Source organism: Oryctolagus cuniculus, chromosome 12, assembly GCF_051225735.1.
Source record: "Oryctolagus cuniculus isolate XC-2025 breed Fujian yellow rabbit chromosome 12, ASM5122573v1, whole genome shotgun sequence".
Taxonomy (NCBI): domain Eukaryota; kingdom Metazoa; phylum Chordata; class Mammalia; order Lagomorpha; family Leporidae; genus Oryctolagus; species Oryctolagus cuniculus.
In genome coordinates, this window is record NC_142878.1 from 84594274 (window position 1) to 84738452 (window position 144179).

Genomic DNA, 144179 nt, shown 5'->3' on the forward strand with positions numbered 1-144179 from the left:
GCTTTTGTCGCTGTACCTAGTGGTTCAGTTGACCTGCTAATGGAAAGACCGGAAGACTGCACACCTGTGCAGCCAGCAGGGTGAAAACAATACCCCTCATGGAGACCAAAATCAGATTAGGGACTCCATGAGACGGGATGCATGTATCTTGCTTGCTACTGTTGACCTGGTATCCATTCCAGGGCCTAGCACAAAGAAGGTCTCCAGGCAGGAGACAGGTTGAGAGAGATGAAGTTATTTTTCAAGGTTACTCAACAAGTACATTTATCTATTGCTGCATACAAATCCCCATATGTTTATTGCAAATAACCACTAATACCTTAGAACAACACAGTTTCCATGGATCAAAAGTGTAGGAGCGGTTTACCTGGGTCCTGTATTTCAAGGTCTCTCAGCCAGTGCTGCATCTCCTCTGAAGACTCAACTGTGGGAGTTGAGTTCAACCTCTCTCACTTGCTTGTCAGCAGGATTCAGTTCTTTGCTTGCTATGGGCCAGGAGCCACCCTCAGGCCCTTGCCACACAGCCATTTCCAAAATGTGGTCCCTTGGTTCATCAAAGAGAGAGTCTACTAGCAGGAAGGTAGTCCCTCCCTATTCATGAAGTCATCCATCACCAGACTTTTCCATCGTCTACTGATGAGAAGCAAGTCACAGGTCCTACCTACACTGAAGGGGAGAGACTTCTACATGGAACAAATTTCATAAGAAGCAGATAATCAGGGGCCTCATTAGAGTCCAGCCACCACAATGAGATTGGGCTAAAATACCTACACTAAATATCACCTCTTCTTTCATTCTCCCACCTCCTTAGCCACCAGTGCACAAGCACTGTAGTGTTAGTTATTACAAGCAAAGCAATATGGGACTAAGTCATGACTGTTTTGAGAGGGACTCATGATCTATTAGAGCAGATGAATAACAAGACACACAGAGTATGTATCACAAGAGACAATTAATACACAATAGTAGTGGGGGGGTTTCAAATGGAGAAATATAAAGACCCAAGTGAAATAAACACCACGTTGGGCTGGTATTGTCCAGAAATTTCATAGAGAAAATGTACTTTGAACTGCTTCTTGAAGAGTAAGTAATAGCCAGCATTTACTGACTTCTACATGTGTTACTAAGTACTTTTTTATTTTTGACAGGCAGAGTTAGACAGTGAGAGAGAGAGAGACAGAGAGAAAGGTCTTCCTTTTCTGTTGGTTCACCCCCCAAATGGCTGCTACGGCTGGCGCACTGCACCGATCTAAAGCCAGGAGCCAGGTGTTTCTCCTGGTCTCCCGTGCAGGTGCAGGGCCCAAGCATTTGGCCCATCCTCCACTGCCTTCCCGGGCCACAGCAGAGAGCTGGCCTGGAAGAGGAGCAACCAGGACAGAATCCGGTGCCCTGACCAGGACTAGAACCCGGGGTGCCGGTGCCGTAGGTGGAGGATTAGCCTAGTGAGCTGCGGCGCCGGCCACTAAGTACTTTATATGGAATATTTCACCCAATTTTCAGAGCAACCTTTTGTGGTTGGTTTTATGTTCATATCCACTTTCAAGTTGAGGAAACCTAGGCTGACAGAGGTGAAATGAATTACCTAAGCCTGCCCAGCATGTAAGTGGTGAAAAGAAAACCAAACTCATCCAAAGCCCACACTTGCACCTATATTCAGGGTTGCTTCAGGCAGGGCTGGCCAGTCTATGCAAGTGAAGCAAAAGCATTCCAGCAGAAATGAGATTAACAAAGAAGCAAGGGCAACCAAGCATAAGCTAGGCACTCAAACAAGGCATTGCAATTCCCTCAGTCTAGAAAGTTCTTTCATTATCTCTTCATTGGCTGGCTCATCAGTGCCTTCAGATCTCAGCTCAGGCATCATTTCCAGACAGAGCAGTTCAAAACTCTCCCCTCCCCCATGCTCACCATTCACACACCAGCTACTCATCATCATCACGTATTGACTGGCTCTCACCCTGTGTCCTTGTGTACGCACGCTGCCCAGAAACAAGCTGGCACCTGACAATGGGTGGAGTCATTACAGCAGTAGGTCAGTGAGGAGTTTGGATGTTACTCTATCAAGGATGACAGAGCTGTTGGAGGATTTTTTTTTTTTTTTGAGGAGCAGGAGAGTGGCATCATGACAGCAGGGTTTGGGGGCACAACTTTGTGGGTGGCTTGATTCTGGACAGTGAGAGCAACGATACTGATGTCTGAGTTCTGTGCCCTCCACCTTTCTACCATCCAAAGGCTGTCCTCTGTGGTCCTTTCCCCAGCCAAGAGGAAAACTCATTTGGAATGAGGCACTGTGGACTTGTTTCTGATCCTGCTGGGAATTCTATTCTTTAAAAGGAGAGCCAGGTCCTGACACTAGCTCCTGGATCTCAGACATGATTTGGCTGAGGTGTGCTATGTGGCTTTGTTTAAAGTTTATTCATTTAAGCTTTTTCCTCTGTCCAATGAAGGGATTGATATAGATAGATGCTGATTGGATTGCCTCACTGTGCTTCTTTCTAAATTGTACCTGGGGTGTTTTGATATACAACTGGGGATAAGAGGCTTTCATGGAATTCCACCATATCTAGTTACTATTCACTATTTTCAAAATTTCTTGACCAGTGGTCTGGAAAACTTGTTGACTTCTATTGCCCTGGCTCACAGGTGAGTTTGTTTACTTGTCTCAATACCTTTCTGTTTCCTCCTCCACAAAAGCTCCAGAAATTTGCAGTCATCCTCTTGTTAAATAAAGTCTCAGGAGGCAGAGAGTTGGTTATTCTTTCAGTGTTCATAACACTGTTAAGAACTAGAAAAATGATCATGGGTCAAAGTCATTTAGGGACTGGCAAACACAGGGTCAGCCCGTGAATGAAATGTTGCAGGACCTCTAGGTGATGGGAAGGAAAGTAGAAAAAGATGCATGAACAACAGAATCTCAGGACTCCTACTGCTGCTGCCCAGCTCCATGTCTCCTCACTTGCCCACTCTTCCTCCTCACACCTGTCCCATCCATCCTCAGGGACCCTATCTGCCAGGTGCCTTTGCAGCCTTCAACAATGTATATTTAGTAACTCCCAGAAAGATTTCCAGCGAGGACTTAGCCACAGAATACAAATGAGACACTCGAGCAGGGTATTCTGGTTAGGTTGGACGATGAATTGCCACATCTGTTAAATTCCTGTTGTACCAAATGCAACCATTCTTCTGATCCCCCCTCCCCCTACACAGGAACACGTGATGGTGATTTTCCCTCTACGACTTCAGAGCGAGAGACTGCCCAGCAGCTTGCAAAACTTTCCTTGTGTTCTATTAAATTGAAATATTGCTTTTAGAACACAGAACAGAGTGCTGGTGCATGGTGGTGGGCTTCTTGGAGCGTATCAGGATAATCCATCTTTTTAAAGACTGGCAGGCGTGAAGTGTGACAGTGCCCAAGTGTGTGGACCTGATGCATCTGACTGGCTGGAGTCTCTGTTCAAGGGGATAGCTTGTCACATTTTAACCATGGAACCAGCAGGATTAATTGCATAATCCTACGTGTGTGTATGTATGCACTTGATTGTGCATATGTCCCTGTGTATGATTGTCATTTGGCGGGCTGTCCTTTGCTTTTGTTTCTGAACGAATCTGTCCTTATGCCTTATCCCACATCTACCCATCCTCCCTCTCTCCCCACAAATCCATAGGTACAGAGTTTCAATCTGTGTATTAAAAACACAAAGGCTATAGATAAATTTCTTCTTTGAATGTCACTTCAGAACATGGTGGAATTCATTAAACAGAAATGAATGAAGCCATTCAATGAAGACTAGGGGATCCATTGCATGACTGCTGATGAGGAAGGTGATACTCTGCCCAGGGACTGGGGAAGAGAGGGATTCAGGGCACCTATCACCTTCGTGTTGTAATCTGTGAAGTACAGAGGTGGTGTTGGAATGCAAACTGGGTTGGCCACTTTGTTGTATGAAAAGTTGATGTGAAAATTTGCTTAATCCCTCAAAGCCCCAGACAGCTCACATGTGTAACAGGTATCAGTGATCAGCTGTAGCAGGAAGCAACATAAAACACTTCACTTGAAGGGCTTAGCTCAGTGATGGGTTCATTCTCCCATCCAACTACCAACCAGGCCCAACCCTGCTTAGTTTCCAAGATCAGGTGAGACTAGACACGTTCAGGGTGGTATGGTCGTTGACAGTGATGGGTTCGCTTTAAGAGCACAGTGAACATGGCTACTTATGGTGAGGAATAAATATTGAAAAGCAGTATCTCCAAGGTGCACCAATGACATCAACAGGGAATGAGAGAAGAAGGCATGATTTCTTTGGAGATGCGTATTGTATGGACAAAGGAAAGAAAACAGCTTCATGGAGTGGGGATTGACTCAGTCTGTGTGTCAGACTGTCCAGGGGAGCTGGGAGGCAAGCAAGTCATCTTGAGTAAAGTGTTGGCACTGGGGCTCTAGCACGGGTTTCCACGCCAGTGTGTAGAGATGAGATGTGAGCTGGCGCCGTGGCTCAATAGGCTAATCCTCTGCCTTGCGGCGCCAGCACACCGGGTTCTAGTCCTGGTCGGGGCGCCGGATTCTGTCCCGGTTGCCCCTCTTCCAGGCCAGCTCTCTGCTGTGGCCAGGGAGTGCAGTGGAGGATGGCCCAAGTGCTTGGGCCCTGCACCCCATGGGAGACCAGGAGACGCACCTGGCTCCTGGCTTCGGATCAGCACAATGTGCTGGCCACAGCGCACTGGCCGCGGCAGCCATCGGAGGGTGAACCAACGGCAAAGGAAGACCTTTATCTCTGTCTCTCTCTCTCACTGTCCACTCTGCCTGTCAAAAAAAAAAAAAAAAGAGAGAGAGAGAGAGATGAGATGTGCAATTTGATAGATTTGCCAGTGTTATCCAGCTTTAGCAACCTAGACCTCATGGACAAATGTCTAAAATGATTCCTGTTCTACTTTTTCAAAACTATTAAAAATACTGTCAAAAATTGTCAGGGACCTGAGATGTTACCCTACACACCAGCAAACAAGCTGGCCTGACATATTTCATGGCCGCTGGCAGAAGACACAAGACCCCTGGGTCAGGAACAAAGGACTTGATTACAATATAGCAAGTAGCAGGAGTTTTCTGTTTGTCCTGGCTCCCTTTGATCCCTACCTCCACAGAGCCAGTGTGGACAGCTGTGGTAGATGGTGTACTGCAGTGTGTTTGTGTCACAGCTGAAAAGTCCTGAGCAAAGCAAACTAAATCTTTTATAATGGGACTCCCAGAAAACCTGCCCAACCTTTGCCTCAGAGGAAGACATTATCTTCATAATATTGGACAGCAAATAAACCCGCTCTTGGCTCCATGGGGAATTCTATGTCTCAAAGCCCTTTGCTAGACAAACATCCTTGAAAACACAGACCAGAATGAGAGTTGTCAGAGCCTCTGCTTACCAGACATGCAGAAAAATAAAAGAGCCGTGAAGAACTGTCTCACATAGACATCGTGTACTGATGAAGTACAAATGAAAATAAGACAATGTCTGGGCTTCTCTCGCTCTAAGAATGAGGAAGCTCTTTTATGAGATATAAACAATGAAAATCTAATCATATCTAACAAGAAATCAGCTAGAACAATTGGACATGATAAAACACCAACTGTAATATAAATTTATATTTACTATATAAACATTGATGTAATAATGTACTCTGTGCTTGAAATATTACCAAATGACAATTGAACATCTATAATTTATGAATATACATATCACTAAAGGAATAAAATTGGGGATCTGTGCTTAATTTGTTTATCACTGGTGGTAAGCATTCAAAAACATATTGATCCCTGCACTGGAGATAGCATGATATGATTTTCTGAGATTTGGAAGGATTCCAGAATGTGAAAGACATTGGTACAATGTTCTCACCACTTCCAGGTCTTCTCCCAAGTTATAGCCAAAAGAAAGTATTCCTGAGAGCTCATATGTCATGATTCTTTGTTTTGCTTGTTTGGTTTTTGTTATAGAATGCCTTCTGGCTCTAATAAGAGTGTAGATGTTCCACAGCACCTTGGCTATCTCTTGAGTTAGGAGATTCAACTGTCCAACAGAACTTCAATGTGCCCCAGATCTCTGAAACAGTTTCTCCAGTGAACTGAACTTTCCACTGAGTTGGAAGAGATTCTACTCGCTGAGAGAAGCAAAGCCATCCCACCGAGGAATTGGGCCTGGGAAAATTGAGATCATGTACCTCTCACCAAAATCCCTCAAACTCCCACCTGCTGAATCACATTTGATTGAGCATCAGGGCAAACATGAGAGGAATGTGACACCCAAAAGGGGAGGAGTGAAGTTGGGGGAGTTTAGAGGATGTTCTGGTTATTAATGAGGATGCAATTTGCCTTCAGATAAAGTTTTACTGTTTGCTTCTTTGTCTTGGATATAGAGATATACAGAGATAGATATTGAGGTAGTCCCTCCTCTCCCCTCTTGCTCTCCCGGACTCTGCCATTAGTCCTAAATAGCACAGCAGCCTGGAGCAATTGCTCCTGCTCAGTCTCTGAGAGCCTAACCTGACAGCCATCTGGTGCACCAACACTTAGGAGGTCACAAAGGGGCATCATTCTTGGCTTATCTGCACAACCAGGGACTAAGTGGCCCTAGCGCTTGCCTTGCAGCAATGGTCAAGGCCATTGTTCCCCATGCTGCAGTAAAAGGCTAGGGTAGGAGTCTTCATTTAACTCCCAACAAGTGCATTTTAAGGTGCTTTAAACCCCTGGTTTAAAAGAGATGCTGCCTCATCTCTTGCTTGCAGAGTGATCTCGGATTAATGACAATGCCTTCCCATGCTTTGAATTTCTCATTTTTCCCCATGTTGATTATTTTATGAAAATTATGAGACAAATACCTACATGGCATGGGGTAGGTGCTACAAAAGTTTTGGTTGTTCCTCTCATTTTTCCTATCTTACCGAGTAGTCAGGAAGATTAATAAGAGACAGGGATATTCTTTTGAATTCTTGAAGCTATTATAATTATTACTTTATTATTATTTAGTGTGTACTGTTTCTTAGTCCAACTTTTCCCCAAGCCTATCCTAGTCTAAATGCTACCTCCTCATGGGACGGACCATTCCTAACTCATCTGAGACAGGGAGTTGTAGTGGTGGAAAGACTTCCTCAGTAAACAGCCACCTAAGACAGAAGACATGTCCATCTCCCTGAGTTTGGGGAAAGCAGAAACCAAGAAGGTATTAAATGTTCAGAGATTGTGTTAGGGGAACAGCCTGTGAAGGGAAAATGGGGCAAAGCTGGGAGAGCATGGAGAGCTCTGAGAGTGCCCTGCAGGTTAATCTCCAGGGAAGGAGAGGAGGAAGGACAAGGTTGGGGGGAAGCACCCAAGGCTTCCAGGCAGTGTGAAGAAGTTTATACAAGGCTGCTGGGAAGCACTCAGGCCAAAGCCAGCTATCAGAAGTGCCACATCTCCCATGAACGGGCTTGTCTTAGTAGTTCTGTCACACTCAGTGTGTGGCTGAAAGGACTCCGTGTGAGGCTTGAACTCAATGCAAATACAGTGATGGTTTTCAAGGCACAGCCATGGGGCCCTTGCTCAACTGAATCCTTGCATTAGAGGCTTGTTAGGTAAATTCTTGTCTTCTGCACACTCTCCAACCCTTCCTGAGACATCTCCAGAGTTAGACATTGTGAGGCAGTCTCTTTTCCTGAGTGATTTGTAGGTGAATGGGGAAGTCCTGCTGTGCTCAAAAATATATCCTGTGTCCTGTCAGAGTCTCTAAAATTCTACCACTGTGAATTTATCCCCAAAGGATTGCAAAATCTCCCAGGGGAAGGATTCATTTAATAGCTCCCAAGACAAAGGTGTTGAACCAATTGAACACCAGATAAACAAATGGAATGAGGCTTGTATTGAGAGAGTGATATGGTCATGTTGAGAAAGAGCTCTCTCAAACCATGGATAAGCCCCCAAAGCAATTACAAATTTCAATGCTTTTCCAAAAAAAACACCAGGGTGAACATTTGACCCAACTGAACCTTTGACTGATCCTCATCAACAAGACGTGCCTCTGTTAGATGAAATAGCATGTTCATAAGACCTATTATTGGGCCCCAGAACACTTTCCAAAAGACTTTCAGAGACAGCTTCATGTTGGCAAGGAAGTACAAATCTTCTCAGGCTGCATAAGGGTACCCATGAGTTTGTATATGACCTAGGTCTCACTGGGACCACTGGCTGGTGATTACAGGCCCATAGCTTTGCGCTCTGGTGCCACTTTAGTGGTTAAAGAATGGTGTTTGTCCTCCAAGGCAAGTCGAGCCAACCCAGATGTTACACTTTCTGTGTCTGGGGTGCCTATCAATTGTTGGCTGAATGTGTGTTGGAGGGCAAAACTGGAAACAGACTGGAAACTTGCCCAGAGATACATTTCTTCTGAAGCCAAGAAGAAAACACAAGTGATTCATTTTGAACTTATTAATAACGGTCACATTTCTGTCGGGGAGACTGGAGAGTCAGTTTGAGACATTGGGTTCTTTAGAGTAGGTCAACACATCAAGATGGTCTCGAGGCACCATTTTTTATTTTTTACAGGCAGAGTGGACAGTGAGAGAGAGACAGAGAGACAGAGAGAAAGTTCTTCATTTTGCCATTGGTTCACCCTCCAATGGCTGCTGCGGGCGGCGCACTGTGGCCAGCGCATTGCACTGATCCGAAGCCAGGAGCCAGGTGCTTCTCCTGGTCTCTTATGCGGGTGCAGGGCCCAAGGACTTGGACCGTCCTCCACTGCACTCCTGGGCCATAGCAGAGAGCTGGCCTGGAAGAGGGGCAACCGGGACAGAATCTGGCGCCCCGACCGGACTAGAACCTAGGGTGCCAGCGCCACAGGTGGAGGATTAGCCTATTGAGCCGTGGTGCCGGCTACGAGGCACCATTTTCAAACAGGCTGCAGCACATCAACATCCCAGGAGGAGGTTGAGTTAAGTACAATTCCCGAGGCCTACTGAGAAATAGGGCCTGGGAAACTCTGTTTTAAAAGCCTCCTGGAGTCATCTCCCTAACCATTTTCATGATCAGCCCAGTGTGCATGAGCCCACAGCCAAGGCCCCAAGTGGCACCAACAGCCCCTACATTTGCTTATTCTGACTTTATCTTGACTTGAATTAAATATTTTTTGTAACAAGCTAATGGTATAACCTATGAAATGAAAGAAAAGAGAGGCGGCTTATCCGTGGTGAAGTAGTGTGGTCCCTCGGAGGCTAAGCCTGAGACAGAGATTAGCTCACAGGGGTTTTTGTTTGCTTGAGTAGGGAAAACTCCTGGGACTAACACCTGTGAGAGGGAGAGGGAGTCTAGATTGTACACAGGGAGTGGCTGAGCTGAGCTGAAATCCTGGGGATGGTCCCAGGGGTCTCAGGGATGGCCCTCAAAGCCATCCTAAGTTGGGGTAGTGGCTGAGCCTCTAAACCCTGGTGTAGGTCAGTCACTGAGGGGCTGCCTTTGGAAAGAGGTATTAGCTTTGGAGAGGCAGTTCACCCCAGCCACTTTCTGAGTTCACTCCCAGTCTCCGGGTGGGAGGAGGAGTTGCCCCTTTTCCCAGAGAAGGGTCTGGTTGGAAGGGCACAGCATGTCCCTCCCAGGTTTAAACTTCCAACGTGACACACCTGCACCTGGCATTTTGTCAACACTGTGCTAGGCTAGGATGAAATGCAGCATCCTCAGGCCTCCATAAACTCACCACCAGGAAGAATCAGGAGCTGCTCACCTTCACAGTGCAGAGACAATGGGTAAGCAAGCTACGTGGGGGAGTAAAATCAGACAGTGGATTGCGCCTTTGCTTCCTGTATTTGATAGGTAAGACCATTCAGCTGGTTGGCATGCTTTGCTAATGTAACCAAATGAGTAGACAGGCTCCTCAAACAGTTATGAAAAAACCATGCATGTATTTAAAATGTTTTTGCACCTAAATAAACTTAGCATTTTAATTTCATTTTTCCACAAACTTTCTGAAACATCCTTATGTGTATAACACCCAGTGTAGGCCAAAAAGATTCATTTCTTCAGCTCATTATAAACCAGGGGTGAGCATGCAATGGTGGAAAACCGATTGCTATCATTTACCTGAACTGTGCCTTATAACAAAATAAGGCCCTTTGACCTCCCTACCCACTGTGCAGTAAAACAAGTCCATCCTCAACCTCTCACTATCTCCATAGAAAACTGGGCTCCCAACAGCTTAAAATTTCTGATTAACAACAAAAGATGTTTGTTATGTCAGAAAGTAATGTGACCAAGGCCAGATCTCAGATATTTGCACTGATTTTACATGCCTCTGCCAAGTTTCACAGTGGTTAGATTCCCCTAATCCCTCAGTAATTATTAGAGATGTCGAGGAAAAAAAAAAAACCCACCACATTCTTTTGATTAGAATGATTGTTTGGTATTCCTATTTATTTATTCATTTGTAATGAGCAGGAGACACTTGGTGAGCTTGTTCTGTTCTTCTATCAGATTCTTTTACGCATAAATTATTTGAGGGTAAGATATATGCTCAAAGAATAATGAGGTAAACAGGAGCAAAGGGAATAATTTAAAAGCAATTCATAATAAGGGAGTGATCGCATCCATACCGAAAGCATGGAGACTCTCAGACTGCTGCTCAGTTCTGTTTGAAGTTAGGTCAAAGGAGAATTAATCCCAGGCACCAGTTCTCCAGTGAAGTCCCAAAATGCTTTCTCTTGTGCTAACTATGTCACAACGTGAGCTCTTACTGTTGAGAAACAATTTACACTTTCATTAAGATTGTTTGGGGGATTTTGTCCCCTGCAAGTATCTTCCTGGAGCAAGAATGTTCATCATCTATAGAAACGGTGTTTGGTTTGCCAAATGTCTTCAAACTATTTATAATTTGATAATGGGGAGCTCTGTTTGGAATGCGATTCATATGCAATGACTTCTGATCAAGCCAGAAGGTCTTACTTAAACTAGGAACAAATAACTTTGTGACTAGAATTGTAAATGGCAACGTAATTTGCTAATGGTTTGTCCCTGAAGTCAGACCTTCCTCCTTTTACCTGTTTATTCATCGGGGACATCAGGGAAATGAGACAGAAATAATGTATCTACCTGAGTTTCATTTAGAAATTTGACAAGATGCTTTTTGCTATCTGAATGGATATAATACAGAAATATGACAACCTGGAGGAAGGTCTTTAGAGCCAACTTGCAGGCACGTACTGCTTTCTTCTTTTCAATGACTGTCTTGTAACTAAAACAGATTGATAGAATCTGTGAATAATAATCTATGTGAAGAGGAACGGCTCTATAGCTTTTAACTATGACCTAGAAACCTCTGGGCTCCAAATTTATATCCCCAGCTTGCTATCTGGGCTCCAGATTCACCTACAAGACACCTCTACCGGATGCTCCTGGAGGCACAAAAATCTCAACTCAGCTAAGGCTGAATTTATCACCTCCATTCCACCCTCCAACTGCCTCACCTCCTATAATTCCTAATAAGTAGAAGCCTCATGTAGCTCCCCAAGCAGGAGCCCTTGAAGGTATCCTTGACCCTCTGTGTTAATCACACCGAAATATCTGGGTGATCACCAAAGTCTGTGGACGCTGTCTCCTTCAGGTCTGCCTTATGGTAGTTATCAGAATTGGATTTTTAAAATACTGAAGAAAAGGTGAAACAATAGAACAGTGTTCTTGAGTCAAGGACAAGTTAAGCTGAAAGTCCAACTTCCAAAGTCAGGAGGAGAGAGATTGAGAGGCTGTCATCAACAGCGAGTTTATCATGCATCCATAACTTAATTGGCCTGAAGAAGAAATAATGGGACTTGAGGCTGCATTAACTAAATCACAGTGTTTAGAGGTGAGAAGGGAAAATAATTTCACTGTGCTGTATACTGTCAGATCACAATTATGTTCAGTTCTTGGTTAATGTAAAAATAGACACAAGTATATTCACAAGAAGGGATGGGGTGTTGAAGCGACTAAAACCCAAGTGTGCACCAAGTAGGGAACTTTCTTTTGGAGTGAGGGGACTCTTGGGATAGATGTGATAACTGCCTACAGCTCACTAGAAGGTGCCCTATAAAGCACCAGCCCCACACTCTACACCATAGACCAGAGGTCGACTGGGCCAATAAGAGTTTCCTCAGGGGCCCGTGTTGTGGCACAACAGGGTAAGCCGCTCCCTGCAACACTTGCATCCCATATGAACACCAGTTGGGTCCTGGCTGCTCCACTTGCAATCAGCTCCCTGCTAAAGTGCCTTGGAAAGTAGCAGTCAGATAGATGGAAGACATCTCTCTCTCTCTCTCTCTCTCTCTGTGTGTGTTGTGTTTCCCTCTTTCTGTAACTCTGCCTTTCAAATAAATAAATAAATCTTGAAAAATAAACAGTATTCTTAATTAATTTTACACAAGAGATTCTTATTCCCATGTCCTAAAGGGAGACTCCTTCCTGAAATATGTATACTTCATAAGTCCCCTGAGGTGTTGTGACACACAACAAGGGCTGGAAATCCCTGTCAAATGAGAAATCAAGTTTTCTCAGCAGTGCTCTGGCACAGTAGGTTAAGCATCCACCTGTGGTGCCAGCACCCCATATGGATGCAAGTTCAAGTCTCAGCTGCTCTACTTCCAATCCAGCTCCCTGCTGATGGCTTGGGAAAGTAGTGGAGGATGGCCCAAGTGCTTGGACCCCTGCACTCCCATGGGAGACCCAAAGGAAGATCCTGGCTTCTGGCCCCTGGCTCCAGATTGGGGCAGCTCAGCTTTTGCGGCCATTCAGGGAGTGAACCAGTGGATGGAAGACCTCTCTCCCTCTCTCTGTCTGAAACTTTGCTTCTCAAGTAAACAAATAAATCTTAAAACAAACAAACAAACAAAAAACCCAGAAACCAGGTATTCTCTGCATACAGCCAAGAGTCAAGGGAGAGGAGACTCCATTGTGGATGGAAAGGAAAAGGGGATGCATTTTAACACAGAGAAATGACTAGATATTCCACAGGCTGCCTTAGGAAGAAGGGAGGGGATGCTGAGTCCCTGGGAACTTGAATGGGGTGACATGAACATTTTATAGTCATGAAATCAAAGGGGTTTGAACAAGATGGGTAGTTAGACTCTGATTTTAGAGATGTATAGTATTTATTGAAGGAAGTAAAGTCCCATAGATATCAAGTTGCTTTAAAAGTATTTCACTTAATTATATTATACCCAGAAGGCAAAATATCCCCCTACAGCAGAAGTGGTCGGTACCTTGTCCATATTCCCTTCAGCCTTACTTTAGGGCTTGTCACTGTGATTTCCATGTGTCCCTCTTCCCCTGAAAGCTTTCTCTGGCTTCCAGAGTTCACTCTGCTTACACACAGAGCTGGCCAGGTGTCTGGGAACTACTCTTATCATCTCTTCGTGAGCCTTAATGACTAGGGGGAGTCGGCCTAAGGCCCCAGTTCCCTTGCCTCTTTGGTGGCATGGCTCTGGGGTACATGGGTTACGTTGCCTGGAGCTCTCAGTGAAAATGAAGCTAGAGCTGCCTATGACAATAATGGCTTCAGCTGCTGTTCCTTCCCTTTCTCTTGTTTCTACTCCCCTCTCACGTTCCTTGGCTTCACTCCACAAATAAACAACCTGGACTCAACTCCTTGTTTCAGGACCTGCCTTGGAGAGATCCCAAAATAAGACACATTGTGGTGTGGCAGGTTAGGCCACCATTTGTGATGCTGGCATCCCAGATCAGAGCACCAGTTCAAGTCCTGGTTGCTTGCCTTCTGATCCAGCTCCCTGCTGTGCCTGGGAAAGCAGCAGAGGATGTTCCAAATACCTGAGCCACTTCTACCCATCTGGGAGACCAGGATAGATTTCCTGGTTCCTGGTTTTGGCCTGGGTTGGACCCAGCTATTGTGGCCATTTGGGAAGCGAATCAGTGGATGGAAGACCTCTGTTGCTCTTTCAAAAAAATGAAAAAGTCAGTCAATCTTTTTAAAAGGATACCAAACCATTATGGCCAACAAGGAAACAATTACTTACTTAATCAAAGTCTGAGGAGACTGGTATTAGAAAGGCGTGGGATTTTAAAACCTGCTTCACAATCTGACAGTAGCTGCAGCCTAGGACGCTGTTACCAGGCCCTGCTATGGTAGAGGTTCTGGCTGCCCTCCACTTTCATCACCCCTGGCTACCGAAGGTTGCTCCCCATTGGTCTCATATGCACCTGCTTCTCTAGGCTAACTTGCTGCCACTTATCCTTGACTCTGGTGCACACCTCTATGCTCCTGCCTTTCCTGTTTGTCACCTGAGGAATTTTCATTCATCCTTTAAAACCCGTTGAAGTCCTGCCCTTGTCCGTAATCCGAGTCCTTCATTGCCTCTAACCAGTAGAATCATTCAACGTGCTGATTATTTCTGTATTCTCATGTATCATGACGCAATTAGTTATCAACCATCTATTCCTATTGCAAGAGAAGTGGCTTAAATTGGAGACAAAGGTAAACGTGAACCCTGGCTCTCTGTTCTCACTGCCAAGGAGCATCCCAGAGCAGGGTCGTTTTGAATGACAATTCATTTCTATGAGTGTGCGAGCTTTTATTTCTGACAGATGATTAAGTTAGAATGCAATCATCGAGCAAGTGTGCAGAATTTGAATCCAAGTTCCCTAAAAGTAGGAGACTTTCAAACCACCATTGAGAATGAAAGCAAAATGCTTATGTTCTCACCTTGATTGAGAAGAGCAGGATGCAAGGTTTTGTGTGCCGTATAAATTGAAAAACAGTGAGTTGGAAAAAGGTGGTAGAAAAACACATTCATAGTAACTACTGCAGATCTGGGGTGAGGTATTGTTATTAATTTTCAGCTTTCCTCTACTTTCTGTAGGTTTTCACAACTGAGAAAGTCGCAAAACGTAACAATGATACGTTTTTCACCTGTAAGAAATTATTTCCTGCAGATCAGTCGCCATGGAAGAGACTTTAAAGGATATTAAAGAATTATCCACAGAATACGTCGGACTTCATAAGGTGATAGTGGTGACAGTACATTATTTTACCACTGTGTAGTTTGTTCCAGAGTGTAGGAAAAGCTGAAAAGATATACACTTTTGTTTTAATGAAGGAAAAATGACCTTGAAACCCAAACTTGGTAAAAATACACACTTACATAATAGCCTCACCTATAGATCCTATAGATCAAAGCCATCAATTAACATAAACAGAAAAATATTAGATACAAATTCAAGTGCATCTAAAAGAATTATCCTCTGCAATTAGGCAAATTATGCTAGGGGTAAAAGCTCTGGCTTCTGACTCCTGCTTCCTGATAATGCAGATCCTGGAGACAGCAGTGATGGCCCCAGCAGTTGGGTTCCTGGCACCCATTGGGGAGACCTGAATTGAGGTACCAGCTCCCAGCTTTGGTCCCAGACAAGGGCTTTATGACCATGTGGGGAGTGAACCAGCAGATGGGAGTTCTCTGCCTGCCTCTGTCTCTGTCTCTGTCTCTGTCTCTCTGCCTCTGAAATACATTTTGAAAAACTAAAAAAAAAAAAAAAAAAAAAGTTGAATAAATGGAGAGATGTCTAACAGTCCTAGAGGAATGGATTGAATATGGTAATTTGGAAAATATTCATTATAGGCTTAATGTAACCCCAATAAAACACTGTAGATTTGTTTTGATGAAACAACTTGAATGGTAACTGAAGATTAGATGTGAGATAATGAAGAGTGGGGAACCTGATACCAAGCAGGTGCCTAATAATTGCCAGCTCATCGCCTGCTGCAGCTGAGCAACATCCTAATGGCTCCCACAACGGTGACCCCCTCTTAGCCAGTTCCTATAATTCCCAGGCATTTGGCAACTACTGGATACATTTTGAAAGTTATAGGAGCACTTGATATTGAAGTTGTAATTTACATTGTAGGACCTTTATTCTCTCTGAAAGAGATTGTAAAACTCCTTGAGTCAAATATTTAAGGTAGATTAGTCATTGACAGGAAAGGGGGTGATTCAGAGTTGCAAGGCCACAAGACTGCCGTTACGTCTTCACTAGAGTTGAAATAAAATACGCTTAGCTGCAGCTGGAGAAGCCAAACGTGAGCAGCACCAGCACAATGTGAAGTCTCAAAGGCAAGAGCCATCCCAGGTTAGCATGGGCCTCCTCTTAGTTGGAGGGAGCGATTACTGCTCAATATCATGTTGGCAAAGACATCAGCTCACTCCTAAAATACTCCGGAACTGAGGCAGAGCTGAGGGCAATTCAATTATCTCATGAGGAGTCTTGCAAAACAGGGGTGAGTAATTAGAAGACCATGTCCATTTAATAGGAGTCCGTGGCCTATGGCTCCAAAAGAATGAGTGAACTCTCCAATCACTAAAGTTTCAAAGCAAAATATTTCAGGATCATGTTTTAAGTAGGCCTGGCAGATTCTCAAAGTACAGTGGCTACAAATTACTCACTTGATATGTTAGGCACATTCTGTGTGCTTCAAATTGTGAAACTGGGCGAAAGTTCAGGTGAAGGGAGAGTTGGTCAGGAAGAATATGGGGAGCTCAGTATTAAATCAGAAAGTGCACGGTTTCCAATAACTTTCAGTAAGCAGACCCCTTCTTGACTTTAACTGGATGTCAGTGTTGCCTAAGTACATGCAGGGAGTATTAATGCTATACCTATGTTTACTGTAACAACCACCAGGCCTGTGGGAAAATCACCTTCACAGCCAAATCAAGTGACGAAAACGACAACTCCAAGGACATTCAAGCAACTTTGCAAGTTTTGCTTGCATTTCTGTGCCATTTCCAGAAAATATGTCTTACGTATTTCTATTTTGGCTGCCTACCCGCCTCTCAGGACCTGCTTCACACTCTGGGGAGGAGGGTCTTACTAATCTGCCAACATTCAAGTCAGAAAAATACCTCCAGCCTTCTAAACACGTCTAGTGTAGAAGCAGGTGGATTGCTCCCGTAAATCAGAGCTCCCAATTTCTGAACAGAAACATAAGGTTTCCAAGCACCCATTCACACATTCCCCAGGTGGAAAGGAGGCTCAAGGGAGCCACAACCATACCAGCTCAGCCTCCATGAGACTAACTGGTATCCTGGAAGTAAATGACCAGCTGCTGATGGTAACAAGGTAGGTAAATAGATTCTGTGTCACCCTTGTTCTATCATGCAATTGAGGGGGCTGTGACAAGTATGGTGCTATTTAAGACAATTACTTTAATGTAATTGAAAAATGAGGCAAGATGTTTGGTACGGTGGTTAAGATGCTGCCTGGGATACCTGCATTCATATCAGAGTGCCTGGGTTCAAGTCCCAAATCCACTCCTGATTCCAGTCTCCTGGTAATGTGCACCTGGGAGGCAGCAAACGCTGGCTCAAGTATTTAGATCCCTGTCATCCATGTGGGAGACCCAGACTAAGTTTGAAAATACCAGTCCTACACACACACAGTCTATCTTCAAACAAATAAAAATAATTTTTAATAAAAATATATTTGAGAAAGAAATTCACAAAGCATAGATCTGGTATCATGGCACAGTATATTAGGCCACCATCTGTGGCACTGGCATCCCACATGGTATAGGCTCTAGTCCTGGTTGCTCCATTTCTGATCTAACTCTCTGCTTATGTACCTGGGAAAGCAATGGAAAATGATCCAAGTACTTGGGCACCTGGTAGCCACCTGAGAGACCCAGGCTCCTGGCTTCAGCCTGGCCCAGTGTTGGCTGTTGCAGCCACGTGGGAAGTAAACCAGCAGATGGAAAATTTCTCCCCCCCCCACTCTACCTTTCAAATAAATGAATAACTCTTTTAAAAAAGAAAACAAAAGAGAAACTGCCCAAAGTATTCCCAACAAGGAAATTTCCAGACACAGAATGTAGCTTAAAGGGAACCCAGAGAAGAGAAGAGCTGCCCTGTGGGGAGGCCATTCGGTGAGGTTTTAGAGGGAGTAGGGCCTTGAACTGGGAAGCTACTTAGCTTCAAAATTAAAGAAATCGGTGCTGGAGGCATAATTCTGGTCCAACACAAAAGAGCTGTGAGTCCCAGAGCCGTCATTCGATCCACCGATGTTTTAGTTTTCCTCATCTGTAATATGGGGATAATAAAAAATAGAGATTTCATAATGTTAAGTTGGAATGAATATGCAGCACCGTCCAGTACTTAGAGAGGGCTCAAATAAAGGTTAGCACCAAAAACAACATAACCTGACCCTGCGAAGGACAGTGTTTGAACGTGGACGAGAGAAGCACAGAGAGCGCAGAGCAGATGATGTTCAGTGGGAAACAGGAGAAGCCAGGGGTTATTGCTTCACACCACCCCCTGAAGATAGGTTAGAACACACCTCCACGCTGTAGAGGGATTTTGGAGAACCCGTTTGGCCTTCACCTTGGACTAGAAAAAGAAATCACATCTTTGTTTCCTGATTTTTCACTGAACGCATTTTAGACCCTGCAGAATAAGATCTGGATCCTCAGAAATCCCAAGCCGAAAGATCAAAACAGCTGCTCAACTCCGGAGCAAGGAAGGCACCGCTGGATTTTCATGGAGCCAGCTTAAATGTCGCTCTGACACTCAGAGTCATGGCCCAGAGTCATCATTGAGAAAGAGTTTTTCAATTAAGTGAAAGCCGGAGCCAACCCACATGCTTCGAGTAGTGTAGACAGCCCACCCCGTCCCATCCCTTCCTTGTACTCACACCCCTCCCCTATTGCTTTCCTAGGATTTCATTTTCACATTATTCAGCAAATAATGAACTGAAACGTTGGCCCCATTCTTTGAAAGTCTTGGCGTTCTATAGTCAGAGCCAATAAGTGAAAAACAACTCACTTAAGAAACATTCTAGCCAAGAAAGGGCTATAAATGGACCATTTCAGTATCCGTCATAACGACTCCCCAATTCCACATTTCTACATATGATCTGGCAATTACGGCTACAGATTGAGGAACTCAAAGCAATTTCTGCCATTCCAGGTGCAAGCACAATTGTTTAATGGCTGTTTGTAGCTTTGGAGGAGGGAGTTTATTGGACTCTCTCTCTGTGGCCTTCCCAAATCCAGCTGCAAAATCCAGAGGCCCCTGCAAACCAATTTCACACCTAAGGAATAGAACCAGGGAGAGACTTAGAGGAGCAAACTACCGCAGAGCACCTTTCAGAGGCCTGAGCAAAGGCCCAGCCACCACGTCCTTTGGCAGCTCGTTTCTGGAGGACATCTTTGGCCGTAGCACCAGATTGCCAGGTCGGCAGAAGTTGCCAGCAAGTGCTGTGCCTTTGCCTTCGGGGTGAGACCTGTCACACTTTTTCTCCTTGCACACCATGGGGTGGGAGGCATGTCAGATAATCTACAATCAACAGAAAAGTCAATTTTTATAATCACTTCTGTGCCGAATGGCCCACTTTCCCCCTTGCGCTTGGGGACTTCATCATATTAAGGAGAGGCAGCAAAAGAGGCGCGTTCTATTCATCAACTGGATACATCTCCAGGCAATCTCTGTGCGAGAAGAGGGGCTCTCCAACCGGCTCGCAGCTCCCCGGCAAGCACCAGCACCAGCTCCTGCAGGTCACCTTCAAGTACAATGCTAGCAATAGACGTCTTTTTTTTTTTTAATCATGGGGTACTATTTTTAATGCACTGAAAGCACCATGATACAGCAACACTACAAGTCTAACTGATGACTTCTGCAAAGCAACACCACGACTACCTCTGATTGCATAGACCACAGCCAGCTGTTCCAGTCCTGCCTCGTATCTCACTGGGACAACAGGAACCCTTTGCTCTGTCTCTTTATTGACCAGCCCCTTGTTGCACTCACTCCTCACACCAGCCTCAGAGTTATCTAAACTACAAAGTGAACATTCCAGCATCTTTCAGAGAATCAGCGGGGCCCCATGGGTATGGGATAAAAGCCCAACCTGGATCAATGAACTATCCCACCTCCCACTGATGCCTGAGGATCCTACGCCCTTACCTTGCCCTCATTCATAACCTCACACCCACCATTTTGAGACACTATTTGTAGAGGATTCTGTTTCTGGAAGATTCTGGTTCACACTTGCAGGTTTTCGTAGATTCCATAGCTCCTCTTCCTGCCTGGAGAAATGGTACTCCTTTTCCAGAGATCATCTCCCCTTGAGGCCCTCTCTCAGGACTTCTGCACCTCTGAGGTTAGCTGCTCCTTCCCTTAATGCTTCTGAGTCCTGTTACCCATTGCTACCACAGCAGTCATCATGCAGGATTCAAAGCACTGGCAAATTCCATTAAGGGCAAGGAATGGTTTTGCTGCTTTTCCTTCGCATGGGAACATGTGAGTTCTGGGGCACCCAGGGAAGAATGAAAGAGAGAAGAGAGATGGGCCAGGTATGGATGTTCATTTTCATTTTGGCAGCTTCTACATGCATGGACTGTGTTCTGTCTCTGCCATGCTCTCACAGACACATTCCAGAGCCATCCACCTAATCCCTCACCAGACTCAAAATACCTGTCCTCAATAAATTCCCGGGCATGAGCACCAACCCCCTCTCCCCTCACTGAGCTACCTGGAATCTAACTCCCCAAGGACAAGGAATTGGGTCTAGATCAGTGTCTGCTTTACAGAAAATGCTCAATCAATGGGAAAACAGAGGCCAAGTAGATGGAGATCCTGTCTGTGTTGAAGCAATCCTACTTGGGCTCAGATTCAACTCCCAGCAAAGGCACATGTCAGAGCAGAATATGAACCCACCTCTCACAGGGTGGTGGCTCTGCTTCCCAGGCTCTGAAAGTGATGTCTTTCTTCTAGAAATATTTACCTGGTGCAGACAGCGTGCTTGCTGGGGCCCTTCACAAGCTTTATCAACTCTGTAAAAATCTCCCCATGTCAATTGGCTTCTCCTTTTCTGGGCCTTCCCAGTATACATTTTGCCAGTTAATTATAATCAGTTCTCTATGTGTTTTAAACTTGTTTTCTCACCTGAGTAGGTGCCAATTTAGAGACATCGTTTTTCAGATCTCATGGGGAGCAGCCCTGTGCCAAGCACACTGGGTGCTCGACCAATTCTTGTTAAATTGAAATGTTGGGGAACTTACAAGCCTGGAGGGGTTAGAAGTATGTGTGTGTGTGTGTGTGCGTGTGTGCATACGTGCATGTGTGTCTGCTAACATAACAGCTAGCACCAGAATCACTCTTTTGAAAGGAACCAGCTACACTGAAGAAAATACATTACTGGGCCATTTGAGACTAAAAATATAAAGCCTGTAAGAGATCTGGAAGGAAATGCAGAACGAGGAGTCAAGGGTAGAACAAGAAATGAATTGCTTTGCTTACTGGGTGGAAGGCTCTGCTTTGATTCCTGAGAACAAAGAAGCAGTGGGGAGGGAGGGTGAGGCCTGTCTTGTAGGGCCAGAGCCTGGAGCCCAGGTGAGCCAGGATAGCCTTCAAGTACCAGGGTGTCTGATAGCAGACTTAAGGGTTTCTGCCTCCTTCTCTCCCCAAATGTTTTAAGTTTGTCTCCCAGCCCAGGGCCTTGTGCCAGGAATTCATCCTGCGGTTCGTTGGTAGAAATCAATGAAATGGGGTGCAGTGCTGTGTGGCTATTATCACAGGTCAGAGTTGGGATGGAAAACTGAGGGAACTGGCCAGAAATGGAAGCTCAGGAGCAGGCGTGAACCTCTTTATCCTGCTCTCCTTGATCCCCAAAACCGGGAAGAGCAATGACTTCTAAACAACCTGCAATCGGATGTGTCAGGTTCGGGTGAGATAATGAAGCTAATATGTCCAGAACACCTGGGCTATGGTGTCCAACACCACGGCCCTGATCAATCCGGATGAGGACACTGAGGCTCAGGGAGGGCCCGGCCTCTGCCCAGACTGCTCGGCCATGGTGGAGGAGCCCAGACCAGAGCTCAGGCTTTGCCTGCACATTCGCCCATCTCCTACGCGGCACAGTGCCTCCGTCCTTAAACTGACCCCGGGGTCCCAGAAACGGGGTCTGTCCAAAATGGTGGCATTTGCTGGATGTATAATTGGACAAATTTAGGTTATTGTACATGCCAGCAAGGGCCATGTTTATCACATCTGTGTCGATTGGCCATCCGGGAGAGCCATCTGTCATTCGGGAGGGAATCCTAAGGGGATCTGGCACGGCTTGATGTGGTTCTGGGGACGGCTAGAGCCGGGGATGCTGCTCATAGCCTCTGGGGCTCCACTTCCAAGAGCCTCTTCACCTTGGGCTGCCTTTACTTGTCTGTTAGGGGGAGCCCAGGATGAGCTCCTCACAGCTGCTGCCATTTCACACTTGCCGCTATTGAACACAGATTTATGCTCCCCAGTCTCAGGCCCAGACCTGCAAGAGACATCCCGACACAAGGTTCCACTCGGGAGGACGCCTCCTTGGAGCAGGCTCTTTATTGCAAGGTGGCCAGGTGAGGTGTGTGGCGTTCATTTGGTTAGCTTGGTCCATCAGGTGTCTCTCCTGTCACTGACATTGCCCTCTAGGTACACGTAGGCAGAATGAAGCTGGAACAAGGCGACACTACAGGTCAAGGCAGCAAGTAGCTTCTCCGGGAGCTCCAGCCACCAAGTTTGAGCAATCGCTGTCCCCCAGGAGGGAGAGAAGCAGAGAGGTCGCAGGCAGCTTGTCTCCTCCGGGGTCGGGGGTGGGGGGTGTGCGTGGAGGAGAGAACTGCCTGTCCTGAGTTGATTACAAGAGCAACCAAAACAGAGAGGAAGGGGAAGGAAAATCCTATGCAAATACAGCAGCCTGCCTTTGTCTCTTCTCAGCACAAGCTCTAAACATTTGATAACAACATCAAAACCACCAATTTCTTTATCCCTGCTATTGTGTGAAACGATGGCTTCAAGAAAGGGAGGTTAAGGAGATTTAGTTGAGGTCAGCCAGCAAGTCAGTAAATCCTGGAAAGGATTCAGCCTCTCTGCTCCGTTCCAACTGCTCCCCTTGCCTGCTTTTCTCTCGCTGTTTAAATAACAAGCTGTGTGAGCAAACAGAAAACAGAGTAGGCCTCTCCAGCCAGAATGCAAACAAACGCTGAAACACATTTCCAGTTTTGACTGGCTGGGAAGAACTTTCAGGCATTTTTCTATCTTTTCTGTTTTCCTGAATGACTGCTACGGTAAAGCTTTGAAAGTGGGAGAAAGGGAGTGTTTCTGAACCAGAAAAGCCGCCCTGGGATTAATGGGTTTTCCGCAGGGAGTAACACATCTCTGATTGAGCTGTTTATCTCTCAGCTGGTTAATGACCTCGCGCCATGCAGGTGTAGGATTGGATGCAAATAGAAAGGGTGTCTTTGCTGACTTTTGGAAGACAGAGTTTAAGTGATCTCTAGAAGCTGACGAGGCTCTGACCATTTGGAATATCTGATTCCACCAAGGTCTTCATTAAATCTTCTCTGGATGTATCTTTCCTCCCCATCCCATGTCCTCTTCCTAGCCGTTTCCTTTTCTCTCTCCTTAGCATTTATCACTAGCTGTATTTCATTTATCACTATACAGATTGTTTCTTTTGTCTATTTACCTTGTTTCTGGAATTCTCCACTAGTACAATCTAAGTTTTATGACGGCAGATTTTTCTTGTTTCATTCACTCTCATCTGCAGGATCTAGAGCCGTGCCTGGCACAGGAAGTAACCCAGGTAAGATTTATTGAGTACATAAGTGAAAGAGAACCAAAACGATAAACAAAATGCTTACAAAGGACCCACTGTGGACAAAGCGCTAACATAAACGTAATGATGCCCTTGTCGCAGTTGGCCGGAGGAGCGGGTGGCGGAGTGGGTGGTGCAGCAGCGGGTGGCGGAGGCAGCAGAAACTTCTTTCCTCGAAGCCTGGAAAGCCAAGAGCCAGGTGCCAGCAGGTCTGGCTTCTTCCGAAGCCTTGTGCTTGGCTCGCAAATGGTCAAGTACCTTCTCACCATGTCCTCACTTGGTCACTTCTTGGTCTTGTGTGAGCACCGTGTGTCTTTGTAGGTGCACATTTTGCCTTCAAAGGATAGCACTCAGGTCGGACGAGGTCCCACCGTCAGGGTCTCATTTTAACTACAGCACTGCTTTCAAAGGCATAACCTCTGAATACAGTCACATTGCGAGCTACGGGGCTATCAGGTTTTAATTAAGAATTGGGGATGGGGAGACATAACTTAACCCTTAACACCCATTAAAAAGGATAGATGGGGCCGACGCCGTGGCTCAATAGGCTAATCCTCCGCCTGCGGCGCTGGCACACTGGGTTCTAGTCCTGGTTGGGCGCCGGATTCTGTCCCAGTTGCTCCTCTTCCTGTCCAGTTCTCTGCTGTGGCCAGGGAGTGCAGTGGAGGATGGCCCAAGTGCTTGGGCCCTGCACCCCATGGAAGACCAGGAGAAGCACCTGGCTCCGGGCTTCGGATCAGCGCAGTGCGCCAGCCACAGTGGCCGTTGGGGGGGTGAACCAACGGCAAAAGGAAGACCTTCCTCTCTGTCTCTCTCTCTCTCACTGTCCACTCTGCCTGTCAAAAAATAAAAAATAAAGGATAGATGGGTCAGAAGAGTGAGATACAAATCCCTGGGTGAAGAAAAGGAGAAGAGCCAGGAGGTTGCTAACATAAGGGAGAGAACATGGAAGGGCTAAGTGGTTTAATCAGTTGGCACCGCGTATATGCACACTGAAATTACACTTGAGACTAAAGAAATGTACAGGCTTTACGTGTTCATACAAAACTAAAGGATTAACGTAGGGGAGGGTATTTCAGATAGTGCTGAAGGAGTCACTTGGGACTCCCTGGCTTTCTTCCTGCTTCCTGCTAACGTGCACCCTGGGAGGCAGCAGGTGATGGTTGAGGGCTTGGGTCCCTGCCACCCATGTGGGAGACCCAGATGGAGCTCCTGGCTCCTGATGTGGGCCTGACCCAGCCCTGGCTGTTGTGGGCATTTGGGGAGTGAATTGTGTCTATCACTGTCTCTTTGCCTCTCAAACAAATAAATGTATTTTGAATTAAAATAACTTTTTTAAATAAAGAAATATTTTTGGGCTGGAGCTGTGCTGTAGCCGGCTAAGCATCTGCCTTTGGTGCCAGCATCCCATATGGGTGCCAGTTCGTGTCCCCACTGCCCCTCTTCTGATCCAAGATTTCTTCTTGGGAAGCAGCCCAAGATGGCCCAAGTGCTTGGACGCCTGCACCCACGTAGGAGACCTGTAAGAAACTGCTGGCTTCAGATTGGCCCAGCTCCAGCTGTTACAGCAACTTGAGGAGTGAACCAGCAGATGGAAGATCTCTGTCTCTCTGCCTTTCCCTCTCTCTGTTACTCTACCTATCAAATAAATAAAATCTTTAAAAAATATTTTCAAGGACAAAGAACACACTAAGGAAATCTAGGAGATGGGTACAAGACAGGTGATGAAGCAGTGCAGTGCAGGTTTGTAATAGCTCTGATCTTTACTAGGTCTCAACATTCTATACACTTCTGAGCCCTACTGTGGATCTGGAAAATCAGAATCAGGGGATTGATGAGAAGATCAGGTAGGATAATGCATGTCACGTCCCCCAGAGCGTGGCATGGGGTCAGTGTTGAGTGAAGGCGACAAACCTCCAATTCTCTCTTTAAAAATGCTCTATCCTGTTTTGGTGTCACATTTGCACTAGAACACTGGTAGAACTGTGAAGACTGTCATTTCTTTTTTTTAAGATTTGTTTATTTATTTGAAATTCAGAGATAGAGATAGAGATAGAGATAGAGATAGAGATAGAGATAGATAGATAGGTCTTCCATCCACTGGTTCACTCCCCAATTGGCTGCAACAGCCAGAGCTATGCTGATCTGAAGACAGGAGCTTCTTCCAGGTCTCCCATGTGGGTGCAGGGGCCCGAAGACTTGGGCCATCTTCTGGTTTCCCAGGCCATAGCAGAGAGCTGGATCGGAAGGAGAGCAGCCAGGACTTGAACCAGTGCCCATATGGTATGCCAGCACTGCAGGCGGTGGCTTTACCCACTATGCCACAGCGCCATCCCCAAAGACCATCATTTCTAGAATATTCTTTTTTTCCTCCAAAGTGATATTTTTTTTTCCTGATTATGAAGTCGCATGCACTCACATTTAAAATGTGAACCAGTAGAGAAGTGAGTGGAAAGTGGAAGTACTCCCATAGCAAACACCCTCCTTGGCGGGCAATAACCACTGTTTGCAGCTTACAGTAAGCCATCAGCCTTTATGTGTATTTTCATAAGAACACATTTTTAATATAAAAGTTCTGTGATTTATAATGGGAATCTCTCTGTCAAAATGTATAGATCTAACCTATGCATTTTTACATTGGCAAGGAGAGGGGGGAATAAAAGAAAACTTCTGTCCAAGAGTTTGAGGCATGCTCAGTTACACAAAGTTAAACTGATTCTATTTCTCTGGAACTGCTCAGCGCCTTTAATGTTCACATAGGCTCTCCGGGAGGTCTCTCAGCTCTAAACCCCACCCTCTTGCCTCTCCGCTTACAGTGCTGGGATCCTAACCACAAACCTTTCTGCTTTGCGACCCGGCTCCCTGACAGACTCTGCCACTAGGGGGCAGGAGACAAGGAGGCTGAAGGAGGGACTTCCTGTTTATTGCCTGCTCCTTTGCGCTTTTGAGCATCATCCTGACAGTGTAACTGCACATTGCCGATAGCAAGTGCTTCTTGTAGCAGCAGCAGGGTCCATTTGTCCTTTCTCCATTGCGTAAGAGTCTCCAGCTTTAGCTGGCTGGCACCCCTCTGTGAGGTGTTAGTCCCTGAGCCTTGGGACCTCTCCTCTTGCGCACTCAGGGGTAGCACCTGACAAGAACCGCCACCCCCTCAAAGACCTAGGTTTCAGCCCCTGAGTGCTCCTGCTGCAAGGTTCTAGGCTTCAGTGCAAGCAGCCCAATGGCTACTAGTTGATGTAATTGGGAATATTAGACCTAAGGGTGCTCATTGCTTTCTGCATTGGCTCTCGCTGTGTTAACTTAGTGTTCTTCTACCATGCTAGTGATGTAGCCAATAACTTCATATCTTTATATTAAATTATTTCCATTCAAATACCTAGTAGATTTCTGTCTCCTTACTGGCCTCTGATATAAGACGTTTTCCAAACCTATCTGACTAGGATTCTTTCCGCAAGAAACACTGCAGGGGTCCAGATTTCTGTCAGAAAGTCTTTGAGAAAGGCAGTTTTGTCATATCTTATTATTAAGTAAAAAAAAATCTCATTAAGCAAAGGCTCAAATAGACTCTGAAGCTCCTTTTAGAAATAAGGGGAGGCAGAGCAGAAGCGGTATATGCTGCCGATTTACTATGCAACCATCATTTTTCAGCAACTAGGTCTGCCATTAGTGAAAAAAGACGTTGAAGAATCACCAAGATGCATATGGAAACTTAACCCTAAGGGGTTGTGTTGGAGCCAAGACTTGCACAACTTGGACACTTAATCTTCATTTGAGTTCATTTTATCATTTCTTAAAGTCTTTTAGTCATTTTGGCTTAATCATTTATCATGTTCCTTTTCCTTAGATTTGTGGATTGGGACACCTTTGCTTTAAAATATAGTGCTCAACCCAACAAGCCATGAATATTCCCTCTCCACTTTAGAAAGCTAATTAAATTCTCTTTCCTACAATAGTATTGGTTCATCTTGCCAACTTTTCCTCTAAAATATCCTTCATGCTCATCTTTTCCTACTCATTTCAGCTGCCATAACTTTCATTTGTGCTCTCTCTCTCTCCTGCTGGGCCTGCTACAAGAACTTTTCCACTTGTGTTCTGACCACCACCGTCTCCTCTTCCGGTTCACCATCAGTGTCATGACCAGATTGATCTGCTGCATTCAAGGATTCCTCCAGGCACAACTCTTCCAAGGTTCCGAACTGCCTACAGAACCAACTTCCCTAGCACGATGTCCAGGATGCCCTCAGGCTAACCCTCGCAGTTTTAGCTCTGGCTACTCAGTTTCCTAAGCCTGTCACTTCCGGTATACTGCCCGTCCTTGTATTTAATGCATTGCCCTCATCAAGAATGGCCCATGTGTTCTTACATCTCACTCAAACGTTATTAGGTCTTCAGGGCCCACCACCAAGTCCTTCTCCAAGCATTCTTTCCTTACCTTCCAGCAATCTCATCTCCTCCTTTCCTGAACTCCTGTTTCCTTAGTGTTTGTCACCCCTTATTGATACTATTGATCATTATTGAGCACCTATTCCACGGCAGCTATGTTTGATTTTTCACTGATTCTCTCCTCAATCTTTTTATCCTGTTTTGGATGAAGAACTGGAGACTCATGGAGGACACACACTTCCTAAGACTGAGTAGATTTGAAGAGGTGAAGTCGAGAGTACAGGCTTCCTTCTTCAACTCTGCCGGGCTGTAGCCTTTTGACCTTCAAGTCAGATGACCCAGCTTCTCCCCAGATTCTGCCTCTAATTAGCTGCAAGATGTGGAACAAATGGCTCCACAGATTTTTCTCATCTTCAGACCCATTTCACCACTAACATTCTAGGGCCAGTTCACAAAGGAAGCCCAATATTCTCTCGTAGATGTGAGAAGCCATCTTTGACCACACAGAATGGTGTTTTTACTGGGCCTTTCACTGCTGAGAGAGAGGAGACGTGGTGGGCTCAACACTGAAGTGACTGCTCTCTGCAGAATGCTTGGAGGCACCGTGTCATGTTGAATTAAGCCTTCATTTTTATTTAGGAACTCTGTAAATTTTACAGGAAGGGTTTGTCATAACAGAGTTTAAATTGTTAACCTGCCATAGAATCACAGACAAACAAAAGCTGTGCAGAGTTCTTTTCTCCCTTGGCTACACAGGACCTTGCCTTATCATTTTGTGGACACTATGGGAGAGCAGACACTTGTCCCTTTTTTTTTTTTTTTTCAAACAGGAGATTCTGTTCAAAAACAGCCAAAACAACTTGGGTCCAACCCCAAGGAGAATTCTTGGTAGCTGGAGATGTGCATGAACGTATACCCTGACCCTTGAGCTATGCTGGGTGAAATTCACAGCACTGGCAGAGAGCAGAGATGTCTCAGTCTCAAAGTCATGGTTAAGTTGAATTCCTCAATGTACCTAACTGGACCCTGGACCCTACTTCTGAAAAGATAGACTTGGAGTCAGGCAAATTGAATGTGCCATGTGGCCCTCACTATCCACCTTGTTGGGTTTTAGTTTCTTCATTTATACATGAGGACCACACCAGTTATCATATGCATCATTTTTGAAACTCAAGGAAATGATGAACAGAAAGCACAAGTTCCAAGGCAGATACTCTACAAAATAACTACAAAGGCTGTTCCACCAAGGCTGCCTTCCCTCCCTGTCTGCATCTGAGATAGTTTAACAAGTGCCAGCAACTAAACGGTATTTCTGAACCCATGTTGAGACGGGGTGGGGGGATAGGGGTGGGTTTAGATAGCACCTCTAAGAACGAGGCCACATGAACACCGTCTATCCCACTTCATCCGTTTCTCTCTTCATTTGAATATCCCATTTGTCAATCTTGCGGGAAAGAAAAAAGAAATCACTCGTTGTTTAGGAGATTTCATGCTCTCCCCTCCATCCTGCTTCTGGAGGTAAATCCTAAAAGAGTCAGCACAGCATTTCTCAGCACTGCTGCTGCCAATCCTGGGAAGCAGGGCTCCGAGTGCGCTTTTAAGTGCTCGCATGACTAATAAAGTGTGACATGGTGGAGATTTGCTAGCCTTCTCTTCGGGGCGTACATTCTAGCTGACAAAATATGGCTAAATTTAGCTGCCTTTAGACAACAAGCATCTTCCAAACAAAAGGGGCCGCCAAGGCGAAAATGAGCCATGACATGTCTGTGTCTGAACATGGGTCTACCCGGTCTGTCCTCCGTCTCCCAGCCCTCACTTAAAGTTGCAGGTGCTTGTGTCAGCATCTGAGCTGTGTGCCCATGGTGGACACCAAGTAAGATGTCTCTCTCTTGGTCACTGCTCCAAGAGCCATTACCAAGGTGTGAGGATGAATGGACACAAATAGACATGTGGGGACAATAGCCACGACATCAGAGACTTCCATAGCTGTGACTTGTGTGCCATTCTGTGCTCTAACCACCAAGCCCTCCCGCTTCCCATCATCACATATTTCGGAAAAGAGCCTAGAGACCAGTTTTGTGCTTGAAACAATCCCGGTCCACAAAGGGGAAGCAACCTGCCCAAGGTCCCACAGCCAGTGGGTGGCCAATTTAAGGCAAGAACACCATGCTCCTGCCTCTCAGTCAAATTAAACTACTTCACAGGAAAGATAAGTGTCGGAAATCTGCCGGGACATACGGGAGGCACTTTGTGGAGGAGAATCATATGTTGCTGAAGCATTTTGAGAGCTAAAACTGTCTCGCTTCCAGCCCAAAGTTTGTGTAGTTGGATCCAAAACATTGTAAATGCATTTGGCATGGGTTAGGAAGAGAAGCTGACCTGACTGTGGCAGACAGGGGCACTCAGCGTGACAGTGAACATTCTCTGAGCTCAGCCACAGACTCAAAAGCTGCCAGGCTCAAGCTTATTTCCACAGAAACTCGAAGACAGACACAGACCTCTGGGGTAGGTGTCACCTATGAAGGGGAACAGAACGGAATCTTTCAGGACACCGCTGGAATTTCAGATCCTATTCCATCTTCCGTGTGCTGGGGACTGCTTTCTGGGACTTGCACTCGCTCCCACACCCTTCCATGCCTTCTCAGGGTTTCAGGTGAAGCAAGATGGGGAACTGGTTTCTCAGACTTCTATTCCAGCGAGGTTCCAGATATGGTGGCAGTCTTGCCTGTGAGAGGCATCCAGATGAATGCTGGAAGACAAGTAGGAGCTATGCTTCCTCTGGCAGTGATGATGAACATATGGCTTTGGCCACATGTTATCAGTTGCCTCCATGTTCCCTTAACTGGCAAACACTGCTGGGCCCCCTGTGACCACTTAACACCAGTGTGGTTTTCTGAAGTTTTTTGATCCCTGGGAGGCAACAGTAATTTCCTCATGGCCATAATCCCAGCTACAGTGATGAAGCTGAAAGCCAGTGCCTGTCTTCTAGCTTTGCCTCCCTAGAAAGCTGTCAGAAGCAGAGAATTCCCTACATTAAGTCATTTCTATTCCAGATGTCTAGAGTGAGTTCTGTCTTCCTTGAGGTCAATACATTCACTCACTTATAATAAAAACTAATTTACTGAACACTTCCCATGTATCAGGGTTATGCTAAGCATCATCTCATTAGGTGACAATAATAACCTAATTATACCCATTTTACAGATGAAAATAGAGGGTTTGGTAGGCAAGGTGACTTTTCTGGATCTATCTAGTTATCAAATAGTAATCTGGCATTGAAACCAGCTGGCTGGCTCCAGAATATCTACTCTTAACCACTTTACCAACTGTCCTTCTTCCCTTTAAGCCTGCATCAGAAGTCACAAGCTGAATACTGCCACCTAGGACAAACCACACCTGAAAAGAAAGAGCAACAATAAGGATTTCAAAGAGACATAGGTGGGGGCTGTGGGAGTTTGCTTCTGCCTCTCCTCCCTTTTACCCTGACTTTATTCTGTAGCTGATGCAATCCCATCCTCTACCTCACCCTGCACCTGTGTCCTTTCTCCATAGCTCCCCACCATAAACTGTGACAAGGGTTTGCCCTCATTGTACAGTTGGGGGCAGCACAGATCTCCTCTGTGAAGCCCCCCTTCTTCACTTGACCATCCATGGCTGCCCCAGTCAGAAGGGATAGTTCCCACATTGCCAATTACCGCTAGCTCACGTGGTAGGTATCCCAACCCCTTTTGAGATGAGCTGCATGTATGCTTACCACTCCCATTGGCTCTGAAGGGCCAGCTGTCCAGTGGTCCCTTTAATTCAGATCCCAGAAGGACCTCAAGGACATTACTGCTCTCTAACGAAATCTCCAGAACTCTGACCGTCAGAATTTGGTTACAACATCCTCTCAGCTTCTCCGCTGTCTTTTCCTGACGCCTCATCTGCTTCTATAAATTTCCATCCTTGGCTCCTGACCACAATTCTGATTCAGGTGCATGCTTATTTAGCTCTGGCTGTTCTCTGACCTGACACCCAGTAATTGCCTGGTAAATACAAATTGGAATTGTGCTTGTATGGACAGAAAATTCACAACTCTCGAGGGTCTGACTTGCCCTTTTCCAGAATTATTTCTGGCACTCACATGATGTGTCACTGCCCAAGCCCATCCCCGACTGCCAGACAGCCCTGGGGTTTCGTAGTGCCAGCACAGTGACCTACTGACAGCCGAGACACTGGAAATGCTTGTTGGAACTGGAGTGAATGTGCGCCATGTGGAGAAGCCCCAAAAGTCAGAGCTTCACTGAGATTCACAGTTACCATGGGAGGAAGAGGGGGCCATCTGCCATATGAGGGGCCCTAGGTAGGTCAGGGGGAAGGAGGGTGCCCTGGAAGGTATTGGAGAAGGTGTTTGCCAGTCTGATTAGAGAATTCAGACAAAGCAGATTAGATCTGATCCAAAAGAAAGAAGAAAGTTGCATGAAAGAGACTGGAAGGAGAGACCACATGGGGCTTTATGAACCTGAAAGCCAGACCCAGGGAAGCAATTGTCAGGGGATAAGTGTCAAGAAAAGGCTTTGTAGGGAAAGGAGAGGCACAGGAGGGAATGGGAAAGGAGAGAACAAGCTCTCAAAAGGTGGAATAGAAAATAGGGAAACAGGTCAAAAGTTTAGGAAATAGATTAAAAGGGAACAGAAGAGAATAAAAGAAGAAAGATGATAGGAAAGAGTGGGAGAAAGACAACCACAAATTCCACCAAGAATTAAAATCGGCCAAGAACAGCAGAGAAAAATCCTCCATGGGGACAAAATAAGCTGTCTGCTGGCTGGGGCCTTCCTGGCACTGCTCTGGCACTTCCGGCTTTTCAGCAAGATATCCAGCATCCACATGACACTGTGTTGAGTCTGTGCTACAGCGAGCATCATTAACAGACAATCCCTGTATATCATTGACTTAGAGCCACAGAGATCTCTTTCTTGCTCACTTTATAAGTCCTCTGTGGGTCAGCAGGTGTTCTGATTGACACCGTCCACACTCAAAATCCCAGAGCAGGGAGGGCTCTATGTCCTTTTGTCCCCAAATGCTGAGAAAGCAAAAGAGAAGGCAGAGAACCTGGCTCTAGCTTTTGAAGCTTCTGCCTGGGGGCCAAGCATGTCATATCCATTAATAATTTAGGGGTCACCAGTCAGTCATATAGCTATGGCTGACATCAAAAGAACAGAGTGTAATCTACTATGTTCCCATGCTTGGAGGAAAAACAAACTGGTGTGGGAGAAGAACCAGTCACCAAAGGTGGAGCATACCAGAGAATGAAGAGAGAGGCAAAAAATTCAAAATTACACAGGGTGTAATTTACTAAAGACTTCTGGACAGAAGCATGTCTTGGGTGGCAGCAAGAGAGGGGATCCTCCATACCATGACTCTGGAAAGAAAGATTTTTATATGGTAAGCTATACAATGGTAACCCACAGTCCACCACAACGTACCTGGACTTTGTTAAGACATGTTAACATTTACAACAGACATCCCAGACATCAGATAAGAGACGTTCCACCGGAGAGAAGAGCCCAGGGGAGTATCTTAATGATTGTACTTATCCTAAAGGCTTTAAGATGACCACACAGGTGGTCACCTGGAAGAAAGGCCAGGTGCTGGTTACCAACATGATGGCTACAGCGACACTGATTGGCATTCCTACAATACCTAACACAGCTAGAAATATTTGGCCAATAGAATGAGTGCTGACTATGTCACATATTTTCAGATTCTATACAAGGTACTTTAAAAAGTTCATATGACCGTGTCTAAACAAGATAAGAGTCGGAGAACTCAAGGGGCTTCCATAGCCTTGGAAACTCATAACTGGTGCATAGGGAGATTACTGATGCCATAAACAGGAGTGTCAATTGGTAAAGTCAACAACAGGAGTCACTGTGCACTTACTCCTCATGTAGGATCTCTGTCCTTAACGTGCTGTACACTGAGGCTTAATGCTATAACGAGTACTCAAACAGTATATTTCACTTTGTGTTTCTATGGGGGTGCAAACGACTGAAATCTTTACTTAATGTACACTAAACTGATCTTCTGTAAAAAAAAAAAAAAAAAGAAAGAAAGAAATGATCAATTCCCAACTTGACTCTCACTGGGATTAAACATGACAATAGGTCTGATCTGATTTCATCATCATTTAAAAAAAATCATCTATTATTTTTCACTTTATGTTTCTGTGTGGGAGCAAACTGTTGAAATACTTACTTAAGGTATACTAAGCTGATCTTCTGTATATTAAGATAATCGAAAATGAATCTTGATGTGAATGGAAGGGGAGAGGGAGTGGGAAAGGGGAGGGTTGTGGGTGGGAGGGACGGTATGGGGGGGAAGCCATTGTAACACATGAGTCGTACTTTGGAAATTTATATTCATTAAATAAAAGATAAAAAAAAAAGTTCATGGAAAGAAGAATGAAAAGATAAATTTATTTTAGTGCAAAATAATGATAAAACCTATGAAATGCATAGGAAGAGGCTTCAAAAAGTTGATGGAGAATTCATGGTATGAAAAATTATGCCTGGATTTCAGCATGTTTTTGCACCAAAATACATTTACTTTTTAATCCTATTTTTCCATGATTTTTTTTCTTTTTGGATGTATCCTTGGATTTTCAGCCTGGCATTTTCTTAACCAGAGTACATAGAGCCAGAGAATATCCAAGCAGGAAAATATCCAAAATCCTAACCAGGATTTCTGAAATTACTAGAAAGGAAGCTAAAGCTCAAACAGATGACGTGACTTATCAAGGAGCACACTTCTGGTGAAGCAGCCGGCTCCCGATTTCAGCTTTCTGTGCTGCTTGTACCATGCCAGCATACTTCTATTAGTTTAACAAATGTCTACTTATTTGAACTACCAGATTCAGAACAGACTTTTAATTACCACTGTAAGAAAAAGGGAGAGTTTCTTGCCAAATACCATGGTGCTGCCAAGTTCCTTGTACCTCCAATAGTGAATCCCAACCATATAAATAAATAGAAGGCAATTAGGAGTTTGAAATAAGAATTCGGGTAGGATTAGAGAGAAATGTTTAATGATACACATTATCACTTTTGCACAACATAGAATTATTCTTGGCCATTAGAGGAGATACGCATAACTACATATGCATATATATGTGAGTATGTATAAAGATAATACACACCCACCCCCATATATATATATATATCTGTATATATGTATTTACAACTATGCAAAGTATTTCCAGAAGAATGTTCAAGAAAGTAGTAACAGTGGGAGGGGATCTGCAATCTAAAGAGAGATAGTCATTTTCTCATATGCCCTTTTACACTGCTTGGAGTTTTCTACCAGGTGTATTACTTTTTCAATAAAAACAGTCAACAAAACCATAAAAGAATTAAGATTTTAAAAAGTAACAGATGTCAAAAAATGCTTAATGGGACTCTGCAGTATCTTTTAGAGTAACATGAAGTAGAACAAGACCAGGAGAAAGACGAAAATGGAAGCAACTCACAGCACCCACCAGCAGGCAATACATTTTTTAGCAAGTTACAATATATTTTTATGTCAGACAAGCATATTTTAAATATCATTATGCTGGGACAGTCAAGATCTGGGGTGCAGGTACCCCAAATGTGCTGCCATCTTTCGCTGTTGCTCTGGGAGGAAATCACATGAAGTTTGCTGTAATTTCAGATTTCCTATCTGTAAGGAACCCAAGGCTCAAGTTTCTTCCAATGAGATCTACATATGCAGTGACTACTTGGCTTTTCCCTAAGAGCCAGCGCATGCAGTGGGAAGACCAAGGGCCTTGGAAGCAGACTGGAATGTACTCTGAAGCCCAGCACCAATTTACTAACCAGGAGACCTTGGGTGAATTCCTTAATCTCGCTCCATTCTCAGATTGGATATCTGCCTTCAGAATTGCTGTAAGATGAACTAAATTACAATACAGAGAATTTCTGGTCCATGATGACACTCGAACATGTTAAATTCTCTTGTGAAACCATCGCAGAAGAAAACCCAACAGCTGAGTAGGACAGAATTACCCGTTTCTGGCATCTATTTCTCGCCTTTAAATGAGTCCATGTTGATGTAAACAAGAATGGAACAGGCCCAGATGGGAGTGACAGCCTTCTGGTAATCACAATCTTTTATCCAGAGCACATAGAATGCTTGGTTCTAGCCAGGATGTCTCCATAATGTTATTTCATCAAGGAACAAGCATTGTACCAGAACATCCCAATCATAACAATAACAACAGTTTTACAGTTTACTAAATATGTTCACACATACTAGTCCGTTTCCAGGACTAGAACCTGGTGCCCATACGGGATACTGGTGCCATAGGCGGAGGATTAACCAAGTGAGCCACAGCGCCAGCCCAGGAAGAGACTTTCAAGAAGAGTGAGTTATGAGTCTTGAGACAGTCAGTGGAACAATAGGTGGTTGTCAAGCAGGTTACGTGTTAGAATCAGCTGATCACAATAAACAAAACCTACAACTGGGTTCCATCTAGGACCAACTAACTGAGAATCTCTGAGTGAAAGGCAAGTGCTGACGCTTTTTCAGGGCTCCCAAGTGACTGTTATGTGGCCAAGGGAAGAATCAGTGCCGTGGAGAAAGTACACCTGGATCTAGTCATCGGCTGTTGGTTATGTGAACTTGGCAAAGGCCCCTCTTGTTTGGGAACCTTGGTGTCAGAGGAGCTGTTCTGACCTCCAACATCTCTGCCTGCTTTGACTCTGTGGGACTCCAGGTCCAGTTCAGGAAGTGTGGAGTTCTATCCCTGCTGGGCTTCCCTTGTTTGCTCCCCTTTATGCCTCCTTGAATTCCAGTTCATGACCTCGTGGAAAGGGCACTGGGCCTGGAGTCAGTTTTGGGGTTGAAGCATGCAGCATCTTAGTCGACACACGTAGAAAAAGCCATGGAAACCATCTGGAACTCAGAGCGTCTCATCTGTTCGATAGTGTGAATGCTAACCTTTCACAGTTCTGAAAGAAGGGAGATGGACAAGAACCACATCCCTTACCCTTCCATCTGTAGTCATTTGTGAGAGTCCCAGGCTCTGTGAGGAACCTTTCAAGGAATATAAATAAGAGAAAGCCGTGTCTTTTGGGATGAAAGTTCTACGGGGCCCAGTGCATTATGTCCCTCTCATGCAGCCCTCCTTACCTACTCGGTGCTATGCTGACCTGCAGTGTGGTGTCCATTAGCGACACAACCCACAAACTTGAAACAAGCTGGAAAGAACTAGGGCTTCAGAATCCATTTGAATCTGCCCACTAGAGGGCTGATATCATGGCTTCACAGAAGGAGACCAGACAGCATTGTTACTGCTCTTGGAACACAAGGTCACTATCAGCAACATGTGGACACGAGGAGACCCACACCGATGTGATGCCCAGTGGGTTCCATGTGATAGGCATGTTAGGACTTGCATTCTATGGACTCCCAGGTTCCCTTCCCCCTCCTCAGATCTACATTCAACTACCTCTTATGCATGCCTTTAAAACCTGGAATTACCACCGTAGTCAATTTCCTGAGGCATGGCCTTCAAAGTTCACCAAGACATAACACCCTGCTCCACCTTCAGTTCTGAGGCCTGTGAAATCTCCTGCTTAAGTCCCTTTGGTATTGCTCTCCTGTGTCTAACCTCTCCTAGCCAACTGCTTTTCTTGCAAATTACTTCTGCTCAATCTATCCCAGCTGAATGACTTAGGACACAGTTTAAATGTCACTTCTATCCTCTAAAAGAACCCTTCCCTGACTCATAGCTAAAGAAATTGTCCCAGCATTTCTTCCTTAAAATTGTACTTCATTCTTTCATAACACTCACTATAGTCTCCTATCACCATTTTCTTCAGAGTTTACAGAGATAGAAGAGAGAAGAGAGGGGAGAGAATCTTCCATCTACTGGTTCACTCCCCAAGTAGCTGCAATGACCAGAGCTGGGCCAGGCAGAAGCCAAGAGCCAGGAACTTCATCCAGGTCTCCCACATGGGTGGCAGGGGCCCAAGTAATTGAGCCATCTTCCACTGCTTTCGCAGCACATTAACAGGGAGCTGGATCAGAAGTGGAGCAGCTGAGACTTGAATGGTGCCCATACATCCTGTTGACATTAACCTGCTGCACCACAATTCCAGCCCCTCCTATTACCTTCATTGTGCAGCTTCCTGCTGTCTATCCCTCCTCTAGAATATGGGTTCCACAACGTCGTGGTCCTTGGGCGTTTTGCTCACATGGAGCCCCAACATGAACACAGTGCCTAGCATATGATAATCTCTCAAAATTTTGTTGAGTGAATGAATGAATGAAAACCTTTTGGATAAAGTCCAAATGTCTTAGCCTTGCTCACCAGGCTGCCCATTAAGTAGCTTCATCTCCTCCTTTTGCTATATCCGTAGCTGCTGCTCCTCATGCTCTACAATGACAATGCACTGTTCTCCAAACTGCCTTGACCTTGAATGTTCCTGGGAATATTCACACGCTGGACCTGATGACTACTATGACCTTCTCTCTCTTACAGCAAACTCCTGTTCATCTTTGAGGAATCAGTCACAGGTCAGCTCTCTTAAAATCTGCCTATGTGTCTGCCAACTTCTTTTCTCAGGACTCTCTACTATATCTTTTCTCTGATCTCCATTACACTCATTTGTTTGAGTAGCTGCCTCCAACTTTGGACCAAGAACAATGTAGGACCAAAGATTCCATGTGTTCATCTTCATTTTCTGTCCACCCCTGGCGTGATATACAGCCTACAATTCACAAATTTCTATGAATCATATCTCCAAGTCCAGAACATGTCCCATGTGAATGTCAGACCCATTAGAAATAATGGAAGTTGGAGTCAGCACTGTGGCATTAGTGGGTAAAGCCAACACATGTGACATTGGCATCCCAAATGGTCACCAGTTTGTGTGCCAGCCTCTCCACTTCCAATCCATCTCTCTGCTAATGCACCTGTGAAAGCATCAGAAGACAACTCAAGTTCTTGGGCCCCCGCACCCATATGGGATCAAACTCCTGGCTCCTGCTTTAGCCAGGCCGAGCCCTGACCATTGCAGCCATATGGGGAGTGAATTAGTGGAAGGAAGATCTCTGTCATTGTCTCTTCCTCTCTACAGCTCTGACTTTCAAATAAATAAATAAAACTTTTAAAAAGGAAACAAATGTAATAGAAGTTCATAAATAGAAGAGTAGGTGTACCTGGCTACCCTAGCCATTCTTGGAAGACACCCCAGGTACTCCATTTGTTTATGGACTCTGAACTATGACAATGAGAAACAGAAAAACAAGTCCATTTTTTGGTGATGAGGTCTGGTAAGATTAAAACAAGGAGCTATTCCACTTTATTCTTCTGCCAGAAATGGGCTTCTGACAGCAGACGGTCAAGAACCTACTGTATATCAGGCATTACTGCCTACTGCCAGACACCAGAACCTCTCAAGGTTGTGTAGAATATGGTCATAACCTGAAGGAGCTCACCATCTTGCTGGGGCAGGAAAAAGGCATCTTTTCTTAATCACCAGGCTAAATCCAACCTAAAACTTGTTTAGCATAAGTAAATGAAGAGCTCATCTAAGGCGGCTTACCTGGAGGGCAATTCAAGTATAGCCCTCCAGGAGAAGAGATGACTCCTGCATACCACTCACAAGCACAACACACCCGGCAGAACAGTCCACGCCACTATGATCTGCAGCACTGGAGCCACACTGACAGAGTTACTAGGGAAAGTGCCCACTGTGGAAGAGTTTCCAAATCTTCTGGTCCCTGGCAGCCACAGGACCTGTGCAGCAGGTACAGGATGTCACAACATGTGTCTGTTTCAGAGTCCTGCTCAAGTTGGCCCTAAGTCATCAGAAAAATACAGGAGAGTTTTAATGATTCCGAGACTATTTTAAAATTCACTTTATATGAGTGAAGCTGAACATCTTTTTTCTATATTATTGCATATAGCCCATGCCAACTTTCCTACTGGACTATGTATGGTCTTTTCACTTTTTATTCGTTGAACTTTTTATTTAGTGGAGATGATAAGCCGTTGACTGTAGTGTAAATTAAAAGTATGATTACCTCAAAAATGAGAATGTATAAAAAAGAAAAATACAAAATAGCCCTTAGAAAATGATCCCTCAGATTTCATGAATGGCTTGGCCCATTGCCCCCAGACACTGGCATTTGTCTTGATTGTGGAGGATCCTAAGCTTTTCCTTCTTTTAGAAGAAGTGCCTCCGAGTGTGCAGAGCAGAGAGGACAGGTGTGCTCACTCTCCAGCCTGCTCCTCTCTTGTCTGTCAACTGGAAGACAGAGTGGCACCTAGTAGAGCATCCCCTACATGTCCCAGTGGTAGCATTCCTGCTCATTTACACTGAGAAAGTCGGTATCTGCTCCCACAGTTACGCTTCTCTTCCTGATCTCTTGCTAACACAGGGATACATATCCACAAGACGACCTAACCTCACTCAGGGATGAACAGGGATCTCTCTCAGATCTAGAGCCTTTGATGAGCTTTTGGCTTTGTCTCCAATTTTGATTTCAAAACCCAAATTGTATCAACCACCTTCCTCTGCTGGCCAGAAGGGAATAATAAATTTTATAAATTACCCAATTAATCAGAACAGCAAACAATTAAGCTGGTGGGAACAGGAACATTCTACCTGTTCTTTGCAGAGATGTACATAATGTTGCTGTTGATACTGCTGCAACTTCTTACCAACCCCTGGAGAACAGCATTAATAGAGCTAATTCATAGTGGAAATAAGGATGACTTAAAATGTGCCTCTCTGAAATCTATACTAGTAAGATTTCCCAAGTCTGTTTTACTCTCCTTGTGACATGTTTTTTTCAGAATGAAGGAAAAAATATTGGTCGGGTTCTCCTGGGACATAAGGGTAAGTACCTACTCCTCATGGAGCTGACCCACAGGCACAGCCACACACTTCACAGCTGTTGTCTCGCAACCCTTCCAACCTTGAGACTCAGAATCCAAGGCCCTCCAGTCGTGCCACCACAGGACCCAGGTCAACCTCACCCTCTGTTTGGCTTGATTGTGGGAACCAGAACTTGGATCTGTGTTCACATTTTCTGGTAATCCAAGGCCCATCCACCCTCAGTTCCTTTTCACTGCCTTGGAAAAGTGCACCCTGAATGCTGGTTATAGAAATAGCTGTTTCTGAAAGGCTTCCAGGAGCCAGAAGTTCTTACTCCTATTTTCAGTCATCATCACAAGTCCTATCAAGTAATATGAGGGTACTTCAAAAGGTCTGAGGGGGAAAAATGGAATTAAAAGGTAAGTTTAAGGGCAGGCATTTGGCACAGAGTTTAAGACGCTGCTTTGTTTGCTCCCATTCCTTATCAGAGCACCTGGGTTCAAGTCCCAGCTCCACTCCCAGTTTCAGCTTCCTGCAAGGCACACCCTCACAAGCAGGTGATGAATCAAATAGTTGGGTTCCTGCCACCCACTGGGGAAACCTGGATAGAGTTCCTAGCTTCCAGCTTTGGATTCTGGCTTGGGGCTGCGTTAGGGACCAAGGGAATATTCCTGGATGGGAGCTCTCTGCCCATCTGCCTGTCTCTTTCTCCGCATCTGAAATATATATTTTTAAATGGCTGGCATTATGGTAAAGCTGGGTAAGCTGCCATTTGTTTCACCAGTGCCTCATATGGAAATGCTGGTTTGAGTCCTGGCTACACTGCTTTGATCCAGTTTCCTGCTAACGTGCCTGGGAGAATAGCAGATGATGGCTCAAGTGCTTGGGTCCCCAGATGGAGCTTCTGGTCCATGGCTTCAGAGAGTGAGTATGCAAATGAAAAATATTAGTGTGAATCAAGGGATGGAAGATATCTATCTATGTACTACCATACTCCCCCTAACCCCTTCCCATTGCTTTGCTTTTCAAATAAATAAAACCTTAAAAAAGGAAAACAGTATGCTTCTATTGGAGCAAACAAACCTTTTAAAATCCATACATAGTTCTTTTCATACTATACATTTCAGTTAGTTTTCTGATGAACTCTTATATGCATAGGTTTCAAACTTATTGCATCAATATAAACTTGTATTTTAATTCTGTGTCCATGAATTTTTGGAAGCACAACTACGTATCATAATACCCACTTTAATGTTGCAAAGCTGAGGCTCAGAAAGTGATTCAACTTGCCAGGGCTGCAGAGCAAATTTGACTTCAAGTCTGTCCATTCCAAAACCTATATATGGCGTGGGTAAGAAAATGGGGTACAGCAAATTTGGGAAGAATTACTATGTGAAACAAGCCAGAGCAAGTGATTCAGGGTTGGTGACCAAAAGCCCCAGACACCAGACTTTGGCAAAATGTATCAAGTCATAGGGACTTTCACTGTCTTTGAAGAGATACATATAGCCATTGGCTGTAACTTCAATCAGAAGAAAATCACAGTATGTTAATCACAGTATCACCACGATGAAGTCGACTGTGATAAGGGCAGTGGGCTGCTATCCTGCAATGTTAAAAAATGTAGACCTCGAAGTGCTCTGACAGACTGCTGAGGCCAACCTCTTTTATTATTTTATTTTAGTTTTAATGCAACAACAGTTAAAATAGAGAAAGACAGAAATATAGAGTTAATCATATATGTATAAAGTCAATTGCAAATAGATCTCAGTAAACTATAAGAGTGGGAATAAGGGTAGAGGAAATTTGTAACTGTAAAGCTATATAGCTCTGCATACATCCCTACAGAATTACTTCTCAGGGTACAGTTTAAAAACTTGTCATGGAACTCCAAATCCCATTAAGCCTGGTGGTAAAAATGCCATCTTAATTGTTAAAGTGATCATATTAAAATTTAAAGTGAACATATAGATAGGATTAAGTGTTAAAGAGATCATATAAATAGGATCAAGTGCCTAGTAGTAATAATAGATAGAAATAAAAAATAGAGAATGTTCCAACATGGGAAACAATCCACACAGCAGACTGATACAATGACAATTGCTTTAAGTAACACTCCGACCTCAGAATCAGCCTTTATGGCTTCGTGGTCTGGCTGAAAAGCCCATGAGAGCATTTCAGGCATGGAAAGCCAAGATACTTTGGCAAAAAATGTTCTACATGAAGATCTCTGTGAGACCCCAGTAGAAAGAAGTGGCCATCAAATAAGGATGTATTTTTTCTCTATAGGGAGGAGAGAACTTCTACTTTGTTTGTGGCCTTGTCCAAACACTGATGGAGTGTGTGGACTCAAAAGGTCTAGGCAGCTCATGTTAAGAGCCTTGGATGATCACTAACATCATACATAATAGTGTCAATTGTTAAGTTAACAACGGGACTCACTGTGCACTAACTTCCCATGCAGGACCTCTGTCCTCAATGAAGTGTATTATGAGAGTTAACCGTAAAACTAATTCTCAAACAGTTGTGTGTGTGTGTGTGTGTGTGTGTGTGCAAATTGTTGAAATCTTTATTAGTATAGAGTTGGTCTTCTGTGTACAAAGTTAACGGAAAATGAATCTTATAGAAAATGGTACTGGTAAGTGGAGAGGGAGGAGGAAGAGGTATGGGAGAGTGGGTGGGAGAGCAGGTATGGTGGGAAGAATAACTATATTCCTAAAGTTGTACTTATGAATTTTGTATTTCTTAAAAAATAAACTTAAAAAAATAGTAGCAGTGGTCATCAAAAAAAATGGAAAAAAAAAAAAGAGAGACAAAGAGATATCTTCTACCTGCTGGCCTATTTCCAAAATTCCCACAGCAACCAGGGCTGCATCAGGAAAACGGAATGCAATCTGGGACTCAAGTACTTGAGCCATCACCTCCCACCTCCCAGGGTATGCATCAGTGTGAAGCTTGAAATGAAAGCAGAGCAGGCCTCAAACCCAGGCATTTTGGTATGGGATGTGGGCACCCAAAAGATATCTTAACTGCTGAGCCAAATACCCACTCCCAGTCCCTCATGTAGAGGTGAGAAAGTAGACGATCAGAAAGGGCAGATAACCTCCCCAGATTATCAGTGGTAGCACCAAGATTGATGTGTCCTAATCCTCTCCTGTGTTACAGTGTTGGGTGCTTAGGAAACACAGCAAACAGAGCCTCTGTGTTTTACAAGAGATCATGATTGACATGGAGACAAAGGAAGGAACACACAACACCAAATTACTTGTGGGCCCTGGCAGAGAGCCTGCTTGGCAATTGAGGGGGTCAAAATTCCAGAGGCACAGTGGGAAGTTTTCTAGGTTGTACAGCTAGTGAGTTGCAGAGCTAGGACTGAAATTCAGCCTTCTTAAATCTTAGCCTGTTCTCTCCCCATCCCTTTTTTATTCTTTTTCCTGAGCCCTTTCCTATGCCATTATACACACCGGTGACCTTGGGCTCAACAAGATACTGTGAAAAAATATGCCTTACCAAATATCAGCTAAAGGAATCTTAATAATCAAAAATAAATAATGGAATAATGAAGTAATTAAATTGAGGACAACACATTTCTTTATTGACATATTTTGTTTACCTCAAATATGCACCAAGTTTATGTTGGGCACACAAACAACAAAAATAACTGTGTGTATAATTATAATAACTACCAATTATTGGCCACTATTTTACATGTTCTTTTATTTTATCCCTAAGACAACTTAGTAAATAAATAGCTTCATCCTTGAGGCACAAAGCACCTACTTGTCTATTTCAATATCCATTCTTCCCTTTCTTTTACAAATAGAAACATGAATTCAGCTGGGTGTATTTTTGCCTGCTCAGTTAAACGTATGTCCCAATTCTCTTACATGTTAAGGTGGCTATACAACTAAGTTCTTCCCAATGAAATGTAAGAATAATCACATGGTTTCTAGGAAGTTTCCTCAAAGGAAGATATTGCCTCCTTCCTCTGTCCTCCATCTTACAACATGTTCACTTGCTGCTAGATTGAGGCCATGTAACGGGATTTTGACCAATATAAGCCTAGTATGAGAGCAAGTGATATGAACCACTCCTAGGCCAAGAAATGAAACCCCTGCCAGCCCCTTCTGATAGTAAAGACTGGGCATCACAGGTTCACAGGACCTTGAATTTCTGAGTAACTGTGGAAACAGCAACCCTTGCCATGGATGTGAAGGCTGGAGTCCTACTTGCCATTTTGAACCATGAGGATAGAGATACAGCCTTGGCATGGTGGAGCAGAGAGCTGCCTGGATTCAGAGACCCTGAAAAAACTTTTGGACCTACCATATCAGCAATGGGCCACTTACTATGACTATCCTTTTATGTGTGAAAAACATCAATTTGTTTAAACATGTAACTTTAGACTTTTTATTACATACAACCAAAACTTCATCCCAACTGATATGTAACTTCATTTTTCATTTCTTAAATATTTATTTGAAAGGGTGAAAGAGAAAGAGAGAGAGAGATCTTCCAACCACCAATTCACTCCCCAGATGGCTGTAATGGCTAGGGCTGGGTTAGGCTGATTCCAGGAGCCAGAAGCTTCATACAGGTCTCCCATGTAGGTGGCAGGGGCCCAAGTACTTGGGCCACCTCCTTCTGCCTTCCCAGGCACATTATTAAACAGCTGGATCTGAAGTGGAGCATCTGGGACTCAAACCTGCACTCATATGGGATGATGGCATCACAGGTGATAGCATTACTTGCTATGTCACAACTCCAGCCCCTATAATTCCATTTTTCAATGAGGATAAAGGGACACAAAGAGGTTGAGGAATTCCTATACTTCCATGGCAGAGATATGATGCTATGTATGCAACACAAACCTACTTCATTGTTCTTAGAACACAGGAAGAATGCATTTCTCAAGTTCATTTGCTAGTAGATTGAGGCCATGTAATGGGATTTTGACCAATATAAGTCTAGTATGAGAGCAAGTGATATGAACCTAGGCCACTATGGCCACTAGGCCACCTATGGCACTCCTAGGCCAAGCAATGAAACCCTTGCCAGCCCCCTCTGGTAGTAAAGACTGGGCATCACAGGTTCACAGGACCTTGAATTTCTGAGTAACTGTGGAGACAGCAACCCTTGCTATGCAAGGATCCACATTTGACTGTGACATAATAGAGAAATAGACCTGAGGATATTGAGACTGTAGGGTTGTCACTGCAGATGGTGTTGCTTATTCTGATTAAACTTCACTCAACAGGTGAATAGAGGAGCTGGAGTTTTGGACCCTAGGACCTATGCTTTGGTTCCTTCCTTGGAGGAGGAGTTCATGGTGTGTCACAGGACGGCAGATGGGTACCGCATTAGGTTCAGTGGAGTGGGGGGGAGGCACATAAAAGCAATCTGCATGGTACACAGTTGGCACTAAGGAGGTGAGGGTTGTTTTTCGAGGTTAGAGGAAGTCTTGGTCAGGAGTCAGGAAAGGCGGCATTTTACCAGGTATATAGGATGCTTCAGGTAAAGGCTCTGCCCTCCATGACACTATGACTGGCTGTGGAAGGGAGGCATCTGCAAAGGAAACACAAGTAATAGTGAGAGGCAGTGCAATGAATGATCAAAAGACAGAGTAAGTGCCTTAGACACTTAGTTTCTCAAAAGCCAAGAAGCCAGTCAAGTGAGATCCAGAGTGGGCTCGGAAGGCTTAGTGGAGAAGACTGGCTCCAAACTAGATCTGGAGGGGCAGACGGTGCTATGGTTTGTGTAGCAGTTTTGGTGTTCCCTACAGATCCACGTGTTAAAGGCTTGAACCTCACCCAGTCTTAGGTTAATGGATTAAGGATGAAAAGTAACCCAAAGATGGTTTCAGAAGGGAGGGCCTTGGAAAGTGATGAAATTAGATTAGACTATCAGAGTGGAACCTCCATAACACAGTCATGGTGCTTTGTTAGAAGAGACACATTGACATAGGATGATCATACAGTCTCTCTCTCAGCCTTACCACGTGACCCTTCCACTGTATGTCTCCCATCATCCACCACTCTCATCAGGCACCAGATCAATGGGGCAGGCCAATCTTGCACTGCAAACCTCCAAAACCATGAGCCACAACAAACACTCTTCTTTTGTAATTAACTTATCTCAGGTATTTATGCTGTGGGAAGGAAAAGCTGACTAACACAGATTGGATTTGAGTTGGTGGAAGGAAGATCCAGGAACTATTTCATGGGTGAGAAATAGTGGGAGAAAAGACAAAAGAGAAGTTTTCTGCTTTACAAAGATGGATGAAGCCCTATTATGTGAGAAGGAGTTGTGCTAAAACTTAAAACACACAGATAAATCGGACAAAGTTGTTGTTCTCTGGAGTTTGTGGCCTAGAGGGAATGAGAATGTCTGGATAAGCCATCACCATGAAGTGAAAAGTGCTCTTAGAGGAGTGTGCAGAGTTCAGGGAGTGGGGTGGATGAGCTCAGAGGACCAAGGAGAGCAGGAAGGATGTGGTGAGGATTTGGCCAAAGGGGCAGGGAAGACTTCCTGGGGTCTGGAAGAGAGGGTAGTAACTCCCCAGGCTGATGAGGGGACAGACAGGGAATATCATCCCATGTGCAGGAAGTGGAGGGGCAAGAAAGAGGCTGGTGTGCCCATGGCAGCAGGGGAAGCCACATGGCTGGAGTGGAGACTCATGCTTGGATAGAGCCGTGGGAAAGAAGGCTGGACAGATAAGCAGAGGTAATTGGGAAGATTTTTACAGTCTTGGCAGGAGAGTTTATATGGAAGACAGAGATCAAGAAATGCCCACAGCATAAGATTATGGGGAATATCTTTACAAGTATGTGTGATGTCACTCACCTCAGGTGGGGGCACGTTAGAGGCTTAAGAACACTCAAGAGAGGGATAGGCATTCAGCCTAGCTTTTAAGATGCCTGTGTCCCATATTGAGCTGCCTGGGTTTGAAACTCAGCTCCAAACCAAATCATGGCTTCCTCAAAATGTAGACACTGGGAGGCAGCAGGTCATGGCTCAACCCCAGCTCCCAGCTTTAGCCTGGTCCAGCCCCAGCTGTTGCAGGCATTGGGAGAGTCAAACAGCAGATAACAGCACTTTCTCTTTCTCTCTTTGTCCCTTCCATGCCCATGTTCTAACCCTCTCTCGCTCCCTCCCATCCCTCTCTCTTCCCTCCTTCCCTCCTTCCTTCCCTCTCTGTCCATCTCTATCTCTCAAATAAAAATATTTTTTTTTTTAGTAGAAGAGGAAGTGTTGGTCAGCTTATAGCATAGAGGGCTCCTTCCATCTCAGATCACAGCCAATCCTGGCAAGGTGCAAAGCTGGGAGTAACAGAAGTAGAGATGCACAGAGGGGAAATGAGAAAAGGATATGGATAGCAGGGACAATGGTGAAGAGACTTTAAAATGGAGATGACTGAAGGTAGAAATCCATGTAAGGTCTCCAGGTGCCAGTTTTTTCTCATCCCCTTCATTCAAAACTATTGAATACCTTTTGCTATTAACATTTGCCAAGACACATGTGCTATAAATGAAAGAATGACAAATTGGACTTTATCAAACTATTTCAAAAGCTTGTTTAGGCAAATGAGAAAACAAGCCACATTGTGGGAGAAAATGTTATTTATCTACATCTATCTATCTATCTATCTATCATAACACTTTATTCACCATATATAAAGAAAACTCAAAACTCGATAAGAAACAAAATTACCCAATTAAAACATAGACAAAATATTTGAAAAGACACCCCACTATCTAAGAATTACAGCAGATAAGCAAATGAATAGATGTTAAGCGTCATTCGTCATTGGAGATATACAAGTTAAAATCAAAACAAGTAGCACTACATGCTACTGGAATGACCTGAATTCACAAAGACAATAAATGCTGGTGAGGTTACAGGACAAATTAGACTAAGACTTTGCTGTGGAAACATAAAACAGTACAGTCATTTTGAGACAGAGTTGGTTGGAAATATATAAAGGCAAACATACACTTATTTTATGTATAGTAATTCTGCTCCTAGCTATCCACCCAAGAAAAAGGAATGCTTATGTTGACATAAAAATCTATATGCAAATGTTTGTGGCAACTGAACTGCATTCATAATCACGAAAAATTGGAAGCAATTCAGATGTCCATCAACTGGTGAAAGGATTAACCAATTATGGAACATCCATACAATAAAATACTCTTCACCAATAATAATAATAATAATAACTCTTGATATATGCAACAATATAAATAAATTTCAGCATGTTGCAAAGTAAAAGCAGCCAGACTTTCAATACTGTGTGATTCCATTCCAAATAGGGCATTCTGGAAGTGGGCAATACTACTGGAATAAGGAATAGGTCAGAGATTGCCAAGGCTGGAGACTGGAATACGAAGAGGTAAGAGAGAATTTGGGGGAGTGCTAGAAATACTCTAGATCATGATGTAGTCAGAGCTACATGGCCATTTACACTGTCAAATTTCATGGAGCTATTTATCTAATAAGGTGAATTTCTTTTTCTTTTTCTTTTTTTCTTTTTTTTTTTTTTTTTTGACAGGCAGAGTGGACAGTGAGAGAGAGAGACAAAGGCCTTCCTTTGCTGTTGGTTCACACACACACACACACACACACACACCGCTGTGGCCGCCACAGCTGGCGCGCTGCGGCTGACATATTGCGCTGATCTGAAGCCAGGAGCCAGGTGCTTCTCCTGGTCTCCCATGCGGGTGCAGGGCCCAAGCACCTGGGCCATCCTCCACTGCCTTCCCGGGCCACAGCAGAGAGCTGGCCTGGAAGAGGAGCAACCAGGAAAGAATCTGGCGACCTGACCGGGACTAGAACCCGGGGTGCCGGTGCCACAGGCGGAGGATTAGCCTATTGAGCTGCGGCGCCAGCCTAAGGTGAATTTCTTTCCACATAAATCATACTTCAATGAAATACAACTTAGGGAACAAAACAAAACCCCAGTCCAGAGAGGCACCTTCTTTGAAAGGTAGCACTGGAGTTTGTAGCCATGCCTCAGGACACGCAGTCCACGCCTGTTCCCAAGTGGCCTGGCTCTCCCTAACTGTGGTCTTGAACGGAGTGCAGAGATCATGAAGCAGGCTTTTCAAGCCACTGGAAACACCACAGGAGCCTTCATGGCTTCCATATAGATGGGATTAGGCATGACAAACGGAAGACGGGTCTACAAAATGTATGTTGAAGTTGCATTTCACAACAAGCCACCTATTCTAATTCAGGTGGCATAAAGCAATAAAAATGGCAAAACTTACTGAGAAGCTTCATTGATACTCTACAGAAGCATGTGATAAGATTTGACACCCTTTCATGATAAAAGGCCTCCACAAATTGGGTATAGAATGAACATACACTAAAATTATAAGCCAGTATCATACTGAACAGAGAAAAGCTGAAAGCATTTCCCTTCAGATCTGGAACAGGACGAGGAAGTCCACTTTCACCACTTCCGTTTAACACTGGCAGTACTGGCCAGAGCAACTAGAGAGGAGAAAGAAATGAGGGCATCAGAATTGGACAGGAGGAAGTCAAAATAGCCATGTTTGCAGATGACATGATGTTTACATGGAAAATCCTCGACACTCCACCACAAAGCTACCAGAACTGATAAACCAACTCAGTAAAGTTGCATTTTACAAAATAAACATACAAAAAACAATAGCTTTCTATATGCTAATGATGAGCTTACCAAAAGAGAAATCAAGAAAGAAATACCATTTATAACATGGCTGTTCTCCAAAGAACAAAGTAACAAATGCTGGTGAGAATGTGGAAATAAGGGGACGCTAATATACTGTTAGTGAGAGTCTAAGTTAATGCTGCCACTGTGGAAAAACAGTGTGAAGATTTCTTTAAAAAATAGAAATATACTTGCCACATGATCCAGCAATCCCACCACTGGTATATAGAATACCCAGGAGACATGAACACATTGTATCAGATACCTGCAGTGTCATCTTTTTAGAAGCACTATTTGAAATAGACTCCAATACAGAATCAACTGAGGTGTCCATCATGAGAAGGCTGGATAAATAAAATGTGGTATATAGATCAATGGAATATTATTCAACTATAAAAATGAAATTCGATCATTTACATCAAAATGGACACAGCTGGAAGACATGCTGAGTGCAATAAGCTGACACAGAAAGTCAAATGATGCATGTTCTCCCTTACATGTGGGAGCTAAAATTTTCTTTAAAAAAGAAAATAAAGATGGAAATGCCTATGCATAACAGTATTGCTGCAAATATAGTTCTGTTGAACTTTTTTAAAACAAATGGTTAAAAATTATATACGACTGGGGCTGGTATTGTGGCACAGTGAGTTAAGTTGCCACCAGCATGCCATATGGGTGCTGGTTCACGTCCTGGCTGCTCCACTTCTGATCCAGCTCTTTGCTGAAGTCTGTGAAAGCAGTGGAGGATGGCCCAATTGCTTGGACTCCTAACACCCACATGGGAAACTTGGATGAAGTTCCTGGTTCCTGGTTCCTGGCTTTGACCTGGCCTATCCTTGGCCATTGTGGGCAGCTAGAGAGTGAACCAGCATATAGAAGATCTGTCTGTCTCTTCCTCTAACTCTAAATTTCAAATAAATAAATAAATAAATAAATATATACATTTTTAAAAAGAATGATATATTACTATAGTTTTAGTCATCTGTTATTATTTTAAAATTTCCTGTAAGGGGCCAGCATTGTGGTGTAGTGGGTAAAGCTACCACCTGCAGTGCAGGCATTCCACCTGGGCACCTGTTCAAGTCTTGGCTGTTCTATTTCCAATCCAGTTTTCTGCTATGGCCTGGGAAAGCAGTAGAAGATGGTCCAAGTCCTTAGGTCGCTGTGCCCGTGGTGGAGATCTGGAAAAAGCTCCTGGCTCCATATCAGCCCAGCTCCGGCTGTTGTGGCCATTTGGAGTGTGAACCAGTGGATGGAAGATCTCTCTCTCTCTCTCTTTCCCTTTCTCTCTCTCTCTCTTTCTGCCTTTGCTTCTCTGTAACTCTGTCTTATAAATAAATAAATCTTTTTTAAAAAATTACTGTATATAAATAAAATTAACAGCTTTTAATTTGATTACTATTTAGTCCTTGCTATATTCCTGCTGAACCGTGGTCTTTTTATGTGTTGAATTCTTTTTTTTTTTTTTTTTGACAGGCAGAGTGGACAGTGAGAGAGAGAGACAGAGAGAAAGGTCTTCCTTTTGCCGTTGGTTCACCCTCCAATGGCCGCCGCGGCCGGCGCGCTGCGGCCGGCGCACCGCGCTGATCCGATGGCAGGAGCCAGGAGCCAGGTGCTTTTCCTGGTCTCCCATGGGGTGCAGGGCCCAAGCACCTGGGCCATCCTCCACTGCACTCCCGGGCCACAGCAGAGAGCTGGCCTGGAAGAGGGGCAACCGGGACAGAATCCGGCGCCCCGACCGGGACTAGAACCCGGTGTGCCGGCGCCGCTAGGCGGAGGATTAGCCTAGTGAGCCGCGGCGCCGGCCCGTGTTGAATTCTTTATTCAGTGGAGGATTAAGCCTTTGACTATCATGTAAACTAAAAATATGTTATCTCAAAAAAATTGGGGGGTAACCCAGGCAGGGTTGATCACCTGATGGCTCGCTCACTGAAGTCAGCTTTTTTTGCGTGCACTTAAAAAATAAATGAGCCACCTTTATGGGAAAGGGTAAATCTTCACCTCTGGCTTCCGTCTTCACGCAAACTCCTGAAGTAAGAGAATTTCTTGGGTACAGGATGCCCAAAGAGGAACATGTACACCGTCAGGAACCACGACTCAGATGCCTGAGTGTGGACCTCACCCTTGACTCTGAGGGGGCCACCTCTAGCACAAAGCATGTCGTGCTGCACTAGAGTGTCTGAAAATATTCCCTTTCCTCTTAAGACATCTGAGGGAAACGTTTTACAAAGTGAAGGATGTTTTCCCAAAGGGAACCATTTTTTCATTTCATTTGATTATCCATGAGGTTTTAAGCACCATAGTTTAAAGGGGTTTCCCTAGAACACATTTTTAATCAAATGGCAATGAAATCCCAATGGGCCCCCAACTGCTTTTCTTTGGTAGCATTCCTGGAGCAAGTGGAATTAAAATGGGAGCACAGAAGATAATCTATGCCAAGATAAAGCCAGCTGAAAGGTAAAAATAAAGGAACAAATCAACCACACAGTAGAGCAGTCACAGCTCCAGGAAAATATCAATTAAAAGTATTAGCTGCAAAAATGTCCTGAGGAACTCACACGGCAAACTCCCCCTGTGTCTCTTCTACTCTTCACGTAGGTGTTTTAATTTGCACCTAATGAAACATGTTTTTCTTCAGTTTTAGTTTCTCATTTGCTTTATTCCTTAGGCAGAAGATTAACTGGATATTTAAAAATCTATGATTGTTTTGACAAGTTAGAATAAAATTAAGTGAGTTACTTCTTGATCACCAAGGGGTGCTATAATTTGGTGATTTGGCACTCAGCTACCTTCAATGATATTTCAGCACAGCTGAGCATCGGCTGTGTCTCAGACATGGTGCCAGGCACTGTGGTTAGAAAGGTAAAGACACGTTTTTTTGTTGTTTGTTTGTTTGTTTTTGACAGGCAGAGTAGACAGTGAGAGAGAGAGACAGAGAGAAAGGTCTTCCTTTTTTCTGTTGGTTCACCCTCCAATGGCCGCCAGGAAAGGCGTGCTGTGGCCGGTGCACCGCGCTGATCCAATGGCAGGAGCCAGGTACTTATCCTGGTCTCCCATGGGGTGCAGGGCCCAAGCACTTGGGCCATCATCCTCTGCACTCCCTGGCCACAGCAGAGAGCTGGCCTGGAAGAGGGGCAACCAGGACAGAATCCGGCACCCCGACAGGGACTAGAACCCGGTGTGCTGGCACCGCAAGGCGGAGGATTAGCCTATTGAGCCGCGGCACCGGCATAAAGACACATTCTTGCCTGAAGGAGAGCTCATGGTGTAGAGGAGAGTATAACTGAAGTGCCACACGACACTGCGATGAATGACGGAGCAAAACCACAGCAAGTGTGTAGGAAATGCAGTCTCAGGACTGTGAGTGGTCACCCAAATCTTCTGCTAAGCTGATGGGTTGTAGGGTGACCGGGAAGTCCCCAAGGGAGCAAGGGTGGAAGAGCAATCCAGGCAAAGGAAAAAGCACGTGAGGAGGGCGAGAAGTGTTGACAGCAGGATGCATTTTGGGGACCACCAGAACTTACATAATGCATTACAGTCAGGTGCAAGGTCAAAGAGGAGTCTGAGAGAAGCAAGCAGAGGCCAGGTCACAGAGAACTTGATCTACCATACCAAGGAGTTTGGGTCTCACCAGCAGGTAACAGGGGCACCAGGGCAAGCATTCTAAGCACAGAACAGGTATCATCCTATTTCTATTTTAGAAAGTTGACTTTGTCAGGGAAGGGAATGTAGAGCCTGAACTAATGATGCCTGTGGCACAGGAAGTGGAGGATTCATTGAAGCTACATTAAAGAAAAGAGCCAGACTGTAGCTGTAGCGTGGAGTGAAGAGAGGCAGAAGGTGGGCCAAGTTTCTCAGTGAGGAGGCTTTCTGGACAATGGCACCTCCCCCACGAGATGAAGATAGAGAAGTTAAAGAGTGGATGCTGAGGCTATGCTCTGAATGTTGATGTTCCCCAAAACCCGGTCCCTACAGCAATGGTATTCAAGGAAGGTGACAAACGGGATTTCTGGCCTTACAAACTGGCCCAAGGGAGCTTGTTTGCACCTGCCACCTTGTGAAAACTTAGCAACAAAGGGCCATCTATGAGCAATAGGCTCTCCCCAAACACAGCTGCCAGTGGTTTGATCTTGGATTTCCCAGCCCCTAGAACTGTGAGACATACAGTTCTATGGTTTATACTTTGCCTCATGTAAGCTATTTCATTACTACAATTCTAGCAGAATAAGACTGTGGGGAGATGATCAGTTTTTGACAAGTTGAGTTTCCTAGCTAGGTGGAGATATCTGGGAAGTATCTTCTTGAAATCCTAGAGCGAAAAATCACCCAAGAAGAAATTGAGATCAGAGACCAAAACAGACCCTGCAGAGTATCACGTGTTTTGTGGGCAGCAAAAGTTCCCCCAAGAGGATGCTAAGAACAGCAGTTGGGCCCAGTGAGCAATGAGTGCAAACCAGTGATGATCAGATTCTCTGTAACAGCTCAAAGAGCCTTTTCCTCAAATGAAATCTTAGCAGAAGCTCAGAATGTGACTTAGAAGTTGAATAACTCTCCCTGAAGGAATCCCACCAACCCCAGGCCCTCCCTACATGTATAACCTGCACAGCTCTGGGCTGAATGATGCCACTAGAATCAGGGAGCACAGACACCCCCAGCAGAGAGTGTGAGGCACAAATGCCTCCCGGCAAGCACATAAAGAAAATGAAAACTACTCGCTATAGTTCTGGCACTACAAAATAAGAAAATAAAATTTAAAAATCTGGATTTCCTTTTGTTGCATATTTGATGGGCATCAACATAAAGCACAGACTGTCAGCACCCAAGAAGTTCTTCCATTAAAGAAAAGGAGGACCAGAATAAGTTAACCAGGTAAAGTCAGTCTATGTCCTAGCCCACAACTTATTTTATTATTCTGTTACAAGTTCCCCATAACTCAACCTGGAGCTGAAATCAAAGCCCAAGGCAGAATTTAAGAATTCCAACATAAGCTCTTTTGGGGTGGGAGCTACAGGTTTTGGTTTCTATAGCACTATGCTGTGTAACCTGGATGAGTTAACCAAATTTGCCAGATTTCTCACATGAATGGCAATGTATTTGTGAAAGGGGCCTAGGTTTTTTCAGAACCTGGGTTACTTGCCTTAGAACAGGGAACCTTCTGACCAGGAGAGTATCTTTACTTACTCAACAATATTTGCTTGTACTTACACCTGTCAGATGGCAAAGCCATTTAGGGTAAGATTATAGGCAATCATCACAATGTCACTACAGAGCGCCACCTTTGGCATGCTCAGTGGCTTCAAGGAAATCTCATGAGACCATCCGTGTCACGGTGGCATGCCCAGCTATGCGACCAGAATGGCAGCTATTCCCTATACAAGTAGGGGTGAGGGGAAGGTGGCTGGCAATGGCCCAGACAATGGCATCCTGTCCTTTCCATGCCATGTGGCTTCTCGTCACTAACATACCCTGGCAGGGTATGTTACAGTCACAACAGAAAAGCCCGCAAGATGTATTTTCCACCAACCTCAAGGGCTAGTCTGAGACAGGTGCTGGAAGAGGTAGGAGGAGCAGGCAACCAGTGTGGCCTTTATTTATCTTGCTATTCTGAGAATTTGGCTTGCTACAGCACAATTCACCTCTAAGTTTGCTGCTGGAGAAATGGATTACTTACTGATTGTTGTGGTTTTACCATGTGTGAATTTTTCCCTCTTGCATCTATGTCTGTTTCCCTTCTATACCCATGAAGTGAAGATGAGGGGTTTGATCCTTAGTCTGTTACAGAATCTCCCACTTGAATCAAGTACTTGGTCAATCAAACAGGGTGGTAACTTGGATTTCCATCCAAAGAAGTCCAAGCCTCTTCCTTATCCAGAGGTAATTTAAGTCAGCTGGGTAAATTTACTGACATGCAATCTGGCTTGAGAGAAGAAAGTTCCACTCCCATTGTTACCAAGTATCATATGTGGATTTTGAGGATAAAACAGAAACCCAAGACTAGATATTGCTCAACTTCCACAAGTCCTCAACTTCCCAGCAGAAAACCCAAGTGAGCTGATGTCCTCCTAATACTGTCCTGGAATCCTGCTAATGGAACAGAATGTCCTCGTAAGATTCCAGGAAGTTCTACATCTGCAACACAAGTACCACTACTTTTCTCAGTATTCAGCATTCTTCGTTCAGTAGGAGTTGGTTTGGAAGGGGGTAGGTCTATGAGTGCTGCTTGCTGCTGTATTTTCAAGGTCAAAGGCACAGCCAAAGGAGAAACTTACACCGTCTGTTTGGAGTCTCAGGTCTGGGTGATCATCTACCAAGTACAGAGAAAAGCCAGGGTACAACTTTTGGCACTGTTACAGTTTAGAGTGATAGCGTAGAGAGGCAACTATCAGTAACCAGATTTGGATGTGGGTTAATCTTGGGGTGTTGAGAAACATCAGGAACCTGGAGAAGGAAGGAGAGACATGGAATTTTTTTCTGTCTGACAGAGGCATCCTCATCCAACTGTCAGACCCTGGGAGCAAGTGATGGCTGGATGCCTAAAACCTAGACAAGTGCCTCAACCAGGTCCACCCTGGGCAGTGCTTGGGGACTTGGTCTCAATAAGAAGTCTAAAAGAAATTAACATGACCACAGTACCAGCACCTGACCTCCTTAACTCTCCACCTCATCCTGGAGGCACTCAGAAATTCCTACTCCACCTCACACAAAAGTCAGCATTATTTGAGCACCATGAAGACATTTTATATATAGTCTCCAGTTCTTCAATGTAGCCTTCTATGAATCCTTATGACAGGGGTATTATTGTTGATTCCATTTTACAGATGAGAAAACTGATGCTCAGAAGGATTGAATCATTTCCCTAGAGCCTACACAACTTAGATCATCACCCTGCTTGCCTTCCTAATCCCCCCAATCCCCCACTTATCCACCAAAAGGCCATTATGACAGGCTCTTGGTGGGTGGTATTAAGGAAGAACCACAGACAATCCACACATTCCTTTCTATTGTCCATATCTCTGAATATTGAGTCCTAACTCTGTTAATGTGAGTACAAAAGAATGCAGGGCAGTTTATCCTAAGGAAAAGAAAGGAGGTGTACATCAATAAAACTGGGACAGAAAGAGCAGCAAATGGAGCTAAAGGACCAAACACAGAAAACCAAAGGTGTGGCAGGGCAAAGTAAGGAATATCTTCGAAAAACTATGTTGTTAGTGATGATTCAATTCAATAGACTATTTTTCATCAATCTTTATAAGAGAGGAACTCTGCTTATCCCACATACTCATTTCTCTATTCTATCTAGTAGCGTCATCAAACATCATATCAGGAAGCTGTATGAGTCTCCCTGAGGGCAGGGCTGGCTTTTCAAGTCCCTGCTTCCCTGTGCTGAGGGCTCTGCCTGGGTTTCAAGCAAAGTCAGTTTCCCATACACATACATTTCATAGAGGAGTAAGTGGACAGAAGAGGAGTAATTGATTGGACTTTATTTGTGGCACGAGTAGCCACATTTATAGTTTCTTTTTAAATATAAATTTTAAATTATCTTTCTTCCCCTTAAATGGAAGCAGCTGCCTGTGAAATCCTGCTGTCAGCTATTTTTAGCTTTTCTGGCTTGGGATAAGGTCATAGCCCAGGCTGCTGAGTTGCTGTAACATTCCTGCCTCCGTTGGATCACCACTCTCCATCCTCTGCTATCCTGTTCTCCCTTCCAGCAGCCCAGGGAGCATACCCAACCTCCACAACTGTCTCCTCCCACCTTTTGGCCCTCATTCATCACCAACAATGACTCATTTTCTTGGACACAGGATATATACACCACTCTGCTGGAAATGATCCCTGTGAAATGGTAAAACATGAAGTGAGTAAGCCCTGGGGCACAAAGGTACCCACAAACAATTTTCCATTTTAGGGATGTGTGAAGTATTTCAGAGAAGGATGGAGGGAGAGAGGGAGAGAGGGAGAAAGGGAGGGAGGGAGAGAGGGAGGGAAAGAGAGAGGGAGAGAGGGAGAGAGGGAGAGAGAGAGAGAGAGAGAGAGAGAGAGAAATTCCCATCCACTGATTCACTCAGTTCACTCCTCTAAAGACCACAATGGCTGTGGCTGGGCTAAGGTTGAAGCTGGGAACCAGGTACTCAATCCAGGTCTCCCACATGGGTGGCAGGAGCTGCCTAATTGTTTGAGCCATCATCACTGCCTCCTAGGGTCTACGTCAGCAGGAAGCTGGAGTTAGGAGTCAGAGATGGAAACTGAACATAGGTATGCCAATGTGGAATGCAGATGTCCTAACTGGCATCTTAACCACGAGGTCCAACCCTGTTCCCATATTCAATTTTCAAAAATTTCCCTAGAAGCAACAGTGGTAACCACCCACAGCCCCTAACACTCACATCTGATGCTGTCCTCTCTTGTCTCATGGCATAGACACCATCCAGGAGGGTACTGGCTCACAATCCTGCATGCTGGTTTCTTCTGGAGGAGAAACCAGGCTTGGAAGCCAGAAGAGAAGGGAACAGAGAGAGTTTGGGTAGATTCCCCAGGAGCACAAATCTACTATCACTGATAAGGGTCCCTGTCTCCTCTCCCCTACAATCACTGATGTCCTGGTCATAAGAAAGATGCTGCCAACATGCTTGTATTTCCTTGGTATACTCTATGAGCGTATCTTAAAATGTTTGCGAAAAAATGAAATTAAAAGTTAGGTTTCAGTTGATTTTTAACAAGCTTCCAAGTGCTACAAGTTTAGGCACAACATTTAGAGGATAGCTGCATTCAGTATGCAACATTCATTTTCTTAAAATGCTACTCATTATTTTATTTGTGTGAAGAATATAATTACATATTGAGTTACAGCATATTTGTATGAGAGGATATTGAAAGAAAGTTGTCTGAAAAATCACAATCAGTACAAAATACTCCCTTTTTTGTGAGGCTATAAGAAACAAGAATTATTGATAGAAGACACTATGATCAAATGTTTGGAAAGTCATAAATATAATTTCCTTGAGAATATAAATATATATAATTTTAAGAATAAATTGGTAATATACAATTAAATTATGTTTCTCTTTTGATAAATTCCAATATTGAATCAAGAATAAAATTTTTTTAATTCAAGTCTCACTAAATTATATTATTCAATCAAGTAAATTCACATTGGATAGTAAAAGATAGTAAACATATACAACATCTATATTTAAGTGGTTTTCCACTAATTAGAGGAAATCTTCCCAGAGTTTGGATGATAATTCATTTCCTAAAATTGTATATTTATTAGATATCAATATTTTAATAATAACAATTTTCTTGTCATATCAATGTTGAATGAGGTCATCTTCATACAGCCTTAGTCTCTTTGTTGTGAAATATAAGCATTCATTTATGTTTAAGTATGTTAACATTTTGACATTCATTACAAGTGAAATATGTTTTCCCTTTTATTTTAATAGTGTTATTTTTGTTTGATGAAATTTATGTATTGAAAATACAACCGGGGCTGGCGCCATGGCCAAGTGGGTTAACGCCCTGGCCTGAAGCACCAGCATCCCATATGGGTGCCAGTTCTAGTCCCGGCTGCTCCTCTTTCAATCCAGCTCTCTGTTATGGCTGGATAGCAGTAGAAGATGGCCCAAGTCCTTAGGCCCCTGCACCCACGTGGGAGACCCAGGAGAAGCTCCTGGCTCCTGGCACAGCTCCAGCCATTGCAGCTATCTGGGGAGTGAACCAACGGATGGAAGACCTCTCTGTCCCTACCTGTGGGGAGCAACTGAGACTAGACTAAATTACTGGAACTAGGACTAATTCTATGCATCTGCTCTCCCACAATATGGCGCTGAGAGGGAGCAAACAACCCCTACGCAGCTGCCTCATCAGTTTGACTGATAAGCTGCAGGAGCTGATCCTGCTCCTGATTGGAGGAGAGCAGCGTGCTCGGCGTGTGGGCAGCAGAGCATGGATTGGTGGAAGAGGACTATAAAGGAGGAGAGAGACAACATGCACCAGAAACATCTGAGGAACATCTGAGCAGCCCCCGGGAGAGCCGGCCGGCAGTGTGCCACTCCTCCGTGGAAGCGGGGAAAGCGGTGGGAGGGTGCCACCCCTCCGCAGAGACGGGGGGCCGGCAGCTAACCCGGGACGGCGTCGTTCCTGCATGAGTGAGGGAACGGCAGCAAACCCGGGAAGGACTGGCAGCAAACCCAGGAAGGGCCGGGCAAGAGAACAGCACAGGGTCTAGTGTCATTCCTCCGTGAGTTGGGGAGTGACACCTACCTCTCTCTGTAACTCTGTATTTTAAATAAATAAAATAAGTCTTTAAAAAAGGAATATACAACCATGCTTCTGTTGTGGTAAAAAAAGAAATTAGGTTTTGGTGTTGAAAATTTTGAAAACCTTGCATAACTATTTCATCACATGTACTTTCCATGAACTTTCTGAAGATCGATGTATTAACACACAGTCCCTTACTCATTTTCTCTTTGATTTCAATGGAAGCCTAGCATGGCTGTTGAGAACATGGGCCAGACAATCCGAGTTCAGGTCTTGACTCAATCACATACAAGGTGTAATTGTAGCTTAGCTTCCCTGGCCTCAGTTTCTTTATCTGAAAATGGGGCTCCTGATGCTAACGATAATATCTGCGTAACTGGGATATTATGGAGGTGAGCAGATCAGCCACCTGTCAAGATCTTAGAACTGTGAGTTTGGGGCAGGTATTTGGGAAAAAATGGTTAAGACATCCATATTCTGCATCAAAGTTCAAGTCCTAGCTCTGTTCCTGGTTTCAGCTTCCTACTAATGTGTACCTAGGGAGGTAGCAGGTGGTAGCTGTAGTGCTTGGGTCCCTGCCACCTACGTGGGAGATCTGCATTAGGTTCTGGGCTCCTAGCTTTAGCCTGACACAGCCTTAGCTGTATTGGGCATGTGGGGAGTAAACCAACAGATGGGAGATCTCTGTTTCTTTGTTTTATTGTACTTGAAAGGCTGAGAGACAAATAATTTTTAAAAAACAAAAACATGAGTTTGCATGTTAAAACTACTTTCTGGAACTGAGGGCTCCATAAAGATTCAGAAAACCCACCTCCATGAAATGTAAATTGTTCAAAGACAAAGGAGACGTGCACACTCACTTAAGATATCAGGTCCCAGTGCAGTAAGAGATATATGATGGGGGTTCTGAGCAAGCTTCCCAAGCATCAGAGCGCAGACTAGGAAAACTGGAGAAGACAGCACTGGAACTGGGTCTTACAAAGCAACAGTTACAGAAATCTGGGCATTGCACTGGAAAGAAGTGTATGATCACAACGAGGTGGGACAACCTGAGGTTTGTGTGGGGAATAAGCAGCCATTTGACTGGTTAGTGCAAGAGAACATTTAAGAAATGCTGGCGCTGCAGCGCCATCCTGATTGACATGGTCTCCATTAGGGCCTGGGAATGACAAGGCACCAGCTCTGCCCCCCCGTAAGGCTGCCCAGAGAGGCATTCAGGAGTCCGGTGGAAGGCCTGGAGGGCGTGGTCCCAGAAGTGTTCTCAGGCTCAGCTTGGGGCTCAGAGGGGCTCTGCAGGGAGACTCCAGGAAAAAAGCAGGGAAGCAGCAAAGAAGGAATGGTGGGAGGGTTCTCTGCCATCCCCTAAGAGCATCCTCGGGCACACGGTGGTGCTCTCCCCTTCCCCGGGGACAGTGCGTGCCGCACAGATGGGGCCAGCCTCCTAAGGCGCATCTCACCTCCTTCCATGCCAACACCTGTCTCAGCCTTTCTTCAAGAATTTTGCAGATGGTCCCCTGAGTGCACAGGGTTGGGCTTTGCAACACATGTCCATCCACGCTCATCTATTCCCACCCCTTCTGGCTCGTGCCCGCCTCCCCCATTCCGCATCCCTTCCCTGGGCCTACTGGCCCTGTAATCACTCCCAAGCTCTTTGCCTGCGTTTTCCCCAGCTCTGTCTCATCTTTCTGCAGGTGCAAGGGCTGGGCATAGTTTTCCCGTGTCCCAGGGGAGGACCCTGGTTCCTCACATGCTCTCTGTCCCATCAAATGAGCTGTGAGTGGCTCCTCTCTCACCGCAACCCACCTCCTGACTGATAGCCAATCAGATCTCTGGATACATGTGCTTTTCTGCTTATGTGATGTAACACATGTACACATTACATCTGTGTGGCTGCACCCACACATCTGTCTAAAACTGGGTTCCAGCGTCAAACTAAGCATCTGTTAACTCAAAATGCAAACTCTGACTTTTTCAGATTCAAGAGGCTTATTCTGAACCAAGTCCAAAGACGTCCTGTCTTTAAGACATAAGAGGCTTTCTTCGATTTCATTTTCATTGGTCACCATCTATCTAAATGCCGCTTAGCAAACGAAGCTCTGCAGAAGAGAAAGAGCTGGAACGGCCTCCCTGACATCCTCAAAGAACAGAGGAACATTTTTAGCACAAGCACCCTCACACACGTTTGCCACCGTCTCAGTAAAATGACATGCACGCTACAAAAATGACACCTGCCATCTATTCTTAAAGTACATCACAAAATACAGCGATTTTATATTTAAAAAAAAAAATCTTTAAGCGAGAAGAAGCCAGGAGATGTGAGCTCAGGGCTGCTTTGTTTCTGATCGGCCTGGGCGTGGCGGTCATAGGCACATGGTCAGAGAGCCTCCTGCTACTTCAGTCTTGCTGCAAAGGAGACTGGGAGCTGCTAACCCTTCCCACACTCACCAGAGCCCGCAGCTTTTAAAGGGTGAATTTTCCCCTTATTTCAAAATTATCTGAAGACCAATTGGTTCCAGGCAGCTCTTTCTGTATATTAATTTTTAATTGGAGAAATAGCAATTAGATGGCTGCATTGATTGCCAGTTCCCATAATCTTTTTTAATTTGAGATAACAATCTATTCAAAAAATGAGCTTGTCCCTAAAATATCTTTTCTTAATGGCAATAATAACTGAAGTTATACACAAACCCAGCCGAGCAGCCCATGGGAGCAGGGTCTAAATTATACATGAAGAATTCTGCACCTGGATTGTCAGTTCCTACAGAAACTTTATCACGGGTGCCTTGTGAAAATGGTCAACTGCATATGCTGCTTTCATTAATAGCATTTTTAAGACAAACACACAATCTCCAAGGAGAGGATTTTCATGGTTATGAGGCCTGCTTTTCTCCTTCCAAGAAACTTAGGATATGTTGACAATAATATTCGTATTTAGCTCCTTGCTGTGGGTACCAGCAAAAGGTAGCTCATGAAGGAGGGAAAAGAATTAGAAGGGGAACAGGACTCCTGCTTGGGGGGCACTTGGGCTGGGTCTTGGCAGAGAGGAAAGCAAACCCAGGGGTGCAGCTCTCCAGCTGCCCCCAGTACTTTGGGGGGTAGGCAATGGTGGGGTGTCCAGGGGAGCCTGCCATGAATGGTTACCACCTTCCTGCCAGGCTCAGAAGAGTTAAGAAGGCAGCTTAAGGGTGTCTTTCTCATGCAAGGAAGCTAAGCAAGTGAATGCAGCTTAGCACTAGTCCAGTGGATCAGCTAACTGAACACTGAACCTGATCAGAAGGCTTCCTCTGCACCCCCTCAGGACAGGACCGGCCAGCAAACTCTTCATGCAATAACTTGCCCAGGACACAAGTGCACATGGAAGAGCCAGGGGCCTCAACTCCTATCTGAGGGGGATGTTGGGAGGGAGGTACTTCCTAGGGAAAGAACAGAAGTGGTGCCCAGCGGGGAGTGCAGTTACCTCCTGTCCACCGGCCAATCAGAGAAGTCTACTCCATGCCCCCAGGGCTGTGGGAGAAAGCAGAAAAACGTGGCTGAGCCTGTCTATGTAGCTAAGAATACCCTTGAGGAAACCAAGGTTGGGAAAAACTGAGCTTTCTCTGAAAGAAGAGGGAGTTGTGGGCCAGAAGAGATGGCTGAAGTTACTGGTCCCATCCAGCCTGAGTTTCTGGCTTTATGTTTTCTGATATCTCTTATTTTATCTTAAAATTTCCTAAGGTTTTGCATTCTGATTTTTTTTTTTTTTTTTTGGACAGGCAGAGTGGACAGAAAGAGAGAGAGAGAGAAAGGTCTTCCTTTGCTGTTGGTTCACCCCCTCCCCCCCCACACCGTGGCCGCCATGGCCGGCATACCGCACTGATCCGAAGCCAGGAGTTGGTCTCCCAGGCGGGTGCAGGGCCCAAGCACTTGGGCCATCCTCCACTGCACTCCCGGGCCACAGCAGAGAGCTGGACTGGAAGAGGAGCAACCGGGACAGAATTTGGCGCCCCGACCAGGACTAGAACCCGGTGGGCCGGCGCCACAGGTGGAGGATTGAGCCGCGGTGCAGGCCTGCATTCTGATTCTTAACAGTTCACAGGAAAAGTTCTCACCAAATCATCTGAGAAATTTGATGTTAGGGAAGCCTGTGCAATTGGGTAGATCTAGGCTTGAATTCTGTTCTTCCATTTTGACCAAGTTCTCTGTGCCTCAGTTTCCTTGTTTGAGCAATGGGGAGATTGACAATAGCATCTTGGAAAATGATTAGAAAAAAATAAGTCAGAGCAAAGACTCTGGTGTGTAGTAAGCACTCAATATAGGCTACCTGAGTTTATTTCAATGGCTGTATTCCAGGAAGATGTCCACACTCATGCAATGAGTCTTATGCTTTCTGACATCCTACTGAGAAGCCTGGGGGGGATGTTCCCTAGTGAGAGAATTTTGCTTCCATGACTCAGCTGAAGGGTCCTCTCACACTACATCCTTCCTTGCTTCCTAGGTCCTGTCCCTGGCTCCTGCAGCCTCGCCTTCCTCCATGTGTATTGAAAGTGTGCAGTGGCCGGCTCACTAGGCTAATCCTCCACCTGCGGCGCTGGCACTCCGGGTTCTAGTCTCAGTTGGGATGCCAGGTTCTGTCTTGGTTGTTCCTCTTCCAGTCCAGCTCTCTGCTGTGGCCCAGGAGGGCAGTGGAGGATGGCCCAAGTGCTTGGGCCCTGTACCTGCATGGGAGACCAGGAGGAAGCACCTGGCTCCTGGCTTCAGATCAGTGCAGCGCACTGGCCGTAGCAGCCATTTGGGGGGTGAACCAACGGAATGAAGACCTTTCTCTATGTCTCTCTCTCTCACTGTCTAACTCTGCCTGTCAAAAAAAAAGTGTGCAGTGTGCAGTGGGGAAGTGCAGGTGAAGAGGCGGCAAGAGATGAAAAGATGACATAAATGCCATGCTAACCCCCCAAAGGCTTCTGACCTTGCAAGGATGACAACACCCATATCCCAGAGAGTTTATTCATAGTTGTACATGGAGACCAAATAGAAATTTATGGTAACTGCAAGAGGATGATACCTAACCCCCGCCCCCAACCCCATCCCACTATCATGAGCCCTCAGGGTTTTGTCTTTTTAAAGGGGGATTACCACCTACAACCAAAGCCTACGAATTTAAGAAGAACACTGATATTAACTCATCTGCTTACCAGAATGCCCATGAGAACTAGCCAGCATCCAGGAAATTCTAAAGGTGGAATATTAGGAAGAAATGACACACAATTTATCCACAGCGAATGATAAAGTCTTAGTATATAGATAATTAAAAGAATGTAATAGATAAAACCCACAGATAATAATCGCTAATATTTATTGCACCATTGCTGCGGCACAAAGGACTTTGCATTATCTGTGTGAAAAATGGCAGATTCCCGTGAAGTGTGGGACAAAAGGGCTGTGTCAGATTGAGTTCTCGAGGAGAGCACTGAGGCACAGATTTGTGGGTAGGAAGGTTCTGGACAGTGCGCGTGGAGGTGGGAGTTGTTAGCAGTAAGGACACCTGGGAGGAGGAAGAGAAGCAGGACTATGGGATGGGGAAGCTGCACCACAATGATGTCACAGCAAAGGTCATCTGATCCCACAGCAAGTCAGAAGCCAGCAGGGCCCTTCCGAAATATTGTGATGTAGCCAGAAAAGCCACTGCTGGAGACACCAGAATCCCTTATGAGTCCTGACTGCTCCACTTCGGATCCAGCTCCCTGCTAATGTGCTTGGGAAAGCAGCCAAAGGTGTCCCAAGTCCTTGGGCCCCTGCAACTGCATGGAAGACCTGGAAGAAGCTCCTGGCTCCTGGTTTTGGACTGGTCCAACTCTGGCCATTGTGGTCACTTGGGGGAGTGAACCAATGAATGGAAGATCTGTCTCTCTCTCCTTCCCTCCCCCTCTCTATAACTCTACCTTTCAAATAAATAAAATAAAGGTATCTCCAACTAAGGCAAGGGGCCAGGACCCTCCATCCCAGAGAAGGGGTGACCTGAGGGAGGCAGTGTTCTTCAGCAGACAGACAGCAGTGCTGGGGAGACACCTGGCTGTGAGCTGTCAGCCCCCAACATTCCCAGACGGTGAAAGGCAGGGAACACAGGACAGTGCCTACTACAGGGAAAGAGGGAAAGACGGGTCAGTCTACTGAACACCTTCTACATCCCTGTCACTGTGCAGGATGCTTTTCTTATTTCATTGAATCCTGCTGTGTAGGCATCAGTGACTTGTCCCAACTTCCAGGGATTCCGTTATCCCCTCTTTCTGCTCACCTAGTTCTCATCTGAGGGTGACTTCCAGCAATGCCTGAGATGTCTGTGTTTGTCCCAACTGGCAGTGAAGTGCTGCTGGCAGAGCAGGGGCCAAGGGTACAGCCGAACACTCTACTTTTTATTTTTATTTTTTTATGACAGGCAGAGTGGACAGTGAGAGAGAGAGAGATAGAAAGGTCTTCCTTTGCTGTTGGTTCACCCTCCAATGGCCACCGTGGCCAGCGTGCTGCAGCCTGCGCACCGCGCTGATCCGATGGCAGGAGCCAGGTACTTATCCTGATCTCTCCCATGGGGTGCAGGGCCCAAGCACTTGGGACATCCTCCACTGCCTTCCCAGGCCACAGCAGAGAGCTGGACTGGAAGAGGGGCAACCGGGACAGAATCCGGCGCCCCAGCCAGGACTAGAACCAGCTGTGCCGGTGCCGCAGGCGGAGGATTAGCCTATTGAGCCGCGGCGCCGGCCCAAACACTCTACTACACAAGGAGGACGGACTCCCAGCAAAGAATTATTTGGGCCCAAATGCCCCCTTTCGAAAATACCCAATTTTTTTAAAGATTTATTTATTTACTTGAAAGTCAGAGTTACACAGAGAGAGGAAAGGCAGCAAGAGAGAGGTCTTCCATCCACTTATTCACTCCCCAGGTGGCTGCAATGGGTGGAGCTGTGCCAATTTGAAGCCAGGAGCTTCTTCCAGGTCTCTCACATGTGTGCAGGGGCCCAAGGAATTGGGCCATCTTCTACTGCTTTCCCAGGCCACAGCAGAGAGGTAAATCAGAAGTGGAACAGCCGGGACTCAAACCGGTGCCCATATGGGATGTCCACACTGCAGGTGGCGGCTTTACCTGCTACACCACAGTGTTGGCCCCCAGAAAAAAAGATCCATTATTTATTTGAAAGGCAGAGTTGCAGAGAAAGGGATGGGGGTTGGGAGAGATCATCATCATCCACACACTGGTTCACTCCCCAAATGTCCACAACAGCCAGGTTTGAGCCACGTGGAAGCCAGTAGCCAGGAACCCCTTCCAGGTCTCCCATCTGGGTGGCAGGAATCCAGGCACTTGGGCTATGTTCCTCTGCTTCCTCAAGTGCATTGGCAGGGAGCTGGATCAGAAGTAGAGCAGCTGGGACTTGAATAGGTGGTATGATGTAGACTGTTGGCGTCCCAGGCAGCAGCTTCACCTGCAGTGCCACCACAGCCTCCCACGTGCCCTGACTCACAGGAAGGAAAACATGCAACTGTGCCATGGTGATTGCGGAAAGCTCATTCTCTTGGCTTTTCCTCTCCAGGTTCCCTGGGAGTCTCTAAGTCTCCTGGATTTTCACATTTTTGATCCATGTGATTGGCACAAGACAGGCCTGGAGCTGCTCCCTTTTGGTGCTTCTCCAACTTGAAAAGAGCAAGTGGCTTTCAGGAGAAAGGGGTCCAAGGCTGGGGATGGGTCAGGCCAGGCTCACTCTGGGCAGTGGGGAAGAGGACAGGCAGTTCCCCTGCTTCATCTTTGTACCTCTTTGTCCCATCAGGGGACTAAGATGCCAAAGGCGGCGGTGGGAGAAGGGACAAGGGCTCAGCGAGCAGTGTGCACTACGAGAAGGGCAGCGGCTTGCTCAGCTTTCACCCTCCCAGGAAAGACGTCTGCACAGAGCTATGGTCCAAAAATAGAAGCGACCTGCATTTTTCCAGAATGCCCCCTTTGCAGGTAGTCCAAAGGCTCTTCAAGCTGGCGAGGAATTCGGGATCCCAACCATGTCTCTCTTTGCCGCCAGATGAATAATGAAATATAGCCATTAATTCAGCATGTTATAGATTTTAAAAGATTAGAAAGGTTAAGCAACTCGGTCATGGCTACACAGCTGATCAAAAGCATGGCTGAGATCCGCAGCCGCAGCTGCCTTGGCTACAAAGCCCATGCTGTTTCATTTGGGAGACATACATATTCTTTGAAACTAACCAAGGGGCTATCCGGACCTCCCTCCCGTCCCTTAGTACCCCAAGACAACTAGATTGGATGACCCTGGGGCTGGACCCAGTCTCCGAAGCTTTCTGTTCTTTTCTTATTTGAAGTGTAAGAACTCTGAGCATTCCGACTTCTAAAGCAGGCAAGAACAGAAAGACAGGCTGGGTGATTTATAGAAAGTGATCATGCGAACCCATCTCCTTGCAGCCATCATTTCTGGCTGCAATAAAAGTGACTGCTCTGCCACCCTCCACTTCCTGGGTCTCCAGAACTTGGACTCTCAGACATAAAGCTCCCTCTTAATGGACCTGTCAATTTCTTAAAGTGAGCAGTTTTTCATAACACTCCATAAAACGGAAAAATAAAATAAAATTTAAAAAGAACATAGCATTTAACATGAAAATATGAGCATCATTTACTGAGCAGGAGCTAAAAGCTCAGAGTAAGAAATCCTTAGGGAGAGCAGCACATGGTGCTGGGAAAACAGCCGGATTGAGGAAAGAAGTTCTGTACCTGCTAAGCTGGGCCCTATTTTTAGCAACTTTATAATAACAACAGACATTCATTAAGTATTAAACGTAAAAATAACAAGTTGATGTTCTTCTAATAACAATCTAGCATCCTCATTGTGATAGATTTATTAACCTCAATTTAGACTCCTAGAGATCAGATTCATATCCCATAAAACATATAGGAGATATATTACTGAGCAAATACATGGCAATAGATTACATAAATATCTAGGCCCTATTAAATTTTCAGTTACAAATTGTTTCTTCAGCTGTTTTAACTCATTATCTCCAAGTTCACAGACACCAAGGAACAAACTGGATATACTCCGTGATGCAAATGCTTTTCCGAATATGGCAGTTGTAAGAATAGAACACATCTAGTGATCAACACATAATTATAGAGAATATTGCAGCGCTTCGTTAATGGCAGCTGTTCATGAGATCTTTGAAAGTTTTCAATGACTTTATTAATCATCTATAAATGGAGCCGATTTATAAAGTGCATCCCTCTACACGTTGTTCTAATGGCATCCACCCCTACATTTTAAGTCTGTACACATATAATTTATAGGTTATGTCAATATATGAAGTAAAATCAGAAGAAGCAGAAGCTAATGTTAACAGGACCAGTTTGCTTCTTGTTTGAGAGTTCCTGTAACACAGTAACCAGCACTGGCACGGAGTCAGTGGCTTGGGGTTGGAGTTTCATTCTTATCCCATCATGCTCAGCAACCTTAGGCAGCTCGCCGAATCCCACCATGTCCGTCTCATTTACGGAAATGGACATTACAAATCTCTACGCCTTATGAACCTCGGAGGGTTGTCAGGAGGGCACATTAGATAGTTGTATAAAAATACTTTGGTTCACACAATGAAAATAAACAAGGTTATCATCATGAGAAATATAATTATGCTCTTGGAGGATACCCCATTGACAAAGAAACAGCCATAAAGTATAGACCTAGTCTCCAGTGAGAAGGTATTATATATATATATATATATATGAATAGTATATAGAACAAATACATATTATAGGGCTATTATAAGGCTATGAAAACACTTTCAATGTTGGAAAGTGCTACTGGAATGGTATGTAACAATAGTAGCAACAACAATATAGCAAAAAACCATTACTGAATCATGAAGGCAGAAAAAACACACACAAGGCATAAAGTACAATTTGAATTTCAATGATTTTCTTTTTACTATGAGTATGTTCCAATATTGCATGGAACATACTTATACTAACATATCACCCACTGTTTACCTGACATTCAAATTTAACTGGGTATCCTCATTCGTTTGTTTATTGTTCAGAGGGGCACTAAATCTGGCAATCCTACAGTAGAAAGACTCTGAGAATTGTTTGTGCCCATTTCCTAAGCATGACAAATCCTGTTGACTACTCAAGAGATTTCATTTCTTCTTGTGTTCATCTCAAACATGAAGGGCTTCCAGGATAGCGCCCTCTTCTGGCCACTGTTTTTAGGCTTCCTTCCAGCACCTACATTGCAGCACATCACTAGAACATTATTGTGTTTCAATATGCTCAATTACCAACTAAACAGGGAATTAACTAAGAGAAGAGACCCATTCATTTTTTTTTACTTTTTTTTTTTTTTTTTGACAGGCAGAGTGGACAGTGAGACAGACAGAAAGGTCTTCCTTTTGCTGTTGGTTCACCCTCCAATGGCCGCCGCGGCCAGTGTGCTGCGGCCGGCGCACTGCGCTGATCCGAAGGAGGAGACAGGTGCTTATCCTGGTCTCCCATGGGGTGCAGGGCCCAAGTACTTGGGCCATCCTCCACTGCACTCCCTGGCCACAGCAGAGAGCTGGCCTGGAAGAGGGGCAACCGGGACAGAATCCGGCGCCCCGACTGGGACTAGAACCCGGTGCAGAGGATTAGCCTGGTGAGACGCGGCGCCGGTGAGACCCATTCATTTTGACCACACAATGCCTAGTTTAGTGTCTGGCACATAGCATTCTGCAAATATTTTATGAATTGAAAATCAAAGCTTTTTTCTCACTCTGTGTTCTCATTATGGGAAACCTTACTCATGTGTGCCATTTAAGTGATCAAGGACCAATGGACACAGATGGGCATTTGGCCTAGTGGTCAAGATACTGTTTGGGATGCCACATTTCTTATCGGATGCCTGGGTTGGAGTCCTAGCTCCACTCCAGATCCCAGCTTCCTGCTAATGTGTACACTGAGAGTCAGCAGGTGACCGCCCAGCAGTTGAGTCCCTGCTACCCATGTGGAAAATATGGTCTGAGTTCTCCTGCCTCTCAGCTTTGGCCTGGCCTAGCTCCAGCTGTTGCAAGCACTTGGGGGATTAGCCAGAAGAACATAGCACTCTCCCTCTCTGCCTCTTTTTCCATCTCTCCTGCCTCTCTAGATATCTAGACAGGTTAAAAAAAACAACACACAAATCACCAGTCCATGTCTCTGTGATCTGGCCTTCACCACTGACATCCGGTTCCATGTTTTGTGGCAAATTTTTCAGATGGTCTACACCTACAGAACCTCAGAGAAGGCATGTCCAAGACTATAGGCATCATTGTCCCCTGAAGGCCACTCCTCTCTTGCTGCCATAACCAGGCCAGAAAAACAGAGTCCCTTCCAGCCGACTTCCTCTCTTTCACCACGCTCTCCACTTAGACTTCTCATTTGCAACTTCTGGGGAGTTTATGAAAGTGAAGTTCTGATTCCATTTGTTTGGCTTGGGGCCAGGAAATGGGCAGTTTTTAAAAGCTCTCAGTTTGATTCAGTAGTATTTAGAAACCAACGTTCTAGAAAAATTAGCAAAGCACTTAGCAACAGACTCTCCATACAGGTTGACTAATTCTATCTGAAACATGAAAATATTTCTATCTATTTATAATTTTGAGAGTCTTGTTAGCTCTTGACCTGTAACGTGATTTATATATGGGATATTTAAAAGGTGAACACCTTTTATTTGCATTCTTATGAACGATGTGAGATAACCCCACACACACATTATTTCAGGAATACAGTTCTTACTGTGGAATGAAAATTATTGTAAAAACTTCAATATGAGGAAGAAACTGGGTTGAGGCGGAGCCAAGATGGCGGAATAGTGAGGGCGCGCACCGATAGTCCGGGAAAATTTAGTTTAATAAAAGGGGAGTTACGGTAGCCGCAGAAAAAAGAACCAGGAAAAAATTGCACGGGAATCGTGAATCGGAGGACCTACTGGGAGAACAAGGTCGCCCACCGCGCGGAAGCCAAGTCGCGGGACGGAGCCGCAGAAGCCCCAGTGCTCCAAGGGGAGTGCATGCCACACAGACAACAGCGGGGAGACTTGGGACGCTCCACACATCGGCGCTGGAAGGGGAGGTGAGCTCAATAACCCGAGACATTGGTGGGGAAACGGGGGTCAGAATCTAGAGGGGGGCCGGAAAGTGCAGCAAACTCACTACCGGAAAGAAGGAAAAAAAAAAAGCTTCTGGGTTTCTCTTCCCCCTAACCTTGCAAAGGTTACAAGGCTGCAAGCCTAGAATTCCCAAGAGACAAAGAGCAGGCCTGCGCTCTGGATTTACATATCAATGGGGGAGAGCTAAGGAACTGAGTCACTACAATTCAGTAGCCTAGGCAACCCAGTGGGAGTCCAGAGGAGCCAAAGACTGGAAGCTAAATACCATCAATTCTGCACAGCCGTGCCCTGCGGTGTTACTTACCCCCTGAATAAATAAAATAAATAAATAAATAAAAAGAGAGAGATTTACCACGCATAACCTGAGGGTGTCACCTTTGCACACCCTTAACCTGGAAGAACCAGGCAGAGCTCTCAGGCCACACCCATCTCAAGCCTCCAAGGCTCCTCCAACAGCAGGCAGTCCACTTAACACGGACACAGTATAAATAAAAAAAAAAAAAAAAAAAAAAAAAAAAAAAAAAAAAAAAAAAAAAACTCACAGTGACGCAAGAAGAATTAACTATGCCGAGTAACAAACACAGAAATAGAGGGAGCAAGATCAACGATGACACTATGATGCCTCCAAATAAGCAAAACACCCCAAGCCAAGAGTATGAAGATGATGAGATAGAAGAAATGCAAGATACGGATTTCAAAAAATTTATGATAAGAACATTTAGAAGTTTTCAAAAGCAAATCCTTGAACTACAGAAATCCTTAATGGACAAGATTGAAAATCTCTCTCGTGAAAACGAAATTTTAAGGAAGAGTCAAAATGAAACTCAGAAACTAGTAGAACAGGAAAGTGTTATAGTGAAGAGAAATCAAAATGAAATGAAGAGCTCAATAGATCAAATGACAAACACATTAGAAAGCCTTAAAAACAGAATGGGTGAAGCAGAAGAGAGAATATCGGACTTAGAAGATAGAGCACAGGAAAACATACAGTCAAACCAAAGAAAAGAAGAGGAAATTAGAAACCTAAAAAATATTGTTGGGAATCTACAGGATACTATCAAAAAAACCAACATTCGAGTTCTAGGAGTTCCTGAAGGCATGGAGAGAGAGAAAGGATTGGAAGGCCTTTTTAGTGAGATACTAGCAGAGAACTTTCCAGGTTTGGAGGACAGAGATATCCTAGTACAGGAAGCTCATAGAACCCCCAATAAACATGACCAAAAGAGATCCTCACCACGACACGTGGTAATTAAACTTACCACAGTGAAACATAAAGAAAAGATCCTAAAGTGTGCAAGAGAGAAACGTCAGATTACTCTCAGAGGATCTCCAATCAGACTCACAGCTGACTTCTCATCAGAAACCCTACAAGCTAGGAGGGAATGGCGAGACATAGCACAGGTGCTAAGAGAGAAAAATTGCCAGCCCAGAATATTATATCCTGCCAAGCTCTCATTTGTGAATGAAGGTGAAATAAAGACCTTTCATAGCAAACAGAAATTGAAAGACTTTGTGGCCACTCGTCCGGCCCTGCAAAAGATACTTAAAGATGTGCTACACTCAGAAACACAGAAACACGGCCATCAATATGAAAGAAGGGAAGGGAAGAACACCTACCAGTAAAAGAGCATGGGAAGCTCAAAGCATATACTAGAAAATATTTCCGGGAAAATGGCAGGGCAAAGTCACTACGTATCAATAGTCACATTGAACATTAATGGTCTGAATTCTTCAGTTAAAAGACACCGTTTAGCTGACTGGCTCACAGAACACAACCCAACTATTTGTTGCCTACAAGAAACACATCTCTCTAACAAAGAGGCATGCAGACTGAAAGTGAAAGGTTGGAAAAAGATATTCCATGCCAACAGAAACCAAAAAAAAAAACAGGTGTAGCCATATTAATATCAGACAAAATAAACTTTAATACAAAAACTGTTAAGAGAGACAAAGAGGGACACTATATAATGATTAAGGGTTCAATTCAACAGGAAGATGTAACTATTATAAATGTATATGCACCTAATTACAGGGCACCGGTCTATTTAAAAGATATGTTAAGGGACTTAAAGGGAGATTTAAATTCCAATACAATAGTACTGGGGGACTTCAATACTCCACTCTCAGAAATAGACAGATCATCCGGACAGAAGATCAACAAGGAAACAGCAGATTTAAATGACACTATAGCCCAAATGGATCTAACAGATATCTACAGAACTTTCAACCCTACATCTACAGACTTCACATTCTTCTCAGCAGCGCATGGAACCTTCTCTAGGATTGACCACATACTAGGCCATAAAGCAAGTCTCAGCAAATTTAAAAGAATTAGAATCATACCATGCAGCTTCTCAGACCACAGCGGGATGAAGCTGGAAATTAGCAACTCAGGAAACCCCAGAAAGTATGCAAACACATGGAGACTGAACAACATGCTCCTGAATGAACACTGGGTCACTCAAGAAATCAAAAGAGAAATCAAAAACTTTCTGGAAGTAAATGAAGACAACAACACAACATATCAAAACTTATGGGATACAGCAAAAGCAGTATTGAGAGGCAAATTTATAGCAATAGGTGCCTATACCAAGAAATTGGAAAGGTACCAAATAAATGAGCTTTCAGCGCACCTCAAGGACCTAGAAAAACTGCAGCAAACCAAACCCAAATCTAGTAGGAGAAGAGAAATAATTAAAACCAGAGAAGAAATTAATAGGATTGAATCCAAAAAAACATTACAAAAAATCAGCCAAGCGAGAAGCTGGTTTTTTGAAAAAATAAACAAAATTGACACCCCATTGGCCCAACTAACTAAAAAAAGAAGAGAAAAGACCCAAATCAATAAAATCAGAGATGAAAAAGGAAACGTAACAACAGACACCACAGAAATAAAAAGAATCATCAGAAATTACTACAAGGACCTGTACGCCAGCAAACAGGAAAACCTATCAGAAATGGATAGATTCCTGGACACATGCAACCTACCTAAATTGAACCATGAAGACATCGAAAACCTAAATAGACCCATAACTGAAACAGAAATTGAAACAGTAATAAAGGCCCTCCCAACAAAGAAAAGCCCAGGACCAGATGGATTCACCGCTGAATTCTATCAGACATTTAAAGAAGAACTAATCCCATTTCTTCTCAAACTATTCAGAACAATCTAAAAAGAGGGAATCCTCCCAAATTCTTTCTATGAAGCCAGCATCACCTTAATCCCTAAGCCAGAGAAAGATGCAGCACTGAAAGAAAATTACAGACCAATATCCCTGATGAACATAGACGCAAAAATCCTCAATAAAATTCTGGCCAATAGAATACAACAACACATCAGGAAAATCATCCACCCAGACCAAGTGGGATTCATCCCTGGTATGCAGGGATGGTTCAACATTCGCAAATCAATCAATGTGATTCACCACATTAACAGACTGCAGAAGAAAAACCATATGATTATCTCAATTGATGCAGAGAAAGCATTTGATAAAATTCAACACCCTTTCATGATGAAAACTCTAAGCAAATTGGGTATAGAAGGAACATTCCTCAATATAATCAAAGCAATTTATAAAAAACCCACAGCCAGCATCCTATTGAATGGGGAAAAGTTGGAAGCATTTCCACTGAAATCTGGCACCAGGCAGGGATGCCCACTCTCACCACTGCTATTTAACATAGTTCTGGAAGTTTTAGCCAGAGCCATCAGACAAGAAAAAGAAATCAAAGGAATACAAATCAAGAAGGAAGAAGTCAAACTATCCCTCTTTGCAGACGATATGATTCTGTACTTAGAGGATCCAAAGAACTCTACTAAGAGACTATTGGAACTCATAGAGGAGTTTGGCAAAGTGGCAGGATATAAAATCAATGCACAAAAATCAACAGCCTTTGTATACACAAGCAATGCCATGACTGAGAAAGAGCTGCTAAGGTCAATCCCATTCACAATAGCTACAAAAACAATCAAATACCTTGGAATAAACTTAACCAAGGACGTTAAAGATCTCTACGATGAAAATTACAAAACCTTAAAGAAAGAAATAGAAGAGGATACCAAAAAATGGAAAAATCTTCCATGCTCATGGATTGGAAGAATCAACATCATCAAAATGTCCATTCTCCCAAAAGCAATTTATACATTCAATGCAATCCCAATCAAGATACCAAAGACATTCTTCGCAGATCTAGAAAAAATGATGCTGAAATTCATATGGAGGCACAAGAGACCTCGAATAGCTAAAGCAATCTTGTACAACAAAAACAAAGCCGGAGGCATCACAATACCAGACTTCAGGACATACTACAGGGCAGTTGTAATCAAAACAGCACGGTACTGGTACAGAAACAGATGGATAGACCAATGGAACAGAATTGAAACACCAGAAATCAACCCAAACATCTACAGCCAACTTATATTTGATCAAGGATCTAAAACTAATTCCTGGAGCAAGGACAGTCTATTCAATAAATGGTGCTGGGAAAACTGGATTTCCACGTGCAGAATCATGAAGCAAGACCCCTACCTTACACCTTACACAAAAATCCACTCAACGTGGATTAAAGACCTAAATCTTCGTCCTGACACCATTAAGTTATTAGAGAACATTGGAGAAACCCTTCAAGATATTGGCACAGGCAAAGAATTTCTGGAAAAGACCCAGGAGGCACAGACAGTCAAAGCCAAAATCAACTATTGGGATTGCATCAAATTGAGAAGTTTCTGTACTGCAAAAGAAACAGTCAGGAGAGTGAAGAGACAACCGACAGAATGGGAAAAAATATTTGCAAACTATGCAACAAATAAAGGGTTAATAACCAGAATCTACAAAGAGATCAAGAAACTCCACAAAAACAAAACCAACAACCCACTTAAGAGATGGGCCAAGGACTTCAATAGACATTTTTCAAAAGAGGAAATCCAAATGGCCAACAGGCACATGAAAAAATGTTCAAGGTCACTAGCAATCAGGGAAATGCAAATCAAAACCACAATGAGGTTTCACCTCACCCCGGTTAGAATGGCTCACATACAGAAATCTACCAACAACAGATGCTGGCGAGGATGTGGGGAAAAAGGGACACTAACCCACTGTTGGTGGGAATGCAAACTGGTCAAGCCACTATGGAAGTCAGTCTGGAGATCCCTCAGAAACCTGAAGATAACCCTACCGTTCGACCCAGCCATCCCACTCATTGGGATTTATCCAAAGGAATTTAAATTGATAAACAAAAAAGCGGTCTGCACCCTAATGTTTATTGCAGCACAATTCACAATAGCCAAGACCTGGAACCAACCTAAATGCCCATCAACGGTAGACTGGATAAAGAAATTATGGGATATGTATTCTTTAGAGTACTATACCGCAGTAAGAAACAACGAAATCCAGTCATTTGCAACAAAATGGAGGAATCTGGAACACATCATGCTGAGTGAAGTAAGCCAGTCCCAAAGGGACAAATACCATATGTTCTCCCTGATCGGTGACAACTGACTCAACACCAAAAAGGAAACCTCCTGAAGTGAAAGGGACACTATGAGAAATGGTGACTTGATCAGCATAGCTCTGACTGCTAATGGACAACTTAATACATTATCCCTCATAGTATTTTTTTTTGTCTGTTCTACTTAATATGACTGGTTTAATTCTGTAATTATCACACAGTTATTCTTAAGTGTTGAAAATTCACTGAAATGTGATCCCTGTTAAACATAAGAGTGGGAATAAGAGAGGGAAGAGATGTATAATTTGGGACATGCTCGGGCTGACTTGCCCCAATTGGTAGAGTTGGAAACATACCAGGGGATTCCAATTCAATCCCATCAAGGTGGCATGTGCCAATGCCATCTCACTACTCCAAGTGATCAATTTCAGTTCGCAATTGATCATAATGAAAGGACTAAGAGTCAAAGGGAGCACATAAACAAGTCTAGTATCTGCTAACACCAACCGATAGAATAAATAAAGGGGAGAGTGATCCAACATGGGAAGTGAGATACTCAGCAGACTCATAGAATGGCGGATGTCCTAAATAGCACTCTGGCCTCAGAATCAGCCCTAAAGGCACTCGGATCTGGCTGAAAAGCCCATGAGAGTATTTCAGGCATGGAAAGCCAAGACACTCTGGCAAAAAGATCTCTGTGAGTGAGATCCCAGTGGAAAGAACAGGTCTTCAAAGAGGGAGGTGCCTTTCTCTGAAGGGAGGAGAGAACCTCCACTTTGACTATGACCGTGTCTAAACAAGATAAGAGTCGGAGAACTCAAGGGGCTTCCATAGCCTTGGAAACTCATAACTGGTGCATAGGGAGATTACTGATGCCATAAACAGGAGTGTCAATTGGTAAAGTCAACAACAGGAGTCACTGTGCACTTACTCCTCATGTAGGATCTCGGTCCTTAACGTGCTGTACACTGAGGCTTAATGCTATAACGAGTACTCAAACAGTATATTTCACTTTGTGTTTCTATGGGGGTGCAAACGACTGAAATCTTTACTTAATGTACACTAAACTGATCTTCTGTAAAAAAAAAAAAAAAAAAGAAAGAAATTTTCAATTCCCAACTTGACTCTCACTGGGATTAAACATGACAATAGGTCTGATCTGATTTCATCATCATTTAAAAAAAATCATCTATTATTTTTCACTTTATGTTTCTGTGTGGGAGCAAACTGTTGAAATACTTACTTAAGGTATACTAAGCTGATCTTCTGTATATTAAGATAATCGAAAATGAATCTTGATGTGAATGGAAGGGGAGAGGGAGTGGGAAAGGGGAGGGTTGTTGGTGGGAGGGACGGTATGGGGGGGGAAGCCATTGTAACCCATGAGTCGTACTTTGGAAATTTATATTCATTAAATAAAAGATAAAAAAAATAAAAAAAAATAAAAAATAAAAAAAAAAACTTCAATATGAAAAAATTCGTTTATAAGTAGCACTTATTTGATAACATTTACTACAAGTCTTCTTGTCTAGATATAAAAGCATTGTTAATTAGAAACAAAAGAGCCAGATTATTTGGAACCATTCACATGTACACATATAAACACACACATACACAAACACACAAAACCCACAGGAAGACTGTTTGTCAGTGAGGGCTTTTCAGTCACTCAACTTATCCATAATCTTGCTTCAAACAAATCCAGAATGGAGCTTAATTATAAATACGTCACCAACACTCCCAATTTGCCATCCTTTTGGACAGCAACAATTTACCTCCTATCCTGTATCCTCTCATATAGAAATGATAACTCTGAACAATCTTACAGCAGTGGGAAAAAATGTTTTTTGCTCAACTTTTTAAATAAATGGTTTGCCCAAGGGTAAGACCTTTTATGCCATCTTAGCTGAGAGCAAATTTCCCCAGACAAATTGGCTGCTCACAGAGTCCTGAATTCTTCTCAGCCGAAATTGAGGCACTCTTGTTATTGATATTATCTGGCCATGCTTTTTTTTTTTTAATCCACATATTTTGCTTCACTGGAAGAAAATTAGATTATATTAGGTTGTGTACAACACAGAGCTCCAAAACATTCACCCTTGTCAAAATAATTTCTTAATTAGTTGTATAACATACTTTTTCGAGACAGAACTTGTCAGAAAAAACATCCTGCATAGGGAGCTTAAGTGAATTCATTCTCAGGATTTTTAATAAGACTGCATTTTGCCTTCTACATGGAGGGGGAAGAAAGTAATTGCCTGGCAATTCGCTGCTTCCTTGGAGACCCACTTCAGGAAAAAAAAAGTTTCAGCTATTTTTTAAAGAGAAATTCTGTACATTTTTGTTAAGACAATAAAAATCACATTGGGTTATTATACATTGGGGTGGTAGCAAAACTTACAGAATAAGGTGTTGAAAGGAAAATTAAAACTTTCTTCTCAAAAACAGTATCTGTCCATGAGTTGGTATAAAACGAACTGATTAAACACTACAATCCAATTAAAGAACACACCATTCTGTACAACAGATTTAGAAGTAGTTTACCACTTGGTCTGAAAGTACTTCAAAGACATTGCTTTATCCACCAAAATTTCTAACAAGCATCATATATCAAAATGTTGTGGGTTCAGAAAACAGAAGATGTGGGTTTTCAACCTCGCTTGGTCATGGCATTTCTGAATAACAAGAAAGCCAGTGGACATTCCCAGACCTCTTTGCACTCATCTAGAAAATATTCACACTGTTCTTACGGGAGTCAGTGCCATCACCACCATGGACAAGCCATGGAAATTCAAACATCATCTACATCAGCAGCCGTGTACTTACTGGGTGGCAACTCCGGCCCCAGTCCTGTATTAGATGCTGTATCTTTAACCCCTGTAAGTGGAGTATGGACTAGGAATTCTTATCCATGGCTTTTAAATGGGGAAACCAAGGCTTGCAGAGGTAAACAAGTTGTCCTGAATCAAACACCTAAAAAGCAATAAAACTGAGATTTGAACCTGTGGCCACGCAACCCATGCCTGCCACTGCCACCTCCTGTTCCTGCTGCTCCCCTAATGCCTCACACCTATGGTCTGTGCCTTGAAAAGAGGGCAAAGAAGAGAGCCAAGAACTAAGCTTCTGGCCAGCACACAGACAAGGCTCATCTGAATGCCTTGCTTGAAGAAATTAGACTCATAGAGTTTTGTCAACAGCCAGCATGGAGGCAGGAATGGGGAGCTGGATTCAATAGCTCAATCTTAATTCAAAGGAAAGTTGTGAGATGAGACCCTCAGTGTTCAGGCTTGGGGTTTTCAAAACCATGAACAGCAGAGTTAAAAACAGAGGCAGTTCTTCCATCCATTACAACCCAACATGGTGGTCACATGGTGCTGCTGTGTCCTATTGGTCAATGCAAATTTATGATGAGCAGCTCCTTCGTTCTGGGAGCTTCAGTGGGTACCCTGAGGGACACCTGGAGGTGTGAGATGTGGGCCTGCCCTGAAGGAGGGCAAGAAAGCAAAAATAAATACATGAGAAATGAAATGACAATACATAATTAAACTGTTCAAGAGAGCAGTCGAGAAGTCATCACAAGGCCTCTCATGTGGGTGACAGGATCCCAACACTTGACAGTCACCTCCTACCTCCCACAGTGCACATTGGAAGAAAGCTGGAATTGGAAGCAGAGTTGGGACTTGAACCAAGACACTCTGCTACGGAATGTGGGCATTCCAAATGGGATCTTAACTGCTGCACCAAATGCCCACCCCCCTAGCGCTTCTGTAGGAAGTGCACTGCAATTCTTTACTTTGCCACTTTCTGAGGTCTCAGGCTTTGTTGGTTGAGTCTCTCAAACACATGACATCCCATGAGGGAAGTTCCAAATGGCTCTTACTGCCTCATCCCACAACACTGAACTCTAAAAAGGTACTTTTGAAAGTTCTTAGAGAATGGAACTAAAAAAAAATAAGCTTATTTTGGTCCACAAAATTGTGAAATCCATGTATGTGAGGAGTCTTCCAAAAGTTCAGGGAAGTGTACATGGACTTCAACTTCTTTGCATCACAATAAACTTATCTTTTAATTTCACTTTCTAAAAATTCTTTGAAGAACACTAATATGTATCACTTTGTCCTTTGGTACCCAAATAGCATGTGCCCTCATTCTATTATTTCTCAACAGTGATCTGACTTAGCTCCCTGGCGCTGTGGACACTCATCAATCACAGTCATTGCCACAGCCATTAACAGCCATCTGCCACTTGATGGTGCTCATCACAGTGCACTAAGTGTCTGTTCGTTCCACAGATACTTTGAGGGTGCCCATGGCTCTGGTCAACAGCTTTGGTCAAGGGGTGGATGTGGTCCTCACAGAGTATGGTTAGAATCAATTCCTGGGGTTAGGAGGCAGGAAATTCAGAGAAAAATGGCAGTGCCTTGGAAGGCTAGTTGCCAACTTGGCAGAATCACACCACGTACTTTAAGTTCCTCCTTGAATGTCAATTCCAGTGTTTCTGTGGAGCTGGAAAGATTTTCTGCTACTAACCTCTGGCTTATGACTTCACTGGTAATATATTTATCCACTTAACAGGCACTTCTCAGGCACAGAATCACTTTATGCCAGACAGGTGCACTGGGGATGCCAGGAGGAAAAGGCTAGAACTCATGCCGTTAGGAACCCCATCATTTCTACTTCTCTCCCACAGGGTCACCTTCAATCCAGTGGGAGGCCAGAGTGTGCAGCTTACAGGATTCAGAGCTGGCTACAGGAGAGCTGAAAAGGCATAAGTGGAGACAGCATTATCTCCTTGCCATCCTCGTTTATCAAAATCCTCGTCATCCTTCAAGGCCCAAATCAAATGCCACCTCCTTCAAGAACCATTTTCTAGTAAACTCAAAACAATCTTTATGTGGTTTAAATGAGAACTTAACACCAGTGTTTCATATGAACTTTAGTGTACAGACTCTGAAGTCACACATTTTCTAAATGTTTATATCTCCCCTACTAACCTGCTGGATACTTGAGGTCATGCATGGTTTTCAAATATTTTTGCAGCAAAATAAATTTACCTTTAATTTCATTTTTCCATAAACTTTTTGAAGTACCCTTACCCATTAGGTAGTTAATGAACATTTGATGGGCAAATGAACAAAATCATAATTTACTCAAAGCCTTCCAATTGCTTCCTCTTTTGTCCCCTTCATTTGTTTCTCATCCCTACTATATGCAGCTTTTTTCAAAAAATGTTATTTCTATATACTACATATTTGTTTCACAACTGTAGAGGTAATACATTTATTGGAGAAAAAGTACAAGAAAACATTGAAAGAATAAAAACACCTGTAATGTCAACGTATCCAATACAGACACCATTCAACATTTTACTGTGTTTCCTTCCAGTTCAAGCATATTCAGGTTTGAAAAAAAAAATTTCTTTCACCCTCTACGTAATATTTTGTACCCTACCTCAGATATGATATCACAGCAAGAGTGACAATACAAGATAGAATTAACACAAGATGGAAAAGGAATGAGTGACACTGGAAGATTCTTGGATTAGAGAATGTGGTTCCATTCATTGATTCCACCATCTACTGATATAATCCTATCTCTTGGGATGTCAACAGTTTCCCCATTTATAAACTGCAGGTAGAGGAACCTGAAAGATTGAGGTTCCCTCACTTCTGATCATATATGACAATTTAATTCTTTCTATGTGAGGGAGTGGCTTGGGCTATTTGTATAATTACAAGAAAAATTCTAAAAGGTATTCTATTTATGAGAGGGGGAGAGAGAGAGAGAGAGAGAGAGAGAGAGAGAGAGAGATTGTGTAACTTCATCCGCTGGTTCACTCCCCAAATGCCTGCAACAGCTCAGGCTGGCTGGGGCTGTTGGCAGGAACTGGGAAGGCAATCCAGGGCTCCTATGTGGTCACACACAGGACTCTGCATTGGGTTGCAGCTGAAATTAGGAGCTAGAGCTCCTGGTAGAACAAAGGCACTCTGATGTAGGATGTAGGTGTCTTAAACACTAAACTACCTCAAGCAGCCTTCTCTCAGAGATGAGAAAACGGAGATGCAAAGAGGAAAGTCCCTGACAGAAGTAAGGTTTGAACCAATATTGTCCAACCCCAAGTCTGTCCATTTTTCCCAGTATTGGACTGCTTCTCAGTCAGAACAACAGTATGCTGAGGCCGTGTCCAGCTGCTGACAGAGGGAAAAGATATGAGAAAGGCTCATGAGTGCTGAGTCAGCTCTGGCCCATGTGCAGTGATGTTTCCCAGGACCAGGGTAGACAGTGGTTCAAGAAAACGAGTGAGGTTACAATTCTTTTCTTTTTCAAAAGAGTTTAGATGCTTACTGAGCAGACAGACTGGTCTCATAACACTACCACATGCTGTCTGCAGTGACTTACTAGTCAAGAGCCAGTAACCATTGCAGGACAGCACCGACGCAAGCTGTCAAGGCCAGGTGGGAAAGGTAAAGCCAAAGACTACTGGGAAAGCCAGGAGGTTTGAAAGCCAGGGAAAAGCAGGTGCGATGCTGAAGTCTGGGAGCTGAACAGGAGCTCAAGACAGGGGCATGACCAGGTGAGGAATGTAGAAGAGCCAAAAGAATACATCCAAGTCCTAGCCCAACAAATGGACAAGTTGGGCTTCTTTGCCAGTCTGGGTTCCAATGCCAGTGAGCAAGCAGCCAAGGTATACTCATTAGAGTTGAAACATTGCTTTCAGCCAAAATACTGGCATTCCTATTGCAAAGTCTGTGCTCCCAAGATCCCCACCTGCACTTATCTTTAGGGCATGACCTCCAACTCCACACGGCCTTTAACTCCAGGACCTGCACTACAATAAGACAGCATTGTGGAACGGGGATGAATTCAGACCAGATACTTTGGGATAAGAGATTCCACCTCTGGGCCTTGTATCCAGACCCCTGGGTCCTTCAGGCCCAGGTGATGCATTTCATCAAGGTCTGGAGGGGTACGGTAAGACACAAATCCACAGTCTTACATTATTTTTCATGAGAGAGCTCATCAACATCTTGTTCCCACTTCAGAACTTTTTCCTGGGAGCAGGCATTTAGCCCAGCAGCTAAGATGCCCACGCTGACATCAGATTGCCTGGGTTTGAGTCCCATCTCTGGCTTCCTGCCAATGCAGATTCTAAAAGGCAGCTGTGGGTGACCTAGATTGCATTCCAGGCTAAATGGGCTCCTGGCCAGCTTTGGCCCAAGCCCTTGTAGTCCTCTGGGGGAGGGAACCTATAGATGGGGGCTCTCTCTGCCTCTTGGGGGAAAAAGAGTGTTTTCCTGAGCAAGTTCCTAAATATCACTGCAATACCTTCTCCATCCTAAAACAGACTCTTATAAATTATATTCAAAATGCACATCAAAAGAAACCAAATGCCCCCTTATTTTAAAACAACAGTATTTGGGAATCAAAATGAAATTTTGGGAATCTGGCTTTGTGATGCAACACTTTAAGCCACCACTTGCCACTTGCAACCCTGGGTATCCCATATGAGATTGCTGATTGGAGTCCCCGTTGCCTCACTTTCTTTTTTTTTTTTTTTTTTTAATCTTTTAATGAATATAAATTTCCAAAGTACGACTCATGTGTTACAATGGCTTCCCCCCCCCATACCGTCCCTCCCACCCACAACCCTCCCCTTTCCCACTCCCTCTCCCCTTCCATTCACATCAAGATTCATTTTCGATTATCTTAATATACAGAAGATCAGCTTAGTATACCTTAAGTAAGTATTTCAACAGTTTGCTCCCACACAGAAACATAAAGTGAAAATTAATAGATGATTTTTTTTAAATGATGATGAAATCAGATCAGACCTATTGTCATGTTTAATCCCAGTGAGAGTCAAGTTGGGAATTGATAATTTCTTTCTTTCTTTTTTTTTTTTTTTTTTTTTTTTTACAGAAGATCAGTTTAGTGTACATTAAGTAAAGATTTCAGTCGTTTGCACCCCCATAGAAACACAAAGTGAAATATACTGTTTGAGTACTCGTTATAGCATTAAGCCTCAGTGTACAGCACGTTAAGGACAGAGATCCTACATGAGGAGTAAGTGCACAGTGACTCCTGTTGTTGACTTTACCAATTGACACTCCTGTTTATGGCATCAGTAATCTCCCTATGCACCAGTTATGAGTTTCCAAGGCTATGGAAGCCCCTTGAGTTCTCCGACTCTTATCTTGTTTAGACACGGTCATAGTCAAAGTGGAGGTTCTCTCCTCCCTTCAGAGAAAGGCACCTCCCTCTTTGAAGACCTGTTCTTTCCACTGGGATCTCACTCACAGAGATCTTTTTGCCAGAGTGTCTTGGCTTTCCATGCCTGAAATACTCTCATGGGCTTTTCAGCCAGATCCGAGTGCCTTTAGGGCTGATTCTGAGGCCAGAGTGCTATTTAGGACATCCGCCATTCTATGAGTCTGCTGAGTATCTCACTTCCCATGTTGGATCACTCTCCCCTTTATTTATTCTATCGGTTGGTGTTAGCAGATACTAGACTTGTTTATGTGCTCCCTTTGACTCTTAGTCCTTTCATTATGATCAATTGTGAACTGAAATTGATCACTTGGAGTAGTGAGATGGCATTGGCACATGCCACCTTGATGGGATTGAATTGGAATCCCCTGGTATGTTTCCAACTCTACCAATTGGGGCAAGTCAGCCCGAGCATGCCCCAAATTATACATCTCTTCCCTCTCTTATTCCCACTCTTATGTTTAACAGGGATCACATTTCAGTTAATTTTCAACACTTAAGAATAACTGTGTGATAATTACAGAATTAAACCAGTCATATTAAGTAGAACAGACAAAAAAAAATACTATGAGGGATAATGTATTAAGTTGTCCATTAGCAGTCAGGGCTATGCTGATCAAGTCACCATTTCTCATAGTGTCCATTTCACTTCAGGAGGTTTCCTTTTTGGTGTTGAGTCAGTTGTCACCGATCAGGGAGAACATATGGTATTTGTGCCTTTGGGACTGGCTTACTTCACTCAGCATGATGTGTTCCAGATTCCTCCATTTTGTTGCAAATGACTGGATTTCGTTGTTTCTTACTGCGGTATAGTACTCTAAAGAATACATATCCCATAATTTCTTTATCCAGTCTACCGTTGATGGGCATTTAGGTTGGTTCCAGGTCTTGGCTATTGTGAATTGTGCTGCAATAAACATTAGGGTGCAGACCGCTTTTTTGTTTATCAATTTAAACTCCTTTGGGTAAATTCCAAGGAGTGGGATTGCTGGGTCGAACGGTAGGGTTATATTCAGGTTTCTGAGGAATCTCCAGACTGATTTCCATAGTGGCTTGACCAGTTTGCATTCCCACCAACAGTCCCGTTGCCTCACTTTCAAATCAGCTCCTTGCTAATTCATCTGGGAGGCAGTGGATAACAATTTTAGATGTCCTTGGGCCCCTGTCACCCATATGGAAGACTGAGATGGAGTTTCTAGCTCCGGGCTTTGACCTAGCCTAGTCCTGACTGTTGTAGCCCTTTGGGGAATGAACACTCTTTTACTCTTGTCACCCTCTCCCCCCCTTTGTTACTCCACTTTTCAAATAAACAAATCTTAATAAAAAAGTCTAGTCTATGTTTGGATTAACACTGATGAGATCATGGACAAAAGTCCTAATGTATAGGGCTAGAGGACAGTCACCATGGGTAGGAAATGAGGATGTGGAATGGTTTTGTATTTTACTCCAATGACTCCAATCTTTTAGCTCCACCCAACTAAACCTCTCAGAGTCTTAAAATGTAGCCAAGAATTCCTACTCTTGCTATAGCAAAACTCAAAACATTCACGTTTAGTAATTCATTCTTTTTAACTCAGTTGCATTTGCTTTGTTCTTGTTTTTATTCTTACATGGATCTTGTCTGGATTAAGATGGTAAAATACACACAAGCGGCTCTTTGTGCATATTTTACTATCAAATATGCTCACTGGAGCATCAAGATAGTCACCATAAGCAATCCACCTTACATTTTTCATCAATTTTATATTTTCCAGGATAGGGTTCAAGTCCCAGCAATGCTCCCAATGCCAATTGCCTGCTCACTGCATCCTGGGAAGCAGAAGGCAATGGCTAATTCAGGTAGCTCTGTCCATGTCACCAATATGGGGGATCTGGGTCTCATGTCTGAGCTTCAGCCTGGCTCAGTCCCAGCTGTTGATGGCATTTAAGGCATGAGTCAGTGGATGGGAGACGTCTGTCTTTCTGTCTCTCTGCATTTCAAATAAAATAAATAAAAATGTCTTAATTTTTTTATTTTACTTTTTCTAATCTTCTCATCCATTCCAAATCTTGGGAAATTAAGTACTGATCATTTTTAAAGGACTTCTCTTCAAATTATGCCATTTCCTTTGTTTGCTTGGTTTTGTTTTAAAAGGTATATTTATCTACTTGAAAGGCAGAGTTACAGGGAGGGAGAACTTCCAACCACTGGTTCACATTCCAAATGGCAGCAACAGCTGGGACCAGACCAAAGCTGGGAACTCCATCTGGGTCTCTCATGTGGGTGGCAGGGGTCCAAGCACTTAGGCCATCCTCTGCTATTTTCCCAGACACATTAGCAAGAAGGTGGATAGGAAGTGGAGCAGCCAAAATTCGTTCCAGCACTCATATGGGACGCCAGTGTCACAGGCAGCTGCTTAATCTGCTATACCAAAATGCTGGCCCCCAAAGCCATTTCTGGAACAAATTAGTAAACATATAAAGATTAGCACAGTAAGTTATTGAAGGAACAGAAAGATAGACACAAAGGCAAAAATAAACATGCAAGGCAACATACTGATGATTTTATGAACGTTTGTCTATTTAATTCCTCCAATCTTTCACTGTTATTCTTCTCATTATACACATGAAGAAACTGACAACAGTGGCAATAACTGTTCCAACTCACACAGCACAGTCAATGGAATCAGGACCCCTGCTTCCTCACCTCAGCATAACATAGGCCCCTGTTTCTCACCAAGTTTTCACTCCAGTTATAAAGCCAAGAGTAGGCCATGCAAGACAGAGAGAAATCCAGCAGCTTTGTCATCGAAAGGAGATACGAGTGGCCATGCTCCACGAACCACACACAACTACATAGTATAATGGTATGAGATGGCTACCTGGTGATGCCACAGGCAAGGACTATCCCTTTTTCCCCACTTTAGTTTGACAGTGAATTAATGTTCCTATCTCTTCCAGCTCCTTTGGTGTTGACACCAAGTCCATAGTCCCGCGAGGAAGCACAGAAATGAAGGAGCTACAGCACTGGAGAAGGAACAAGCAGGGTGGCTTTTTACCAGAATCTGAATTACAGCGTCTGATGCCTCAGGAGTGGCCCACGAGCAGAGAACACTCTTGGGGGAAAAAAAAAGGCAAAACAAAACAAAAAAGCTTTTCTGAAGTCCCTTTTTCAAAGAGATTATAATTTCTGGAGACAAATCCCACTTTCCCTTTTCCAATCCATCCTATTCTTTTTTCTTGAGGTTTTTGTTTTTTTAAATAAATACATCTGGACAGTTTACAAAGTCCTCAGAGGCTGAAAACCCAGCTATAACAAGTACTGTATTTGACACGTTTTTCTTCAGGCTAAGCTACTTCATTCAAGGTTTTAATGTTTAAATAAACTGCTGCCCAAATCAATAATCTACAAAATCATTCACCAGGGGAGAGGTCTTCAATACTTCTGCCCCACTTAAAGCTGATTTCTGTGTCAAATCAAGGCGTTTTATCATATTTCAGTCTGCACCAAACACTCCTCAAAGAACAGAGTTTATAGTCAGTGACGAAACTAAGAAACCCGGTCATACAGCACCACAAGCAGCGGAGCGCAACTGAAGACACTAAATGTGGCCCGAGAACGTGGCAGGGATGTACAGCCAGACGACAGCCTTTGCTTCTTGTCCCCCAAAGCAAAGCAGCAGGGGGTTCAAGTAGACAGACCTGAAGCTGGCTGGACTGTCTCTGTCCGGCCAATTGCTCCATGTGAGACTTCAGCCAGAATGCTGAACCTCTCTGTACCCTTTTCTTTGTCTGTGAAACAGAGATAGTAACAGAGCATTTGCCTTATAGGGTTGCTAAATAGTTGACATAACAATGCTGGACATTATTATTTATCATAGTCCTACAGGAAAGAATTCCAATCCCCTGCATCCCTAAAAGTGCAGTTTCTGAAGACTAACCATGTCCCAGCTGACATCTATGTGAATTGCCCTGGGGTGAACATCATGGTCACCTCCAGAAAGAGCTCTGCAGACTGTTTACTGATTCTACACTGAGCAGATAATGCTCTCCATTGCAGAGCCCATCCATCCCCAATTTAAAATTATGTCCTGTAAAAAAAAACAATTTTTGTACCTTTCTGGTTAAGATAGTTATGAAACAACTATCCCATGAAATTTACAGTATAGTGAGAAAAAGATAGCTCACAAAATAAGTCAACACATGAACCTATAACATGTCTTAGGAAGACAAGGGATTTATTTTATATGAGGTTCAGACATGGCCCCTCTAACAAGGTGGCCTTAGAGCAAAGACAAAAAGTAAGGGCACAATACAGACAGGTAAAACCCAAGGTTCCAACATTCTAAGGAAGGAGGTGCTCGCTGACCTCAATGGCAGAGAGCCTAGAACAGCTGGAGTCCAGGGAGCCAAGGACTGAGTGGAGAAGAGGGTGTCAGAGAGATGGGGCCTGACCACACAAGGGCATATAGAGGCACTCATAAGAGCTACATACAGAACTCTGAAGGGTTGTGAGGTGAAGGCTGACTGATGTATGTTGTGGAAGGTCTCTCTGGCTCCAGATGTTGAAAACACCATTGGGACTCACTGGCAAAAAGAAGCAGAGGGACCGGGAAGGAGCAACTTCTTCAACTCTCCTGTGACAACATGGTCCTATGACGGTGGAAGCAGAGAAAAGTGATGATCCAGTATGTACTTCAAAGAAGGAGGCAATGGATTTGGTGTAGACAAGGTGTGTGAGTGAGTGAGAGAGGGTGTAGAGTGTGTGTATGTGACAATGAGTGTGACTGAGTGTGTAGGGGATGTGTATGTGTGTGTGTGTGTGTGAAAGCATGAGAGAAACAGAGAAGAGAGTGCACTGAATACTTTCATTGCAGTCAGTTGGGACTGCCCTGTGAAGAGTCTCTCTTAACCCATTCTACTTCCATTACCAAGATTAGCAGTGAAATATCTGTCATCTTTCCCACAAAGAAATAATAATATCTGATCATCATTTGACAAGAGTTTCAAGGCTGTATACAGAATATTGAAGCCATACTGCCACCTGAGAGCATGGCTATATTTCTCTACTTGCTCAAGATCGCTAACACATATGAAGGTACTTCAAAATATTCATGGAAAACAGATTTGAAAGACAAGGGAATTGAATGCAAAAAAAATATTAATTGTCAAGCACTGTCCTCGGTGCTGAAGACAGAGTGATTTAAATAAGACTTCTTGATGTACAGGTAACTCAAAACTGAAGCTTAGCAAAATCTACCACCACTTCTACCTTTGGGGTTGGCTGAATACTGAAAAAATGTGAAAATGCTAAGAATCCATCAAATCATGTTTGCTGAAGCCCCCCACCTACTCTGCCCTATGATTCCACTGTTCCATTACTTTGCGCATTCCACCATCCCTTCCTCATCTGTGTAGAAAATCTCGGTCATGTTTGACGCAGTCAGTCAACATAGTCAGTTCAGGAAAGGCTGTACTGAATCTTCTTTGCTCGGAACAGGGGTGAGGGCCCACCCGTCACACTCTGTGACCTTCTCTATTACAGCACTTACTACTGAAATTATTTTTAAACTTTTATCTTAAATTAAAAAGACAGGGAGACAAACAATGATATTCTATCCTTGAGTTCATTCCCCAAATGCCTGCAATAGCCAGAGCTGGACCAGGTTAAAGCCAGGAGTCCAAAACTCAATTTGCATCTCTCCAATGGGAGGCAAAAACCTAAGTACCTGAGCCATCACTGGGTCTCTTCCCAGAATATGCATTAGCAAGAAGCTGTATTGGAAGTGGATGCTGGACCGGCACCGCGGCTCACTAGGCTAATCCTCTACCTTGCGGTGCCAGCACACCCGGTTCTAGTCCCGGTGGGGGCACCAGATTCTGTCCCGGTTGCCCCTCTTCCAGGCCAGCTTTCTGTTGTGGCCCAGGAGTGCAGTGGAGGATGGCCCAAGTGCTTGGGCCCTGCACCCCATGGGAGACCAGGATAAGTACCTAGCTCCTGCCATCAGATCAGCGTAGTACGCCGGCCGCGGCAGCCATTGGAGGGTGAACCAATGGCAAAGGAAGACCTTTCTCTCTGTATCTCTCTCTCACTGTCCACTATGCCTGTCCAAAAAAAAAAAGAAAAGAAAAGGGACTGGAACCCAGGTACTCTGTTATGGCATAAAGTCATGTCAACCAGCATCTTCATCGCTCCATCAAATACCTGCCCCTCTACTGAAATCACTGGTTTGCCTGCTATCCTTCCTGATGCACTTAGGAAATCATCACAGGAAATCCATGTCTTAATTTGTGTGCTTTGAACACATACAACAAGACTAACCATGTAATAAGCACTCAACAAACATACTGAGAAGCCAGCATCGTGGCACAGTGGCTTAAACCACCACTTGAAATGCCAGCATCCCAAACAGGAGTGCTGGTTCAAGTCCTAGCTGCTCCTCTTTCAATTCAGCTTCCTGTTTATATGACTGAAAATGCAGTGGAAGATGGCCCAAGTGCTTAGGTCTCTGCCACTCACAGGGGAGAACTGAAGAGGGTTCCTAGCTCCTGGCTTCTGCCTGGCCCAGCTCTGGCTATTGAAGTCATTTGGGTAGTGAACCAGTGTATGGAAGATCTATGTGTGTACATGTGTTGTCACTTCCTCCCTCTTTATCACTCTTTTAAACAAATCTTTTAAAAATAAACATGTTAAAAACGAATCAAAGCAATAAGTTAATACTGCAAAATTTTCCCTTTTTAAATTTCATGATTGACTTGTAGAAGCTAGGGACCACAATTTTCACCCCTAAAATATCCATGTCATCTCAACCAGAGCAGCCATGTCATAATTAAGGCTGGAAGTTCCACTCAGGTACTAGCTCATAGCTTCATCCGTTCAGAATTTATTAGAAATAGGAAAATGATCTTGAGAGCAAGCTTTCTGAGCCTTTACTACTCCTTGAATGGGACACCAGGGCTGGTATTAAATTTCAGCTATGTAAGAAAAATATTTCTCTCTATACACAAAATTTTATTTATTTATTTATTTGACAGGTAGAGTTATAGACAGTGAGAGAGAGAGAGAGAGAGAGAGAGAGACAGAGAGAAAGGTCTTCCTTCCATTGGTTCACTCCCCAAGTGGCTGCAATGGCCGGCACTGTGCCAATCCGAAGCCAGGAGCCAGGTCCTTCTTCCTGGTCTCCCATGAAAGTGCAGAGGCCCAAGCACTTGGGCCATCTTCCACTGCCCTCTTGGGCCACAGCAGAGAGCTGGACTGGAAGAGGAGCAACCGGGACTAGAACCCGACGCCCATATGGGATGTCGGCGCCACAGGCAAAGAATTAACCAAGTGAGCATGGCGCTGGCCCCATATACACGAAAATCTTTATGTAATGTGGGGAGCAACTGGGAGCAACTCGGACTAGACTAAGTTACTGGAATTAAGACTTATTCTATGCATCTGCTCTCCCACAATATGGCGCTGGGAGAGGAGAAAACAGCTTCTACGCAGCTGCCTCTTGCCAACTTGAGTGATGACCTCCAGGAGCTGATCCTGCTCCTGATTGGAGGAGAGCAGCGTACTCGGCGTGTGGGCAGCTGAGTTGGGATTGGCGGAAAAGGACTATAAAGGAGGAGAGAGACAACATGCACCAGGAACATCTAAGGGGAACACCTGTACAACCCCCGAGAGAGCCAGCCGGTGGTGTGCCGCTCCCCTGCGGAAGTGGGGAAGGTGGCAGGGGGCCCGCCCCTCTACGGAGGTGGAGTGACGGTAGCCAACCCGGGAAGAACCAGCAGCAAACCCGGGGAGGGCCGAGCAGACAAAAGAACAGCGCAGGGTCCTGTGTCGTTCCTCCACGAAGAGGGGGAGCGACATAATGGTGCCGTGACTCGGATATGAAGCCTAGGCAGGGCTTAGTGTCGTTCCTCCATGAAGAGGGGGAGCGACAATGTAACAATACAAAATAGTCAACTCAAGAAATTCAGATTTTATATAAATCTGATTGTACCTGAAGAATAGCAGTGTTTTGCTCTTAAGGACTACAGATGAGAACCATTTGAAAAGAAAAACTTGGTCTTTGGATATTTCTGAATCTAAATATCAAAGTGGAGTTACAGAGCATTAAGGATCTTGATCATGGAATGTGTTTCAAACATAGGCAATAATCAGGCATTGGGGATTCCTGGAAAGGTGACAACTTGAGCACATTTGATTGGCACACTTCCCCAATCACCTTTGAAATGACAAGTCGAGTATACAAATAGATAAAAAAAAATCCCGTGTAAAATTATATATTTTGAAAAGAATACAGCACAAACTTTGCAGACATTTTGATTGACAGTGTTCAGGTAGGAAGTTTGGAAATTAGAGCATCTCCTTCAGGAGTCAGTAGCCTGATTTTGTAATTAAGTTTTATTTCAGTAGAACCATGCCTGCTTGTTTATATACTGTTTATGCCTGCTTTTTCAGACAGCATACATGAATAGTTGGAACAGATACTCCACCTCTTACAAAATTTAAAATACCGAGTATCTGAGCTTTTACCCAAACTGTGTGGAGACCCCTGATCTCTTCCTGCACCTCCGTGCCTGTGCAGGACGTGTTCACGTAGGGAGTAAGATGAAGACATCCACTGGGGAAGGATGAGTTGAAGGCAGGCTGAAAAGCAGTCAGGAATCTGACTCCCACTATTACTTGTGTAAGCATAAAGAGCCCATCCACTGCAGCAGACCCTCAGCTGTGTGTCCCCTGACTCACTGAGGTAACGCGACCTCCGTGGACAACAACACAGAGTGGACCCCAGGTGGCATCTGCCTGCTGCAAACAACCATTCGTTTTTCAGCCCAAAGGCACAGCCCTGGGATGCAATAACCTCTACATTTTACACCTTCCTTATATCCCCTTCCCTAGGCTACTGCAAATCCACACTGGCAAAGGAGAAACAAAGGAAAAAAATACACTTCTCCCTTTAGCTAGGAGATTTGAAACAAGAGCACACAAAAAATCAGCAGACGCACCGAGGTCTCCAGTACTTGAAAAACCGAGTACCCCCTTGGAAATACAAACACGAGGAGAAAAACCCCCAGAAACAGGCAAACTGTCTGCAATTCACAAATGATGACCCACATTGAAAAATCAAAAGCAGAATCTTCCCATGAAAATTACCACAAGAAAAAAAAGGCAGACACTTTCCAGTTCTGTTCTCGATGTATTTCCAAAGACGATTAGGTTTATAAAACTGGAACAGGTAATCACAGAGCAGCAAGGAACATCTACAGTGAAGTAGAATGTAACGGCTAAGTTAAACAGCACAATAAAGGCCACAAACAGTGGTCTCCCCAAAGGCAAACATTTCCTGGTTCGCAGAAGGTTTAAAACACTTGCAAACACAAGGTACAGAGACACTAGCAGAAATGGCATTTTACAGGTCAGCTCCAAGGCGTCACCTTGCACAGTCCCAAACATAGGGTATGCCTGGACCCACATAGTATTATCTTTCCCAATTTCCTACCATTTTGGCTTCATCTCTTTTTTTTTTTTTCATCTCAACAGCAAATGAAAATATTAACATCTGAAACTGGAGTGGGAGGTGCTCTGAGAATCTTGGGCAGACATGGCGTTTAATGCTTGTTTTAGAGCATATTCTGCTGTTGGAATAGCACAAATTGGGTAAACGAGAAACAACAGAAGTTAGTGTGACTCACAGTTCTAGAAGGCAGGAAGCCCAGGATCACGACACTGGCATCTGGCCAGAGTCTTCACGCTGCATCACACTTGATGGATGGGTAAGTGAGGGTGGGAGAGACAGAAGGCAAAGTAAGGCTACGCTTATCCCTTTAAGTCAGGAGCCCCCTCCACAGTAACAGCCCTTATATCTAACCATCTCACAAAGGCCCCACCTCTCAACACAATGGCCTTTAAATGTCAACAGGAGTTTCAGCTGGGACATTCAAACCCCAACATTACACTTTACCTGTTGTACACCTTGCCTTACATAAAACTTGCCAAACACAACTCCGAAAGACCTAGCTAGATCTGAGCTCCTGGGATGTAGTGATGTGAAGACCTCTATTTAGATGCATGCACTTAAGATACACATACTGTGGAAGACTGGTGGTTCGAGAAAGCCAAGCTATCAAGGGTGGGAGCGGAAGAGGATTACTAAAGGCACTCAATGATTCGGCCCCACTATATCCTCACCCTAAAGTAGTCCAGGAGCATCAACAGAACCTAAGAAATTGTTACAAAAGCACATTCCAGGACCTCATCTCAGACTCACCAAATCAGAAACTCTGGCAAAGGGGTTTCCAATTTCGTTTTTAGAAGCCCTCCAAAGCGTGGGCATTTGGTGCAGCAGTAAATACCCCTCTAGGTGTGCCCACATCCCCTCTCAGAGTGCCTGAGTTCAACTCCTGACTCTAATTCCAATTCCAGCTTCCTCCTCATGTCTGACCTTGGAGGCAGCAGGTGATGGCTCAAGTCCTTGTGTCTCTGCCATTCACATGGGAGACCAAGACTGAGCACTGTGCTCCTGGTTTCAGGCCGGCCCAGCTTCAGCCCTGTGGGCATTTTGGAAGTGAACCACTCCATGGAAGATCTCTGTTTCTGCCTTTGAAATATATAGTTTAAAAAAATTTTTAAAAGAAGCCCTCAGAGTGATTCTAATGCACACTGCAGTTGAAAAACCACTACCATTATCACAAACACACACACATTAGCCTAGAAAAGACAGCGGAGGGGCTGGCGCTATGGCACAGGTTAATCTTCCACCTGCAGTATCCCATATGGACGCCAGTTCTAGTCCCGGCTGCTCCTCTTCCAATTGAGCTCTCTGCTATGGCCTGGAAAAGCAGAAGAAGATGGCCCAAGACCTTGGGCCCCTTCTCCAGAGTGGGAGACTTGGAGGAAGTCCCTTTCTCCTGGCTTCAAATCAGCCCAGCTCTGGCCCTTGTGGCCACTTGGGGAGGGAACCAGCAGATGGAAGACCTTTCTCCCCGTCTCTCCCTCTCACTGTCTGTAACTCTACCTCTCAAAAAAAAAAAAAGGCAATGGTTTTCAATCTTTATTTCACATTAGGATGATATGAGAAAGCATTATAACACTTTTTTATACCCTCTGGATCACCAGATAATTAAATCTGAATCTCTAAGAGTGGGATTCAAGTGATTCTAACGTACAACCCAGTTTGAGAACTACTATTTCTGAAAGCAAATGTGAGTCCAGAATGTAAATAATGCCATGATAGTAAGAAATGAAAATGCAGGCCATCAAAAAGTTGCCAAAAGTGGTATGAAACAAAACTAAGAAATAAAATAGGTTAAGATCTGGGCTGTACAAAAGAACTGCAAAAAGACAATTATCAACTTATCTAGCTCAGGAGCAAATGGAGGGGAAACTCAGCTTGAAACAAGTCTTTAAAACCTCTGACCGTAGGTTTGATGCACAAGTAGGAACACCTGAAAACGATGAACAACAGATCAGGAAAGCCAATACACCTGAGGCTCCCAAGTTTACCTGCACATTGGAGCCACCTGGATAACTTTAACTACTCCACACGCCTTGGCATACCTGAGTGTATGATTTTAATTACATTGGGTGGGACCCAGCCTCTGGCAATTGTTACAGATCCCCAGGTGAACGGAGTGTGTGATCTAGTTCGAGAATCTCTCTTGTATGAAAAATATGACCAAGCAAAGAGAATGGGAGCAAAAATAAAAGAAAGAAAACACCCCCAAGAGGAAGAAAAATGTGTGTTTCAACATCAAAGGGGCTACTGATGTCTAGTAAGAGCAAGTTAAGAGAGACCAAATGTCAGATATAACACCAGAAATTGCTAAGTGTCAAGACAAAGAAAATCTCACAGAAGAATCCAAACAGGAAAATAAAATTAGGTTAATACACAAACACAGAAAGGTGAGGGAGCAATGTCTACACAGTGCCGACCACAGGTAGTAACAGATAATAGTAACCTGAGTGCAATAGCCAAATTCTTGCTCACGTGCAAAGGCAAGCAGCGGTGATATCTTCAGAAAAAAACTGCCAAGAAAAATAACATCAGAATTTAAGAATGGGGAAGCTCTGTCTTTTTATGCCTGGCATAATTTCCTAAGTGTTCATCTATCCTGTGGCATGGGACGGAAACTTCTTCCTATGTAAGAGTGACGACGTTGCATGGATGTACCATATACATGAGGTACCTCGAAGAGTTGAATTGGGGGGCCAGCACTGTGGCATAGTGGGCAAAGCTGCCTGCAGCGCAGGCATCCCATTTGGGTGCCGGTTTGAGTCCTGGCAGGCTCTGCTTCTGATCCAGCTCTCTGCTATGGCCTGGGAAAGCAGTAGAAGATGGCCCAAGTGCTTAGGCCCCTGCACCCACATGGGAGACCCAGAAGAGGTTCCTGGCTCCTAGCTTTGGATTGGCTCAGCTCCAGTAGTTGCAGCCATTTGGAGAGTGAACCAGCAGATGGAAGACTTATTTCTCACTGTCTCTCTCTCTGCTTTTCAAACGAATAAATGAATCTTAAAAAAAAATGAGTTAAATTCGTGGAGACAGAAAGTAGAGTGGCCAGAGGGAGGAGGTGGGAGTTGTGGCACACGTATCAGCTTTCCAGGGTCTGTTTTCCATATTGCCTAATTTTCTTCCTCATCTTCAGAGGAACAACAATCTGGCTCTAAAGTATGTGCCTATGTGAACATCACATCTACAGTTCCTACTCATTCGAAAGCTATTTGAGTTCCTGTTTTGCGGGATGAAAGAGTTCTTAATTATAGAGATGGGGGGGGTAGTGTTGGTTGTATAACAAGTGATTGCACTGAACATCACTAAACTGCACCTTTAAAATTGGATAAGATGCCAAGTTTTACGTCATGGTGTATCTCACCACCATTTAAAACAGAAGTTTTTAAAAAGAGAGTGGGGACTGTGACCGGCGCTGTGGCATAGTGGGTTAAGCCACTGCCTGCAGTGCCAACATAACATATGGGCACTGGTTCGAGTTCCGGCTGCTCCGCTTCTGATCAGGTCTCTGGTACAGCCTGGGAAAGCAGTAGAAGATGCCTCAAGTGCTTGGGACCCTGCACTCAAATTGGAGACCTGGAAGAAGCTCCTGTCTTCAGATAGGCACAGCTCCAGCCATTGCAGCCATCTGGGGAGTGAACCAACAGAGGGAAGACTCTCTCACCCTCTCTCCCTCTCTGTAACTCTGCCTTTCAAATAAATAAATAAATCTTTAAAAAAATGGGGATCTTTTCATTGGCTTGATGGAAAGAGCACATTTTGGATTCTGAGAGCTCTCTTTCCCCAAGACTGCTGGTTTCTTGAAATGAAGGAAGAGGGAGAGGAAGAGGAGAGGGAGGAGAAGGAGGTAGAATGGGGAAACACTTGTACAAAAGAATGACTGGTGAGTTGTTCACCCACTAAACCAGTGAGTTCTCAAATGAGGCAACACACTGGAATCTCTGGGAAGCTTCTAAGCCTCATGGCTATGCCCGGATACACTGGCTTAATGGATCTGCTGCAGGCCTCACAATAGTATTTTAAGTGGCTCCCCAGGTGATTCTAACGTGTAGCTGTGTTTTAGAATTCCTGCACTAAAACATGGTTAACTAAATAATGACCACTAATACCAATGATTAAATGAAGATGCAAAGTAAAAATAATAATTTAATAACAAGCTGGCTCTAAACTTCCATGTTATACTTACTCTTTGCTTGAATGAAAAACAACTAAGCTGCTGTATTATTAGCCAGGCTGAAGGGCCTATCAGAGGGAGGGAGTCCGAGCCCCACAGCCACAGCTGTTCCAGAGTGCATCTTTACAGCTCTCAGCCATCAGGTAGGGTCTGGCCCCTGCCTCCAGCTGAGATTCAAAGCATAGATGCATCAGGACTTGGGGAAGGAGGAAGGACTGGAACTCAAGAGACAGGCCAGAAACTGACCAGGCTGCTGAGTTAGCTCAGATAGGTGATGGGCTACCTCTGAGTCACCCGCAGCTCCTGCACAGCATGCCTCCCCAGGGGTGCACCCAAGAGCAAATACACAGTATAAAAGAGAGTGTTCACTGAAGGAACTTACTTACTTTTCAATAGAACAAATTAGAAGAGATGAATTAAGAGAGAGAATGAACACAGTAACACACACATGCAGCTCACTTTGTTTTCAGTTTTGAAAGTAGAGGGAAAATATATTTGCAGTGGTATTCACCTAGCAAGTGCAACCAAGCAAAAGTGAAAACCAGGGTTTTTCAAGCCCGGCATGATCATCAGGTTGGGCCAGAAAATTTTTTTGTTTGTTTTTCAATGTTTTTTAAAAAAGTCTTAAGAATTGTATGTATGTATGGGCTACAAGTGTGACATTTCAATAGATGCATACAATGTGTATTGATCAATTCAGAGTAATCAACTTTCATCCTCGTTTGACATTATTTTATGATTGAAGCCTGAGAGCTCCATTCCTCATTTTCTCATATAACATATACCAGGTTATTGTGAACTGTAGTCTCCTCTCTCTGCTGTATAACACTAGGAATTTGTTACTTCACTAACTCTATTTGGCACCCTATCTATCCCCCATCCCAACCCTCCTAGCCTCTAGTATTAGCTGTCGTATATTCATATTGAGTTTTTCTTAGCTTTGGCATATGAGAGAGAACATGCAGCATTTGTCTGTTTTCATCTGGCTTATTTTGCTAACATTTTGTTCCTGTTCTATCCATTATTTTCTGCAAATGACAGGATATTACTGTTTTTGATGGCTGGATAGTATTCCATTTAGACATACACCACATTTTCCTTATCCATTTGTTTGATGACGGACACTTTGGTTGATTCCACATCTTAATGATTGTGAGTAGTGCTTTAGTAGATGGGTGGACCAGCTACCTCTTTCATTCCATGTCTTTTGTAGACATACCCAGTAGTGGCATTGATGGATCATATGGCAGCTCGCTCTGTTTCCAGTTTTTAAAGGTGTCTTCATACTGTTTGCCCGAGTGGCTGTTTTAATTTACATTCCTTCCAACAGTGTATAAGAGTTTTCCTTTCTCCACATCGATGCTAGCACTTGTTACTCTCAGCCTTTGGATAATAGCATTCTAACAGAGGTGAGGTGATATTTCATTGTGGTTTTGATTTGTATTTCCTGATGGCTAGTGATTTTGATTATTTTTTTCATATATTTTTGGACATTTGTATTTCTTTTTTTGAGAAATATTTATTCAGGTCTTCTGCTCATTTCTTTTCTTTCTTTCCTTTTTTTAAATAAAGATTTATTTATTTATTTGAAAGTCAGAGTTACACAGAGAGAGAAGGAAAAGCAGAGAGAGAGCGCGAGGTCAGTCTTCCATCTGCTGGTTCACTCCGCAGACGACTGCAATGTCTGGAGCTGTGCCGATCTGAAGCCAGAGGCCAAGAGCTTCCTCCAGGTCTTCCCACACAAGTGCAGGGGCCCAAAGACTTGGGCCATCTTCCACTGCTTTCCCAGGTCATAGCAGAGAGCTGGATCAGAAGTGGAGCAGCTGGGACTTGAACTGATGCCCATATGGGATGCTGGCACTGCATGAGGTGGCTTTACCTGCTCATCCACGGCACCGGCCTCTTCTGCTCATTTCTTAACTGAATTGGTTGTGATTTTTGAGTTGTTGAATTTTTTGAGTTCCTGTTATTCACCAGATATTAATCCTTTGTCAGATAAGTAGCTTGCAAATATTTTCTCCCATTCTGTCTGATACCTCTTAACTCTACTGATTGTTTCTTTGGCTGTTCAGAAGCTTCTGAGTTTAATATAATCCCATGTGTCATGTTTTGTTTTGTTGCCTGTGCTTCTGGGATTCTACCTTTTAAAATATCATTTCCTGTACCACAATATTGAAGTGTATGTTCTATGTTTTCTTCTACATATGTATATCCAGTTTGCCAGCACTACTTACTGAAAAGAGTATCTTCTCTCTAAATGTATATTTTTGGCACCTTTGTAAAGAATCAGTTGGGTGTTATGTATATGGACTGATTTCTAGGTTCTTTATTCAATTTCATTGACCTATGGGTCAGTTTTTATGCTAGTAAGATGCTGTTTTAGTTACTATGGCTTTGTAGAATGCCTGAAGTCAAACATTGTGATGCCTTAAGCTTTGCTTTGGCTTTAAATTTTTATTTATTTTCTCAAAAGGAAGAGAGACTGGGAGACAGAGATAGAGTCAGAGAGAGCTCTCTCTTCTGCTGATTCACTCCCCAAATGCCCACAACTACTAGAACTGGGCCAGGGTGAAGCCTGGTGCCAAGAACTTAATCCAGGTATCTCGTGTGGATGTCATGGCCCCAACCACCTAAACCATCAGCTGCTGCCTCCCAGGGTGTTCATAGGCAGAGAGCCGGGATCGAGAGTGGAACTGGGACTTGGAAGCATGCACTGTGGTATGAGATGTCTGTACCACTGCACCAGTGCCTACCCGCTTTCCCCCTTTACTGGGAGGACTGCCCTATGCACTCCAGGATGTCTGGCTGCATCCAGGATTCCACCCTTTAGATGCCAGTAGTTCTTTCAGTTGTGGCTACAAAAATGGTCTCCAGATACTATCCAATGTCTCCTGGGGAGGAAAATGGCCCCTAGTGGAGAATCACTGGGGTAAATTCAACTTCAGTATTCTTTTAGAACACCAGAGATTAACTTTCATCTCCTCAACTTTGTACAAAATATAATCCTAGCACGGGGACTTCTGGTCAGCGTGATTGACTTGTGGCGTGAGCATCTGGAAGTTTTTCAGGTAAAACCTGGCTAAAGGCTTCTGGAGTAAGTGGAAAAGGAAGATGGGTGCTGAAAAGGGGGAAAAATGCTCCAAAGGAGCTCAGCAGACTTCGAATCTTCTCAAACTAGACAGTGATGTTGTAGTGAACGATGCTACAGAGATAGCAACTGTGGGAGTGACCAGACATTACCAAGAGAAAATGGGATGTGAGGTGACAGATGAACAGGTTGCCATGAAAATGGAGACTTAAATGAAGAGAAACAGAAAGACTCTTCCAGATGAGCATGGACAGTACCCGATATGGGCAAACCAGAGGCAAAGAAAAAGGCTGAAGGCAAAAAAAAGGAAAGAGAACCAGCAAAGTGAAGCAGTGCAGGCAGCGGGTCTGGCCTGGGAGACTCTCCTTGCGAACTTGAAAAAGGCCCCACAGGACAGCTGTTTGGCAAGAATGCGTGCATTGATTTCGGCTCTTACCAAATGAAAGCTATTTCTTTTTGTGTTTTAAGTTGGCCTTTTTCCCCTTCAATTCAGACCCAGTATAACTCCTCAAGGTTTTTAGAACTAAAATAAAGTATTTTCTGTGGTGGAAATATATATATATATGTATATATATGTATATATATATATACTCTCATATTTTTACATCTCATTCTTAACATTATTAGAGATTTAAAAACTGATTCCAATTGATTCCAGAATTATGTAAATGTAAATACAGAGAACAAACTATCAGCTCTGAATCACTTAAATGAGAACAGAGAAAAAAACTGAAGTCCTTTTGTCAAGTGACATAAAGCATAAAACCAGAAAGATAAGGGTTAGTGGTATGGCACAGCAGGTTAAAGCCCTGGCTTATGGTGCCAGCATCCCATATGGGTGCTGATTCAAGTCCCAGCTGCTCCACTTCTGATCCAGCTCTCTGCTATGGCCTGGGAAAGCAGTAGAAGATGGCACAAGTGCTTGGGCCCTTGTACCCACATGGGAAACCCAGAAGAAGCTCCTGGCTCCTGGCTTCCCTTCAGATCGGATCAGCTCTGGCCTTTGTGGCCATTTGGGGAGTTAACCAGCAGATGGAACACCTCTCTCTCTCTCTCCTGCTCTACTTCTCTCTGTAATTGTCTTTCAAATCTCAAAATCTTAAAAAAAAAACCTTAAATCTTAAAAAAAGCAGAAAGATAAAAGAGGGTAACAAAAGATAAGCTTAACTAGTGAAAATGCATGTGAATAGAATAAACTTCTGTTATGAGATGACAAAATGCAAATTAGGATCAAATCACAAACGCAATTGTTCAGAGAAAGGATGGTTAGAATTAAAGGGCTAGGAGGAATCAGTATTTTGGGACAGCAGTTTAAGCCACTGCTTGCACCACTAGCATCCTATACCAGAGTGCCAGTTTGAGTCCCAGGCTGCTCTACTTCCAATTCAGCTTCCTGCTAATGTGCCTGAAAAGGCAGTAGATGATGGCCCAACTACTTGTAGCATTGCCACTTATGTGGGAGATCTTGATGGAGCTTCTGGCTACTGGCTTCAGCTTTGCCCAAAGTTTGCTGTTGTAGCCATTTGAGGATTGAGTCAGAAGATGAAAGATCCCTCTTCCTCTCTGTTTCTTCTTCAGTCTGTTGCTCTGCCTCTAAAATAACTAACTAAATATTAAAGAAAAAAAAATTAATTGGCTATGAAAAACAAATGAAAGTCTCCAGTTTTCAATGGTTTCACTTAGGATTTTTTTTTACTTAATGATGGTGCAAAAGCCCATTCATACAACTACTGTTTTTCACTATCAGTATAGTAGTCAATATATTACATGATACATTCAACACATTAATATAAAATAGGTTTTGTACTCGATGATTTCGCCCAAATGGAGACCAACGTAAGTGTTCTGAGCATTTTTCATGTAGGCTAGGTTAACCTGTGATGTTCACATTAGTTTAGTTATATTATATGCCTTTTTCATTTGTAGTGGGTGTATTGGGACATAATCCCATCGTAAGTTGAGGAGCATCCATATTTGGCAAAAGCAAAGCCAAAGAAAACAGGAGCAGTGATGTTATTGTCAGGCAGCATTGATGTTTAACTTCATGCGCCCATAAGGTTTATTCTAGAATTAATAAAGTTAAAAAAAAAAGTCTTAAACTCAGAGGATGGTACAATGAGATATTGCTATGTTCTTCTTTACACATTGCTGTAATTTCTAGTTTAAGTTCCGTGAAGGCAGTAGCTGTATTTTATTTATAGTATATTCACAGTACCACTGTGTCTGCCAAGGAAATCACCCTCATTTATAAATGTTGTATAAGGGAATGTGTTTACATGATCCATGGACCCTGATGGAGTTAAAAATGATTCATTGTCAAGAGCCTTCATTTCCTAGTCCATGCAATGAGGAGTCTCAGCTCTCCCACTGCTATTCTGTGGTATTTTTATCACTTTTTTTCTTTCCTAGTTGCCTACTTTCTTTCTTAAAATTAGTATTAAGCTTATGGAACATTCAGACATTAAGGATCTCACACATTAAGAAGTTTATATTGAAAAGCTATTTATTAATTCAAAATGCTATCAGACCCATTTTCAGCAATACTAGAAGGTAGTGGTGCTATAAGAACAGTCGTGTAGACAGCCCTTCTCAATCCTATGCCTTTCTCAGATAATATTGCCTTGAAATGTCCCAGGAAGCTCTAAGCTGTTGAGACCAGTGATGTTCCATTTTTCCACTTTGATATCCCCTGGCCTGGTTCAGGTGTTGATGATGAATTAAATAAAGTCCTTCTCATGTTATTTCCTAGAAGGAGCCATTAAAATGTATTTCTTTCTCTTTAAAATTCTCAATAGTTTTGAAGATGCTTTAAAAGTACAATCTAGAGATGAGCATATACACCAATGAATGGTTAAGCTGCCTGTTGGGGCAACCACACCCCATAGTAGAGTGCCTGGGTTCAGGACCAGGCTCCACCCAGATCCCAGATTTCTGCTATTGCATATCCCTGTTGACTCAAGTGGTTTCATCCTTGCCACCACTTGGGAAGTGAACCAATGGATTCTCTCTCTCTCTCTCTCTTTGTCTCTCAGAGTTGGGAGTATGGGTGGGAGGGTGGGCACAGTGAGAAGAATCACCATGTTCCTGAAGTTGTAATTATGAAGTGTATGAAGTGTGTAACTATAAAGCTGTATGGTTCTGTATACATTCCTACAGACTTACTTCTAAGGGTACAGTTTAAAAACTTGCCATGAGACCCCAAATCCCCTTAGTAGTAAATGGTAGTAAACATTCCATCTTAAGTGTTAAGGTGATCATATGGATTTGATTAAGGGTCTGGCAATAATAATAGAAGAATTAAAAAGGAGGGACTGCTCCTACATGAGAAGCAGTCCACACAGCAGACTCAGAGAATGACAATCGCTTTAAATAGCACTCTGATTTCAGAATCAGCCCTTAAGGCATTCTGGTCTGGTTTAAAAGTCCATGAAAGCATTTCAGGCATGGAAAGCCAAGACACTGGCAAAAAATGTCCTACATTAAGGACATTAAGACACCAATGGAAAGAAGTGGTCATCAAAGAAGGAGGTACTTTTCTTTGAAGGGAAGAGAGAACTTCCACTCTGCTTACTGCTTTGTCTAAATACTGACAGAGTCCATGGATTCAAAAGACTTCCATAGCCTAGGCAGCTCATGTCAAGAGCCTCGGGTGATCACTGATGTTATACATAAGAATGTTAATTGTTAAATTAACAACAAAAGTCACTGTGTACTTACTTCCCATGCAGGACCTCTGTCTTCAAAGAGTTTTATGATAATTATGTCTAAGTGCTCACTAAAGATGTATCATTTTGGGGTGCTTCTTTAAAGTTAATTAAGTTTCTAAAAAAAAAAAAAGAAGTCACATTAACTTCAAAATGCACTGACTTTGAACAGCCCTTGTCTTTACTGTTGTAGGAATAGTTTTTTTTTGTTTTGTTTTGTTCTGTTTTGTGTGCAAATTGTTGAAATTTTTACTTAGTATAGAGTTGATCTTCTGTGTAAAAAGTTAATCAAAAATTCATCTAAGTGGATAATAGGACAGGGATTGGGAGAGGGAGGAGGAAGAGGGGTGGGAAAGTGGATGGGAGGACAGATAGGGTGAGAAAAATCACTATATTCCTGAAGTTGTACTTATGAAATGCATGAAGTCTGTATTCCTTAAATAAAGGTTTATTTGGGGGGAATAAATAAAAATAAATTTAAAAATTTTAAAAATACAATCCAAAATTTTAAAAACAATTTAAAATATATTTGTATATCATATTTATATGTTTATATAATAATGTTTATCTACACTAATAACCTAGACTTAGGACAATGGGAGTACATGAAATGGTGATAGGCAGTGCCACCCAAGGTTTGCTCACTCACCTGGGACCACTGTGCAGAGGACACCATGGGAAAGCAAATCAGGCCTCACTCCCAGCAACTGACTCAATTGCACACCCATCTCACCTCCATCCATCCTGTTCCCTGCCCCTGCAAATTAAATAAAGCAAAAGAAAAAATATCAGTCTAACAAGATTTTATTTAATGTTCCAGACTGCCTCCAATCCATATTGATCAAGTTTCAATTTGAAGCTGGAGCCTGCAGCAATAAGTGAGATCAATATGAGGCCTTCATTCAAATATCTTGTCTGCTAACAAAACAAAACAAAGCAAAGAAAAAAAATGCACAAGTGCAATAGGCTGACAAAAAGGCCAGACTTTACAAAATAAGCTATTTTTTAAAAAGACATAACCAAGTATTTAAGCTTGTGATAAGCTTAAATATTATTTTTAAAGGTATTTTTAGGTAGAAAAAAAGGGAAATCACTAAGACCCACCTAAAGCCTTTACTGATTTATTTGCAAGGATTAACTTCTGTGTTCCTTTGGCTTTTGTTTGTTTCTTTCTTTTTTAAAAAATGATTTACTTACTTACTTACTTATTTGAAAGGCTGAGTTACAGAGAGGGAGAGGCAGAGGCAGAGAGAGAGAAGTCTTCCACCTGTTGTTTCATACCTGTTGTTTCATTCCCCAAATGGCCCAAACAGCTGGGAGTTGGCCAGGTGGAAGCCAGAAACCAGGACTCAGGAGCTTCATTGGGGTCTCCCACATGGATACAGGAGCCCAAGCACTTGGGCTAGCTTTCCCAGGCCCATTAGCAGGGAGCTGGATTGGAAGTGGACCAGCCAGGACTCAAAGCAGTGCTCATATGGGATGCCAAAGCTGCAGGCAATGGCTTAACCTGCTATGCCACAGTGCCGGCCCCTTGTTTGTTTCCTAAGCAGCTCTAAAATACATTTTGTGGATGCTGAGGATGACGTTTCACATTAATCAACTAAGAAGGGTGTCAAAGAAATGTTTGTTCAAGCCCCACTACCTGGGAGAGTAAACTCTAGTATGGGAATGGGAGTGCACATACAAAAACAATTCCAACACAAAACACGACAATGTCACCTTAAAATTATCAATAAGTGATCCAAATACTTTACAAAAGCAAAGAAGGAATAGTTTAAACCTAAATAATGAGCTATGAAACAGACGTCTTCCACTTACTATTTCCTTAAGCAAATGTCCAGCTGTTTGTGTGCCTCTCTCCCCAGATAAACTGACCTATGTATGTGGAGGGACTTTTGGGGACAGAAGTAGGTGTCCAGAACACAGCTGGCTGTTGGGGCTCCAGGAAGGCACTACGTGCACTTAAGTAAGCCAAAGACCCAGGAGAGGATATGTGGCTTCAATGATGGCAAACTTGGCCAGCGCCGCGGCTCACTAGGCTAATCCTCCGCCTGCAGCACCAGCATCTCGGGTTCTAGTCCAGGTTGGGGCGCCAGATTCTGTCCCAGTTGCTCCTCTTCCAGTCTAGCTCTCCGCTGTGGCCTGGGAGTGCATTGGAGGATGGTCCAAGTGCTTGGGCCCTGCACCTGCTTGGGAGACCAGGAGAAGCACCTGACTCCTGGCTTCAGATCGGTGTAGCACACTGGCCGCAATGCACCAGCTGTAGCGGCCACTTGGGTGGTGAACCAACAGAAAAAGGAAGACCTTTCCTCTGTCTCTCTCTCTCTCACTGTCTAACTCTGCCTGTCTTAAATAAATAAAAAGAAGAATAGCTGGCACTGTGGCTCACTAGGCTAATCCTCCGCCTGCAGGACTGGCACCCTGGGTTCCAGTCCTGGTTGGGGCGCTGATAATGTCCCAGTTGCCCCTCTTCCAGGCCAGCTCTCTGCTGTGGCACAGGAGTGCAGTGGAGGATGGCCCAAGTGCTTGGGCCCTGCACCCGCATGGGAGACCAGGAGAAGCACCTGGCTCCTGGCTTTGGATCACCACGGTGCGCCGGCTGAAGCGCGCCGGCTGCAGCAGCCACTGAGGGGTGAACCAATGGAAAAGGAAGACCTTTCTGTCTCTCTCTCTCTCTCACTGTCCACTCTACCTGTCAAAAAAATAAATAAAGAATGATGGCAAACCTGGCCACTGGAGAGAAGGGGAGCAGGGGGCCTGGAGAAGGCAGTTTTTATTCTGGGTCTCATCTCCTCAGGGGGACACTGCAGGCACTGCTTCAGCACACTGTCTAATCACGTGTTGTGATGCCAGCAATCCCAGAATACAGTAGCTGGAAACATTGAATTTACTCACTAGTTGCAATTTGGGCAGGGCTCAATGGGAACAGCTGTCCCTGCTTCACTCGGCATAAACTGGGTCAGCCTGGAGCCTAAGGGTTGGAATCGTTCCCAGGGTCCCTTACACCCAAGTGTGGTGGTTGATGCTGGCTAGTACACTAGCTGGAGCTGTCAGCTGCACCACCTCCATACAGTAACTCCAAGTGGCCTCTCTACATGGCTCCCAACTGGTGACTGGGTTCCAAAGGTCAATACTTAAAAGAGTAGCTGCATCTATTTCCATACCTGGCCTGAGAACTCACATAAGATCATTTTCCCACACCTGATTGGTTGGAGTCCACAGAGATTCATTGAGAGGGGAAACTGACTTCAACCTTGGATGAACAGTGTCAAGGATCTAGACGAACTTGTAGCATGAGACAGACTATTCTGGATTTTGGGGGAAAATACGATCTAGCACACCTTATATGTTTTCTAGAACACGTGTTAGTAGTAGTAGTAATGGTAATAGAACAAGGCCAGCGCCGCGGCTCAATAGGCTAATCCTCCACCTGCGGTGCCAGCACACCGGGTTCTAGTCCCGGTCGGGGTGCCGGATTCTGTCCCGGTTGCCCCTCTTCCAGGCCAGCTCTCTGCTGTGGCCCGGGAGTGCAGTGGAGGATGGCCCAAGTGCTTGGGCCCTGCACCCGCATTGGAGACCAGGAGAAGCACCTGGCTCCTGCCTTTGGATCAGCGCGATGTGCCAGCTGCGGCGGCCATTGGAGGGTGAACCAATGGCAAAAGGAAGACCTTTCTGTCTGTTTCTCTCTCTCACTGTCCACTCTGCCTGTCAAAAAAAAAAAAAATGGTAATAGAATAAGAAAGCTTGGTGTAAGATATCAAGTCAGGTGTTCCACAAACATGCATTTTCATGGCCATAAATATAAATAAGACACTCCCTGCCATCAAGGAATCTGTGATTTCACAATCATAACTCAGTAATGAGGTGCTCACTGCAGAGTTCAAGAGCAGTCCAGGTTTTATGGGTCTGAAGCAGGTGCAACTGAAGAACCCCCTTTTTTAAGAAAACGCATATGAAATCACAAATGCAAAATCAGGCACACCATCTACAAAGGGGCCTGTGAGAGTGTGCAGCCATGGCACAAAAGCGAGAGCATCGCAGAACGTCTGAGGAGGTCTAAATCAGAAAGGGCAGGAAGTGAGGCCAAGACAGACTGACAGAAGGGCAAGGCCACAGGGCATTAATAAGGTTCAAGAACTCCTGCAGGAGCAAAGGAGACAGTTAAAGTGCAAGCCTCATCTCTGGACTGACGGCAATGGCAGGAAATGTCTTATTTACACTTGGAGTGGGTTTGGAGAGCTTAGAGTGGCAGCAAATGGAGGTGGGATTTTAATTATGAGCAACTAAACTCCACCAGAAGATTGTGAACATGAGAAGAAATCGTTAATGAAGTTTAGTAGGCAGAGAAGATTGTCATAGGCAAGCTTTTGTTTCTTGTCAACCTATTTGTCAAGGTGGCAGACCAGATAATTAACTGGCATTTAGCTTCCTTGTTTCCACTAAACATATTACTGAATCATTTTGATAAAAATGATCAATCAGAGTATTTTCAGGCACTGGTGTTGTGGTGAGTGTGTTAGGTTGCTGCCTGTGATGCTGGCATTCCATATGAGCACCAGGTCAACTCCAAGCTGTTCCATTTCTGATCCAGCTCTCTGCTGCTGCACCCGGGAAATCAGTGGAAGATGACCCAAGTCTTTGGAGCCCTGCTACCCATGTAGGAAACCCAGGTGGAGTTGCAGCCTCCTGGTTGGACCTGGCCCAGTCCTGCCTGTTGCACACATTTGGAGAGTGAAGTGGTAAATGAAAGATTTCTCTCTCTCTCTCTCTCTCTCTCTCTCTCTTTCCTTCCCTTTCTCTGTAACTCTGCCTTTCAAATAAAAATAAACAAATCTTTGTGCCTCATGGATCACTCTCCTCCGTAATTTAAAAAGAAGAAACAGGAGTTTGTTAACTCTGGTCTTTCTGTTAAGCTCACGTTTTTATAAATCTGAACATCAAGAATGTTCTATCTAAATTTGTACAGCGTGATTTTTTTAGAATAAATATTTTATAAAAGGAAAAAAAAAGTGATAAATCGTCCCTTATCTGTGGTATCTAATAGAGTAACAAAAATTTAATGTATAGTAGTGAAATTCACATTTTGAGATTTGATGATTGTTTACGATGCTTATCTCTCCTGCAGAGGAACAGTGGGTTTTTTTCTTACTATTTGTTCGAACTCTTTACTTAGTGTAGAGCTAATTTTATTAGTATAAAGTAAACCAAAAGTAGATCATTGTAAAAATTAAGAGAGGGAATAAGAGAGGATGGGGGAGGAAGGTGGGAGCATGGGCGGGAGGGAAGATACGATAGGCAGCATCACTATGTTCCTAAATCTGTATGTGTCAATTACATGAAATTTGTTTACCTTAAATAAAAAAAAAAAATGAAAAAAGTGATAAATCAGGAAGAGCATTTTGTAGCAGGTTAAGCTGCTGACGGCATCCCGTTATGGGCACTGGTTTGAATTCTGGCTGTTCCACTCCTGATCCAGCTCCCTGCTAATGTGCCTGGGAAAGAAGGCCCAAGTCCCCGGGCCCCTGCACCCATGAGGGAGACCCAGATGAAGCTCCTGGCTTCTGACTTCGGCCTGGCCCACCCCTGGCCATTATGACCACTTGGGGAGTGAACCAGCAGATGAAAGAGCTCTCTCTCTTTCTCTCTCTCTGTCTATAACTCTACCTTTCAAATAAATAAACAAATAAGTCTGAAAAATGATAAATCAGGGTATTCTTAAACATGGAGATCATCAGGTATATTTTTGGCATATTCACTCTTTGGGCCATTATTATTCCTGAAAAGTCTTTACAAATTGAGAAAACACAATTTCCAGTACAAAGGATTTAAATTACATTCATAGTACTGTTACTTTGTATCCATAGGGGACTGATTCCAGGATTCTCCATGGATACCAGAACCCAAAGAGGCTCACGTCCCCTTAGATAAAAATAAAACAACATAGTATTTGTACGACCTACACAAATACTCATATATACTTTAAATCATCTCTAGATTTCTTATGATTCCTCATGCAATATAAGTGCTATGTTATATACTGATTAGGAAATAATAGTAGGAAAAATGTCCATATATATTTAATAGAGATTCAATTTTTAAATAATATTTTCAATCTATGGTTAGTTGAATTCATAGATTCAGAGCTATTGGATATGGACAGCCAACTGTATATACATAATTCTTTTACAAGAAATAGGTACTGATATGTTTAAGAACACAGAAAACTACTGTAAGGACGTATCCTAAGAGGATATCCAAAGACATATCCTAAGAGGATATCCTAAGACGTTTCCAAAGACAATGATGTCTTTGCTTGGCATTGCTGAATATTTTTCACTCTTAGTTTTTTTTGTTTGTTATTTTCAGTAATGTGATGTTATACTTGGGTGACAAAGTGATTTAAAACATCGTGCTTTTTTCTCAAGGTCTACCTCCAGATACTACCTCCTCAGGAAGATTTCTTTGGTGCCTAATCCATCTCCTGCTGCTCCAGCACCCCCAAACCACAGGCACAAACTCCTTCCTTCAAAACCCATTAGTGTCCGGCGCCATGGCTCACTAGGCTAATCCTCCGCTTGTGGCACCAGCACCCTAGGTTCAAGTCCCGGTCAGGGCACCGGATTCTGTCCTGGTTGCTCCTCTTCCAGGCCAGCTCTCTGCAGTGGCCTGGGAATGCAGTGGAGGGTGGCCCAGATCCTTGGGCCCTGCACCCGCATGGGAGACCAGGAGGAAGCACCTGGCTCCTGGCTTCTGATCGGTGCAGCATGCTGGCCATAGCAGTCACTTGGTGGGAGTGGGGAGTGAACCAACAGAAAAAGGGAGACCTTTCTCTCTGTGTCTCTCTCTCACTGTCTAACTCTGCTGTCAAAAATTAAAAAAAAAAAAAAACCGTTAGTATCGTGTATATTTCTCTTGTTCCATAATCATACTTAGCATTCTGGGATAGCTTTTCTGCGAGCCCCCAAAATGACAAACCCTATGAAAGTGGACTATAGCTACAACCCCATCTCAGTGGCTCAAACACAGATGATGTTAGGTTGTTAGGTAGGTAGGTAGCTGAAACGGGTGCAGAGTGCCTGGGCCATGGTGTAGGATGTGTCTAAGTCATTCAACCAACAGAAGGGAGAAAGTGCACACCATTCCCCAGTGACCAGTGACCACACGATTTAATTGATGACAAGAATGATTCTAAGGGTTTTGACATCTGCCAACTGATCTGTCCCTGCCAGGAGCTCTGTAAGAGCAGATAGTCTAATCCACTGCACATGGGACTATTTACGAAGTGATGGTAAACTCTACCATGCAGAATTGTTCCCAGGTTAAAGGAGATGGTCTACGTAAAGTGCCGACAATGAGTAGGTATGTAGACAGTAACTGTTTCATTGTTCTCTCTAGTTTGTTCAAAGTGACCAGTGTTTGGCGGTACAAGTGCTAAGAATGGAACTTTTTAGCCTGATTTCTTATATTTTCACTGTAGCTCACTCACAGGCCTGAAATGCAATTGTCCTTCTTCTCTCCTAAGGATTCCTGGTGCTGATCTGCACCTGCAGCTGATGAGGGGGAGCAGCCTCTTGATATCTTGTGCTTTTGAATCCAGTGATTCAGTTACTTCTCCAGTGACCCTGACACCATTTCGGTTCCAGAAAAGGCAACAAGACCACAGAATATTTTGAAAGCTGAAGAATATTATCATAGATTTAGAATCATCAGCCCACAAACCTTCCATTAACAGATGCAGTTCTTGCTAAAGTGAATGCACTTCTCATTGCCATTATCCGATAATAGCAGGCGTTTGTTGAATGCCTACTCTGTATTCTCCCGGGTAACTTGTATAGGTGTGCTCCACTGAATTGTTACAGAAATCCTAGGAGCATGCGTGAGCATCTCCATTCTTCACTTGCATCCAGTGAGGCTCACAGAGGTCAAGTACATTGCCCAAAGTACATTGTCAGTAAACAGCAGAGCTTGGTTGAGCTGGCTGCAAAGGCCATGCTTCCTTGTTGCCCTTTGACATACATGCCACAGTAATGAAAGAAACACAGGCCGTTCCTGTGAGAATGACCTATGTAAATACAGGCCAAGATCAAGCAACAGCAGCCCTCACTGATTTTGTCATTTTCAGGCACGGAGAGGAGGTAGCTGGGTAGATGAGAGGTGAGGAGAGAAGGAGAAGGTGTTCTTATTCCATTAGAATGGTTCTCTTTATTCACCTCTGCCAAGGACTTAAAGGAAGCATCAAAAACACAGAAGCCCCATAATCAACCCCAGTCTAGTTTAACCTCAGTCCTCACACTGGCCTTCCGTGGGGAGGATGAGACATGATCCTTGTCCTTCTATTCCCCTCCTCGTCCTAGCAGGAGTCTGCACACTCCCGAAACGTCCATAGTCGTTGCAGGTACGATGACACAAGGTGAACAAACTCTTAGAGTGAATAAGAACCAATGGGGCCAAAGTCAGGAATGGTGTATCCATCAGCCTTTGCTCTCTTCTGCTAACATCAGTCCTGAGACCACAGGCAGGAAGATGGAAACTGACTAAGGGAAGACAGCCTGTGGCCTCCAATAGCCCAGCTCAGCTGGTTCATGTAGTGGTCTTCTCACTTTTGGGAAGAAGTGGACAGCACAAGCACACTGCTCCTAGAAGTTGAAAGTTTGGGGTTGGGGGGGTGCCACTTCGAGTTCCAGAGGCTCCCTTTCTGTTCCAACTCCCTGCTAATGGCCTGGGAAATTAGAGGAAAATGGCCCAGGTGCTTTGGCCCCTGCACCCACGTGGGAGACCTGGAAGAAGCTCCAGGCTCCTGGCTATGTATCGTCTCAGCTGGGGTCATTTGGGGAGTGAACCAGTGGCTGGAAGATATTTCTTTCTCTTTCTGTCTGTCTGTCTGTCTGTCTCTCTCTCTCATTCTGCCTTTCAAATAAATAAATATTTTTTTTAAAAGAAAGTTTGGGTTTTCTGCTTTTGTGTAAGCTGCAGTGCTGTTTCTCCCACCTGCCAAGGGCCAGCTGCCAGACCCTCCAGGAGGCATCGTTGAGTTGCAGACCAATGGTGCTGGGAAGACAGAGGAAGCTTCTCTCTTTTCTTTCAGAACAGCATTTTGCTCCGTCAGCTGTCAAGAAGTCTTTGTGCAGACAGGTCTTTATTCCCAGGACAGAACAACTAGAGACAAGCATTAGACATTTGCCAATTCTTGATCACTTTTCTCACCCACTCTACTCTGTTCTTCAGAAATTGTTTTAGACCATATCTTTTTCCTGGACAACTTTGAGGCCTTTTTCAAAATAAGGTTTATCTATAGTTAGTAGAAAAAATAGGAACAGAGAAAATGGAACCCAAAGGAAGGAAAGAAGCAGTAAATATTTTAAACACAAAGACAAGCAAAGCTGGTATGATTAAGCTTCTATAATTGTCTCAGATTTTGGCCGACCAGGGCAAGAAAGGACGCTTGATGTTATGTAACTGTCAGACTAGGCACGTCAGGGGAACGTGGGGATAAATGGCAAGTTAGGGTGTCGTGTCTCATGGAATAGGATTCTGCAGTCTAGTGAGTTAGGGGTAAACTTGCCCCATTCAAATAAGAGGTGGACAATTTCCTGTTTGAGATCCTCAGGTCTCTTAATTCCACCTCCTTTTGAGTTGGCTATGACAGCAAATGGCACTACACTTAATTGATAACAACAATACTCTTTATTTTTGATAAGAAATATGATCTTAAGACTTTGATTACTCAGTGTCTGTTAAGTTTTTGGAGGAAAGAAATATTTATAGGTCAATCCAAAAGACGTTTACCTTCCACCAGATGCACAAAACTTACCATTGGATTAGGATAGGTCAACTTAGAAGATGGTATTAGATGACTTCTCCCCATTGTCCTCCCTGTCCCTTCTCTGAACTGCTTGAATATTTTATTAAAGTGTTCTTTTTTGGGGCTGGCACTGTAGCATAGCCAGCAAAGCCACCACCCATAGTGCAGGCCATATATATGGGTGCCGGTTCAAGTCCTGGCTGCTCCACTTCCAATCCAGCTCTCTGCTATGGGCAAAGCAGTGGAAAGCAGTAGAAGATGGTCCAAGTCTTTGGGCCCCTGTACTCATGTGGGAGACCTGGAAGAAGCTCCTGGCTCCTGGCTTTGGATTGTTTCAGCTCTGGCTATTGTGGCCATCTGGGGAGTAAACCAGAGGATGGAAGACACCCCCCCTTTCTCTTTCTCTCTTTCTCTGTCTCTTTCTAATTCTGTCTTTCAAATAAATAAAAACAAACTTTTTAAAATAAATTGTCCCCTTTTGTGATGCCATCATCCTGTGATGGGGGAAATCAAGAAGCGGTCAACTAAACTCTTCCCTCTATTAGCCCACAGGTACTGAGGCAGTTGTCTGATGGAGAACCATGAACGAAATGTGGTTCTGACAACAGCAACAAGGGCTCCTCTCCCCAGGAGCCAGCTTGTTCTCTTGTTTTGGACAGTTTGATAGAACTGATCTTATTTTCCATTTAGAATCAGCTGATTGGACGCTTCCAGCTGAATCAGTGTCTCCCAAATTAGGAAGAGTCCTCAACATGGCTGTGCCAACACTTGAGTGAGTCTCAACACTGAAGCCACTGGAAAAAACTCCCAGGGTGTTCACTTCACATCACCTTTTAAATTCATTTTGATTTTCACATTTTTCAAAGTTCTCTTTTTTCAAAGGATTTATTTATTTATTTGAAAGGCAGAGTTCAGAGAGAAATGGGGAAGTGGGGGAGAGAACAAGCTTCCATCCATTGGTTCACTCCCCAGAGGACAGCAACAGCTGGGACTGGGCCAGGTCAAAGCCAGGAATTTCATCCGAGTCTCCCACATGGTTTCAGGGGCCCAAACACTTGAGCCATCTTCTCCTGCTTTCCCAGGCACATTAGCAAGAAATTGGATTGAAAGTGGAGCAGCTTGGACTCTAACCAGCACCTATATGGGATGCTGGCATCACAGGCAGCAGTTCAACCTGCTGTACCACATCAGCCCCCACAAAGTTTTCTTTATTTTCATTAAGCTGCATAGTTATTTCTGTAATTAGTAGACTACAATAAGTACATGTATTAAAAGAAAGGAAGAAGTTTATCAATTCATTAAGAGGAGGTAATTTTTCCTTTGGCACTAAACTCTAAAAAATAAATAAATAATAACTGCATGACTTAAAAGTCATTAAATACACTTAATGGACAAGGTCCTCAATGATGATTTTTACAAGTACAGAAGTTGTATTTGTATGACCTTTTTTCCTTGTTAAAATTAGTCTTTGATAAAAGTGAAAGTCCTAGGAAATTGTTTAGTGCTCATCAAGAACACATTGGATAACTAAAATATGATACATCCTCCCAAGGATCATGCAACAAAACCAGTGAATGATCTACAACTCCATACAACATTCTAGAGATCTCTCAGTCGTAACCCTGTTGATTTAAAGAAGGCAGGCATAGAAGATCACAAATGGACAATTCCATTTACAAAAAGGGCAAAGTCAGGTAGAGCAGCTACAGTGTTGGAGGTCAAGATAATAGCATCCCCTAGTGGAAGCAGTTCCCAGAAAGGAAACAATACTTGTGATCTATAACTATTTTTTTTTCAGATTTATTTACTAATTTATTTGAAAGACAAGGTGACAAAGAAAGAGAAGGAGATACACACACACAAAGACACATATAGACAAAGGGAGAGAGAGATCTTCTACCCATTGGTTCAGTCCCCACATACCTGCAACAGCCAAAGGGGGGCCAAGAGACCTATGGGGCTCCCACATGGGTGGCAGGGACCCAGGTACTCTAGCCATCCTCTGCTGCCCTCCCAGGAATATTAGCAGGGAGCTGGATGGACAGCAGAGCAACAAGAACTCCTTCCAGCACTCTTATGGGATACCAGTGTCACAAGCTTTGCCTTAACCCGCTGTGCTACAGTGCTGGTGCCATTAGTCTGTTTCTTGATCCAGGTGCTGGTTACTTGGGTACATTCCCCTTGTAAAAATTAATACTGAAAACTTATCATTTGAGTATTTCCCACTATATGCTACTGTTCAAGAAAATGTTTTAAAAACAAATAAAAAGAAAAAGACGAAGGCCTAAACCAAATGAAAAGTACAATGAAGACGAGTCTAACCCTTGGAATTGGAAATAAATGTAATTTCAGAGTCAGCCCTCAAAGGACTGTATAACCAAATACATACTCTCATGTCATTTCTGGCTTCCCTAACATTGCACACAATGATCACATAACCAGCCATCATTATTTCTAATTATTAACTGTAATAATTTCAGTAATACGAATGAGCTGTACCAATTGATTTTATTGATGTTTTCAAATATGGGAATGCATCCTAACTATAATGAGAAAAATCTCCCTATGTGGTTTATGCATTGAACTTTATCAGTCAGTTACTATATGATGCATATTTATTATTACAAGAATAAAATGCTACAATGATTAATGACTTACACGGTTTTTTTCTACCAGAAACAATTTTGACTCTCAAATGGTTAAATAAATAGAAAAATAAGTTAACAATATAATAAGAAGTTAAAAAATAAGTTAATAAAATAACTAAGAAGGTGCATTAGTTACTTAACTTACACACTTTTAGAGCCAAGGAATTATTTAAATACAGGAATTTAAATAACAATACAAGGCAGAATAATAGAGATTCAATTGTATCATAATTCCAATCACTGTAGAATTGTTTGGAGTATTAGCATTCAGTCCACTTAAAGAAAACCTTTAAGGAGTCTATTTAAATTGCTATTTAATACCATTTAGGCCAAGAGTTTTTAAGAAAAAGCCTTATTTGGAAATTCTTCACATTTTGTGGTGACAAATTAAAAGCAGAACGTCAAATTCACTATTATCAAAATTTCATGAGGAGAAAAAAAAACCTTCAAAATCATGTATAATAACAATCCCAATAAATTATCTTCGATCCAGACAAAATAAAAGGAGTATGAAGAAAACAAGAAATTATTAGACACAAGTAAGGAACCCAAACACATTTTATTCTCACCCAGCTTCACAACTGGCTTGATAAGACTGTCATGGAAAGACAATCTTTATGTTTGTCCCTCTCCTCCACTCCAAGGAAGATAAACTTTTAAACTGAAAGATTGCTTAAAACATGCTATACCATGGGCCACTACGTGTTAAATACTATGTATTTAAAGGTGGAAAGTGTTTTAAGATTGATCAATCTATGTGTCCAACTAGTACATGTCCCACAGAGAGCATTTCACTGAATTTACTTTTTGCTGAATTATGTTCTGTTGTGTACATAAGCCTAGCGATGTTGTGAAATATGATGAAGTGAGATTCTATGTAGTGCTGGGAGTTCCTGAAATATAACAACTAAAATTTGACTACCAAAGTTTTAATAACAAAATTGTCACAATTTTTTTTAAAGATTTATTTATTTATTTGAAAGTCAGAGTTACCCAGACAGAGAAGAGGCAGAGAGAGAGAGAGAGAGAGAGAGAGAGAGAGAGGTCTTCTATCCGATGGTTCACTCCCCAATTGGCCGCAACAGCCGGAGCTGTGCCCATCTGAAGCCAGGAGCCAGGAGCTTCCTCCAGGTCTCCCACATGGGTGCAGGGGCCCAAGGACTTGGGCCATCTTGTACTGCTTTCCCAGGCCACAGCAGGAGCTGGATCAGAAGTGGAGCAGCCAGGTCTCGAAATGGCGCCCATATGGGATGCCAGCGCTTCAGGCCAGGGCATTAACCCTCTGTGCCACAGAGCCGGCCCCACACAATGATTTATTTTTATATCATAGGGCAGCTGTTTTTCTTATCACTTAGAGTTCATTCAATGATGGTGGTACTTGGCTTTGACTGAGTAGTAATTTTACATGTGGCCAAAGTTTCATTCAAACAACATTCATATTTTTGCTCCGTATATAATTTAAGCGCAGCATAGAACCTGCTCTAGGCTGAGGTCTTATGGTCAAAGTATTGATCCCTTGGAAATATCAACCGAACCTACCTCTGGGCCTTTGCTCTTGCCACTTGCTCTTCCTTAGCACTTTTCCCTTAGGTGCACACACTGGGTACCTTGTCCTTATCTAGGTCTTAGGTCAAACTCTCTTTCCCAGAGGTCCCTTCTGACCATCCCAGTGAAAGCAGAGGTGTCCCTGGCCCTCCGTGGCTGTCTACCCACGCTTCAGCACTCTGCATTGCTCCACTGCTCTGAGGATTTCTCACTCACTGAAGCTGCTCCTTTCCCCCGCATATGTCATGGTCCCAGCGAATGGCAGCGAGAACAGACTCCCCTTCCCTGTGCTCCTTGGGACCCCACAGCCTCTCCCATCACTAAGTGTTCTGTCTGCTGGAGACAGAGCTATGCTGACTCCAAAGTCACATGTTTTAACGGCTAATTGGCTGAGCAGCAAACCCTAGCTCTACCGTCTATGAAGTTCACGACTTTGAACATGTTCCTCAAGCTTTTCTAGCTTACTTGAACGTCTGAATTTTCAAAGCTATGTTGTAGCCTTGAACATGCATAGTTAGGTATAGAGTTGTTTTCACTGTTTCATACAGACAATAGGAGCACTGATATCCTTTCTGTGCAGTTGATATTTCATTTTAAAATATGTGAGGCACTAGTACGAATCACAAAATCAACAAAGGGTTCACTTCCTTCCCTCGCTCTTCTCCTCTAAGCATTTTGAGCATACTCTATTTCCCAATCTAAAACGTTCTCTTGCCTTCCGACTCATTTTTCTACCCCATAAGTCCCTACTCTTTGTTTTACCTCTTCAAGTCTTCCCTTCGCCCTGTTAAACCTTGAGGACTCCTTGTCCTCAACACATTGCATATGCCATACTGACCTACAACTATCATCAGCATATCCATCTCCCTCACTCAACTGTAAGTTCATTCAGAGTTTGCACTTTATCTTGGCCATCTCCTATCTCAGGACCTACCGCAGTCCCTTCCACATAGTAGGGGTTTGGTATTTACTGTATTCCTAAATCCAAGCACTGGTGACTACCCATGTAATCTTAGACAAACTACTTGCTCTTTCTGTAGTTTCTGTATCTTTCTGTATTATACCTGTTTCTTGCTTTATAAAACTGGGCACCATAACATTAAGCCAAAAGACAGTAAGAGCTCTGAGATAGTACAACTTGATGTGTTTTACCCAGAGCTGAAACCCCAGTGCCTTAAACAAAGTCGGCCACATAAGCACTCAAAATGTACTTTTTGTGTGATCCAGTTCAGATCATCCATGTCAAGTATTTGCCACAAGGTCTCAGTTACACATGCTCAATAGCTGCTGGGTAGTCTTAGTACCTCTCACTCTTCTGGATAGTGTCTGTCCCATTGGACACACAGAAAAACTGGAAAAGATGATGTTTTCCTGGTCATGGAGTAGTTCCCTCCATTCCAAGGGAGTACTGCACCTTCTGAGCACCTCCAATCTGTATCACTAGGGATACTCACTGGACCCAGGCCATCCTCCCTCCACAGTACCCTGTGAACTCAGGAGCTATTTATATGAACTCAGTCAACAACGCACCTCATGTCCTCAATATGCACCCCACTTCAACATACCAGGACACCCTACTTTTCTGCACCCTCAACTCAACTCCTTCACTTGCTTGCACAATTCTGCCTACAGTTTACTAGGTTCCATGTCTGGGCCTTGATTCAACTCAGTACATTTTAAGCTCACAAGCAGGTGTAACTACCCTATTATCAAGGTACAGAGGTACCCTCAGTGACCAACACAAAGTCGTTGGGGTCAAGGAGCTCGGAGAACCAGAAGATGCTTTTATTGCCATTTGTACTTATCTTGACCTTCAGCTTTCCTTAAAGAAATGCTGCCCTCTGGAAAGTTCTGTTCAAGGATGGCCACTCCTGTCCTGAGTGTTACTTTACTCTGCAACCTGCTGGGGCAGTGTGTGGCAGGGAGGGCAGTGCGGGTACCAGTGGATTCTCTATTTGTACCAGTGCCCTTGGTAAATGGATCCTCCCAAGGGCCTTGAACCTTACCAGAATTCTCAGCAAATATATCTTCCAGGAACTCCTGGCATGCTGTTGGCTCTTGATAATTGTTTCTAACTAAGGCACTTAGGCAGGTTTTATCCCATCCTTAATATTAGGATAATATTTCTGGGCTTGGAGTGGCCTTATGGGTCCTGGCTTACTACACAGTGATATTAAATATCTGTTAAGCTAAGGAAGAGCCAATACTGCTTCAAAAACACAATGATCCCTCCCTGGAACATCTGTTTTACCCACCAGCAATTTCCTGTTCTTGTCTCTCCTATATCAATTGAAAATGTTAGTTGGTTTCCTGTGTAACTCTACAATTTTGAGAGAGAGGAGAGAGGGAGAGAGAGAGAGAGAGAGAGAGAGAGAGAGAGAGAGATCACCTACTGGTTCACTTCTCAATTGCCTGCTATATCAGGGGGCCAAAACAAGGAGCCAAGGATTCAATCCAGATTTCTCATACGGATGACAGAAACCCAACTACCTGAGTGCTCACTGCTGCCTCCCAGGGTCTTAATTCACAGAAAGCTGGAATCAGGAGCCAGAGCTCCGAATTGAACACAAGCACACCAATATGGGATGTGGTCGTTCTAACTGGCATCTTAACACCTAGGCCAGATACCCGCCCCCCACTCAACAACTTAGGATGTATTTGGCTTCAGGAAAATCAAATCCACTCTCTGAGGCTTTGTTTTTTCTCCTCTGTAAAATGCAAGTCAATCTACGATGTTTCATGGTTGTTGTGAGGATTAGAGTTGATATTTTTAACAGCGACAGGTATTTTTAAGCTATTAACACAGCACAATTTACAGCGATGCACACTGCATTTAATCTGTGTGCAGAGCTATCCTTAAGCCTTCACATGTGAAGGGAATTGAGGTTGGTCACTCAAAATATGCCACTTGGGCAAAAGGATTATTTTGAGCTGGAGACAACTGATAATCAATGGATGCAGAAAGGGTTTTCTGCACTCCTTTTACTAGCTTATAAGCAGGGCATACATTTCCTTTTGTGAGATGTTCCCCGTTCCCTGTACTGGGAACAGGAAAGCAGCCCTTCCCATTGGAGATGGAGAGTTGACTCTGAGACGAGTTTGCAAAAACGGACCACACTAAAGCAACTCTTATCTTCCTTTAGTTCTCCTGTCTACTTCCTGGTCACTCCCTGTGATTGATCACCCTTTGAAGTCCCAACCCCTTTCCTTTGTTAAAATGGCAAAAAGGTACTCAAGTCCAATCACTTTTTAAAGTTGTACTTCTTTGTTATAAACTACTGTGCATACAAACACTAACAAAAATTCTGGACATTTTTCTGATAATCCGTCTTTTATTGAATTAATTCATAGGCCCCCAATCACAGAGTGTAAGAGAGTGGAGAAAGCTTTTTCTCCCTGCTGTATAAACTTACTCATTTAATCATCCTAGCAACTCTACGAGGAAGGTGCTATTATCTTAATTTTACACAGGAAGAAACAAACACTCAAAGAGGTTTAGTGACCTGCCCAAGGTTGTGCAGCTTGTACACTGTGAAGCTGGTGAAATAAAAATTGCCTAGAATTCTCATTCCAGAGCCCGTACTCTTAGACTCTGTTTAATAAACACTGGTTTTTATATTAGCTCACAATAAAGGGCAGTCATTGTTCTCATGGTTCAAAAATCCATACTTCTCTGTTTTGAAAAGATATTCCAAAGAAGATATTTTCTACTTTTTAATTTAAAAATATTTGAAGCTGGGTAAAGCACACTTTATTCAAAGATGATGCCCCAGGGAAAACATGGACAAGACTGCGTGTTCAGAAGGCTAACATAAAGTCTGCAAACCTCAGAATCTCTATTAAACCCTTTGTTAGAAGATTAAGTTCCAGCATAAAATACTAACTAGAGCATATACTTTAGCCCCAACCACACTCATTTTTAAAAATTCCAATTTAAATAAAATTAGTTTTTATTCCAATTTTTCAGTTCATGGCCTGTCTTCTGTTCAGCCTCCCCAAAGATTTTATGCAAATCGACCTCACTTTTCCATCATAATTTGTGGATTTATTGTTTGCCTGGAATTGAACTGGAGAGTTTACCTGAATTTGACCTAAAGCTATAGATAATAAGCCACTGAAAACTGTCCCCTCACACACAGATGTGCCTCAACCTGATTGAGAAGCCCCAAAGGAATTCTTATGGCCTAGTTATATCCTCCAGGGGTGGGAGGACAGGGTAGGAGTGGGGGAGTTTCACACTGAAAATGCTGACACTGCACTCACCATATAGCAAGCACCCCATAATGACACCTTGGGATAACCGAAAATGATTGTGTTCCAAGGATGGGTTGTAATGAGAGGGAAGGGTACAGGGAGCCACGGGAGGCATTGTTTCCAATCTAACCACACGACTGGGGGCAGGGGCAGATGTGTACTTATTTTCAAAATAATAAATACCGCTACAGGAGCGGATAAAGCAGGAAGAGCCAGCCAGCGTGAGTAGATGTGTGATTCCCTGCAAAGGTACAAGTAGGGAGAACAGCCTGACCAATACAGTGGTGGGTGGCACCCCTCAGTCCCTGAAGAATTTTCTATCAAGCACTTAAAAACTTCCTCTTCCCTGAAACTCTACTACAGGGGCTAATTAATGGACTCCATTCAGCCTCAGCTTCTTTATCCATCAAGGGGGACAAATTACGACCCCTAAGTCATAGGTTATCTTTATACACAAGTAGACACATACATAATATGTTGACATAATATACATATATGCTATGGTCATTCTGATACACAGAATGAACTTACACAACGCCTGGCCCAGATTAAACAAGTAACAAATGTTACCTCCCCTGGCACCTCCTGCATTCCCCCATACTTTGGATGGGAAGCAAAAAAGCAAAATCAGCCCATTTGGGAGAGCCACGAAACCCAACCTTTCATGTGCTCTGTGAAGACAAGATACATTCAGTCCAAAGAGAGAGCTCAAAGTCAAAATGCGTCACTCTATAATCCTTTACCAAATGGTGACACTTGGCTGATTTGTCAAAAACCCTTCTACATGCATATCCACACTGGGTGCTTTTAATGAATGTCAGCTTTTAAGACTCAATGACACTGACATTACTCTGCAAAGACTGACGGCCCAACTTACAAATTCCCTGATGCCTGTATTAGCAAGGAGGCAAGATGAGTTTTCTGCTCGTTCTGCTGTCAAACTCTGGGGGACTTGCATTTCAAGCAATATATCTAATCTCTTTAAATTAAATTATCTTCCTTTTGCCAGCCAGAAATTTTTTTAGAAGAATATTATCAACTAAGTGGATCAGAAAATGTGGGTTTAAGTCTTGCTTCCCGGGTGAAATGATATTAAAATGAATGTTATTCCCCAGATAAATGATGTGTTCTAAGGGTCAAACACTACAGCTGTTCGAAATGTTTTTAATAGAACCTTCAAACCAAGAAAGAAGGAACATATACCATCAGAGAGAATTTCCTTTTTCAAAGGACGAAGGGTGTAATTTAGCCTTTGTCAGGACAATAATAACTTTTCCTACCTCAATTTGGCTTCTCTATTGATGGTGTTTAACTATCAACAGTATTGAATTGTTAGGCTGTGTGTAAAATATTTTTCAGTGTGGAAAAAAATCTCAGCTTGCCAGTTCACTCAGAAACTGTCTTTTTCCCCCATTTAGTATTTATTTATTCAAGAGACAGAGAGTCCTCATCCTCTGTTTAAGTCCCCCAAATATTTGCAACAGCTCTGGAACAGGGGCCAAAGCCAGGAGCCAGGAAGGACTCGATCCAAGTATGTCACACGGGTGGCAGGGACCTATTTACTTGAGGAGTCACCACAGCTATCTCCCAGTATGCACATTAGCAAGAAGCTGGAATCAGAAGTGGAGCAACGCATGGAAATCAGGCTCTCTAATATGAGATGTGGGCATCTCACCAGTGTCTTAATGGATAGGTCAAATACCCATGCCCAGAAGCTTGTTTTAAACTAAAATTCCCATATACCATGATACTCTTTTAAAAATCCTAACTTGTGCCATGCCTTGCCTCATCCTCTGCTCATAGGGCCCATCTACAGCATATGCTCTCTCCACGGCAGTGTTCACAAATACTGAGTCCTGTTTGGTACAGTAAATGCTCATATTGAGTCCCCTCAAAATCCATACTTAGATGTTAAATAACCCTTGCATTTTCAAAACTGGAATAACCTAAGTCAAATTCTCTCCAAGTCTTGCATCTAGCAGGTGGTAGTGGTAGAAATGGAACCTGGTCCCTTTTTGATACTCTGATGTAAAATCAAGAAAAATCACCAGCCACTGTAACTCTTACCTTGACTGTCTAGCTCCTTAATATAAAGCCATCCGCAGTGAAGTTTAGACTGACAATCAGCATGCTTTTTCTGTAAAGGCACAATAGAAATATTTTAATCTTTGAAAGCCATACAGTTTGTGTTGAAAAAAAAAAATACTCCACTCTGTAAGTATGGCTGTATCCCAATAGAACTCTAGTTGCATAAACAATGCAGCAGGGAACCGTCCCTATGGCGTAGTGGGTAAAGGCACTGCCTGCAGTCCCAGCATCCCATATGGGTGCCAGTTTGAGTCCTGGCTGCTTCACTTCTGATCCAGCTCTTTGCTATGGCCTGGGAAAGCAGTAGACAATGGCTCAAGTCCTTGGGCCCCTGCACTTACGTGGGATACCCGGAAAAAAGCTCCTGACCCCTGGCTTCTGATCAGGTCAGCTCTGGCTGTTGCGTCCATCTGGGGAGTGAACTAGCAAATGGAAGACCTTTCTCTCTCTCTCCCTCTCTCTCTCTCTAGCTCTCTGCCTCTCCTCTCTCTGTGTAACTCTGACCTTCAAATAAATGCATAAATAAATCTTTCTAAATAAACAAAGTAGCAAGCCATATTTGGACCACAGATTATAGTTTACTTAGCCTTTTTCTAGACCATATTTGCCATTTATAAATATTTTGGTTATACTCGTAACACTTATAACACATATTATGTCGTATCCCTACGATTCAGTTAAAAATGTATTAGAACTCACAGCTGTCTAACCTTGCTTCTCCGATCTAAATCATCCTGACATCAGGCAGCTTCTTCAAAGGCACCTGATAATTGATGAAGTGAGGGGGGAAGCAAAGAGACTCATGTGCCTCAAGGGGTTCCTCCTGGAAACTTCTGGTCATTTGGGTCAGCACGGTCTCTAGAGAGCTTCAGTTCTACAAATAGTGATACACATGTCTTCATGTTTTGAGTAACATCCAAGGATCTGAGAATGTCTCACTCTTTTACCCCTAATTTACTCAATAACCAGGTGATAAGGAATGGTATCTAAAAAATTCTAGAAAATTAGGTTGTTAGATGAACATCACCAAAATTTCTTTCTTGGGTAGGAAACATTAAGGACACACTTTTCAGTGAAACTTTCCAAAATGAAGACTGAGAGAATATATTGAATCCTAAAAGAGAATCTACCATGCATAAATGTGTTGGGACTAGAGGAAACCCCTAATGGGCTGTCTTTAAAGCAAGATAGAAAGATAACATTTTCATTATACTTGACAGTTCTCTGAGAGCACCCTTTTATGTCTGTATTAACTTGGAGAAAGCATTGAGTTTCAGGCCTGGCCATGGAGTAATGTCTTAAGGACAAAGACAACAAAGATACCAAGCACACTGTACCATTTTACACTTAGAAATAATGGAGTAATTACTAAATGGAAGATACTATGAATCCAATTCCTAGCCATATTTGTTTAAGAGTTTCTGTTCCACAATGAAGTCAAGTATAGTATAGCTCACCACTGAAAAATACACAATGATGTTCACCCCACAATGCAGTAAGAAATAAAATAACCTTGGGAAAGGCAGAAATTTTTTCTCCTATCAATGAACTTATACATTGGAGACTGTAGTACTCTATAAGGTAATTATTTCTGAAGGCATATAATCTATCATGTGTGGATTTGTCCCCTCCAAGGAAGGGGACAAAGTTACCCCCTGCACCAGGTCAATAACACAACATACGACTTCACCATGGCCAAGGAGAACGTGGATGAGCTTGAAGGTGAGTTTTGTATGCAGAACATGGAATTATATGTGGCTTTAGTGAAAACATCAACTTTCCTTCTTTGAGTAATAGAAAAATCCATGCATATGACAAGAATGACAAGTGCCACCATAGCCCATAGAGGCACACTGAACCACAATTGAGAATGAAATCTGTGTCTGGAAAAATGTAACTCAAATCTTAGATTCAAATGATAGATGCCAAAAGTGGATTTTTAAGAAACTTTTAAAATGTGAACCATTAAGTTCAGTATAATGTAGTCATTAAGAGATGGGGTTTTATCCCCAGTCAACCTGAGTATGAGCCCCAGCTCAACATGCTCTTAGCTATTTGACCACTGACACGTTACTTGAATGCTCTATGGACCATCTTATAGATAATGTTTTAAACTAAATGAGAAACGTATCACAGCAGGCATCTCTAAGGGTTACTGTGAGAATAAGGAGAATGCTGCATCAAAGGTGCTTATTCAATATCTGAAGCATAGTAAACACAAGCACTAAACACACAGTAGATTTCACAAGCTGCCATGTCCAGTGTAGTTTAAGGTCAACCAAAACTCCTATAACACCTAAAGACAACAATGCTTCAAGATACTTCCTCCATGAAATTTGATCTGGCTGTGTCTGCCAGTGTTTAATCCTCCTTTATGACCTTGGACAATAGTCAGCCATTCACGCACTAGAATTTTATTGAGCAATATCTATATTCTAGGTCCCTTTTTAAGAAATTAGATATCTTTAGGGGCTGCCACAGTGGCTCACTTGGTTAATCCTCCGCCTGAGGTACTGCCATCCCATATGGGCGCCGGGTTCTAGCTCTGGTTGCTCCTCTTCCAGTCCAGCCCTCTGCTGTGGCCCAGAAGGGCAGTGGAGGATGGTGGCCCGGGAGGGCAGTGGAGGATGGCCCAAGTGCTTGGGTTCCTGCACCCGCATGGGAGACCAGGAAGAAGCACCTGGCTCCTGGCTTCGGATCAGCACTGCGGCTGTTTGGGGAGTGAACCAACTGAAGGAAGACCTTTCTCTGTGTGTGTCTCTCTCTCACTAACTCTACCTGTCAAAAAAAAAAAAAAAGTAAAGAAATTAGATATCTTCCATCAGTCAAGATACTCAGTTACTATCTTGGAGGAAAAGATAAGTATCTAAAAGGCAGAGTGTACAGGGTCTCACAACATAGCTATGAACACAATGCTTCTGGAACAAAAGTGAAAAAAGATAAGAGGAGAACAAGTGGAACATCTGGAACAAGTGACTTTTGACTTGGACACTGAAAAATGGATAAAGCTTTGGTTGAGACAGAATAGGGGGAAATAAATTCCAAATTTAAGATTCAGTTGAGGAAGGGCTAGGCTTGGTAAGTACTGAGTCCAATGAGGATTCTAGTTGCATTGGACAATATGTGGGGAGAAAAGGGTCTTAGTACAAGTGCTGAGAAAGGAGGAACAGGGCCAGAGCACAAGGCTTCCTAAGTGTCAGGATGGGTCTAAAGAACTCATTCTCTATGAGCTATGCTTGCCAAAGAAACATCTCTTGGTGGTCAAGTAGATTGAAGACAAGGATAGAAATTTTAACATCAGGACGGAGCTCCCATGAAGTAACAGGAAAAGAAGCTAAATGTAATAGAGTGAGGTAGCAGAAACCGGCAAGGTTTTGACTTCTTTTTCAAGAGTATTGTAGGAGGAAAGGAGACAAACAAAATCTTGTTTGTTTGATTGTTTCTTTTTTTGTGCCAAGAAAAGAGAGGCCCAAGAATATTTTAGGCTGAAGGAAGGAAGTAGAGAGATGCAGCAGAAAAAGAAGAACAGAGTAGAACTATCTGAAAACACAGTTCCATCTAGCCATTGAAGTGTCTTCATTGTGAAGAGCTCAAATTTTCCAAGAAGGAAGCTATTTCTTCATCAGACATAGGAATAAGACCAGGATCATAATTAGAAATCCTGCACTATTTGGGGTTGAAAAGGTTTAAAGATCTTGAGGTGCAGAGTCTGGAGCACCAGAAGTGATGGATCTTAATCTTCTCAAGGCAAGGGCTGGAGATAGGAAGCAGAGTCTGAGAAGTCAGGAGAAGGGTCGATATATTTACTACAGAAAACAGAGCAGGAAGTTGAACGTGGGTTTGGAAGCCAGAAGCCAGCCAGGGTATTATAGAGCAGCAATTTTTAGTGGATAGTACCAGTGACTCCATGCCTCTTTCTGGCACAGATGGGCAAGCTGGCAGTAGAGTTAGTCAGATGGGAAGCTGTCAAAGAGGAGAGGTGGGCATCCGTGACAGTCAGGGAGGAAAGGAGCAGGGAGCTCTACCAGGAAAGGAAAGAGTAGATGGCCATGGGGTTTTGGCCAGAAAGGAAGGGAAGTGGATCCAGAGGAGAGGTGATAGAATGGGAGGACGGGGGGCAAAGGGGCCTGCAGCTCTCAATGCTGAACACCAGCAAGTCCCCCGTGTGTGAAGGAGCAGATGTCAAAGGTGAGGGAGTCTGCCCAGAAAATGGAAAAATCGGGCTTCCAGGCCCTTTCTGGTTGACACACTTCTGGCACTGGGAATGCTAAAGTTTTAGTTGCTCAAAACTCGCGTGTATGAATGTTGGTGTAGTTTTTGGATAACATGCACTTCCACTAGCCCTTCGAAAACCATTTGTATATTTAAGTACCTACTATCAAAAGTGTGATGTAAATACATCCCCAATGTACAAGATGTTGAGTTACTTGGGGGCAACTACAACACAGTCCTTTCTTTTTGAATGCTAAAATATATAATGAATGTTCATCATCAGTGACCACTAATAATGACTAAATTGAGTTGAAATTCATTGAAAATCATGGTTCCTGCCTCCTCAAAAATCACCATTCTCCTCTTCTGAAACTGCCAAGAATTCTGTTATGAGGCAGGCAACAAAGACATTGCCTAATCTCCTTCAGAGGCAACTGGACTCTGTTTCTGTTATATGATCTAGGGTGTGCTAAAGGGTCAGAAGAATAGCTCTGAGGAGCTTCTATCCATTCAGGGATTCAGAAACAGTTCACGGTTGTGATTAACCACAATGTCACCCACCCACAGACCCATGTTCTCCTCTGAACTCATCAGTGTTGACCGTGAACCTTCTGTGAGTTACTTAGCTTTTCTAACCTTCAGATTCTAATCTGCCAACAAGTTGTAGCCCTCATGATGCTATTGCATCGGGCATTTAGTGTACTGCCTGCTACATAGGAAGCTGCCAGAAACAATGGTGGCTCTTGAGGAACATACATTCCGGTGCATGGGCCACCTGAAAGCTTTGAGCAAACTTCTGGACAAACTGGCATGAGAAAGAGAAATATTACATATTTACAAAGCTTAATGTCTCTCTGCATTAGCTTCTTCATCTGAAAATAATAATATGCCGGAGGGTTGATAAACTACTTGGAACAGTGTCCAAACACAACAATAACCACCATTCAGGTATTCTGAAAAATCTCTTATTGATAGTAACTGTGCATATGTATGTACTACAGTGTGATATTTCAATACATGTATACAATGTACACTGATCAAATCAGGGTAATCAACATTTCCCCTTCTCTGATATTCCATTATCACTGGAGTTTCTGTCTTCTGTTTATTCATATAATATTCACCAGGTTATTGGGGACTACAGTCTCCCCATTATGAAGTGGGACACACAGGACATTGTCCCTTTGTCAGACTCTGACTTGGTACCTGTTATCCAAACTCCTGCTGTCCTCCTTTCTGCCCCCAGCCTCTAGTAATCACCATTCTGTGTTCAGACTGAGGTGGTTTTTAAGCTTCTTTTAGAGACGTTGCATCTGTGATTAAAGGTTCTGAGGACCAGGTGTCACCTGAAGTCCCTTCTCTCCAGAAGAATTCTTTGGGCCTGATGGTGTTAGGAATATATGTGAGGCCATCACCCTATAAGGCCTGAACTACAAGCCAACCTTTCAGAATGACTTGTTTGAACAAACTGTCAACTCTATTATCCATATATTATAATCTAAAAGAAAGTTGCAATCTCTCCTTATCAGTAACTTCCTTTAATTCTCAACAAAACTACTCTAGCTCTTACCTCAAATTGATAACCTGCAGGTCCCAACTTGATCTATACTAGACTTGAATGTCTTGCTCTACCACTGTCCAGCTGATCACTGTGTGTCTGATAGTTTCAAAAAGACTATCAGTTCTGTATCTGAAGATCCTGCTATTTCTCCAACCTAAACATCTGATTTGGCCTATATGTGGGATGTCATTGCAAATATCCGAAGACTTGAGTTAAAGTCTATTCTGAAGTTTTCTAGTTGCATATATAACCTTGGGCAATTTACTTAGTTGCTCTGAACTCTGGATTCCAAACTAAAGAAAGGGGCATGGCACCTGTCTCCATTAACTAGACCTTGCTCAGAGAAGTCTTGTGAGATACAAATGCCACAGTTTGGGGCCAGCATTGAGGTGGCCTGCCTGCAAAGCAGGAACCCCTTAGGAATGGTGGTTCAAGTCCTTGATGTTCCTCTTCTGATCCAGCTCCCTGCTAATGAACCTAGGAAAGCAGAAGATGGCCAAGTGCTTGGGTCCCTGCCACCCAACTGGGAGACCCAAATTAAGTTCCAGGCTCCTGGCTTCACTCTGGCTGTTGCAACAATTTGGGGAATAAAGCAGCAGATGGAAGATTTCTCTCCTCTACTCTCTCTCTCTCTCTCTCTCTCAAAGAAATAACTAAATCTTTTTTTAAAAAGAAAATGAACCCATTTGTATGACAGTATCTCACAGATACAAATTACTTCCATAAGTATTCTCGCAATTCTATATCATTTCTAGACAATGTGTTGTTTACTAAAACATACAAAGCCAAGCCTGACACAGTGAGGAAAGAGGGGAGCCTCTGCCATGTCTGTGTCAGGACGGCCAAGCACACAGCAATCATTCCTCCTTCACGTCTTCCTGATTTCTTTCCATTTTCTCCATCTTCAAGAGTGTGCAAGGAGATGCCATCTGCAGGAAAAACCCTCACAACTTGTCAGTGGAGTGACAACTGTTGTTGTTGGGTCAGCCACAGAACCGAGTTGTGATGTCACACAGTGGAGACAAGAATGGAAGGTGAGGTGATGGATTAAAAAGCAAAATGAGTATGACTTCTTTTCACTTCTGGACGAACTGCACAGTCTAGTCTTAGCAAAATGGACAAGCAGGCACTTTTCAAGGAGAAGCGCTTCACGCCCTATGTCCTTCCATTCCCATGCCTTGACTCTGCTTGGGTTTTCAGGACCAGATTTCCCAATAAGCAGGCTAAGTACAAAGTCAGAACATTTATAAAGCAGGGACATTCATAAAGCATAAAATGATACAGAAATATTTTGTCATCAGAGTGAAAAATCAAAACTGAGTTAGAAAGGAGTGATATCAACAAGATGGTGGGATGAGAAGTCCCAACCGTTGCTTCTCCACAGAAACACTGATTTAGCTACATTATTTGGACCAAAATCCCATTATGAGAATTCTCAAATCCAGTTAAAGTTCCATTAGTAAATTTGAAGACAGGCATATTTTAAGTATGTGAAGAACAACTTTGATCTACCCACACAGTCTCCTCAAAACTGGCAAGGCTCAGCAGTGGGGTATATACCCCAGCCTGGATAAGAAGAATGGAACAACTGAACCAAAAAATCCACTGCAGTTTCAACAGCTGATCTTATCAAACAGAAAAAAGAATAAGTAAACCCACAGACAGGTAACCTCAAATTATCTGACCAAAAAGCGTAAAAGAAACAATAATGAAAAAGTGTAAAGGAAGCCTAGGGGACTTCAGGAAGGCATCATGGAACCCTCAATGGGAGAAGAAAGTGGCAGAGAGTTGCCAGTGTGGTGCAGTGGGCTAAACTGCCACTGGCAGAGCCAGCATCCCTGTGCAGCTGGAGTCCCTGCTGCCCCACTTCCTCTCCAGCTTCTTGTCAATGCACCTGGGAAGGCAGCTGAAAATGGCCCAAGCATATGGGTCCCTGTCATCCATGTAGGAGACCAGGATGGAGTCCCTGGTTCCTGGCTTAATCCTGTCCCAGACCTGGCTGTTTAAGCCATCTGGGTTGTGACCAAGCAGATGGAAGATATCTCTCTCTCTCTCTCTCTCTCGCTCTCTCTCTCTCATTGTTCTTGTTCTTCCTCTACCTCTCCCTTCTCCCCTTCTTCTCCCTCCCCCCCCTTCTTTAGCCCCCTCCCCCCACTCTTCCTCCTTCTTCTCCCTCTCCACTCCTCTCCATCTCCCCTTCCCCCTTCCTCTATCTCACTCTTCCTTTCAATTAAATAAATATTTTTAAAAAGAAAGTAGCAGAGGGGCCAGCACTGTGGCATAGTGGGTATAGCCACCACCTGCAGTGCTGGCATCCCAAATGGGCACAGGTTCAAGTGCCAGCTGCTCCACTTCCGAATCAGCTCTTACTGGGGCCTGGGAAAGCAGTGGAAGATGGCTCAAGTCCTTGGGCCCCTGCACCCACGAGGGAGACCCAGAAGAAGCTCCTGGCTCCTGGCTCCAGATCAGCAGAGCTCCGGCCGTTGTGGCCATCTGGGGAGTGAACCAGTGAATGGAAGACCTCTCTCTCTGCCTCTGCCTCTCTGTAACTCTACCTTTCAAATGGATAAATGAGTCATTTTTAAAAAAGAAGAAAAGAAAGTAGCTGAAAGCTTCTTGGAAGAAATAATGGCCTGAAACTGCAAGAAGTGGACATCTAGATCCGAGAAGTCTGACTAGGATGAACGCAAGGAAGTCCACACCAAGGGTGACTGCCTGGTGCAGCCGTCAAGACGCCACTCAAGACAACCACACCCCATATCAGAGTGCTTGGGTTTGAGTCCCAGCTCCGCTCCTAATTCCCGCATCCGCATCTCACACCCTGTGAGGAGGCAGATTATAGCTCAAGTGTTTGAGTCCCTTGCTGCCCCCGTGGGAGACACATATTGAGTTTCGGACTCCAGGCTTCAGGCTGACCCAGCACTGGCTGTTGCAGACACTCAGGAAAGGAACCAGCAGATAGAAGACCTCTGCCTCCCTCTTTCTTGTTCTCAGCCTTTCAAATAAAACAAAAAATAACTAAATATCGAGAAATCCACACCATAACATATTATAAACAAAAGGTACGAAGATAATTCTGAAGGCAGAAAGAGAAAAATGATTCATAAAAGACAAGAAAACTCCCATGACACTATCAGCAGATCTCAACATAAGCTCTGCAGACTAGAAGGGAGGGAAATGATCTAGTCAAAGCACTGACAGAGGGGCTGGCTCTGTGGTGCAGCACATTAAAGTGCCAGCATCCCATATGGGCGCTGGTTCAAATCCCAGCTGTTCCTCTTCCAGTCCAGCTCTCTGCTATGGCCTGGGAAAGCAGTTGTTGGGTCCCTGCAACTGCGTGGAGACCCAGAAGAAGCTCCTGGCTCCTGGCTCCTGATCGGCACAGCTCGAGCCATTGCGGCCAATTGGGGAGTGAACCAGTGGATGGAAGACCTCTCTCTGTGTGTCTCTACCTCTCTTTATAACTCTCTGTCAAATAAATAAAATAAGTCTTAAAAAATAAAGTACTAAAAGAAATCATGTCCTAACCAAAAATACTCCGCTTAGCAAGACTTTCTTTCAAAAATGAAGGAGAAATAAAGACTTTCTCGCCGGCGCTGTGGCTCAATAGGCTAATCCTCCGCCTTATAGCGCCGGCACACCGGGTTCTAGTCCCAGTCAGGGCGCCGGATTCTGTCCCGTTGCCCCTCTTCCAGGCCAGCTCTCTGCTGTGGCCAGGGAGTGCAGTGGAGGATGGCCCAAGTGCTTGGGCCCTGCACCTGCATGGGAGACCAGGAAAAGCACCTGGCTCCTGGCTTCAGATCAGTGCGATGCGCAGGCTGCAGCGGCCATTGGAGGGTGAACCAACAGCAAAAGGAAGACCTTTCTCTCTGTCTCTCTCTCTCTCACTGTCCACTCTGCCTGTCACAAAAAAGAAAGAAAGAAAGAAAGAAAGAAAGAAAGAAAGAAAGAAAGAAAGAAAGAAAGAAAGGACTTTCTCACTCAGACACTCAGGAGCTAAGAAACTAAGGGAGCCATCACAACTAGACCTCATTTGCAGGAATGCTAAATGGAGCCCTACACATTGAAACACAAAGATGCTAAATAAAAACACATAGGGTATGAAAGTATGAAGCTTGGTATATACATAAAGCTTGGGTATAGATAAACATATAAGCAAACACTTTAACAACCATTTGTAATGACAAGGTATAAATCATTTTAATTCTAGTATAGAAGTTATAAATCAAAGTATAAAAATAAATATAGCTATTACAATATATTCTTAGATACACAATATAAAAAGATATAATTTGTGACATCAATAATATAAAGTGTGTGGGAGGATAGTGAAAATGTGCAGTACTTGAATGTAATTGAAGTTAAGTAGCTATCAGCTTAAAACAGGGTGTTATAAAGTGTAGGCAAGCAGTATGTCAGCCACAAAGAAACCTATCATGATAAAAAAATCAACAGAAAACAAAGGAAGACTATGAGAGAGGCAAAGAGGGGCAACAAAGCTAAGAGACAAACCTAAAACAGTGAAATGATAATGAACACTGACTTCAAAAAGGTCATAGGAAATTGAAGTAAAAGATGTTTATTTTGAGGCAAAAAAAAAAATGGGAGTTTAAATACTCATAGTAGGTTCTTCTCTATCAATAACTACTTTAAATGAACTAAACTTCACAATCAAAAGACATCAAGTGGATGAAAGGATTTTTAAAAATAAGATCAAAGTATATGCCATCTGTAAGAGACTTAACTCTAGATTTAAAGACACATGTAGGATGAAAGAGAAATGATGGAAGATATTTGATGTAAATGGTAACCTGAAGAGTGCAGGGGTAGTCATTTTTATACTCGACATTAAAGTACTTTAAGTCAAAAACTATTAAAAGGGACAAAGAAGCACGTTATATAGCAGAAAAAAGGAGCACTTCACCAGCAAGTACAGATATCTAAGCACCCAACTCCAGAGTACCCAACAAAGCAGACATTGACAGATTTTCAGGGAGAAGTAGACAAAAACACAAAAATAGTAAGGGATTTTAATATGCCACTTTCAACAATGGATAGTATATCATCAAGATGGAAGATCAAAAGAGAAACAGAAGATTTGAACAGTATATGGTCCACACTGACCCAACAGATAAATACAAAACAATGAATAACCATTCTTAAGTGCACATGGAACATTCTTCAAGAGAGAGCATATTTAGTTCATAAAACAAGTTTGAAATCGTACCAAGGGTATTTTCTGATCACAGGGAAATTAAAGTAGAATAAATGGCAGGAGGAAAACAAGAAACTTCAGAAATATGTGGAAATTAACACTCTCCTGAATCACCAATGGATCAAAAAAGAAATCAAAAGAGAAATTACAAAGTATCTTGAAACAAACACAAACAAAAACCAAAATACAACAAAACAGAACTTAGGAGACACGGCAAAAGCAGCAGCAATGAAGAAGTTTATAGCAGCAGACTGTCTTAGTGCGTCTGAGGTACTATGACAGCACCATAAACTGCATTGTATACGTCCAACAGAAACGTAATTCTCATAGTTCTGGAGGTCTGGGTGACCAAGATCAAGGTCCCAACGGATTCACAGTCTGCTGAGGACCACTCCTGGGTTCATACACAGCTATCTTTTCGCTGGAAACTTCCATGGTAGAAAATCTAGGGAGTAAGGGTACTAATCACCTCACGATCTGGTCCCCTTCTAAATACTCACCATCCCGTCACTGTGTCTTTCAAATCAGTCAATAAACAAATATTGAAAGAACAAACTAAAAAATGAGAGCGGGGACATTACAGCTTATACCAATTAGATTAAAAGGATTGTTAAGAAAATACCATGAGTGATTATAACTAGAAGAAATGGATAAATTCCTAGAAACATACAACCTAAAAAGACTGAATCATGAAGAAATAGAAAATTTGAGCAGACCAATAATGAGTAAGATTGAATAAGTAACCAAAAACCTCTCAACAGAAAAAGACCAGGAGCTAATGGTTCTAGGGCTGAATTTTGCCAAATATTTAAAGAAGAATTAGTGGCAATCTTTCTGAAATTTTTCAAAAAAACATTCAAAAGGATAGAGCACTTCTAACTGTATATTATGAAGCCAGTGCCACCTCCATATGAAAGCCACACACAAATAAAACACACAATAAAAATTATAGGCCAATATCCCAGATGAGCATAAAAAGAAGCTAAAAAAAAAAAATTCAAATACACATCAAAAAGAACCTGGAATAGGCAAAAAAAAAAACTTGAGAAAGAAGAGTAAAGTTGAAGGTCTCATATTAATTTATTCTGAAAGATAGTAGAAAGTTATAGTAGTCAACAGAGTATAGTACTAATACAAAGATATACAAAGCAATAAAACAGAACAGAGTCCAGAAATCAGCCCACGCATTTACAGTCAACTCATCTTTGAATACAGAATGGGGAAAGGATAGTCTCTTCAACAAATAGTGCTGGGAAAATTGGATATCCATATGCAAATAATAAACTTGAAATTTTGTCTTCCAATAGTCACAGAAATCAACTGAACATGGGTTAAAAACTTAAATATAAGACCTAAAACAGAGGCTGGCACTGTGTTGTAGTGGGTAAAGCAGCTGCCTGCAGTGCTGGCAACCCATATAGGCGCCGGTTCATGTCCCAGCTGTTCCACATCTGATCCAGCTCTCTGCTATGGCCTGGGAAGGCAGCAGAGGATGGCCCATGTCCTTGGGCCCCTGCACACACATGGAATACCTGGAAGAAGCTCCTGGCTCCTGGCTTTGGGTTTGCGCAGCTCCAGCCATTGCAGCCATCTGGGGAGTGAACCAGCGGATGGAAGACCTCTCTGTCTCTCTGTCTCCGTCTCTGTCTCTCTGTCTCTGTCTTTGTCTCTCTCTTTCTCTCTCTGCCTCTGCCTCTCTGTAACTCTGCCTTTCAAATAAATAAATCTTAAAAAAAAAGACCTAAAACAATACAATTCCTAGAAGAAAATAGGGGAAAAAACTTATAACCCTGGTCTGACAAGGACCTCCTTCATATGACACCAAAAGTACAAGCAACAAACATAAAAGTAGACAAATGGGATGACACTGAATTAAAATGTTTCTGTTTGGGTCCAGCATTGTGGTGTAATGGGTTAAGCTACCACTTGTGGCACCAGCATCCCATATGGGTGCCTATGCTGCTTCACTTCTGATCCAGTTCTCTGCTAATGAACCTGAGAAACAGCGAAAATGGCCCAAATGTTTGGATCCCTGCACCCACGTGGGATACTGGGAAGAAGCTCCTGGCTCCTGGCTCCTGGCTTCAGCCTGGCCCAGCCCTGGCCATTGTGGCCATTTGGGGAGTGAGCCAACAGACAGAAGATCTCTGTCTCTATCTTTACCTCTCTCTTTCTGTAAATCTGCCTTTTAAATAAATAAAATAAATCTTTAATAGAAAATAAAATGCTTCTGTCTTTAGAACAAAGGAAATATTCAACAGAATGGAAAGACATCCTACAAAATGGAAGAAAATATTTACAAATAATATACCTGATAATAGATTAGCATCCAAAATATGTCTACAATCCAACAGCATAAAAAAGTAAAGAAATAAACAAATAACCAAACAAAAATATGCAAAGGTCTTAAATAGGTATTTCTCCAAAGAAAACACAAACATCCAGCAAGTACATACGAAAAGCTTATTAATGTCATTAATCACCAGGAAAATACAAACCAAAACCACAACGCAGTGCCAACTCACACCTGTTCTGATAACCATTATACAAAAAGAAAAACACCAGAAAATAAGTGTTGGCAAAATGTCAGGGTCCTTATTTAACCTGGCAGTTAGGATACCCACTTCCCACATCAGAGTATGTGGGTTCAATACATGGCTCTAGCTCCTGACTCCAACTCCCTGCTAATACAGACCCCCACAAGCAGTAGGGTACAACTTGAGTAACTGGGTTCCTGCCACCCATGTGGGAGGCCTGGATTGAGCTTTTACTTCCCCACTTCAGTCCAGCTAAGTCTCTGCCATTGCAGGCATTTGAAGAGTGAGTCAGTAGATGGGAGCTCCTTTTGTCTGTCTCTCTGCCTCTCAAATTAAAAAAAAAAAGATGGAAAGATCGAAGCTCTTGTGCACTGCTGGTGGGAATGTAAAATGGTATATCTGCCATGGAAAATAACTGGCACTTCCTCACAAAATGAGAAATAGACATACCTTGTGACCCAGCAATCCTATCTGTGGATATTTATTCAAGAGAACTGAAATCCTGAGGAGATCTTGTACTCTCACTTCATTGCAGCATTATCCACAGTAGCCAAGAGTTGGAAACAACCAAATGTATATCATTGGGTGAATATATAAGATACGGCACATGCATACAACAGAGCAGTATTCAGTCACAGAAAGAAGGAAGCATTGTCACACACTACCACATATGTGAACCTGGAGCACATTCACATACTACTACACACGTGAACCTGGAGCACATTATGCTAAATGAACTGAACTAGTCATAGAACCACAGATCATGCATGGCTCCACTTACAAGAAGAATCCTTAGTCAAATGTATAGCAACAGAAAATGGAAGAGCAGGCAAGGGGGAAGTGTACAGTCACTATAGGTTTAGCTGTCCACAGGGAGTTGGTTCCAGGGATACCAAGATGCTCAACTCACTTCTACAAACTGGCATGGGAAATGCATAGAACCTACTCACATTCTCTCATATACTTGGAATGATCTCTAGATTACTTATGACATCTAATATAATATAAATGCTATGAAAAGGGTTCTTGCAATGTACTCTTCAGGGAATAATGATAAGAAAAAAGCCTGCAAATGTTCAAATATTTTTCAATTGACATTCGATTGAATCAGCCAATGAAAAATCGACAGACACCGAGTACTGTTTGTGTCGTTTCAGTGTGCAAGATGGAAAATTCTAGAGATGTGCCATACAACAGTGTCTTGAGTTAGTAATACTGTACACTTGAAAACTTGCTGAGACAACACATTTCTTCTTATTATCAAACACACACACACACACACACACAAACCACAAAAATAAGTTCAACATGCTTACACCAATTTTCTTGCCTAGGACTGTCATTCTTTTGCACTACATACTGATGGCAATGGACTGCTGAATTTTCAGTGTCCAGGGCTCCACGGTTCAGAAAGCCCTGCCTCTCACCTGGTGCCCCTGGTCACCGTGTCCGCTGATGATAATAATTAAATGATGACCGAATATTGGTGACTACCAGGATTTTTGTACGAAAGCTCCACTCAGAAGATACACATGCATTTTAACAAGGGACTTCAAGGGCATAGACAGATAGAAGCAAGGGCAAATTCCTGGAATATTGAGAGGTCTACAAAATAGATGTTCGTGGAGTGAAGTGTTGCTGATTCTCTCAAATCTTGCACCATCAGCGGCCGTAGCTGGTCCGGGAGTGGGTCTCCACACACTGTTTTCATCTAACTCTCCAATAACAAGTTAGACAGCGGGGCCAGTGGGCTGCTCGGGGAAACACATCATTTGAGTCCTTTACTTCCGCTCCACCTTCAGTGAGCCACAGAAAGTAACCCTAGGCACCTTTCCTACTGTGCTGCTACTTTATTTGCCTTCTATAGTCAGTACCCAAATATATAATTTTTTCTCTGCTTGGTTTGTAAATGGTTCAGTCGCCAGGGGTGGAGGGAGAAAAAAAATCATGATGATTATGAATGGGAGACACCACTACAGTTCCAGCTGTGAACAGGAGAAATCCAAGATGACCCATCATCTGAATGTCAGCACAACCCTCGTGCCATTCAGAAGGAAACAAGGAGGGCTGTGTGCAGACAGCCAGAAGATATCACCAATTGCATGTTGAGCTCCCCAACTCGTGAATCTCTGCAAAGAAATGGAGGGGCTTCTCGCTTGATTAAATAGCCGGTGATGGAGGATTCTGCTCTCCCCACTGTAGCTGCATGCAAATGATAGATTCGCATGGACTACAGCACACAGAGCCCTTAGGGGCTGTGCGTTTTTAAATAATTCTGCCATTGTTTTTGCATAGTAATTGGAAATGTACATTCTATTGGGATGTGATTCTTATTAGGAGAGAAGGTAGCTGCTCTGTGCTACAGGATTCTGTTCATTTAAGGTCACCGGGACTTCACAACAGAGAAAGCATCTGCCTTTGTGCTCTAAATGGGGATCTGCATTAAACAAGTGCCGCCTGCATTCCAAGCGGACTCTCACTCCCTGCCCTCATCTGTTTCTTTCCCCAGCTTCCTATTATTTATTTAGCCTGATTCTGCTCTGTGAGTAAGCAACTCCCTAATGACTGAGTAGTAACTAGAGCTAAATTAGTCATGTAAAAGCAGCGGATTAGTAAGTGGTAGCCCAGTGACCAGGAAGGGGCTACAGCAGCTGGCGGGTATGATGCTGTTACCATCTAAGTCAGGAGCTGTCCCTTGCTGGCATGCAGCGGTCCCACTCACTCTATGACCCAGAACTGGAAGGCACCGGGGGCATCTGTCCATGTCCTCCCATCCCTTACCCCGAGCTTCTTGGATATTTGCAGGAAAGCTGGCCTGGGCCAGGGTCACAGGACAGATCTGGAAGTCCACTACATGTGTGACTGCTAAATGCCACCAACAAAAAGAGGACAATCAGTCAGTCACCTCAGGGAGGAAGGTGGACAGGAGCAGCTTGCCTTCTTGCAGTGCAAAATACGGGGCCTACACCAGGACCAGGGGCATCACCTAGGAGCTTGTTAGAGATGCATGGCCTTCATTTATTACTTTATACTCATTTTATTTGAAAGGCAGAGAGACAGAGGCAGATAGAAAAAGAAATCTTCCATCTGCTATTTGACTCCCCAGATGCCCATAAGAGTGGGGGTGGACCCCTCCCACACCATAAGCCAGAACTAAATCCATGTCTCCCATGTGGGTGGCAGGGACCCTACTAAACTTGCTGTCTCCCAGGGT

General features: G+C 43.5%; 2 long non-coding RNA genes and 1 pseudogene across 2 annotated transcripts; 1 reads left to right on the forward strand and 2 right to left on the reverse strand.

The window, feature by feature from the left end:
* Nucleotides 1–23581: 23581 nt before the first annotated feature.
* LOC149123133 (uncharacterized) lies at nt 23582–96523 on the reverse strand. The gene is made up of 3 exons (XR_016217587.1): nt 96325–96523; nt 46348–46419; nt 23582–24441 (listed from the first exon to the last, which is right to left on the reverse strand). It is a non-coding gene; the product is annotated as an uncharacterized LOC149123133 (long non-coding RNA).
* Nucleotides 96524–103383: 6860 nt separating this feature from the next.
* Nucleotides 103384–103962, forward strand: LOC149123134 (protein LLP homolog pseudogene; annotated as a pseudogene).
* A 597-nt stretch (nt 103963–104559) lies between these two features.
* On the reverse strand, nt 104560–107863 carry LOC149123135 (uncharacterized). Its single transcript, XR_016218552.1, has 3 exons — nt 107753–107863; nt 107117–107221; nt 104560–105001 (listed from the first exon to the last, which is right to left on the reverse strand). It is a non-coding gene; the product is annotated as an uncharacterized LOC149123135 (long non-coding RNA).
* Between the last annotated feature and the right edge of the window lie 36316 nt (nt 107864–144179).